Source organism: Chlorocebus sabaeus, chromosome 9 (genome assembly GCF_047675955.1).
Source record: "Chlorocebus sabaeus isolate Y175 chromosome 9, mChlSab1.0.hap1, whole genome shotgun sequence".
In the NCBI taxonomy this organism is placed as follows: Eukaryota; Metazoa; Chordata; class Mammalia; order Primates; family Cercopithecidae; genus Chlorocebus; species Chlorocebus sabaeus.
In genome coordinates this window covers 120775678-120919856 of record NC_132912.1, presented here as the reverse complement: position 1 = coordinate 120919856, position 144179 = coordinate 120775678, and the positions used below count along the sequence as shown (strand labels likewise).

The window sequence follows — 144179 nt, the reverse complement described above, 5'->3', positions numbered from 1 at the left end:
ACTAATTCCTTCCTCAAGTCTGTTTTGCTGGTGGGAAATCTGCAAAAAGAAGTGATATACCCAAGGTCTCTCTATATTTCCTTAGTAGCGGAGGCAGTGGTCTTTTTTCTTTCATTCCATGCTCTTTACACATTATACAGATTGAGTGTCTCTGATTCAAAAATCCAAAACCCGAAATGTTCCAAACTTCAAAAGTTTCTGAGCCCTGATGCAAGTGGAAAAAATTCCACATCTGACCTCATGCAACAGGTCATGGGCAAAACTTTGTTTCATATACAAAATTATTTAATATATTTTATAAGATTACCTTTGGGCTATGTGTATAAGGTGTCTATGAAACATAAATGAATTTCGTGTTTAGACTTGGGTCCCATTCTCAAGATATCTCACTAAGTATATGCAAATGTTCTAAAATTCAAAAACAGTCTAAAATCTGCAACACTTCTGGTCCCAAGCATTTCAGTTAAGGGATACTCAATCTGTACCATGTTTCTGTCAATATCATTTAAATTCATTGCAGTCAGGTGGATTAAAGAATAACAAGACTATGGCTGAAAATGAATCCAGCACCAGCAGAGGAAAAGGAAGATGTTTGCAGATCTTCATTTAACACTGAAGACTTAGTATCAATTTCTCATGGATCAAAACCTCAATTCCTTCTGTTGTACCCAACAGTCCTGTTGAACACTGGCTGAGTCCCCACTTGCAGCCCTTAAAATTCTATTAGGGCTTTATACATTTCTTTATGTCACATCGTTGGGTCGGATGCCCTAGTCTTCCGTTTTTTTAGTGTCTGTGTTTGTGCAACATGCAAGAGGAAGCTGACAAGGTACTTAGCCAAAGACACGACACTTTTCCAGGACCAAGTTGTTATATACTCAGCCAAGCCTGGACATCAGAGGATAACTGGAAATGGGGCCAGAGCATTTACGTTGTCCAGTGGTTGCACTCTATCCCGCCTTGTTCAATGCGAGGACAGTGATGTTCAGGAATGTGGGGCACCACCTGGCAGTTCTGGCATCCATGCCTGGGGCATTTGTGCCCCAGTCAGGCTCCCAGTTGGTTGCCTCTGCCAGCCAGAATGCAACTTGTAAGATTTGCAGTGACCCAGGTTTCTGTATGATACTCTCCCCTGTAAACCTTCTCAGAACTCCCTGGGGTCTCAAGAATTGCTACCTGTCCACACTCCAGTGCTTGTGGCCTGGTCCTCTTGGGCTGTATTAATACCAAATGTGATGATTAACAGCAAGAGCTCTGGATTCTGGAAAACCAGGTTTGATTCTTAGCCACTTAATTGCCTTGTGATCTTGGACAAGTCACTTAACATTTCTGGGTTCAAGCAATTCTCATGCCTCAGCCTACTGAGTAGCTGGGCTGACAAGTGCATGCCACCACACCTGGCTAATTATTATATTTTCAGTAGAGATGGGGTTTCACCATGTTGGCCAGGCTAGTCTCGAACTCCTGGACTCAAGCAATCCACCCGCCTCGGTCTCCCAAAGTGCTGGGATTACAGGCATGAGTCACTGCGCCCAGCCTGGATCAGTGCTTTAAACTTCATTTTACATGACACAGATTTCTTTCCAGTGCATTTTATATTATATATATTACCCCATTTCTATGTTATGTTGATTCCTGGCTGACTCACAGGAAGGACAGATTGTGGCTGGGTAGAGGAGTTTGCATTTGGATTGGTGGCTTGCTTTGTTAAATGAATATTACTGCCTTCACTAGGGTCCATTAGCACATCAAAATGGTGCTTGTTGAGTCAGGAAAAGTGATACATTATGCTGCATTTGTTCTTTGGTTCCCAAAGACTAATTGTTGGTTTGTGTTTTTAAACACCCTTTCAAGTGCTAAAGCCCCTAATGAGTTAAATTAACAAACCATTAGGCTTAAGAATAGTGGTGTCACCGTGGACACAGTGTTCCAATTACTGATGCCGGACACCAGGATGTGATGGTGAATGCAACACTCAAATCCCTCCATTTCTAATGCTACTGGACACTTGGCAAAATGTTTCCCCTGCATTGCTGTGTGGTCCATATGTCAATCCTTTGCCATTCTACAGATGAGGACACTTAGAAGCTTAGAGATGTGAAGTGGTGTGCCAACTCAGAGCTAGTAAGGGGCATTTGCATGTAAGCTTTGAAACACTATTGTCCCCTCATTACCCTAGAGAACACCAGTTTTGCAGATGGCACTTGGTTTGGTGCATACACACACTTTTTGAATTTATTTTATTTTATTTTATTTTTTTTATTTTTGGAGACAGAGTCTCACTGTGTCTCCCAGACTGGAGTGCAGTGGCACGATCTTGGCTCACTGCAAGCTCCACCTCCCGGGTTCACGCCATTCTCCTGCCTTGGCCTCCCGAGTAGCTGGGACTACAGGCGCCCACCACCACGCCCGGCTATTTTTTTGTATTTTTAGTAGAGACAGAGTTTCACCGTATTAGCCAGGATGGTCTCGATCTCCTGACCTCGTGATCCACCTGCTTCGACCTCCCAAAGTACTGGGATTACAGGCGTGAGCCACCGCACCCAGCCACTTTTTGAATTTCTAATGGAAACTGCCTGGGGCCCACCTCAGTACTGGCTTGAAAGTGATCTACCATGATGCCACTTAGAGATCCAACTTAGCTGCTAAGGACAATCTCTTCATGCAACTCAGGGGCTCCAAGGAGACCGTTATAAGAATCATAGGATGTTGTTAAAAGAGATGTGTTGGGGTTGCCTCTAAAATCTGATGAGGTGCCCAGCTGCTGTCTTTGAATGGATGGAAACCCAACCCCATTGTGCAGGGATAATGCAGCTGCCACGTTGGGAACATCCAGAGACTCCCTCTAAGTGAAACTGTTCGCAGGGCCTTAGCATATCTGTTTCAAGCTGATGTTACTAATCTTAATCATCACCATCATTTTAGCTTCCTTAATATTGGATACTTAGCAGTTCAATTAAAATATTTTATTAAAATACTTTAAATGTGTATTTAGAACATCAAATCTGTCGTATGAGGACAGTTCTATTCTTTTCCTGTCTTGCAGCGGAAGATGTTGAAGTTCAGTGCAGTGGAGTGGCTTTCCTGAAGTCAGAGTGGCCACTCCTCACACGGTCTCCTGGGGCACTTTGCCTGAGATGTCTCGGCTGGGCCTCTCCTTTGGGTCGTTCCAGCTTTATTGCTTGTCTTCATGATCTTGCGCAGTCAGGTGAGCCCCAGGTGTATCAGGTTCATCAGACCCTAGCAAGCCAGGACCAAAGCTTACCCGAGATGGCCAGGAAGAATGAGTCAGAAGGAGGTTCAGGTCACTGACATGGCCTAAATCAACCACAAACAGCCCTTGTATTTTAGGACAGTGGGGAAAGGAGCCAGGAATCACTCCAAATCAAGGGCTTCTACTCTGTGGGATGTGTGTGTCTGTTGCCTTTCGTAAAATGAAGTTCTAGGGTACATGTGCACAACGTGCAAGTTTGTTACATATGTGTACATGTACCGTGTTGGTTTGCTGCACCCATTAATTTGTCTGAAGTTTTCTAACCAAAGTCTAGCTCCCCAACTTCAGCCTCAACACCACCTATCTGCTAGTGTGAGCAGTACACCACTAATGGGGGCTGCTTGCTGCTAGGGGAATTTGGCTTCTTCTTAATATGGAATAATCGCTATTACCTCTCAATTACTTAACAAATAGAGAAGCACAGGGCCATGTTATTTCAAAAGAGCCTCCTGAGAGTAGGGCTGGAGATCTCCAAATGTTACCCGGAATTAGCTAGGAGAGGGCAGGTGATCAGATCTTTTAATATCTACCCAGGGGAAAATGCACATATTATGTACTAAGTAATAACTCAGGCAGCTCACCCCTAACTATTCCTCACCCTCTCACTTTAAGCGTAGACCTGGGAAACACCCTGCTCCTTCTCTTCCTGCTAAGAAATAGTTAGTCAAATAGTAAGTAAGAGGATTCATCAGGTCCCTTCTGTTACTAGCAGTGGGGATGGATGGACTGTCTTCCTCTCAAACTTAGCAGACCCACTTCCTGGCTGGAGATCAAATAGCAGTTTGGTAGAGATGTTAAAAAAAATGAGAAGAAAAAAAACCCAGTAAATTAAGTAGTGGGGAAAAATCCAACAGGTTAAATGGGTTGGCATTGTGCAGATAAAACCCACCACCCTGGGTTGTAAGCCATCTCCCTATTCCCTTTGGAGCTATAGTGCCTATCTTCTGTTTGGGGGTTTCCCATAAGTCAGTATTGTTAAAATTCTATGAAAAAGATGTTTTGGGTGAGTTAAACATAGTCCATTTTCTTGAAAAATACATTCTTTCCCAAGGCAATTTTTTTAGCATCTTCAACCAGCTTTGTTTCCTATGAGAAAGTAGGAGCGAACATAGACCTTTAGGTTTATTTCCCAAGATTTGATTAAATGTAATGCAGAATTGCAACTTTGAAAGGAGCTTCGGTTTTTCTGGTGGCATGAGAACTAAAATTAAATTTTGATTTAGCTAAAAGTAAACAAACAAAAACAAAACTCAATGCGGATTAAATGTTAGGGACCAGTTTGCCCATGAAACTTTCGATTTCATTCTGCTCAGCATCTCTGAATGGCTGGAGCAGAAGGCACCCTTTCCATTTACAGGAGCATGGAGACTTCAGGTATTCTGCTCACTAGCTTTGCGTGGGTCTTTACGCTGAGTGAATAGCTGTGCATTTGTTGTAGAATCAAGGACTAAAGAAGTAAAGGGGAGAGGAGATTACCCTTTCAGAACCCCAATTCCCACTAAACCAAAGGTAAGCTCTTTGTAACTATTGATCAGGAAATAAATCCTCTTTTATTATTCCACAGATGCAGGAAAACGTTTTCTCCTTCTGCTATTTCCCAACTCTTTCTACAAATACATAGTTTATACTGACTTTGCATTTCTTCTTACAGACCTGCTAATTCTGAACATTTATGACCTTCATTGCTTAATTCCCCCCCACAGCCCCACCCCCGGAAAATGGCAAGTGGAAATATCCCAGCCGGTGAGTTAAACTTGGTCATCAAAAAAATTCCAAACCATTCACTATTTTCAATTCACCTATTAAGACAAACAGTGCAGTCAGGGTCAAGTCATTGCAGCCTCCAATATCTCACATTCATCATCTAAAACAATGCTTTTAATTACATATGGGAATAGTGATGTAGGTACTTCAGGTTTTTTTTTCTATTGGAATTTAGAGTTTATGACTCTAGATGGGTTCTACACACTTTTTGAGGAAATGTAATTTTTCTTATCAATGCTTTGCATAGCAACACTCAACTTTGCTCAACTTACAATAAGTCTTTGTTGATGGTTGCTGGTGATCAACTACTGTAAGGGCTGGGGGAGTGATTAGCACATACATGTTTTTGTTATTTTAGTAGAATATCCGTGTGCCATTGGTAATGAATTAAGGTTAAGTGACAATTTTTCTTTACAACCACTCTTGTCATATAGCCTGTGAACTGAAAACTGGATTAACCTTTAATTACCCTTGGCGATCTCTCAACCCTGAGACAACATTACCTCTCCTACCAGTAGTATTTGCATATACAATTTAATGAGAGAAACATCTGTTTGCATATTTTGTATCATTAATATTATGCAGATGAATAGATATTCACAATGTGATAGGCATTTGTGCTAATGTCTCATTTTCTTCCTTCATTTCTAGTCTTTCTTCCTCCACCCACTGATACAGCTGGACTTGTATTAATTAGAATTAAGAGCCAGCAGCCTTGTGCAGAATGCACAAATGCAGTATAATCTGCGTGCCTGCAAAGCCACATTTTTTTCAAGTGGGGAAAAGATGCTGGGTCTTAGAAAATGTACTCCGCATAGGCTTGCGTGCAGTGTGTGTGTGTGTGCGCGCGCGCACGTGTGTGCATGCGGCTGTGCACTCTTTAAAGAAAACTATGTTTTCCACTCTTCTCTTCAAATTTTTAAAACAGTCCTTTTTATGTCTATTTGCTTTCACACACAGCTTTCCCCTGATGGCTACATCAAATGCTTCCTACACAGAGTTTGACAATTTCAGAGCTGTCACAACCCTTGAGAGTCAAACCAATTGAACCTTTATTTTCCTCACTGAAGTCTGACTGGGTTAAACAAATTGCCTGCATTTGCCTAGGTGGTTAGTGGTGGAGCCGGCTCTGGATCTGGGCCTCTGGACTCCGAGACTAGTGCTGTTTTGACTAGTGCTCGAGACTGTGCTGCTTCTCTCTATGAGTGGAGTTTCAAGACATTAACACCAGCAAGTGAACCGATTTTATACAGTTTCTTAGGAAATCTATGTGATTACCAGTTAAAGCCACCATTTTAAAGGTGTACACATATGCATTGCACATATGAGATGCATACTATCTATACAATATTTATCACCAAACATTATATTTTGTGTACTTGTGTTTTGGTTCCTGCATATGCAAAGTTTTTACTTTTGCATTGGTTCAAAGATAATGACAGATTCCTTAGAGATTTTCAAGGCTTTAATTTCATGGTACATTTTTCAATACTTCTTTCAATGCGAAAAAAGAGGCCTGCTTCTTTGTGCTTTTTAAAGTAAACATTTCTCAGTTCTAACTTAATTTCACCCCCTTCTGATCACAAACCTTGAGCCAGGCACCACCACTTTTAGCACTTCCAACTTCTCAGCATATGCCATGGAAATTATTTTATAGAGCTTCTCCCCATGACTGTATTGTCTCATCAGAATGAAGAAAATTCTTGGCTTTCATTAGTGAATCTATCCTCATTAATTCAAACTAAATGGTGGTAGTGGTGAAGGGGCAGCCAGATTAACTAGCGAATACTTTGAACCATAGAAATTTTTTATGGGAGTGTACTATTCTTACTTCCATGGATGTTCTGTAATTAAAGCTGGGCTGTGACTCTAAAGGTCTTTAGGATACATGATTAAATCAATTGGTTTGTGATTTCATATCCATTATTTGTAGGCAAAGGTATTTTATGAAACTATTGGAAGCAATTTGTTCTCTGAGTATTTTCAACATCTCCTAATTTATACCCGATTCGTTTACATGATCTATGAAATAAAAAGGACTCCTTTAAAAAAAGAGGGAGCTAGCTCAAATCGTATCTGGGTTAGGATCATTTCCAAATAAGTAATATTTTTACCATTTTATCCAAGTAGAAATGAACATAATATGACAATTTGATTCAAAAAGACATTTGAACACCTGCTGTAAAAAGAGCACTGATCAAGGATTAGGTTTCTGTCTGAAGTACACTTAATTTGTGCAATCACTTTAGATTCCATCTCCTGCTACTGTCATGCAAGTAACATTTTAATACCAAATGAAAATGTGTCCCATCCAATTGTGACTATAAATACTGTGTATGAAGCCTGACACACAGGAGGTATTCTTTCAATAACAATAACTATTTGTTGGATGGATGGATGAGTGGATAGATGGGCGGATGGATGAATGGGTGGGTGGGTTGTGGCAGTGTGAGGCAACCTGACTCTCTTAGCCATTTCTAAAATCTCAAAGAATGCAATGTTGCCAATGACCTAAGTCTAGATTCTAACCCTAGGGCAAAGTTTGCAAAGAGAAGTGTCACTATAATTCATGGCTTCTAGCAGGAGCGGATCTATCCTGTATCTTGTGGGCATCTAATATGGGTTCCTGATCACTCTAGAATTGTTAGTATCCCTTGGGTAGTAAAGTTAAGGGTGTGTGTGTGTGTGTGTGTGTGTGTGTTGGGAAAATTCATAAAGAACTATGGAAAACTGCATTTAGTAGATAATTGGCAAGTACAAATTAGCTTCTTGCTCTATTGTGACCTGTATGTTCTTATTCTTCTTTTCATTTTATATTAATTGACCTATATACAGTATTAATGTGACCTATGGGTGTTGACATTTTATTTATGGCTGTGTTCCAGGCTCTAGAAGCTATTGTATGTCCTCTCAGGGGTGTTGACGTTTGGGTCATGAATGCACTCACTTCAAGAGAGGAGGGAGAAGATGTTAGAAGATGCAGGACCAGTTTCCCCTGTGGGCAGAGGCTGTGGAGGGCACATCTGCTGACCCACTGGTTGGGTCTGCTTTGGCTCTTGCTGAAATTGTACTTCACTTGTTTCTGACATAATTAGGTCCGAACTCTTGGAACGTGGTCAGGCTTTTGCTTGCATGCGTGAGTGCAAACACAGGTAGATGCCTTACTGAGATGGACAGGAAGAATCTCTGGGGCAGAACTTGGGCTTCCATGGTCCCATCGACTTTGGGGTATTTGCACTGTCAGCAATCCACTGGGATGAGAAGAAGATACTGGAACATTTCTGAATATATTTTGGTCAAAACGGTAAGAAAAGGTAAGAAATTAAAAGAAGCATGACTAGTACTTAATATATATAGCTTGAAATCAATACATGTATACAATTTAATCGTGACTATTCATATACCAGGGATGATAAAATCATTTAGGGATGGGGATACATGATCACAAAAGTTTGACAACCTCTAGTCTACGGGAAGATGCACAGTGTTTTCCAGGACAGCTGAGCCCTTGCCTACCCTCCCAGAGCTGCTCCAGCTCCTTCCCACTCATTTTCCTGTATTCCTGGACAGTCTGGATATTCCAAACAGCCCCCAGCTCTCTGAATGTGCTCTGCTGTTGTGTGCCCTGGGGCCTTTGCCCCTGCCGTTTTCAACTTTGGATTCTCTTTCCCTCTGCTTAGTAAACCTTTATTTACTTTTGTAAGCAGTTTCCTGTACTTGCTGGACACCATGGATCTCTCTCTCTCTCTGTCAGCCCTATTACCCTCTTCTCATAACTCTGTTATTGCTTTACAAGTTTGTCACCCTTTTATCTTTTGAGCAGCTGAAGGATAAAACTTATTCTTATACATTTGTGTATAAACGTCTGTAGAATGAACGAAAGAATGAAGTTAACAAACCTAGCCTTCATTGATGACTAGCTGCGGGGTTTGCACCCTGAGACTTGTTTGGGTCACCAGGAGGGGTCGCTGTTGGCACTTCCTGTAATGGCCAGCGCCTGGCTGGTGGCTCTTTTCTGAGCAGTAGGGTCTCTCCCAATATAGCAGAGTCTAACTTGTTACCTCCTTCCCTCACCCTTCCTCCACCCACTTTCTTGAAAACGGGACAGAGGCTGAGCCTAGAAGACAGGACACAGCCTCTGACTTCATAATAAAACTTTGTGTGCCATGGGTTCCCCAAGAGCCCCCAAGATGGACATGTTGCTGGATGGACTCACAAATGCTGCTGGGGAAATTGTTGATGCTACCTTGCTTCTTCTAGAACAGAGAGCCTATTCTGGAACAAGCAACAGTACATAAAGAGGCTTTTGAAAATGTCAGTGACTGAGAAACTGCAACCAGCAGCTATGAGCAGATCTTGAGGGGCATAAAACCACACAGCTTCTGAACGCAGCTGGACGTTCCACTGGCAAGCTGGACAGAAAAATGCACCAAACTAGGCAGGATCTTTTTATTAACCACAATGTCAGAGAATGGAGAATACCCGGCTATTTGACCGTAATTATGAAAGCACTGGTACCAATAAAAAGGAGTACAGAATGTCTCAGTCCCATCCTTCAAGATTTCTGTTAATTTTTAAACTGTATTTTAATTTAAGGACATTTTTATACCTTAGTAATAAATTAACATTTCAAAAGTACTTTTACCTGCTGAGATGGTTCATTCCGCTAATATGGGTAACGCTGTGGACTCGAATAATTAGTGTAAATTGCCTTTGAATAACACAGAGCTGGGAACAACTTTAACTTGCTAGGGCTTAATGCCCCTTGCAGTACAGGATGAAGAGTCCTTAATGGGGCCTGGAAAAACAACTAATACCTACAAATCAAAGGAGAAAAGCCGTTTTTGATGCATTTGTCTGAGAGTGTGAGTTTTAAACTAAATTGTTAACACTTCCTCCCCGCTGAGGGTCATGGATTAGCTAGGCTGGGAGATTCTTTGAGAATCTTTCACACTGACCAGGGGAGGTGGGGGGTTCCAAATACAAGTGTTTTCTTAACCTTAATCCCTACCTCCCTGACCAGGACAGCTCTGCATTTCCCTCTAATTAGGTGAAGAATTAGGAGGTGGATAAATGTGTTCAGGGATGAGGATAAAGTGATTAGTTCACTCCAGACCATGATAGTGATTTCTAGGCGCTACTTAGTTCCTTTCAAGATAATAACTTTTCTCTTTTTTACAAAAACGTATTCAAGCAAACCTCAAACATGTATTTATAGGCAATGATAATTATCTCTGGGCAAGTTAGGGACAGCATATTGACAAACTATTTTTACTTTCCTCTGCATTTATTTAATTTTCATAAGTTTTTTTTTTTTTTATCCCATAGAGGAACATCTAGAGCAGTTTCCAATCTGAACCAAGTATTGTAATTATTTGTGCAATCTGAACAAAATTTAATAACGTAACCCAAAAATGTATTCACATTTAAATGATCCTTTCAGTGACGGGGAAAAAGACTTGTTGCTTAGTAGCTGTCTGAGATAAAACCATTCGGCACATTTTCTGCATATGAATAGATTCTACTGTCTATACATTTTTAAAAGGATCTTATAGATATTCCTTACTGACCTGTCATTTTAAATTTCAAGTTGATTGAAAGCAGTTACCGAATAGCTTTAAACTTGGTGATATTAGCAAACTTTACCGAGGATGAATATCCCAGAACCAGCCTGACCTCTAAATCAGTTTCTACACGAAGAAACCCAGACAGATATCAGAAAGAACACGTTGTCTTTTGCACTCAGACATTGGTTCCAGAATCGCAGGGAAGGTTTCCTCTGCTTTTGCCCTTTTAGCTCACTTGCATACGGGACACATTGCTTGCTGGTCTTACCTAGTAAAGGTCTATGTGCTATAAACACATAATGAAAATAACCTCAGGAAAAAGAAAAGTGATAACCACAAATAACAAAACACAATGTTCCTCTACCTCCTTTCCGAGGGCATTTGAAGGCCCAAGGCATTAGTCCCCTTGGTCCTTTTTTGAGGGCTCACGTTTGGAAGTTTCAAAAGGCAGTGATGTAATTGTGAAATTCTGGAACAAGTTCTCTCAGTTTCATCCTTCTTGGACATTCATCTCCAAGGATTTTAATGAGCCAGAGCAAAACAGAAGTGAAAACATGAAATGGGTCTCTAGGCTAAATTGACCAGGATTAGACACTGCCATGGCCAGCCTCCTCCCTCTGGAAGGCACATCACATTATTATTATTTTAAAAATCAAACTTCTTTTTAGCTGAAGTAAGTTTTCCTTTCTGTTCCTACAAATACCATGGCTGGTTTAAGGTTTGATGTCTGCTTAATGCCGAATGATGCTATACAAGACAGATCACACTACATTAGCCAGGATTATGTTGCCTGTTGATCTTATCAGCTTTGTTTCCTAAACTACAAAAAGATCTAACACAGTACTGGTTAGCAGTTCGGCTTAGACAATCTCTATCGTCATCCATCACTGTCACCAGTTAGCGGGAGGCCTTAGGCACAAAGCTAAGAGACAGGATACAGAGCTGACACTCTCTTCCCAGGCTAACACCCTAATTCCACGTTTACGCCAGCTCTTCCTAGGTTCGCCCTTCCTTACTGTGGAAGCTTTCTTTCCCATGCTTAGTTTTGGAAAAGGAAATCTATACCCGTAAGTTGTTTGCTTGCTTGGTCTTAAATCTGTAACTACAGAAAGGAGAGGGAGTAAATGCATAAGGACAATTAAAATATATATTCCTCAGCGAAAATGAGGGTAGTAAAGTCAGAGATCTGAGGGAGAAGATGGAGACTAATGGATTGAATCTGACCTTTCCTGTCTCTCAGGGCTGACTTGGGGAAACTCCATGCACACCATGGGAGTTCTCAGCGGCAGGGTTCAGCAGGTCTAGCAACTTGTATTTAGCATTTTCTTCTCCTTCATATGTGGGATTACTCCAAATGTGTCCATGTCTGCCTTAAACTCTGGTTGTTGTAAGTCATGCAGGATGATTCCCAATTTGTCCACTTCTGCCTTAAACTCTGGTTGTTTTAAGTCATGCGGGATGATTCCCAATTTGTCCGCTTCTGCCTTAAACTCTGGTTGTTTTAAGTAGCACCAGGAGCGAGCCAGGACATCTGGATTCTAACCCATTCTACGTCAGAGCAGATACCATCTATACTGGGCACTTGTTCTAGTTCAGCCACCTTCACGGGAAGGCTCACATGGAGACACGAAAGAGCGCAAGATTTCAAAACAGACTCCATTACCCCATCTGTGGTCAAAATCTGATAGGATCCAGTAATAGGAATCCCAGTAGGGATATCTATGTGCCAAGCCGTAAACTTGATCATTGTAAGAATACATTGAATGCAGCAGGAGAGAATACCCAACCAGAAGATTAACATTTCTGGTATATAATTATAAGTTCAAGGAGTTCAGCCTCTTATCACTTCATAGTGAGCACAGAAAGTAGGAGTGAGCCTCTTTAATTTGTAATTCTTGAACTGCAGTGTGAGGTCCGGCGGCCTGATTCTTACCCTTCTGGGCTGGAAGACTTTGGTATGCAGAACCCATGCGAGAAGGCGCAGCACACTATCAGAAGACATGTTTGATGATTCGTTAAAACCAACGAAGAGAAGTTAATCTCATTGAACTTCTTTTTATTCAACAAAAGAGTTGGATGTTTCCAAGTCTAATGTGACTATAATGTTCATTAAATGGACTTCTTTACACCTTTAAATGGATTAACTGCACATCTTTACAGTCTAATTATTATACACGTCATTCAAAAAAATCACAGATCTAATTCAGGGGATGATAAAGGCCTTTCTTGTGCGACTACGGAAAAGACATTGCAGTAAATGGATGTGATTTTTATCAGTGCCATTTTTAAAAAAGGGCACATGTTGCTCCAAGGAGGTGGGAGGGAAGAACGGCACTGGATGTGCTGAGTTTTTCTGCCCTGGTAATTTTATTTCAGAGATTTAGGATCTGACCGTGCTGGTGCTTGCTCCTTCCGGGCTTGCTGTGCCAGGCACCTTAGAGGCTCCTCCCGCCTAAGCCTGCCCGACTAATGACTTCAGTCTGTCCGAGACAGCTCTTAGTCAGATAAGTGATCCATTATGGACAGCCCCCCTTCAGTCTCAGGCCTTTGGGGATCCTCTGAGTTCTTTTACCCAGACCTTTCTTGAAAATGAAAGACATTCTCTCACCACGCTTCGAGAACATACCACTTCAGTTTGTTTACAAATGCATTTGCCATTCTCTCTCTTTGGGCCTATACTTCCCCCTCTCTCTTTCTCTCTTTGCTGGGGGAGCATTAAACTTGGCATGCGATGGCAGTTCACTGGTGTCCCGAGAATGTCAGAAGCCTTGCTTGGCTCAGGCACGTACAGATGTCCTAGAAGCTATCGAGAGATGAAAGGACATTTCTCTCTTTGGAGAAAGGAGGTCTTGGGTGGAGGACCCCAGAAGCCCCCTGAGTAATAATTCAGGCTTTTTCTGTTGGAAACTAAAGAAGGCACAGATTTGTCTTCATTCATTCATTTCACTGATATTTATTGAGAAGTTACTATAGGTCACAAACCATGTGTAGTCAACCAGATGCAGCCCCAAGTTTAGCAGACACAAACCCTACACTCAGGGAGCATTTGGTCTGAGAGACATTAACATAAAACTTTGTAAATTGGAGGAGGCTCCAAGTTTTCCATGGGGGAAGGACTGAGAATTAGCAATCTAGTTAGAAGGCGTGTTTAGAGCTTGGAGGTTGTGCTTGCTCGGCAAACTTACACCATTTTTCCTGATGTTGAACCTACATGGGGTTGCTTTGGAGTGGTGAATGGGGACTTCAGGGAGGAAATGAAATACTCAGTCCCTCTCTGGACACTCCCTTGAAGCCAGTCAACAGTCCCCACAACCCCAGTCCTGGTTCCCCCAAGCGACAGCCTACACCACAGGCAGAAACCTGAGGTGCGTCTGTCTTTGGAGTGCCCTCGTGGCACCATGGTAGGAGTGCACATGGAGCCAGGCCATGCTGTGCAGAAATGCCAGCACTGCCACTTCCTAGAGATGTGACCAGCAACAAGATACTCAACCTCTTTAGCCTCAGTTGCTTCATCTATAGATGGGAATAATTACATCCATCTTTCAATGTTTTGATGGAGACTTAGAAACAACAAATATATAAAGGGACTATCATGATGCCTAATACATAGTATGTGCTCAATCCATTCTAGGCCCCTTGTCCTTCCCTATCAGTTTTCCTTTCATTGCCTGCCTCCCTTTCCCGGTGTGCCATTCTTAATCCTCAGTCATGTCCAATTAACTAGGACTGAGGTCTTACTTCATAAACAAAGTGTAACAGCTCAAAGCTTACCTGTATTAGGGGTCTTTGCCTTTTGGAAGGTAAATCCTAAAGCACTGAAAATCCCAACGAGCAGTGCAGTGATGGCCAGTGGGGTCAGTATTTGGCACATGTGGACATCCCCTTGGCATGGGCAGCCACAGAACCACATGATTGTAGACTCTCTCAGCCAGAAGCCCCCTTTCAGGCTCCAGGGTCTCACTCTCAGCCCGGTGCCTGAAACTCCATCTCCGGCCTGCCTAGCATCTGCACTTCCAGCTCTGGATGATGCACAAGACCCAGGTGGCCGTGGGCTAGCATGTGCTCTCCCTGTCTTCACCTGCCTTCTGGTCTCCTTCAGTCCTCGAATTCCCCAGGGCATGGCAGCAATGGGCGAGGTTACTTTCAGAGACGCCTGTCTTGAGGCAGAAAACTCTTTCATAAATCATGTAAGGTCCATGTTGTACTAACATCAATTATCAGAATTAATTGCTCCTTAAAATGTAAAGAATTGTGCTACAAAGAGTCAACATTAGCTCGGGAACTGTAGGTCTCTTCCTCAAGTCTTCTGAAGGCGCACAAGGCAGGTACCGGGGTAAAGCAAACAGCAGCTCTTTGTGTGCTAGGTTCTGTGTCCCCGTTTCCAAACTAATAAATACTGAATGAGTAAATAATTTTGTTTTCTCTCTGTGTTATAAAGATTCAGTCGTATTTGGCCAAGTAACTTCAGGGAATATCATTAAATACTTTTCAAATAGTGCTTTCTTTAAGCCATATTCTGCTCTTGGAAAATGTCTACAGATCCACTTAGAAAGCGGAGGGGGAAGGAGGCCTGCATGGGGTGTGGGCTCAGCGGTAAAAGGGTCCTCAAGATGGAGACTTGCCACTCTAAGGAGAGAAACAAACAGTGGGAAGCACCTATGGTTCATTCATTCACTCACCCAGTCACTCATTTGTTTTCTTATTAATTCCAAGTGGGCTAGGGAGTCAACGATGTACAATGGACTATTAAAAGGATTTAAAATCTTATCCAAACAATACATTTTATAAATAATAAAAAGCCAGAAAAATTTAGTTATAAAGATCTGACTTCAGAATATTTAAGAATACAATATTAATATTTCATTATCTCTGTAGGCAGCATATACAGGGATATCATGTTTATAATATAAATGTGTTAATTATATATAAATAATATGCATGTTACATATGAGATGATGTTAATTCCAAAGGTATTAGCCATTAATATCATGTAGGAAGACATACATTGTTACTTCAAGATTTTTCTCTTCCAGTGCACACTGTGGTGATCCTATTTCCATCATAGAGTTATTTGATCTATGAGATAGGAAGAGTAGAACAGCCTCATTATTTTTTATATTAATTTTATCCGAGGCTTATCAGGTAATAGACAACAAGCATTTGTCTTGTTTGATTTGCACATATTCAGAGACCTGACACCAGCTTCAGTGCTTGAGAGGGAAAGAATCTTTGCTCAGGAAGTTAGTTATTGGACAATTAACATGTGCAAACTATACCAAACAGAATGTGAAAATGGTAAGTTCACATTGAATTTCCAAAGGGCGGAGGCTCATTCTTCTTGTAGCAAGACCGTGACAACTCTTGCTGATGGAATAAATGGGATCATTATATTTCAGTCTCTGAGTAATTATCAGAAATGAAGCTTTGTGAATTCTTTCCTAAGGGGGCCCCATCACCCTTCAGTCTTTTGTGTTTAATGGCATTTTGTTTCTGAAAACCTGGGCCTGAGTTTAGCTCTTCCAAATGTCAGGGACCGTGTCCTTGTCCTGACTCCGCCCTATCTTGCTATGATGAATAGATACATCAGCTGGTTTTCCATCCTCCACCCAACATGTGATTTTATGTGCCCAAAGTGCCTGTGGCAGGTATGTAACGTTACAGCGAAGCCAGGTGTTCGACCATAATTGTTGGCTTGTTGGTGGATTTGATGGCTGACACATCCGTGGGGAGTGGGGGCCGGGCAGTAATTCACTCACCGCGGCCTCCCCTGGCTGCCTGCTGAGACTCAGGGCTGGAGCGTGGCTCTGTGCGGGCCATGGTCAGGGACCTGGGGCTTCCAAGACCTTGCTCAGGCCTAAGCCAGAATGCCAGCTCCGCATCTTCTCTGCCAGCCGTCTGGCTGCATGTTCTCGAGACGTTGGCTCTGAGGCCACACAGAGAATACACTTTGGCTCTGAGGTTGCTTATGTGATTCATAGGCTCTCAAACAACCAGTTGTCTCCTGAACCTGTGGTCAATTATTCAAGATTTTTCTCTACTAAGGTATTCAACCACTGGCATCATAGATTTGCTTGACCTGTGATAAAGGAAGAGTTAACCTCATTGTATTTTATGTTAATTCTGTCCTAGTCTTATCAAGTAATAGGCAACATGCTTTTGTTTGTACATATTCAGAGAATTGGCACCAGTTTGGGATGATCAGGAGGAAAAAGGATCTTTGTTCAGGCACTTACTAGTTGGACAATTAACATGTGGAAATCATACCAAACATAATAAGTGCACATTGAATTTCCAAAGGGCGGAGGGCTACCTGTTCCTTTTCCCACTGATTGGGAGGTTGTATTGTTTGGTTCAGTGGTGTCTGTACATGGCAGACATTCTTCCAGAGTGCTGGGTGATCCTCTGGAGTGGCTGCGGCTTGGCAACTGCTAAGGATCCACTAAAGATCTCTTTTAGTGGGCAAAAGAGTGTAGACAGAGTACTAGGTCCACAAGGAAGTGGCTTGATAAGGTACTTTCATTAGATTGTGCCTTCTGTTGAGCTCTCTAAAACAAGGGGGGAAAAGCCTTGAATGTCTTTCTCATCTGAGTAATGATGTGAAAGGCCTTGGGGGTGAAGGTGGGAAATAATATTGAGTCCAAGTCCATGCAGTTGTCGCACCTGGGCCATCTGAACACTTTCCTTACCTGAGGAATTACAGTCCTAAACGTCTGTATGGATTGGGGCTATAATATTTCTGGGAAATATAATTTCACACTGTTTAGGACTTCTCACAACCTACTTTCTGAAAAATTCAGATTTGCATTAGTGTTGCAAATTGTAATCAATAATCAAAAGTGGTCACTACCAATACAGGAAGAATTTCCCAATACTCTTATATCAACACAATTCTTTCTACACCAAGCTGGACCCAGTGAAAGTACACGCCAAATTGGCATCTTAACACAGTTAAGTCTTGAATTCTCTTGCAAGTGATGGTTCTTTCGAAAAATCCCCAAACCTCTCTTCCCTTCCTAAAGCTTGACAAGACATGGGCACATCAGCACCTGAGTGGCTGACCTGAACTGAGCCATACAACCTTCATTTAACAGGTCGTGTGATTCTGACCACAGCCCCCAAATTGACGCCTGTTGAAATAATATTGGAACCACATTTGTAACTAATTGCAACCAAGATGTCAACTCCATTAATCTGACAATAGAAATACTCAGGAGAAGCTTCTCATGCCCAAGCTGCTGCTCCCAGTCAAGTCCAGGCTTGTTGTCTGTTACCTGACAAGTCTAGGACCAAATTAACACTAAATATAAAGTAATTTAATTAACTCCTCCTATCCCAACAGGCAGGTCCCAGCACCCTGGGTGCCCCAGGCCTTCTAAAGCAGAGGACTGTTGCACCCCCAGAGGGTAAACACTTAGATGGTGCTTTTATTATGTTACGTGAGTGATTTGCAACCAAAGATCTCCATGAAACTCCTTTGGCCACTAAAGCTAAAGCAAAAGCATAGCTTTTTAAAATCACCCTTAAAGACATGGTAATAAATTGCATGAAATTTACTCATAGGAAAACATAACTTTTAAGAGTCATTATCCTTCAAGGAATACATGTGCTTCCTGGACAGAGGGGAAAGACAGGGTTGGGCAGAGTCGGGGATGAAAAGAAAGGAGAGAGAATCTGATTTAAAAACAACAACAACAACAACAACAACAACAAGAGGACAGTCTCAAAGGCCCCAAAAATAAAGAAGCCATAATAGATATAAGAAAAAATACAGTTTGTGGAATTGTCTTAGTATAAAGACATTTCTTGAGCTGATATTTTGAAGGGACGCAAAGGCATCTTTCATTTCTAAATTAAAAAAAACAAAACAAACAAAAAACACTGGCCCTTAACCTCTCATCTTCAGTGAACTGAACATCAACCCATTTAATTATTCTTCCCATTTCCTCACTTTCCAAGATGAAACCATCATAAAGGACATAAAGCAACAGGTTGTAATCTTTATGACTGCAAACCGAACTATTCAGTCTGCAAAGGTAAAGTAGACAAATGGAAAGGCTGGTGGGCAAATGAGACAGCTTATGGCTGTAAATGTTAGCAAGTAGAGTCCTTAACTTGGGAATAGATTGCCCCTGGAGGTCCTGGGGAGGTTGTAGGCTTTTCACAGTCAGGTCTGTGGAGTGGGAGAACTTGCTGAGAACTTGTGCGTGTTCTCTCCTGGACCTCCCGGTAATGAGAGATGGCAAAGGCTGAAGGCTGGCTGGGGCTTGGTTTGTGTGGTTGTGGGACAGAATTTTTCTTCATGTGAGGCCAGTTAGATTAGACATCAGAATGATAAGAAGGTTGCAGCACATTTTCAAGTGTAGATGAAATAGTTACCTGGGTCAGGAAATACTAGCTCAATAAAAGCCTGTAGACATCATGAAAAGGCAGATCAGCGGGATGGACCAACACCATGAAATGCTTTAATTTGCACAAAGGAAATGAAAACTTTGGGAGAAGCCTGTAGCCAGTGGAAGCGCCAGCCTAGGGTTCTGTGCTTGGTGACCTTGGGTGATCTTGGGTGTTCTGGGCACCAATTTCCTTGTCTCTTTCTTGAGGTAGTTGGTGTGCATGATCAAAATTTATCACGATTCCATTTAGTAATTGACAACTCAGCACTGAAGACACCTTCAGCAGCTGCTTCGCAATCACAACTGCACGTTAGAATTAGGTTGGGACCTTTTAAATATCCCAATGCCTAGGGTGCATCTGGACCAATTCAGTCAAGATCCCTCAGGGTGATCCCAACATGTTGCCAAGATCGAGGACCACCAAGCTGTTGTTCTCCCCAATAAATAAGAACCAGGGACATTTCTCTGCCATCCTTGAGAAGACGGGGAGGTATCAAAGGAGTTGTGCAATCTCTCACTTCATTTCCTGGAAAACAGCTCAGGACAAATTTAAATCAGTGATGGATAATAAGTGGAGACAGCAAACATCACAAGGTCCTGCAGCTGCCCCCTTGGCTTGCTGGTAGACAGACCTGGAGAAAGCTGCATAGGACCCTCCCAAGCTGGTGTGTAAGGCATGGGTCATTGTGGAGCACCTAGAGCTCCTTGCTTCTTTGACTGGTGCTCCCAGCCTGCACTGAGACACAAGCAGTGCCTACCAACCATGTGCCCTCTGCAAAGCAACTACCATAGTGTACACAGGCCCTTGACCTCTCTCCAGGGGAATAAGGATGGGGAAGAAAACTGAGAGCCATAAAAAAAAGTCAATGTGAAAAATGGATTAAGGGGGGCTCTTTTAGAAAACTTCACTGGGTTGGAGAGTTTCCTCCCTCAAATTTCCCAGAATCTTTCCCAGAATCTCAGAATGTGATCTTATTTGGAAGTAGGGTCATTGCAGAGACAATTGGTTAAGATGAAGTCACACTGGAGTAGGGTGGGTCTCTTTCTTTCTTTCTTTCTTTCTTTCTTTCTTTCTTTCTTTCTTTCTTTCTTTCTTTCTTTCTTTCTTTCTTTCTTTCTTTCCTTCCTTCCTTCCTTCCTTCCTTCCTTCCTTCCTTCCTTCCTTCCTTCCTTCTTTCTTTCTTTCTTTGAGATGGAGTCTTGCTCTGTTGCCCAGGCTGAGCACAATAGCATGATCTCGGCTCACTGCAATCTCTGCCTCCCAGGTTCAAGCAATTCTCCTGCCTCAGCCTCCCAAGTAGGTGGGATTACAGGCACCTGCCACCATGCCTGGCTAATTTTTGTATTTTTAGTAGAGATGGGGTTTCACCATGTTGGCCAGGCTGGTCTCAAACTCTTGATCTCAAGAGATCTGCCCTTCTCAGCCTCCCAAAGTGTTGGGATTACAGGCGTGAGCCACCACACCTGGCCAAAGGTGGTACTTATTAGAAGAGATACACAGACACACGGGGACAGTGCCATGTGTATTAGTCTGCTGGAGTGGCCATAACAAAACACTGCAGGCTGGTGGCGTGAACAACTGAGATTTATTTCCTCACCGTTCTGAGGGCTAGAAGTCTAAGATCAAGGTGCTGGCAGGTTCGGTTTCTCCCGAGGCCTCTCTCCTTGGCTTGCAGATGGCCGGCTTCTCACTGTGTCCTCCTGTGGTCACCTGCTGTCTGTTGTTTGTGTCCTAATCTCTTCCTACAAGGACACCAATCATATTGGATTAGAGTTCACCCTAACAGCCCCATTATAAATTAATTACCTCTTTAAAGGCCCTATCTCCAAATGCAGTCACGTTCTCAGGTATTAGGGTTTAGGACTTCAACATATGAATTGGGGACTGGGACACAGTTCAGCCCATAGCACCATCTGATGATGAAGGCAGAGATTGGAGTGATGTGCCTGCAAACCAAGCCTGCACTTGTGAGCCCCTGACTCTCTGTAATCTGTCTCTGCAGCTCCAGCAGCTGCCTGGCATGGACAACCAGATCGGTGCTGGTGTATTCATTCATTCATTCATTCATTCATTCAAGTTACAAGTCGAATGAATGAATGAATGAATGAATGAATTGAATGAATGAATGAATTTAAACTGGGAAGTGATTTAAACTGGAAAGCAGCTCTCACAAGGCAATTTTGCACTCAGCTTTCACTCCTCCAGGTAGCTGCAAATCATGAGAAAACACAGGGTGTGCACAGTCCAGTACCTGTCTGACACCACCGCTGGTAGGAGGACTGGGTTTAAGAAAGATTTCAAAATGTAGAAGGGAGAGAAGGGGCAGAGTGCAATAAGGGCGCTGCAGAGTCTAGAGCTGCACCAATTAGATCAGCAAACAGCAGGCAGCCTTTGTCCCTGGTGGGAAGCACCCAGCAAGGGACCGGTGGCAAGGAGCCGCTGAGAGGTGCCTGCTTTTTCAAGGGAAAACGTAATTTATAAACAATCAACATCTTAACAAGCTAAAAGCAATCAGCCCTGACTTCTAGCAGATTTACCGATGCTCAAGTGACTAAAATTCACAATGTTTTTCCCACCCAACTTTGTTAATTTGTGGCCCGTGTTCATTAGGACAAGTCCCTAGGGATGGTTTCCAGCTCGGCTTCCAACGTAATGATGCCAAGCCAGGGTCCCGATCACTTCTCCAGCATGGGTGCCAGCCCAGGGCAGCCCAACCCTGTCTTTCTCCCTTTCTTACTGTGTTATAGGCTTGCCTGGTAACTAATAGGATAGGATATGTTTGTTTTGTTTGAAAATTCTAGCGTTTCAAAAATCACCCATCATTTATCACTCATCTGAGATGAGCAATTGTGGGTTGATGCTGGCTGGATGCTTTTCCTCTGAACCCCTCCTCTCTCTACCTCCTCCTACCTCCCACCCCCCGGGGGAAATCAAGAAAAACAAGATTCTACTTGTCCAGGCCCTCTGAGACTCCTCGGAATTGCTGGAATCGTCACAATAAGTGGTAGTAATAGAACCATATACAGGATTGTAAATACAAACTGCTCTGTGGAGTGGCAAAAAATAATGAAGTAATTAGGTGAACTCTTATCAGCACCTGTGACTGATGGGTGCAAGCACGTTTCTGGCTTTATTATATTGTTATTTGTCAGGAACAATGTGCAGATTCTGAAGTTGCCTAACTTATTGTCCTACGCCCAGTTTCCCTCTCCCGAGAGTCTCAGTCACCCCAGGTGGGTAGATGCCCGGGTCCAGCCTTCGGAAATGCACAGTGGGAAAATGAGAGTCCTGCTTTGCAACCTATTCAGGGGTAACGCCATTTTAATTAGCAATTGATGTGAGCCTAAGAGGTGCTATTTCATGCGTCATTTCTAGGGAAAGCATGGGGCCCATGGACAGACGGACTAAACCATGAGCCCACTTCGATGGGAGACAATTGAGGGGATGGGGACTTGCAAAATAAGTCACCGTTGATTCTCAATGGAAATGGCCATTCAAACGCTCAGCCTGCATTCTTGTACGGTCCTGTCTCTTCACTGAGATTTCTGAACGGAAGTGCCCACTTGCCAGAAATCATGATAATTGGATGATGATAATAATGACACTTATCATACTACTGTGCACCAGGCCCTGCTTTAGGCACAGCATTTGTACTTCCTCATTCATTCCTCACTACAACCCAGTGAGACATAGACTCTCATCATCCCCAGTCGACAGAATGGGGAAACCGAGGCACAGAAGTTAAGTGACTGGTCCTAGGTCACAGAGCCAGGTTTCCAACCCAGGTGTCAAAGTGTACCCTCCTCATCTTCTGTTCACTGCCCCTGCTTGGTGGGTGCCTTCCAGAGCTATGGACCAAGGCATGTTGACAGTGCGGCTGGAACAGGCTGAGCACCAAGAAGGGAAGTGAAGAAGTAGAAAACGGGTTGTGCTAAAACAAACAAACAAACAAACAAACAAACAAACAAACAAACAAACAAAAAACACACACACACAAGGCCAGAAGACGATCTCTCACAGGATCACCATGGACTTGGGAGGATCCAGCGCCTTCCTGGAGCAGGGACAGGGAGAGACCCAGGTACAGCCATTATGCACACGGAAGTACAGATCACAACTCCCATCATTCTCTAGAGAAATGCGTGACGTGGACAGGGTACATTCATTTGCTGAGAGCTACACACACACACAGGCTTCTTCTAAGCTTCCTTCCACGCAAAAGCTCTCAGGGCCCACACACTTTGACTGGCTGGTTCCTGAAGGATTTGAGTTTTAAACCAACAGAGTTAGTTGAATTCCTAGCAGGAGATTGTGTTTTGCAAGTTTTGCTTGCTCCAGCAGGCTGAATCTTTACTTCCCCTATCCAGTCAACATTTCCAGGCTGGGCACAGTGGCTCAGGCCTGTAATCCCAGCACTTTGGGAGGCTGAGACGGGCAGATCACGAAGTCAGGAGACCAAGACCATCCTGGCTAACATGGTGAAACCCCATCTCTACTAAAAATACAAAACAATTAGCCAGGTGTGGTGGTGGGCACCTGTAGTCCCAGCTACTTGGGAGGCTGAGGCAGGAGAATGGTGTGAACCCTGGAGGCAGAGCTTCCAGTGAGCCGAGATAGCATCACTGCACTCCAGCCTGGGTGACAGAGCGAGACTCTGTCACCCAGGCTGGAATTTAAAAAAAAAAAAAAGGAAAAAAAAAATCCAACTTTGGTGAATAACCAAAGACAAGTTACCCAAACTCCTGGGACCTCAAGTTTCTCATCTGTAAAATGGAAATAATGACCCCACCTGTGAGGATTAAACAAGTTAATGTTAACTGCTAATTATTATTATTTTAAACAAAGGAGGATTGTCAGAGAAGCTAAAGAAGCTTAAGCTTCAGGGTCCTGTCTTGCAAGTTCCCTCCCTCAAGGCTCTGTATTCCGTATTGATAATTTTGTCTTCTTTTTCTTAAAGAGAGCATTGCCCCCCCGCCACCCGTCGGATTGTATAAACTTCAGGCTTCTCAAACCTGGGTCTACCCCATGGTGATTAAGGCAAGGACGCACGTGGCTGGGCTAACCGCGATAGCTCTGCCTAGCTCAAACATGCAGAGCTTCTAGATAGTAGATCTGAAAACACGTGTGAAGGACTCTGCTTTGTGAACAGGGGCACAAACTTCTTTCTAAGACGACGAGAAGCCCTGGAAGACAGTATGTGCTAGAATCATTATAGGGTGACCAACTTGCCCCCGTTTGTCCGGGACTATACTACTTTAAAAGCTGAAAGCACCGTGTCTTGAAAATCTCTTCTGTTCTGGGCAAGCTGGGTCAGTTTATCGCCATCCTTGTTGAGAAGCATGTCACTACTATTCACCACAGGGCTCCCAGCTAGCTGAGTGCTTGGCGCACGGTAGGTGTCCAGTAAATATTTGTTGAATGAATGGAGTGTAAAGCAACCATTGGTACCTCAGAGGCCCAGAGGAGGACGAGCGCACAGTGATCTAAGGTGGACAGGTGGATTGCATGGAAATTCAGCGTGAAAAAATAAGCCTGTGATAGTGAAGTTCGATCAGAAAACCACCGTTATTGAAAGGAGGGTTGTGGAATGTGATGAGGGAATCTCCCAAATGCAGGGGGCTGCTTAGACCCCAGGATCATTTCTGTTTACTTTTGTGTACCTGATAACAAACAGTATGTCTTCCATTAGAATTTCCACATCATCGTTTTTTCAGCTTGGAAACAATGCCTGTGGTCAAGGCAGAACCTTGAATACAAGCTGAATCTGGTGTGTGTGTGTTTGGTGGGGGTTGGGTGGGGATAAATGGTGCCCCAGGCAGGTCAGCGGTGGGCTTTGGGCATGAGGGTGAGCTGCTCAGGACCCAAATCTACAGGCTGTGCAGACTCCAATTACCCGAGGACTTAGAGATCAAACAGCCCAACTGTGCCTCACAATAAAGGAGGAGGTCTTAATTTTACTTCGCACTACACCCTTCCAGCCAGATCGTGCAAAACAATGCATTGCATGTCTTCCTGAGCCCCAAACCTGTCTGAAATTGTCTCAGGCTATCCCAGCAATATCGCTACAAAGTGGATAGAGGAAAGAGTTAGATAGAGAGTTAGATATTCTAAAGAATCATGCGATTTCTACTGGACTGGTCAGAATGTCACGGCAACTACAGACGGCTTTATCTCACCCGTCTGCTTTGTTGAGGACAGAGCACTTTTACATGTTATTTATGTTTATTTTTAGGTATATTTTTAGTGGCGACATGTTGGCTTGTGGGTAAAATGTTTGCATTAGTCCTCAGCCGAGCTTCCCATATGCACAAGGGACTCAATACATAGAAAACAAGAAAGCCCGGAAAATGCCAATGGCTAGAGACTGGAATTCTGCAAATTTTATTTTTCTCCACTCTCAGAGTACAAACAGGATTTGTAGTAAGGCACAATATTGCCAAAATTAGTCTGATTTCCTTTTCAACAATAACAATCAGCCAATAGGTAAATATTCTAGCAAATGTAGTCATTTTGAGCATTTGAGATTAAGAAAAGCAGAAAATCTGGATTTTTTTTTGGTAGACATCTAAATATATAGGCAACGACAGAGACCCAAGACCGTACATCTGGTTTATTTTTACATATCATCATTAAAATATCTGTCTCACTTTCAGACAATGAGTGTTTAAAAATTGAGAATAGTGCATCAAAGTGATGAAATATTTTAGAATTTTTTGATATGTAATGTAACCCATAGAAAATCATATTCTTCTTCTTGCTACTTGTTTATAGCCTTTTTTAAAAAAATGAACATTTCAGACACCTTAAATTGATAAATGTTTCCCTTAAAATAAATCACTCTTTGATAAAGAGAGTGGAACATAAATGTTTGAGATGTAGCTGAAGCTCTATCACCATTTATGGATCAGGATTATAGTTCAAAAGGCAAAAGCTGGTATGTTTTGAGGTCGAGCATTTTATACTGAAAGGGTATATTTATAATGGAAATTAACTTTAACATGAAGAGGAAATGATGTATGGGATTTTCTATTTTGGAACTAATAAGCTATATCATTTCTTATTTGATGGTCTTAAGAAGCAGTTAACATGACTTGAAAGCAACATTTTTCAAGTACTGTAAACATGCTACCATGGAAAACCAGAGAGAAAAATGTTCCTGTCTGTGAGATTCCTAAACAACTTATCTTAATTTGGGTTGTTTACTCTCAAATACTGAATGTTCTTCCCACTGTTCCGCTGTAGTCCGACACTGTGTATTTAATTATTTTTGTGAAATTTACAACTAAATGACTTATCATCTGATTCATCTTATTTTGAATTGTCTTGAAGATACCTAATGCTGATACTTAACGCAAAACAAAACAAAAAACAAACAAACAAAAAAACCCAAACTCTTAGAGTCCTCACTCTGTATCAACTAATTAACTTTACAGGAATAAACCTGGAGACATTTTTTTTTTCCACTACTACTTTTGGATTTATTAATTCTTTTTATTATAGTAGTCCCAGGTTAGAAAGCTAAAAATTAAAATGGTCGATAATTGTGGAACATATTGTAATTCATGGCAAAATATCACGATTATGCGTACGTGTAAGAATTAAGATGTCTTAGGAACTAGCACGAGTGAGCTGGATAAAATGCGGCACCTGCCACAGAATCTGTCCCCTGTGCATTTCAGTAATGTCAGGCAAGTCCTCCGGGTTGTAGAAGTCATGGGCAGGTCATGGATTTCTGCACACAGCGATGGCTTCTGTGGGACAAAAAGCAGTGATTATCACGCTACTTACCTTGCTTTGTACCACAACTGTTGCAGGCAAGGGTGTCTCCGACGGCGTCTTGGTTTTGCTTACCTGAAATCCCAAAAGAAATCTTTTCCCTGACCAGTTAACTTCTTGGTTGTTCCTTAAGGCACAGGGATTTTGGGAAAGACCGTGGCATGCTTTCCTCAGTGGTTCTTCTCAGTTTAATGCCTTAAAAATGGACAAATGTGCCCTGGCTGTCCGATAGGCACTGAAATTCGGAGCAATCAAGCTCGTTCCAAAAGCCTTTCCCACGGCATAGGCACAGTTTCACAGATGGCCACTAGATGGCGTGTGACAACCATTTGTGTCAGCCACACGCAAAGGCTTCCCGTTCTCCATAAAGGTACCAAAGGCGTCCTCCAACAATTGGTCCAAGACAACTTCACTATTACGTTGTTACCAGTTCAATCCTTATACGGAAACTTAAATGGTCCCGGTTTACGTTTTGGAAGTAGGGGGAAATTTTCAGTGAGGGGGCTACATCAGAATTTGTGCTATTGTATTCATGCATCACCGTTAGTAAACATTGGCACTTAAAGCTGAATTATAAGGCACATCGTTAAATGTCAGCGTGTATCTACCCACTTATCTACAAATGTTTCAACAAACATCTATTAAGTGTCTAGTACTACGTGCGAAATGTGACTCATTCTTCTAAAATACTGAAAGGGACATTTTATTACCAGAAAGTAATGCAAGTATCAGAAAATAAAGACTTTTTATGTTGCCCAGTTGGGTCATTGATATAATGTTAAAACTAAATACATTAGCTCCTCCTTCTCTGAGGTTTTCTTTTCTATGGTTTCACTTACCTGTGGTCAGTTTGTGGCCCCCAAAAACTAAAGGGAAAATTTCAGAAATAAGCAATTCATAAGTTGTAAATTGCGTGTCATTCTGAGTTGCGTGCTGAAATCTCTCACCCTCTTGCTCTGTCCCACCTGGGAGGGGAATCTTCTCTTTGTCCAGCATATCCATACTGTCTAAGGTACCTTCCCATCAGTCACACGCTGGCTGTCTCAGTTATCACATCGACTGTCACCATTTCCCAGTGCTTTGTGTTCAAGTAACCCTTATTTTGTTATATAATAGCCTCAAAGCTTGAGAGTAATGATGCTGACAATTTGCATATGCCAAAAAAGAAGCCACAAAATGCTTCCTTGAAGTGAAAAGGTGAAAGTTATCAACTTAATAAGGAAAGAAAAAAATTATATGCTGACATTGCTAAGATCTACAGTAAGAACGAATCTTCTACCCATGGATTGTGATCAACTAGTTGTAAACACCACTGCCCTTGGACCAGCCTACCCAAGAATGGTAAGGAAAAAAAGAAATTCATGCACAGTATTTGTAGGGTTTGGTACTATTGCAGTTTCAGGCATCCACTGGGGGTCTTGGAAGAATGTATCCCCGTAGATAAGGGGGGCAGTTGTATGCTCCTGCAATTTCAGAAGCTTCTTTTTTTTTTTTTTTTTTTTTTTTTTTTTTGAGATGGAGTTTTGCTCTTTTTGCCCCGGCTGGAGTGCAGTGGCGTGATCTCAGCTCACCACAACCTCTGCCTCACAGGTTCAATAGATCTCCTGCCTCAGCCTCCTGAGTAGCTGTGATTACAGGTGTGCACCACCATGCCCGGCTGATTTTGTATTTTTAATAGAGACGGGGTTTCTCCATGTTGGTCAGGTTGGTCTCGAACTCCCGACCTCAGGTGATTCACCTGCCTAGGCCTCCCAAAGTGCTGGGATTACAGGCGTGAGCCACCACGCCTGGCCCAGAAACTTCATTTCTTGATATAGAATAAATCTGAGTGTCAGGGGGAAAATCACATGAAACATCTTGCAAACTATCTTTCCCCTTATAGAAAAATATGATTCTCCTTGCCTTAATAAATGTAAATTCCTGTAAAGAAAACAAATTAATAAACATACAAGTCCTATAGTGGAGTCACTTTCTCTTTCGTGTCTATTGTCACCAAGTACAGAAATGAAGTATTTTATGACATAATTTTTACAAATCCGTATTAAGAGAAACCTTAATAAGAATGACTTTATCACAAACTGTTCAAAAAGACACGAGAAAACATTCCCAAAAGTTAGTTCCATATCTGTGGAGAAAATGAAGCAATCTCTAAGATCATTTCCACTTTTAAAAGCCAGTGGTTTAAAAAAAACTAGTGGCATTTGAGTTCTTTCACCCATCTCAAAATAGGTGTGATATTTCTTCTAAGCCAATCTCTAACTGAAAGAAAAGAATGGTTTCATTTTTAGAATTACTGGCTGTTTGTTTGAACTGAAGAATTAGTTGCATTTCAAAATAAGGACATGCCTAATGAAATGATTAAAACATACAGAACATTAAATTATAAGCAGATGGGGGTGAAACCAGGGGAGGGAGGAGGTGAGTTTGCTGGAGACCTGAAGTCCAGGGAAGCTGACAGCTTTGGGTTTTCCTCAATAACACAGAAAATGATTGTTTAAGCAACAGAGGGTAAGAAAACAACCTTTGGAAGACAATCTCTCTCTCTCTCATTCTCTCTCTCTTCTCCCCCTTTTTTATAGGCAGCAACTTACAAGAAAAGCCAGAAAAGAAAACCCATGTGTATTGTAACAGTTTGAAGAGACAGCCATTCCAAAAGAAAATGGACATTCACATTGATGCCTGGAAAAGAACCAGGAGTCACCGTGCAAATGTGTCATAGCAGCGAGAAGTCCTGTGAGAGCGAAGATCAGCCAGGCTCCCATGAGTCACGGTTCAGGACTCAGATCTTCATCTTCCTAAGACACTCATCTCCCTGGTCCCAGTTATTCCTGAAACGCCGTCCCTCCTCCGTTTTCCCTGAAATTTATCATTTAAAGTACGGCTCTGTATAGGTAAAAGATAAGAGTTTGATGAGATAGAGTTTACAACAGCTAAAAAAGAAGCTTAGCGGATGGGAGCGGTTCACAGACGGTGCAAATTGTCTGTTAAGTGGCACTTTATGGATGGGCAGAATCCGTGAGAGTTTTATCTTGAATTTCTATCAGGCTGCATTCAGCAGAAGCTGGTTCCCTGGAAACTGGCATTAAAAAAAAATCTCCGTCATGTGTCTGTCTTTCCTGGATATACAATGGCAGTTTCGACCCATTTGAGCTGGCTTCCTGAACAGTGGCAGCGATTGTCTCTGAGTGTAGGTTAATGGATGTAGGTCTAGAGATAAAGGAAATAAACCCTCAAAGATGTTGTCTAATTTTTAAAAGGCATCTCGCCTTCCTCAGCTGTGTGTCTTCTTTGTCTTAGATGTCTGCAAGGGAGAGGACAGCACCGCTGTGGCGACTGTGGCTTGCACCCAGGGCCAGGGCCAGGCTCCAAGTGAGGACGAGGGTCACCTTTAGAATGGAAATCGTTTCTTGCTTTAATAGCAGAAAGAATACCTTGGACATGAGTCTGGACATGAGTCGGTGTGTGCGCGCACACACACAAATACACAGACACACAACACACACACACAGACACACACACACACAACACACAGACATGCACACAACACACAGACACACACAACACACATACACACAGAGATACATACATACACAAGACACATATACACAGACACACACATACACAACACACACAGACACACACACACATACACACACAACACACAGACACACACACACACACACACACACACACACATTCTCCCCGTGAAGGAACTGTCTGCTCTCTTTCTCTTTCAAGTAAGACCCCTCTCCCTGTTCATCTAAGCTGCTCCGTGTGTCCGCTGAACTATACCACATCAGCGCTTCCACATCCGTCCTCATGGCACTGAGCACTTCTCTGGAAACTGACCAGTTATTGCAGAGCCTTGTTTCCCCAGCATCAGCCTCCAAGAGAAGGTACAAGCTATTGATCTCGCTCTACCTCATGCCTAATTAAAACTCTCGGAGCCATCTTTTCCAGGTAGCAATGGCTATGTGTTCAGGAATTGAAGGATGGGTCTCCTTCCCAGATGATTTGCCCCATTTAGCAGGCAGGTTGGGGTTCAATGGAATTCTTAGCTGCACCAATCACACTGGCTGATTAGGGAATATTGTTGCCCCCTCCCACCTTCCCCACCTGATCACAATATGATCTTAAGCTTTTCTCTTTAATCTTTAAGGTTCGTTGAATATGTCCTAATGTAAGCCTCTTTCAGTCTTTGGAAAGAAAATGGGTCATAGATGTATGCATTTAACACTTGCATATAAAAGAGTATAAGTAGCATCTACTGAAATTCCACCTTTAGGGATGCACTCTTTGGAGATTTGAAGGTATTCTCATCGCTCTACGAGAAAAGAACATGCTTGGGGAGGTTATCATCTGAAATCTTTCTTTGTCATCTACTGGCCAGAGTGGAAGCTGGGGACTCAGAGGCTGGAAGGGATAGGAAATTACTTAGCAGCCAACCAAAAGCAAAGCTGATCAGGGCTTCATGAGGAGATAAGACAGAACTGACCAATGTGGGGGCTGAGGTGGGGAGAGCTGGAGATGGGGAGGAGCCAAAGGCACATGTGAGCCACTCTCTGTACCCATGTAACCCACACAATTTCCTCGTCTCTCCAGGATCCTACAGGAACAAAGGGATGCCTGTGGCTCTGCAACTGGATTGGAAGGAGCCAAAACTCTCCTGATTTGAGTTTCTGGTTCTGCTGCAGTCAGGCATAACTCCATGAAGGCCTCAAATGTATGTCCTCTAAAAACTAATTGAGTACTTGCCATCATCATTGCGGTCTTCATCATCATGGTGGTAGAAGCTAACGTGAGCAAGTCACTCACATTATGCCATTTAGACCTCTCCATCATCCTGTGAAGTAAGCATCATGTTCACCCCAAGCTCTGGTTGGAGCAGCAGTTGGCGCATAATAAGAGCTCCAGGAAGGACAGTCATGGCAGCATTCTGTGTGCAGCACTTGCATGGGAAGAGTCCCTTGAAAGGGAAAAGAGGAAGCTCTGTGGCCTTCTAGGGGCTAAGGAGCGATTAATCCACACTAGTCCACTGAGCACCTATTCCATGTTCTTGTGGAAAACACAGGGATGCTGGGTTTGCAGGCGGTGCTACATTTGGCATGCTATGTTGGGCATGTAAAGGTTTGTCAAGTCAGCTGATGGGGGATTTGGAGTGGAGATGGACTACCCCTTACCCTTGAGAAGCTGTCTTTGAGGATGAGGGGAGGAGATGCAGAGTGGCACAAGGTGTGAGGATGAGCAACACAGAGCCTCTGCCCAGGACATCTGCCTGCCGCACTCTCAGCTGCCAGCAGCGTTTCTCCACCTTCCCTGGCCCAAGAAGCACCTGAGGGAGGTGGATAAAGATGCAGACATCTGAGCCCCATCCCCAGAGATGTCGCTTTGATGTGTCTGGAGTAGGTCAGGGAATTTGCTTTTTTAGTTTTTCGAGATGGAGTCTTGGTCTGTCACTCCACCAGGCTGAAGTGCAGTGGCGCAATCTTGGCTCACTGCAACCTCTGCCTTCTGGGTTCACACCGTTCTCCTGCCTCAGCCTCCTGAGTAGCTGGGACTACAGGCGCCCGCCACCACACCAGGCTAATTTTTTTTGTATTTTTAGTAGAGATGGGATTTCACCATGTTAGCCAGGATGGTCTTGATCTCCTGACCTTGTGGTCCACCTGCCTTGACCTCCCAAAGTGCTGGGATTACAGGCGTGAGCCACCACGCCCAGCCGGAATTTGCATTTTTACCAAGTTTCCCAGGCGATCCCCATGCTGGGGCCCCACAGACCTCCTGCTGAGAAACAAAGACAAAGAGGAGACAGAGATCCGAGTGGACCAGGGTGCTGTGGGCAGGGGCTGCCCAGAGGAGGGGGAGATGTTGAGTGGGCCCTGACCTTTAGTACAACTAGGACCATTTACCCCACTGGGGGCCCTGCACTTCTTCAGGACTGGGTGCCTGGAAGGGGAAACAGAGACAAGACCAAGTCACGCATCCTACCTTGGGAACTCATGCTTGGGAAGATGAAACAAGCCTCAGATTAGCTCTGAGGCCCCCAGAGTGCAGCTCAGGGCCCTGACTAGCCAGGAGGAGGCTGAGGGGCGCCTCACTCAGCTTTGTGTCCAGCTGCCTGGATGGAAACAGCTGAACTTCAAAGGAAGCATGGGGTTTACCCAAGGGCAGCTGTGGATGTGTGGGTGGGTGGGGCGCCAAGGAAAGCTGAGGAAAATCCTGGAGAACAGAGAGAGAGAGAGAGAGAGAGAGAGAGAGAGACTGAGATTCCAGGAGGAAATTAACAGCCTTGCATTTGGGCTTTATTTACGAGGTGAGGTGGGTATACTTGGGATTGTCTTCTACTTTTGTGTTTTAATCAGCACTGAATGATAAACTCACCCTGATCATCCCTTGAATATCCATGCAGAGAAATTGTTTCATGGTAATTCCATCTGAAATCCTTTCCTGCACGCATCCGTTAAGGACCACCATTAAAACTCCCTGGGAGCCAGAAGGTGAAGAACTTGGGGCATCCATGTCACACCCAGCAGATGCTTTTGTGAGTTTATTTATTTTTTTTGTGAGATGCAGTGATTTTAAAGAGTTTGGCTAAAGGATGTTGAAAACTTCAAACAAACAAAAGCAAGCCACTCAGGATTTGGAAGACTGAACAGTTAAGAGCCTGAACCATGTTCTGTCTCAGGAAGACAAGGGAAGACAGACAGGGCCCCCTAGCAGGTTCACAATAGGTGAGAAGATGTTAGTCAAGGAGTAGCTTTCAATGGCTTAAGTTACAGGAGGGAAAACATGGGCTCAGAGCTTGAAGAAGTTAAAACAAAACAAAACAAAAACCAACAACAACAAAAATCAGGGATTGTGCAGAAAAAAAGAACTAGCAAAATAAGGGAACGAACTGCCAAAGAAAGTGGAATTTCCATCCCTGGAGCTATTTTGAGTGGGAGGAGGGACCTCTTTATTACAGGTTGTTCAGAGTAATGAACTCTGTCCCACCACAATGCCTGGGAATGAACTAAATGACCCAGGCGAAGTTCCTTCCAGCCCAAAAAACTCTGTAATTATTGACCCAGGTGGCCAAGGGTTTGTCTCAGAGGATGAAGAGTCCATTTTCCACTGACTTGCAAAGGCTCTGTTGCCAACAGTGCTTTGTCATTGACTGGATCATTTTCAAGTCATTCCGTTCAGTAACAACTCCAATGGGGAGTCCGCACAGTAACCCGCTAAGCACTTGCTGAGGACTCTGAGGCCTCAGTCCTTTCTGGCCAAATTTAATTCCCAATTGCATTGTGCAGGCTCAGGAAAGGTCCTAAGGTCTGCTGAAGAATTCTGCAGAATTTCTCCCAGGAGAAATGGAAGTAGCAAATACCCTTCGTGTTTTCTATTGCTAGAAATTTCCATCTATTCGCCTCTAAAGCTGGTGGCTAGAGTCCTCCCACCCCCCAAGGATCGTAGAGCAGAGCCTACCTCCATCCTGTTTTCAGTCACATGGATGTGAAATTACTCTGCATTTCGCCTGTTTTCTCACCCACGGGCTTGGCATGCGGATATCCTGTCCTCAAAAAATAGTCAGAAAAGACTCCCAACCCATTTTCCATTTCTACTTCTCCCTTCATCTTCTGGTCTCAGGAAGGTCATTTAGAAAGGGATTTTAGAAAAACAGTTTCATTGTTTTACGTCCTTAGGCAATAAATACTTTGTAATAGTAATTAAAAAAAAATAAAAACATGAGCCTTAATTTTCTCAGGCTTTACCAGCTTGAGGGAGTAAATGGCCCGACGCTAATGAATAAACCACACATGCCCTTGCTCCTGCCCCACCTACATAATACCTGGGGTCCCTCAGTGTACAGCTCCATCCGGGGGACCTCAGAGGGTTCTTGAACGAGCTCCCACACACAGACACAGGCAGTCCACTCTGGCTCCCCTCCCCAGGGGTCACTCTGAAGGGGAAATTCATCACTGTTCTCCACTGCCAGGACTCATAGTGACAACATGGATTTCCAGGCTAGAGCACTTATTCTAGATGGTTCCAAAGGGGCCATCTCAGAGGCTGAAGCAGAGCTGTGATTCTCAGGCTCCTCCAAATGCTGACAACATGGGTTCAAGTCCTGCTGACACAGGGTGATATGGTTTGACTGTGTCTCCACCCAAATCTCATCTTGAATTGTAACTCCCACAACTCCCACCTGTCGTGGGAGAATCTGGTGGGAGGTGATTGAATTAGGGGGGCAAGTCTTTCCTGCACTGTTCTGATAGTAAATGAGTCTCACGAGATCTGATGGTTTTAAAAATGGGAGTTTCCCTGCAGAAGCTCTCTTTTGTCTGCTGCCATCCATGTAAGATGTGACTTGTTCCTCCTTGCCTTCTGCCATGATTGTGAGGCCTCTCCAGCCATGAGGAACTATAAGTCCGTTAAACTTCTGTTTCTTTGTCATTTACCCAGTCTTGCGTATGTCTTTATCAGAAGTGTGAAAACAGCCTAATACATATGGGGAAGACCCCTGACCCTCAGCACCCATCTGTGAGACTCAGACACCAGTTATGGGACTTAGCCAAGGTGCTAAATCCTGGGACAGATGAATCCCTGCCCATTGTCCTCCCCTACCAAGGATTAAGAGCAAAATTTCCTCCTGCTTAGTGCTCCCAGCGACCCCATCCACCAGACAACCAGATATGAATTCAGTTGTGCTTCTTGCAGTCATTTTCCTACTCCAGAGACCATCATACTTTTTCTTAAGTTATGCCTGTTGACCCAACAATTCTGAGTCATTTTTTTTTCTAGGGAAATCTTCTGAGTACAGAAGAGCTAGTATACACAAAGATGTGTATAGAAGCCTCATGTAGAACAGTGAGAAATCAGAAATCACCAAAATGTTCACCATTAAATAATCGTTGGATAAATTGTGGTCTATCTCTTCAAAGGAATAGTTCATGGATGTCTGATGCCTTAGAATGATCTTTTTGTATCTCTCAGTTATCTAGTTAATAAGCTTTGGTCTTATGAACAATTCTTTATATTAAATTATCTCTGTTTAAACAGCTGGAGTGGCTTCTGTCACTCAGGTAAGATTGCAAATCTCCCACTGCAAATACCCCTGAACCCTCTCCATGCTACTTCTTACTTCACAGAAAAAGTAGACACCTTCTGCTGAGAATTACCCATTTCTCACAATCCACACATATAAATGTACCCACATCTGTTCTCTCCTCTCACCTCCTTTTCTGTTTTACAATAATTCAAGCCATCTCTCCTTCTGTTGAAAACACTGTCCTACCCCTGTGCTTTTAATTCCATCTTCCTCCTGTCCTCTGAGCAAATGTACACTATTGACTAATATCCATTTCCTCTCATATATTCAACATTTTATCAAATGGATCCTGTCTATTAGGTTTTAAATACATGCAAATCTCACAGAATAAAAATAATCCTTCCTGAATTCCCACCCCGCCACCAGCTACCATCCCCTCTCTCTCAACTACCAAACCTCTTTAAGAGATGAGCCTTGGGAGGCTGAGGTGGGTGGATCACCTGAGGTCAGGAGTTCGAGACTAGCCTGGCCAACATAATGAAACCCCATCTCTATTAAAAATACAAAACATTAGCTGGGCATGGTGGCAGATACCTGTAATCCCAGCAACTCAGGAGGCTGAGGCAGGATAATTGCTTGAACCCAGGAGGCAGAGGTTACAGTGAGCTGAGATCGCGCCACTGCACTCCAGCCTGGGCAACAAGAGCAAAAAACTCCATCTCAAAAAAAGAAAAAAAAAGAGATGTCTCAACTTATTGTCTCCATTTTTCCCCTTTCCACGTAGTCCTCGGTCTACTGCGATCAGTTTCTGGTCCCAGCAGTCTGCTCATGCACCCAATGAGCCACATGCAATGGTTATTTTGAGGTAAGTCTTCAGTGCTTCTGCCTCTCTGGCTGCCTCAGATACTGTGGCTTGTGTGGCACAGGCTATCTCTGGTCAGAGACACTTCCCACACGTAGGATTTTACATTTACGCCTGGAGTTGATGGGTTGATGTTGGTCTCCCCACAAGTTGTATGTTCCAAGCAATCGGGGCATGTACCTGACTTGCTGTCCGCTTCAACTCTCAGGGCCTGTCTCTTTCTTAAGATAGGTGAGCATTTGTTGAATGAGTAAATTAATGAGTTTGAACTGGGGACCGCTGCTCTCGGGACGTTACTTTCTCAATCCCTTTACACCAAGTTTGGGTCATAATCCTGGAAAATATCACTCCAAACTCCATAATCCCAAATATTAGAATCCTGAAAGATCAAAATTCCAGAAATACAATTCAGAAAAATAAAAATTTCTTTAAAATACATTTATTTACACTTTTAAAAGGGGATTTATTTGAGAAAAATGTAAAACATGACAACACTTTATACACCACTTAAAAAGTAAAATAGGCAATAGTAACATATATTTTTGCAAGCATAAATACTCAAGTATTAAAGACAGTCACATGGATGTAATAGTTGCGAGCAGATGAACCATATTTGTAAAGGAATAGGTCAAAAGGAAAATGTAAAAACCCAATTACACCCAGCTTTGTAACTGCAGTCATCTGAAATACCTTGACAAACAAGTTAAGTCTTTTGACAAGATCAAAAACCACGAGGAATCACTACCTCATATGCAGTCGTCTATGGAGCTGAGACATAGAGAAATTTCATCTTTCACAAATGCAGATGTACAAAAAAGTCAACTCTTCTTCTGGAAGAGTTTCAGTATTTTTGCACACATACATAATGTTTATACACAAAGTCAATATCATGATAATGCACTTTCATGGAGTCAAATTTGCAAAAATTGCATAAAGCAAAGTAGAACTCTAAAAGTCGTTATACATTTTAAAACTCTAGTATTGGAAATAATGCCAGGATGAAATACATAGCATAGTGGGTTATAAAAAATAATGCCAACAATTTAAAATAGTGGGTGGGGGGAACAAGAAAATAACACCACCCCTTTCCCCAAAAAACTGAAAAGAAAATTTGACATATGCAAAAGTACATTACAAGGATAGGTTGTGGGCAATTAATTTCAGAGGTAGTCCATAAAAGCTGGCTGACGTTCATAATCATTGACAATATTTTGAAGGCTTATATCTTGATGAATAGCTGCTTTTTCCTCTTTAGGGCATGGATCCTCAGAAAATATGTTCCCATTCATTTTCTATGTAGCACTGCTCTTTTTGAAATTCTTCTGTGATTCGATATACACTGACATGAAACTTCCCTATTACATTTTCCCATTTTTTGTTCTATGCTTCCATGTTGTTTTGTATGTATGTATCCATGCATGTGGAAATCCATTCCCTGTGTTCTTGTATGCAAGCCACAGATCTGGCAGAAACAATACAGGTGATGGGACAGTAACACCACTGGGAAAGTCACTTCTTATCCTACCACACACATAATTATTTTCCAACCAGTTTGTAACTTTGTTGTCTTCTTCAGGCAAATGCAGCTTTAGTTCATTAGACAGCTCCCAGAATTTCATCAGTTGGAAGGAAGACCAATGCAGATAAATGATGGCATGACATCCCTTTGTTGGTTGAAGCAGTCATAGAGGCCATCTGGATTTAAGAGAGGGGAACAACAACTCTACTTCTGGAGGTGAGGAGGGCGATAAAAGCTTCACTTCAATGTATCATAATCAGCTACATCAGAATTATTATCTTTCAATGCTTTGAAGTATTTATTTATTTATTTAGACTAAGTCTCGCTCTGTCGCCCAGGCTGGAGTGCAGTGGCGCGATCTTGGCTCACTGCAACCTCTGCCTCCTGGGTTCAAGTGATTCTCCTGCCTCAGTCTCCCAAGTAGCTGGGACTACAGAAACGTGCCACCATGCCGGGCTAATTTTTTTTGGTGTTTTTAGTAGAGACAGGGTTTCACCCTGTTAGCCAGGATGTTCTCAATCTCCTGACCTTGTGATATGCTTGCCTTGGACTTCCAAAGTACTGGGATTACAGGCATGAGCCATCACGCCCAGCAACTTTGAAGTATGTTTTTCCTCAGATTTTATTTCTACTTAGGGTAAATACTGTCTATAAATTTAATTGATCATTGTGTTGTACAAGTCTTCATGTTCTTACAATAACATCTGTAGATTTAATAATTCAGAAGTGTTTATAGCAATCACAGCAGGCCACAGAGATGGAGGGTAAAGTAAAAAGAACAGAAGGGGTAGCAATATTTTGTGATTAATGAGTCCTAATAGCTAACGTATAATGACTCCCAGCAAGTCGCGGACACTCAAAGAACGTCTGAAATGGAATATTATTATTAGCGTTTCGATCTCCTCTGTTTTCATGATTTCTTCTCTGATGCTTCCTTTCATTTTTTAAAGTTGTTGGGTTTTCATTGGTTTATTACTCAAATATCATTCTTCTGTCTTACAGCTTTATCAGCCCTTTCCTGTATTTTTAAAAATTAAACTTTTAATTTTGAGATAATTCTAGATTCAAATGAAATTGTAAAAAGTCATATAGATATCTTGTACCCTTCACCCAGTTCCCCCCAATGAGAACAGTTTGCAAAACTATAGTACCATTTCACAAACAGGATATTGACATTGATAAAGTCAAGATACGGGACATTTTTATCACTGCAAGGGTACTTCACTTTGCCCTTCTATAGCCACACCCATCTCCCTCCCATTCCACCCCTCCTTAACCCTTGGGAACTACTCAACTGGTCTCTATTTTTATAATTTTGTCATCAAGAGTGTTACCTGAGGGAAATCATAGAGTATGTAATCTTTTGGGACTGGATTTTTTCACTAAACACAATTCTCTGGCAATTCATCTGGATTGTTGTGTTTTATGAGTTCGTTACTTTTTATTGCTGAGTAACAGTCCATGAAATGGATGAACCACAGTTTACCTGTTGAAGAATATCTGGGTTGTTTTCAGTTTTTGGCTATTACAAATAAAACTGCTATAAACATTTACTGACAGGTTTTAGTGTGAATCTAAGTTTTCATTTCTCTGTTGTAAATTCTCAGGAGTGTAATTGCTGAAGATGGTAGTGTGTGTTTCCTTTTTTTAAAGAAACTGCCAAATGGTTTTTCACAATGGTTGAATTGTTGTACCATTTAGCATTCCCATCAGCAATGTATGAGTGACCCAATTTCTTCACATAATCTCCAGCATTTGGTGTTGTTATATTTTAATTTTAGCATTTTCTATCTGTATATGCTCGTCAGTGAAGTCTATTCATGGCTTTTGCCCATTTTCTATTTTGATTGCTAGCTTTCCCACTCTTGAGTTTTAAGAGTACTTTATATATTCTAGGTATTAGTCCTTTGTTAGATATGTGGTTTGCAAGTATTTTCTCCCACTCTGTAGCTTGTCTTTTATTCTTTGAACATGATCTTTTGTAGAGCAAAAGTTTTTAATTCGATGAAGTATAATTTATCCAATTTTTCTTTTGTGGAATGTGATTTTGGTGACAAGTCTAATAACTTTACCTTCTCTAAATTCTGAAGATTTTCTCAATTTTTTCCATAAGAAAAAACACCTCAAAATACTTTTTGATTTTTAGTTTTAAGTTTTTAATTTTTGAGACAGGGTCTTGCTTTGTTGCCTAGGCTGGAGTGCAGTGGCATGATCACAGCCCACTGCAACCTCAATCTCCTGGGCTCAAGCAATTCTGCCACCTCAGCCTCCTGAGTAGCTGGGACCATAGGTGTGCAGCACCACATACAGTTAATTTTTTTCTAGATTTTTTTGGGGGTAAAGGTGGTGTCTCCCTATGTTGTCCAGGCTAATCTCAAGCAATTCTCCCACTTTGGCCTCCCAAAGTGTCAAGATTATAGGCATGAGCCACCATGTCTGGCCTGGTTTTTATCTTTTATACTTAAGTTAGTGACCCATTTTGAGTTAACTTTTGGATAAGGTGTGAGGGTTAGCTCAAGATTACTTTCCCCCTATGGTTATCCAGCTGCGGCAGTACCCTTCGTTGAAAAGACTATCTTTCCTCCATTGAATTGGCTTTTTCACCTTTGTCGAAAATCAGTTGAATATATTTGTGTGGGCCTATTTCTTGGTTCTCCATACTGTTCCATTGAACATCTATCCCTCTGCATATATGACAGTCTTGATTATGGTAGCTAGATAAACAATCTTGATATCTAGTACATTGATTCTTCCAGATTATTTTTTCTCTTTCAAATTTGTTAGCTATTGTAGTCCCTATGCCTTTCCATATAGACTTTAGAATAATCTTTTCTATATCTTTAAAAGTCCTGCTGAGATTTTAATATGAATTATGATAAACCTGTATATCAGTTTGGGTAGAATTGGCATTTTTGTTATGGTGAATATTTCAGTCCATGCATGGAATATGTTATACCATTTATTTAGACCTTTGATTTTTTTCATCAGCATTGTGTAACTTTCAGTATACAAGTCCTGTACATGTTTCATTTTGATTAACAATGAAGTATTTTATTTTTTGAAATAGAAGGAAATGGCATTGTATTTTTAATTTTGCTGTTGTTCATTGCTGATATATAAAACTATAATGGATTTTTCCATATTTATTTGGTATCCTGTAAACTTGCTGAACTCCTTTATTAGTTCTAGGAGTTTTTTTGTAGATTCCTTGAAATTTTCTACGTAGACAATTATGTCACCTGCAAATAGGGACCATTTTATTTTTCCCAATTTGTTTGCCTTTTGTTTTTCTTTTCTTGCCTTATTCCACTGGCTAGCAATTCCAACACTATGTTGAATAAGAGCAGTGAAAGTGGACATCCTTGCATTCAGTCTTTCACCATTAAATACAACAACTGTAAGTTTTTTACTGATGCTCTTTATGAAGTTGAAGATGTCTCCTTGATTTCTATTTTTTTGAGAGTTTTATTTTTATTTTTAATGGGTGTTGAATTTTGTGAAATGCTTTTTCTTCATCAACTAATATGATCAAGTGATTTTTCTGTCATAATAAATTACATTGATTGACATTCAAATAGTGAACCTGCCTTGTGTCCTTGAAATTATTTCCATTTGATCATGGTGTATAATTCTTTTTACATGTTGCTGAATTCTATTTGTAAATATTTTATTAAGGATTTTTGTATCTTGTGAAGAATATTAGTCTATAGTTTTCATTTTATTGTACTGTCTTTGGTTTTGCTATAAGATTAATATTACCTTTGTAAAATAAATTGGAAAGCATTTCATTCTTTTCTATTATTTAAAAGATATTGTGTAGAATGGATGTTAATACTTAAAACATTTGGCAGAATTTTCCAGTGAAACCATCTGGGTTGGAGACTTCTCTTTTGAGAATTTTAAAATTATGAGTTCAATTTCCTTAATAGTTACAGAGCTATTTAAATTATCTATTTCATATTGGGTGAGTTGTAGTATGCTTGTTTTTTCAAGTAATTGGTCTGTTTCATCTGAATTGTGACATTTATGTATGCGATGCTGTTGCTGTATTCCCTTATTTCCCTTTAGATGTTTTCAGGATCTATAGAGCTATATTCCATGTTTTATTCCTGATAATGGTAACTTGTGTCTTCTCTTTCTCTTTGTTGTCAACCTTGCTATAAATTTCTCAGTTTTATTTATCTCTTAGAGAGTCAGCTCCTTGTCTCATTGATTTTTCTCTATTGTTTTTCTGTTTTCAATTTCATTGATTTCTATTCTTGTCTTTGCTCGCTTTGGGTTTATTTTGCTCTTCTTCTAGGTCCTTGAGATGGAAGCTTAGATTATTGATTTGAGACTCTTCTTCTTTTTTTTTTTTGAGATAGAGTCTCACTCTGTCACCCAGGATGGAGTGCAGTGGTTGGTATTATCTTGGCTCACTGCAACCTCTGCCTCCCGGGTTCAAGCAATTCTCCTGTCTCAGCCTCCCAAGTAACTGGAACTACAGTCTCACGCCACCATGCCCAGCTAATTTTTGTATTTTTAATAGAGATTGTGTTTCACCATATTGGTCAGAGCTGGTATCGAACTCCTGACCTCAGGTGATCCACTAGCCTCAGCCTCCCAAAGTGTGATTTGAGACTCTTCTAAAGTAGGCATTTAGTACTAGAAATTTCCCTCTCAGTTCTACTTCATCTGGTCCCGCAAATTTTGATACACTGTATTTTTCTGTTATTTAGTCCTATGTATTTGTTGACTTCCCATAAGATAACTGTTTTGACCCATGGGTGATTTGGAAATGTGTATTTTGTTTCCATGTATTTAGACATTTTTCTTTTCATTTCTCTGTTATTGATCTCTACTGGTCAGAGAACACCCTCTGTTTGATTTCAACCTTTTAAATTTGTTTGTTTTATGGCCCAGAATGTAGTCTATTTTGGCATATGTTCCATGGGCACTTGAAAAGAATGGGAATTCTGTTAATGTTTGGTGAAATGTTCTCTAAATATTTGTTAGATCCTGACAGATGATGGTGTTGTTGAATTCTTCTATATCCTTGCTAATTTTCTGCCTAGTTGTTTTATAAATTATTGAGAGACGTGTTAATGTCCAACGACAATTGTGGATTTGCCTAGTTCTCCTTTCAGTTCTATAAGCTTTTACTTTACATATTGCAGCTCTGTTGTTCGCTGCATACACATTTAGGATTACTATGTCTTTTTAGTAGATTGACTTTTTCATTGTTATACAATGTCCCTCTCTGTCACTGGTAATTTTCTTCACTCTGATTTTCTTTGTTTAATATTTGCATAAGATATCCTTTTCCATCCTTTTACTTTCAACTTACCTACTTTGTTATATTTGAAGTAAATTTCTTATGGACGAAATACACTTGGGTGATACTTTTTAATCTACTTTGCCAATGTCTAGGTCTTTTAATTGGTGTATGTACACCATTTACATTCAAAATTATTATTGGCTTATTAGGTATTACATTTGCCATTTTATTTTATTTTATTTCTGATTCTCCCACTGTTTTTCTTTTTTGTTTTCTGTTTCCTGACTTCCTGTGGTTCACTTGAACAGTTTTTGGAATTCCATTTTGATTTATCTGAGTGTTTTTAATATAGCTCTTTTTATGGCTGCTGAAGTGGTCGCTCCAGATATTATATTATATACATATAAATTATCAGTCTACCCGTGTGATCTTTTTACAGTTTAAGTGACACGTAGAAACATTGTTTCCCCTTATGTCCATTTATCCTTCCCCATATAATAAAATTAAATATTTTCTTTAGTATCTTTGGGACCACATTAGACAGTATTACAATTTTTGCTCCAATCATCAAACATAACTTAAAAGACTTAAAAAGAGAAATAAAGTCTCCCATATTTTTGATTTCATAATCTTTCCTTCTTGCTGATAGTCTAAGAGTCCTTCTTTATCATTTTCTTTTCGTTTAGAAAACTTCTGTTAGCTATTCTTTTAGGGTAGGTCTGCTGGCAACAAATTCTCTTAGTTTTTCTCCATCTGAAAATGTTTTGATTTTCCCTTCATTCCTGAAGAGTATTTTTTCTGCATATAGGATTCTGTGTTGACAGTTATTTTCTCTCAGCAGTTGAACAAGGTTATGCCACTTCCTTCTAGGTCTCCATGGTCTGTGGTAAAAATTTCATTGCCACTAGCATTGTTTTCCTCCTATAGGTAAGGTGTTGTTTCTCTCTCATTGCTTTCAGGATTTTAAAATCTGTCATCAGTTTTAAGAAATGTGACTATGATGTGTCTTGATGCAGATTTCTTTGGGCCTCTTCTGTTTTGAGTTCACTCTGTTTCTTGATCATAAAATTTATGTGTTTAGCCAAATTTGGGATGTTTTCAGTCAGTCACTCTTTCAGTATTTTTTTTTTTTAACTTTACTCTCTTTTTCCTGTCTTTCTGGAATTCCAATGGCACAAATATTAGATCTTTTATAAATGTTCCACAGGACTCTGAAGCTATGCTCATTTATTTTCTGTCTAATTTTTCTCCTTTGTTCAGATCAGGTAATCCTATTGTTCTATCTTCAAATCCATTGGTTCTTTCCTCTCTTCCCTTCATTTTGCTTTTGTGCTTATCTATAGAGTTTTACATTTGTTATTGTATTTTTAGTTATGAAATTCTCATCTGGTTTTTCTTTATATTTCTTCTGTATTGCTTGGCTGAGACTGTATTCTTTTATTCATTTCGTGTTGCTCATAATTGCTCAGCAAAACATTCTCATCATGGCTGCTTTAAAATCTTAGTTAGATAATTTGAATATCTTTGTCACCTCAGTGTAGGCATTTAATTGACTTTTTTCATTCAGTTTGAGATCATTCTGATTTTGAAGAGAGGGCATCACCTCCTATTGGCCAGGTAGGGGTGGAAATCCAGTTCCCTCTTGGCCTCTGTTGATACCCAACTTGGAGGGGAGGGGTTCCTTGTTATTGCTAGTGTGTGTGAGAGTTGTCGTTCCTCGTTAGGCCATTATTGACACCCCAGGGAGGGGTGCCCTCCAATTCCTGATTCTTCAGGTCCCCTCTGATAACACTCCAATGGAGTCAGGGAATAGGGGCATTTCATTACTCTTAAGTGAGGGCTAAAGCTCAGGCTTCCCATATGGCCTTCACTGATTTCACATGGACATGGTGGAGTTGGGGGTGGGGGAGCTCCTTATCACCTGGCAGAGATGAAAGTCCCAGCTACATAGACGTCTCTAATACCACTCCAGTGGGGATGGGGGTGGATTTGGGGTGTTTCCTTACAGTCTGGTGGGAATGGGCCCCATCCCCATCCATGACAGCAAAGGCCAAGTGGTAAACCTGGACTTCCATGTTTTCTGTGATACTGTAGCAGAGTGATTGTTCACCAAAAGTGTTCTTCCTTGGTAGGCCACCCCTTACCTTGTCCATTTGCTAGAGAGAGCAGGTTTTTGCTAAGACTTTTTTTGTCTGTACCCATTTGCATTTCTAGGTTGCTGGCTTTTCTAGCACTCAGTCTGGGATACATGAGTCAAAAAGAAAATCCATATAGCTTATCATTGTGTTGTTCTTCAGCTCTCCTGGCTCCTGGCCCATCTTCCTCTCTCCTCATCCACCTTTCAGAGCCTTCTGATATTTGTTTTGTATATAATGCTCAGGATTTTTAGTTGTATTTAGAAGAAAAAAATAGGGAAAAGTACATCTGCTTCATCTTTCTAGAAGCTGAAGTTCTCACTTATCTTTATATTTAAAGAGAATAAATATTTTGCTTTCAATAATAATTTCAAAGATGGAGGTTGCACAGAAGGAAAACAAACACAGCCAAAATAAAACAAAATTAGATGTGAGGGATGGAGATAAACACTCAGCAAATTCTTTTAAAGAGCTCTTCAGTCATTAAGACTGTTTAAAACCCTTGCTAAATAAAAACAATGCTCCCTTATGTTTAGAGTTCTTTATACTTTCTTAAGTAATTCCTCATCTGTTATCCTATTTGATCCTACTAGGAATCTTGTAAAGGAGGTAAGGCAAAATAACCTTATTCCAGTTTTACAGAAAGGGAAATGGTACTGTAAAAATCAGAGTATAACATAGGCTCTACTAAAAATTTATACTGAGTAATTGCTACATTTGTTTTCCTACTGTGAAATAAATAATTGTCTTTTATTGAAAATATTGAAAACTAATATTTTCAGAAGGCTTTCTTCTCTATCATCTAAAAAGAGAATAATTTACCGGCTATCATGTTTCCAGGTTCTAACCATGAGAATACTAGTTTGGAATCAATGAGATGATGGGAATTTACTGCTTCTCTACCCGCTTCAAAAATACCACATTGTAATTCCTCCAACCCATGAATCATCTTTTGAAAGTCTTGAGTTATATTCTGAATCCTCATCTGGACCCAAGCTGGAGAAATAGCGTCTTCTTTGAATTTCAGATTCCTTCTGTGCAATGGAGGCCAAATCCTGCAGTGTTTCCCTACCTGCCTTCGCATGTGTAGCATGCTGAAACATGGGAATCATTTTGAGGAACATGTCATGATGAAATGAGATGATACCTCTTCTGACCCTGAATTACAGACAAAGTACTTTGTAGCTGAATTTTTCTTGGGCACAAAAAAGTCTCACATGATGGAAAAATTCCTTGGGCCTGAATCTCAACCATCTGCCTGAATAGTTCCACAAGTGGCAGAGAGCATAGAGGAACTAACTAGTCATAGGGCTTTCTCTTGGAGATGTGGCAGTTTAGTTAGGTTGTTGTGCAGATTTAAGAGATTCAAATACAGAATCTACTAAACAGGAGAGTGAAGCAAATAATACATTAAAATAGGAGATATCTTTTATAAAATCATGGTAAGAAAGGAAATGTTTGAGAGTAAGGAGTTGAAGCCTGGCAGAGTATGATCCTGAGTTAATTGAGGTGCTCAGTAATTACTCCCAAAATAACTGAAGCAGTAACATGTCTTTACCACCCACTTAGCACCTCCTCATCTTCTCATCACTAGGTCTGGCCTCCTCAACTGGATTGGAAGCTTCTTGAAGGCAGAGGATGAGTCTTCTTGACCCCAGAAGTTGCCTTATACAGAGGTGATGGGCAACAGGTAATTCCTGAGAATGAATAGGAAAGCCAGACCTTGGCCTAGTTGGGGAAATGGTATGGGGAAAAGCCCAATAGATCCAAGACATTACGGCATGGAGAAACCATTTCCCCACCTAAGTCAAGGTCTGGCTTTCTTGTTCATTCTCAGGAATTATCTGTTGCCCCATCACCTCTGACTAAGGCAACTGCTGGGGTCAAGAAGATTCAGTCTTTGCCTTCAAGAAGCTTCCAATTCAGTTGAGGAGGCCAGACCTAGAGATGAGAAGATGAGGAGGTACTAACTGGGTGGTAAAGACATGCTACTGCTTCAGTTATTTTTGGATTCAGTTGGCCCTATGAAGTAGGCCAGAGATGTAGAAGGGGAAAGAGGTTTTAGCCAAGGAGGAGAAAGGAGGAAAAGCAGGTGGATCTCCACTTTATTTTGAGAGACAATCAATGGAAATGCCTCTAGGATCACCATTAATAAGAGGGTTTTAGAAAGACATGGTGAAAAAGGGTGCCCAAGAGAAACGACAGGTGAGACAGGGACTTTAGTTGGCAAGGAAGGAGAGCTCCTAATGGTCAGTGAAGGGAAGGAGCAAGTCACAGAAGGAAGCACCTTAGAAAGATGAATCCTGCAATGGAGTATAGGATGGGTTGAAAAGAAGAGACTTGTACAAAGTGGTGACAGATCATTTATTTAGAAAGAAATATTTCCTTTTTGTTTAAACAACAAAACTTCACAAGAGAATAATTCATTTGCATTATCTTGATTTGTTTACAATAAATATGGTCAAATAAATGTCCAAAATCCAAACTCAGCCAAGTTCAAGGTTTCTCAACCCTGGAGATTTCCCTAATATAGTTGAAAAGCTATTATTCAATGTCCTCTGAGCATCTTCTGAACCTCTGTGCTGGGTTATACTCCATCATCTAATTTATGACGCAGGACTGAGAATAAAAATCTTTTTACTCACCAAAAGGAAAATACGTCCCAATTTCGAAATGCTACATTTACCCCAAATTATAAAAATTTGCTTCATGTTTGTGTAAACATGATTCAAATCCTTTGGGGCATCAGCTGCCTATGCTTGAGGGGAAAAGTTAAATAATTCAAATTGTAAAAACAAAACAAAACAAAACAAAAACACCCCACATCCAACTGAAAAGTTTACATAAGATTCTATTAGAAAGAGGTTGGTTAGTTTTGTCTCAGCATTCAGAACCAGGAATACCCTTTGAGACTACATTTTACAAACCTTTCACTTTACAGGAGAGGATGTTGAAAACCAGAGGGGTTTCAGGGCCTGTCACCTGTCTGATGAGTGGCCAGCAGGACTGTGCTGGACACAGTCCACAGCTTCCCTTTTGATGTTCCCTAGGATGCACGTTTATTCTAAATATCTTCCATCTCAAACGCATTACATATTTTTCAGGACAGAAGAGGAATACCTTTTTCCTTCCCCCTGGAAATCTGATTTTAACGAAGTTTTCTGAGAGGCTACTGTGTGGGAGGAATCATGCTAAGTGCTGAAGAGGCAAGTGAGAAGGTTCCAGTGGCCTGAAAACAGCGGAAAGAGGAGGAGACAAGCACAAAGCTCTTACCATCCCAGGCAGAGAGTCAAATATGGGTGAAATGCTAACCCAGGCTGATGCAGGCCCATGAGCACCAGGTAGAGTTGCCCTGGTGAGACGCAGCTGATTACAAAGCAGCATGAATCTGGGGCACTTTACACCTATAACTTTTGGGTTCAAGGTTTTTGAAACCACTGTCTGTTTGTTCTTGAAATGCAGGCCACACCACTCCCCACTGGTAGTCACACTGGCCTCTCGTGGCACCCAGTTTGGGTTACCCTGAAGAGTAAAGACACTGGTGGAGTCCCATCCCAGGCTTCACTACAGTGAGTCTCACATAAGTCACATGCTCCACAGTTCAAGTCAAAATTAAGTGAAAAATCTAAATTAGGTGAGAAATGAAATCTAAATTAAGTGAAAAATCTCTCTAGCCATTTTCTTGTGATGCTTTTGTAGAAATTTAATTTTATTTCAATAAATGTTTGCCCTATTTCTTTGAGAAAGAAGATTAAGGCAACTAGCAATGATTCAATGGGATCACAAAGTTAAAAAGCAAGTGTATACCTTTCCTAAGGCTGCCATAACAAAATACCACAAGCTGGGTGGCGTAAAACAATGGAAATTTATTGTCTTCTAGTTTTGGAGGTGAAAGTTAGAGACCAAGACATCAGCACAGCCGAGCTCCCTCTGAAGGCTCTAGGGAAGAATCCTTGCTTGCCCCTTCCTAGCTTTTTAGGGTTCCTGGCGATCCTTGGCATCCCTAGGCATGTGGCTGCCCCTTTCCAATCTCTGCCTCCGTTGTCACATGGCCTTCTCCCTGTGTCTCTCTGCGTGGCCTCTCCTCTTCTTATAAAGACACCAGTCATTGGATTTAGGGCCCACCCCAACTTGTATGACCTCATGGTATCTAATTCCATCTTCAAAGACCCATTCCCATCACAATCTGATGTTCCATGCAGACACACATTTGAGGGGGATGCTATTCAGTTCATTACAGTAAACAAGAACATCAGGAACAGGGCAAGGAAAAGAGCTTGCCAAATAAAAACCAAGGGTGCGGCCGGGCGCAGTGACTCATGCCTTTAATCCCAGCACTTTGGGAGGCTGAGGCAGGCAGATCACTGGAAGTCAAGAGTTTGAGACCAGCCTGGCCAACATGGTGAAACCCCGTCTCTACTAAAAATACAAAAATTAGCTGGGCATGGTAGTGGGTGCCTGTAGTCCCAGCTATTTGGGAGACTGAGGTAGGAGAATTGCTTGAACCTGGGAGGCAGAAGTTGCAGTGAGCTGAGACCACACCACTGCACTCCAGCCTGAGTGACAGAGTGAGACTCTGTCTAAATATATAAATAAACTAATAAATAAATAAAAATAAAAATAAATAAAAAAATAAAACCAAAGGTGCTATGGTCTAAATGTGTCTTCCTGAAATTTATATGTTGAAACCTAATCACCAAGGTGATGGTATTAAAAGGTGGGGCTTTTGGAGGTAATAAGGTCCTAAGGACTGTACCCTGTGAATGGGACTAATGTTCCTATAAAAGAAGCCCCAGAGAACCTTGTCCCTTCCATCACTCGAGGACACACAGAAGACACTGTCTGTGAGGGACAGTCTCTCACCAGACACTGAATCTGCTAGAGCCTTGATTTGGGACTTTCCAGACTCAAGAACTGTGAGCAATACATTTCTATTGTTCATGAATTACCCAGTCTTAAGGTAGTTATTGTAGCACGCTGAATGGACTATGACAAAGGATAAGGTGGATACTCAAGGTGCCTGCCATAGGGTATTCCACACACGGTTAGAAGGTAGGCTGCAAATTTGCCATGGCAATTTCTTACATAGTAAAGTTGCTATGATGAAGAGCTCGGGCATTTGCTGACTTGCTTATGGTTTGAATCCTGGCTGATTTCACCAGTGTTATTTGGAGAGAATTACTTAACTTCCTTGTGCCTTAATTTCTTCATCTGTAAGATGGGAATAATGGCTGGGGGAATAAAATTAAATAATGCATGCAAAGCACTTGTCACAAGTCAGTTCTTGCCATGGAAATGTTGGGTATACAAGGTCTAGAAGGCAAAAAGTAAAGGAAGCTTCAAAGTTATGGTGTGGGAGGGAATTTCAAAGGAGTGATAAAGTCTGGCTAGGGAGTTTAGAAAAGGCTTTGTGCGAGGAGTGGCCTTTAGAACAATTTGTACACTTGGAGATGGGTGGGAAGATGCTTTTTCCGTCCAGTCTGGTTTTGGGGGAACAGCGACCAGTCTAGTTTGGCTGGAGCATAGAAAACAAGAGAGGAAGTGTGTGGGACTAATTGGAAAGATGGGCAAAGCCCACCTGTGGACATCAGGGTGAAGAGGCTAACCCAATTGGCACAAACGATCGTGTCCTCTGCCCAAGTTCTGACATCTGCATTGGCAATGGCTCTCCCAGGAAGAGGGACATTCCTTGGTCTCTAGAGAAGCCTAAACTAGCCTATGCTCTGCATCTCTGCACTGCTCCACTGCTGTTCCTCCTCCTGTCTGATGGTTTTCAACCTGCTGTAAATTTTGTGGCTCTGCTTTGATGTATCTCACATCACTTCTCATTGGTAGAAACAGAACTGCCCACTGTTAGGGTTTTACACTTAACTCAGACGTTTTATTCCAAACTTGGAGTTTTACAATCTTGTACTGCGTGTCTTTCCACCCCCTCACTTCTTTATCTATACCCAGGGTTATATATGTGACTCTGTGTCTGCTCCACTGTGACCCCTGGATCATTTCCATCCTGTCTCTGGGATCCGCAGGCATTCTAAATCTTATCCTGACCTATTTCGCCTCTTCCTTCTCTGCAGGGCACTACGACGCGCTCACATAGTACTGCTCTGTATCAGAGATGTGGCAAGCTGCTCTCCCCCAGCCACAAACCATAAAATTAAGAACGGCAAGACTCTTCTGATTAATTTCATTTGTCTGTCTTTAAACCCATTAAAGAAAATGCCTGTTTCAATCATTCTTTTGAAAGCATATTTGTAAATAATACTTAAAAAACACTTCATCTAATTATTCTTACCACAGCTGAATGCTAACAAATTGAAGATGAGATTTATGTTTAGACAGTTTTAAGGTACTAATTTTTTCACAACAACAGGCACTGCAATTGACAAAATTGAAAAAGAAGATGTAGAGCAACAAAAATTAATTTGCACCAGGCTTAATAGTTCCTCTAAGTAAATCGAGCCTCTCCTCGGCTTCCTGGGAAAAGCCATAAAAATTTCTGGGAAGAACCTGGAGTTTAGGATTCCACACTAATTGCTTTCTCTCCCCTTTTACCTCATCTCCTTTTCTTGTTCATCTTGACTGCAAGGGGACACGCAGTTTCCATATTCAAAATGCCTTCGGCTCTGCTGGGGTGAGGAAGTCAGGGGGAGGAGGGGGCAGGCCAGGGAACCACATAAATAAATGGGAATTTCTACACGGACATGAGGATTTTCTTCTTCATTTAAAAAAAAATGAGAATAAGGCACGAGTATAAATTCCAAAAAGAGCAATTTATTTAAGTCTATCATTTTTGGCAACACAATAGAACGCGCTTTGGGATGAACAGTCACAAATCACTCCCCTTCCCACTGTCTGTTTTCTCCACCATATGTTGTGGAGAATACAATTCACATGCTGAAGCTTCGTCTCCTCTCCATGTGAGAAAGCACATTGTGCTATCGGCGGCCTGGTCACTGAGCCAATGTTTTTTGGAGTGGTGGAGTGGGAAGAAAGAGAAAGTAAGAAATACAGCTAACCCTCCAGTCAAATGTTTCTCTTTTTCATTTTTCACTTTTCTTTTTCTTTTTTCTTTTTGAGATGGAATTTCGCTCTGTCACCCAGGCTGGAGTGCAGTGGCGTGATCTCGGCTCACTGCAACCTCTGCCTCCTGGGTTCAAGGGATTCTCCTGCCTCAGCCTCCCAAGTAGCTGGGATTACAGGAGTGTGCCACCACACCTGGCTAAGTTTTGTATTTTTAGTAGAGATGGGGTTTCACTGTGTAAACCAGGCTGATCTCAAACTCCTGGCCTCAGGTGATCTGCCTGCCTTGGCCTCCCAAAGTGCTGGGATTGCAAGTATGAGCCACCACGTCCAGCTACCAGTCAGAACATTTTTCAAAGCCCAAAGAACTTTAAAAATAGTTTATTTGGCAGCAATACAGACTGGCCTGAGCTGGACTGGGCACTTCCAATGATCACTTTCATCAACTCTCAGAACTTCTGAGCAAAAGACAACTTGAGGGGCCACCAAGCAAGCAGGTGGCTTTGATGACCTATCGATCTCTTTCTCAGTTTCCTGTTTTCTACAGAGTGGTCGCTTTGCTTCCCCAGAACCAGTGAGATGTGAATCGGAGGTATTTACTGAGTAGAAAACTTAGGTTTTGATATTTGCCCATGTCCCCATGGACTCTCCTGGTCCTTCCCTGATGGACTGAAATGAGAGAGAAATCATTGGTGAGATAAATTAAAAGTAACTGCCTGACATACCAACTACTGCAACCTCATTAGTACTTTATTGTAACCTAACAAGCTAACACATCCACACAGCATCTATACACCCAGAGACACACTAAAGCTGTACAAGATCCTTCAATGCCAGTCTCTTCATCATGACAATGACTGTTGGACGTTCTCTGTGCCATAGCTTTCATAACTCCACATCCATGTACAGGGCGCAGATGGCCCTGATGAAACAAGGCTTTCTAGAGACATTCTAAGCCGACTCAGTATGAGGTCAAGTATTTTATTAAGCCCTGCTCTTTCAGATGTTTAAAGAGGAAAAAAAAAAAAAAAAAACAAAAAACCAACCCTTGTGTTTTCATTTACAGCATGACAATTTTGAAACACTATTTTAACAGTGTTCTAATCAATTACAAAATGAAAGTTAACCTTCATGCGATTTCATGAAAAGCAAGAAAAATCTTGGGGGTTTTGAGAATCACAGGTAAAAAAGGAGATTTGACTCCTTAAGTTGCGCATCAAACTTTTCGTCTTGTCTAAATCAAACTGAACAGATGTGGAAAAAAATGAGTCAGGGTCTCCCCACATAATTCTAAACGAGCTTTCAGGTTCTGCTTCCTACGGTCAATTTTAACCTAAGCTGCCTTATTGCCTAAAATCTGCAACTCGATACTAAAAGCTTGTCAAAATTAAGTGCACGCTTTATAAGTTTACATTTTTACAGTCTGTTTTTCTTTGATATTTGACAGGGACACAGGTTCCCATGTCATCTGGCCTTGAAGTACTTTTAGAACTTTCTGCTAGACCAATCTGAAGGAGCTCAAGGTTGTGGTGAGTTATGCGGCCTTTAAGTTGCCTGCCCAGCAGCCGGCCCTTGGGCCCACACTTGAGGGCTAACACCTGCTGGCTGGACAGAGCAATTAATTTTTTTAAAAATGCGGTAAGCTGCCAAAAATCAAAGCTAGAGGATAAAAATATAATTTTACCTCTTGAGCTTCCAGGGGTGGCCTTTGATCTCTTCCAATGCTTGTGTGGCAGGAGGCACGGATCTTCAATTTTCCTGCAAAAGAAACACCTTTGAAAGACACCAAACACCAAATGCTGACTGCTCACCATCTCTATCCTCCGTCCTATCACTCTCGCATAATTACACTGACACCTAACTGAGATAGCTCCTCACAGCAAAAAGACATATCTACCAAATGTCCCCTTCTTTAAGAAAATTATCACTGGAAGCTCTTAAATTATACCACAGCCCATCCCTTGTAAGATCAAATGTTATTTCTCTAAGAGGCGATAGTTGAGTTTTCCGGTTGATGATTATAATGTGGCATTTGTTTCAGAATGCCTGTACATTAAATAGATAACTGAACTTCAAAGAGCTAAATACCAATCATGGGCTGGGGCACGGCCACACATACAGCCTCCCTCCTTCTCCAAAGTCTTTGGTAGCCAAGACAAGGTCACTGGTCAGGGTAATTTGCAGGAAAAGTCAATTTCTCAAGTACCGAAGCAGGTGTTGTGGCACTCTATGACAATTTACTGAATCTAAATTGAGGAAGTTGAAAAAAGCAAAGGTCATGATCCACAGGAAGAAAGGAGGAAAGAAAATCTCTTTGACTGTATTTTTAACTCCTTTCAACCAAGATGCACTCACCAACCGAGACAATGAACACTAAAGATAAATAAATGAAAACCGGAGTAGCTCATTCCAATCAGCAACTTATCTGATTTCTTTCACTAAAAGCGGAGGATTTCATGTTTGCTTGAATTCACAAGGAAATAAGCTCAATTTATAACAGCTAAAGAACAACTCCTGCCTGTGAGTGTTTGGGTAGCAAAAATCAAACCAAGATATCAGAACTTTCTGTCTTTAAGTCAAATAATACATATTATATAATACATACTACGTATCATAGAGTATACAGTATTGTTATAGAATAACATATGATAAACATATAGTATATAACCCTGGATATTTTATTTGAAATCCACACATTTCCCATTTCCCCAAAACTAGGGATAGGGAACACTGTCAAAATGGAAAACACTTTCCAGAAGGGAAAAGAAACATGAACCTTACAATCCACAATGTTGTTGATGTTGCAAGGAGATCATAGGATGTGGAGTTAGAAGATTTGAACATGAATTCTAGTTAATCACTAATTAGCTGTGTAATTAGAACAAATCATTTAATCTCCTTCAGTCTCCATTTTCTTATCTGTAAAATTGGAGGTTGTAAGGATTAGATAAACTAATATATGTGGAAGCATTTGGCATCTTAGAAATATTTCATTATCACTGTTAACCCTTATGGCATATTTTCCCGAAGGGTGAAATGCATATACCACTGGTACGCATGAGGTTGGGGTAGGCACTTAAGGTTTAAAAAAATGAGTCCGTGTGAAAAAAAAAAAAGTTAAATAAATAATAGTACAGGTGGAAAAATATTGAAAGTAGCATGCAAACGATTGACATTTGGTTGACTTATCCAGATATAAATTCTTCTTGGGAGGAAGGGAAAGGAGATGGAACCACCAAACTCCCTAAGGATGTCTCTAGTACAAAAAAAAAAAAATTTTAAAATGTAGATAAATGGGTTACCTTTTAGTTAAACACCCAACCTAAAAAGAAAATTATGCATATGATTTGCTTGCATGCCAACTTCTCTTATTAAAAAAATCTCATGAAAGCAACACTGTCTGCATAATCCAAAACTGAGTTCTAGCCTGTAGGCTCAATGTTTTCAAGCAATATTACATGCAATAAAATTGCATTTAATTGCATTTCCAGAATAATCTGAATGTTCCCCCTTGGAATTTATGTCCTCTATCTAACAAGGGAAGCTCATATAGTGTTTTTGGTCAGAGTGTGATAGCCATAAGTTATCATAAATGTACACTAACCTCGTTTTATAGATAGGGAAACATAACTGGATAAGGGCAGCCATTTGGTGACTCCCCATATGTTGCAGATCTGGAAATAGAACTGGCTTTGGGTCCATTGACTAAGTCCAGGGCCTCTCCTACTTCCTAAATGTCAAGTGCTTAATGTCCAAGCAAAGTTGGGAGAAACATTTGACATTTAAATCCTCTGTTTATTTATTTATTTTTAAAATTTACTGGTGCTAGTGAAAATCCTGTGTCAAACACAGAGGGCAACCTTAAAAGGCATTAAGCACTCAATACATTAAGAATTGAAATATATTACCTTCTTCCAGTCTCATATTCTTATTTGTTCTTACATTTTATGGTTCTTCTATATTCTTAATTTAGTTCTGAAGTTACTTTCCCTTTTTCTGTTATGTCCCCTTGAGTACGAAATATACTTTCACGAAGGTGCTTCTTAATCTTATCCAGGGTGTTTGTGAACCATCTACATTTACAGGAATACGTATTTTTTTCTTTTTGAGATGGAGTTTCACTCTTGTCGCCCAGGCTGGAGTGCGGTGGTATGATCTCAGCTCACTGCAACCTCCGCCTCCCAGTTTCGAACGATTTTCCTGCCTCAGCCTCCTGAGTAGCTGGGATTACAGGCGCCCGCCACCACGCCCGGCTAATTTTTTTGTATTTTTAGTAGATACAGGGTTTTGCCATATTGGGCAAGCTTGTCTCGAACTCCTGACCTCAGGTGATCTGCCCACCTTGGCCTCCCAAAGTGCTGGGATTACAGGCATGAGCCACCACGCATAGGAATATTTTAATATTTGGAATTGATAACTGAAAATTCAGCATACAAAAACGCTTGTCTATATGGAAAACAATATACATGTTGTCACATATTATTACACTTGGAGTATTTAATGCAAAGGTAGTGTGCCTTTTTGTGCTGTTGTTGATTTTCCTTGTTTAGTGAAACATTTTTCAGCAGCCAGTCAAATAAATTGCTGGCAAATGAACAATATTTTAGCCATCAAGATTCAGTGATCATGTTGGCCTCCAGAAACCAAACTCCAAACATGTTGAGGAAACATTCTCTGCCATGGCAGTCTCAAAACACCCTGGCATTTTACTGATACCTCTGGCACTATGCCTTCCAAAATCAGAAGGCCAGCCTAGAGCCTTGCTTATTTTAAAGTTTCTTTTTTTATCATTACATTTTAATTTTGAAATAATTTCACGCATATGAAAAAGCTACAAAAATAAGACAAAGCTCTTCCATAAACCCTTCATCCAAATTTCCAAAATGTCCATATTTTACCACAGTAGCTTTAGCATACTCTCCCTCTCTCAAAAGACTAATAGATCAATAGGTACATTTGTTTTTTTCTTGAACCATCTGAGAATAAATTGTAGGCATTGTATCCTTTTACCCCTAAACATTTTAATGCTGTAGTTCCCCCATATAAGGACATTGTCTTTCATAGCTGCAGTACAAAAATCAAAATCAGGAACTTAGAATCAATATAGCACTATTACCTAATCTACAGACCTTATTCAGTTTTTCCCAATTGTCCCACTGATTTGGTTTGCAACACTTTTGATACCTCATGCCATCTTCTAAATGCATTGCTCTGCCCTATACATTGGGAATTCTGTAAGCCAGAAGCTCTTGTTCCCACACAAATAGTTCAAATGTTTTAAATTAATAAGTTATATAAATTGTTCAGGTTGAAGGAATACTCACTCATGTTTAAATTTGCATACCAGACACGGTAACACAACTTCTACTGACTCAATATGAGTCATGCCCCAAAAGTGTGTTTCATGCTAAAATTGCAAACTTGCCTGAGTCCTTGTGCTTTGTGGAGTTGGGGTCCATAGTCATGGAAAGTTAACCATAGACCCTCACCTAAGTGCCCTGGAGAAATTCTCCCAGCGTCAGTCTTGATAGCAGGCTTGATTTCCTCTTCCGGCTAACGGGTCACTTGAGATCTTCCCATGGCTTCATGATGTGAATTACATGAGATGAAGAAAGCATTAGGACAGGGGCTGGCTTATTAAGTGCCTAACCACTTATAGACGTAATTGATTTTATTAGTTGAATGAACAAACAGTCAAATACACTTTGTTTTGCATGAAACAGGATAAAATTTATTTTCAATTTGATTTAAAGTAATTAGCACATTCATTTTCCACAGCTTTTCTAATCAAGCTAAATCCTAGGCCTCCTCATGGAAGAATAAATAAGTGCAATACTATCTTGAAATTTAAAAAGTTAACACATGAAAATAAGAACAGAGACTAGGGGTAGGAGCTATATTATTTGTATATTGCCGTGGATACTTTACAATGCAATAGAACAACACATCCATACACTTTCTGTCAAATCATATTTCTAATCTTTGTCTAAGGTCTTAATATAGGAACATTTATTGGAGAAATAAAATAAAATTAGGAGGCTCCTTCTTTCCTTCTCTTTCTTTCCCCTTGCTTCCTCCCTCCCTCCCTCCCTTCCTTCCTCCCTCCCTCCCTCCCTTCCTTCCTCCCTCCCTCCTTCCCTTCCTTCCTCCCTCCCTCCCTCCCTTCCTTCCTCCCTCACTCCCTCCCTTCCCTCTCTCTCTTTCTTTTCTCTTCCTCTCTTTCTTCTTGCTTGCTTTCCTCTCTTTCTCCTACGCGCCCCCCCTTTTCTTTCTCTCTCCCTCTTTCTTTCACAAAGGGACACATCTAGCTTAGGAATGTGGCACAGAGCTAATTAGCCAGGCAAATAAATAAATACAGTAGAATACACAAATAAAGGTGGCCACACCTGCAGGCACTCGGGTTGAGTGAGAGGGGCCCAGTCCTCCACAGGTCACACTGGCCTCTTTTCCACCACCACTGACTGTCCTGTAAGCACAGCTGACACCACTTTGCCTCCAGCAAGGTCAGAGCACAGCGTCACAGGAACAGAGGCAGCATTGTCTTCACGTTCACACGGAAGCACCGTCCAATGTGCTCTGATCAGCAACTGCAACAGGGGCTTCCCCATGGCGGCAGCACCAGGGCCTCCCTCGAAAGCCATTTGCCTCATCCTCTGATGGCCACCTTTCTTCCATCAACCTGCCTTCCATAAAATGCCTTATCTTGGCTTTTGAACAGCTCTTCAATCCCTCAGGGACTGGGAGAATTCTCACCTTCCCTATTCGTACAAATTGCCTTTAAATGAGAAGTTATTTGGCCTGTGGTGGGCACTGTCATCCGGATCCAGAAGCTCAATGTGAGCTATGATTAATGAATTATAAAGACAATTCACTGAGCCATTACATTAGTGGAGCACTCGTAAGCAGGAACTAATTCTATGTGGAAATAATCATTCAACCAGAGAAAGGCATTTCCTATCCATTAGAAAATACTACGAAGAGATAATCCTTAAAAGAAAAAATCCACATACTATTGGCCAAAACAAAGGATTATTCAACCTTTGAAAACAAATTTGAATTTTGGCTTAATTATAGGTTTTGCTCTTATGATAAAAGAAATGCTACTTGATTATTTGATTATAAGCAATTTAGTACATGACCAGTTCTTGGAAAAAAATTTCTTTTAAGTAAAATCCCTCAATTTGTGTTTTATTACCAAAAGCCTCCATAGGGGAAAAATGTTTTTAAGACTATAACACAGGTTTCGAGAAAAATTTTGGTGATTATTGTTCATTTATTTTCCTTATTAAGCTAATTTAATTATCATTGAGACACAAACATTAGCTCCAGTACTGGGCTTCTCACATCTGTTAGTAAAGATTTGATTAGGGCTACACAAATGTGCTAGATTAAACTATCTAGTTGGTGAAATTCAAGCCACCTGGATATTTTAGCAACATCAATAAGAATAATTCTCTTTTTCAAAATCAGTAAATCCAAGCTATATTAAAAAGAATTAATTAATGAGTGCCAGATAGGCAAAACAAACATTTGACAATGAATCATATTATCAAAGGTTTTGAGGGAGATCCCTCTCAGCTTATGTTTAGATGTCAAATTATATTACCAAAACTAAACAATCTGTTAAGATGATGTCTTAATGCAATAAGTCTCTAGTGCCATACGGGGTTTTCTTGATTTTTTTTTTTTAACTTCTTAAACATTGTTAGTAGGAAAAAAGATATGCTCTATTTACCAACGATAATCAGATCATAAGACATTTGCCCCAAAATGTTACCTTGGATATTTCCAAGAGCTGTTAGTCATTGAAATCCTATTTAAGATACTGTTACAAAGTTTAGTTAATGTATCACACATATATCTTGATGTATGCTTCATAGGAGGAATTCAGTAAACACACGGGTATTGAAATAATTAATATATAAACATTAGGGGTTTCATAAAATATATAAAGAATTCTAGAATTAGAAAGAACTCAAAAAAGCATCCAGTCCAGGGCTGGCAAACTTACTCTGTAAATGGGCAGATAGTAAATAATCTAGGTTTTGTGAGCCTGATGGTCACTGTAACAATGATTCAACTTTGCCCTTGTAGTCATAGACAAGAGTAAATTAATGGGTATGTTTGTGTTTCAATAAAACTTTATTTACAAAAGCAAGTAGCAGATGGAGTTTGACCCACCAGCAGTATATCGATAATCCTTCATGGAATCCAACTTCTGTATTTTAAAAACCAACACCTTCGGCCTCATGTGGGATGGCAGCTTGCCCAAGGTTAAACAGCAAGTTAAGCAGTAAGTGGCAGAGCTGAAGTTGAATTTGACCCTTCCAGCTTCCAGGGAAGTGCTGAATTCATTGTAATGACACATGGATGGTTGGCTGTGTCCAGATGGAAAGTCTGCCTCTGTCTTGAAGCAGATCGGAAATGCTTCTTGCATTTGATGTCTATAGAATTGTGATGTGTGGATGACTCCTCACATCTCCGGTGGATAAGTTGCTTTCCAGAGACCTAAGCAGAATCACAAATAATATTTTTTGGGAAAGGAACATGAACATCCTTGCAGTTAACCAAGCATGAAAATGCTCGCCTGAAAAGCCACACATGGCTTGCTTCATTAAAGACCATTTCAGTCTTGAAAAATTGTGTTTCTATTGAATATTTATAACAAATATGATTGAATAAAAAGAATTTAAAGTGGAAAAAACCCTATGTGTTGTGATTCCAAATTAAATCTTATTTTCATATTGACAGTGTTTTGTATTCCCCTGGTTTGCATGGTATAAAGAACCATCTTATTACAATGCCCTTTTCCAGCACCAAATAATAAGACTTTCTAGATTAACACTTGAGTCACCAACGTTCATTTTCCAGTGGGGTTTCCCCCTTACACATAGTTCATTCTTTTCATTTGGAAGGAAGTGCAAGAAATGAGTCCCTAAGCAATCCTAAATGGGGACGTGGGTCTGGGTCTTTCTCTGTGGATATCTGCATGGAAGGGCTTTGTAATCCTTGCCCTAAAACTGACAGTCCAGAAAGACATGATTGATGAAAGGGAACTGGATGTTTGAGTCAAAATGGACCGTCATTAACTAACTGAACCAAGTAAACGAAATGGAGTTTCCAAGGGGCAGTGGGGCACATTCTTCTTGAAAACATGGGCCCAATGTTCAGGATGTGTTTTACTGAAGGGGGTGGGGGAGTGGTGGGAGGCACTACTTAATGGCTCCCAGCTTGCAAAGGTGAAATAGCCCATACTATATATATATATATATATATATATATATACACACACATATATATGTACACACACACACATATATACATACACATACATTTTTTTTTCTTCAGCAGTTCTGTGTTGATGTTGATTTGCACATCTCTCACTGAGCAGATAAGGGTGCATCTTCTCCTGTGTCATGCATTTTCTGGCTCTGAAATCACAAAAATAATACTCACAAATGCAAATAAAATTATGCTACTATAATTGTTTTCTAGTTTAGTTAGGTATTTTATATCAGCTTAGAAGTAAATTAAGCTGTATCTTTTCCTACTTTATGTAATCAAACAAAAATGTACAACATAAAAATCTTACATTTATGTGAAACTATATTTTCATATATGCGTTTCCTTTTGATCAAAATGGTAGATTTTTAAAATAAATTGTATCATTTTTATAATACTTTATGTTAGAACTTAGCTCATATGTAATATCAAGTACAACTTTAGAATATAATAAAGATCCATATATTACTGAAATATTGGAGCATACAAGTGTTTTTAAAATAAAAGTTCAACCTCTGCCCTGCCACCAGCCCCCACACAAAAAAGCTACCATATTGCTTTAGGTCACGGATAACAAAAGCATGAATGATTCAGATGAACACCTTTTGAACTTTTTTCAGGAAGACGTGAGTGGTAAGGTAACTTAAAGTCTTAACCATAATGCATGCAGGTGGCCGTTTCTTGGCTTGAAACATCTTGAAACAGTTTCCGTGCCTAGCAAGGAGGCTCTTGTGTCAGTGTGGCTTGCTCAAGAAGAATGGAAAGAGAGTATGCAAATGAGTGCATATTTATTGGTTCAGGATCAAGACTTAGAGTTGAGCGGTGCAAAATGTGACTACCCTTTCTTAGAAGCTAGCCAGAGTACATAAAGGGAATAAAAATGCATTTTTCATTATGTTTTATTCACTGAAGGAATTTCTGTGTTTTTTTTTTTGTTGTTGTTGTTGTTGTTGTTTTGTAATAGATGATTAAAGAATACAGGACAGCATGTTATACAAGAATAACAAAGACAAACAATTAGCAAACTATTGAGTTAGAGTGGATCTACTGTGGTGCATGTTTAATTGTAGGACTAAACAAACGCCTGTGCATTGTTAATGGGTGAACATATTGGCTGAGCTATCTGAGCTATTCCTGCTTATAAAATAGAACCTGAAGCAAGTGTATAAGACTTTGTAGTTTGTATTTTTATATTGGCCTTATTCTTTACTCCATGTTATGTTCTTACTTTTGTTTTTCTCCTCATTTATGTTATCTTGAAGTGTCTTATGTACCCTTAGAAGCTACTTTAGGTCCAATTTAGAACTAGAGTTACATATAGTTTGAATTTTACACCATTATGGACATTTGAAGATGTTATCATTCACTGATAGGCACAAATTATTATAAGAAAAGCTGAAGTCATTAGCCCAAATAAAGGATTAGAATTAACAATGAAAGTGAACTTAGAGTATAATTAATGAATTCTCTAATTGCTCTTCCTGTGTTAGTTCATTAAGCCTGACTATTGCGTGGATATTCAGGCATCTGTCTCCAACATCTGTCATCTCACTGATTCCCGGGTTGACTCTGTTGAAGCCTGGGAGGAAGGGTTTGCCTTTCCTCCTTCACTGCTCTTTGCATTTCCCTCCAAAATCTGAACATGCTGTGAAAACGAAAACCTTTCTCTAATACAATTGTCTGACAATGGGCAGAACGACCGTGAGAAAGGTTTAAGACTTCCACGGAAAAGTTGCAGATTATGCTCACTTCAACCTTTGCTACCATTGATTGTGCATGGTTAACAGCAGAGCAGCTCTTGGCCATGTGTCACCTTTAGGCTCAGAGTTTTACTGGTAATGAGATAGTATATGGGCAGATATCTGCTCAGATAGATGACATTCCCAACCCACAGACTCATTTGTTGGGAACAAGTTCACAGCCAGTGTGTGGGAGGCACCTCATGACCCTCCCCAGCAGAAAGACTCACAATAGGTCTCACTGTGTTCAAAGACTGACAGGATAGAGGGGAAATGAGCTCATCCTTTTCTTGTCTGGTATTCTAGTCCAAACTTTATTGGACTGGTGTTCTAGGTAACCCACTCACTAAAAATTGCAGGAGCAGAAAGATCTAGGTGGGGTGGAGGCACAGAAAAGACAAAAGGCGAGTCACTATCTTGTAATCAGCTTAAGTTCCAGGACTTTGCATTAAAAAGGAATAGTTACTTAGGTATATAGCACTTTAGCTGCAGAGTAGTTGACCAGCAAAAACAGTCCCAGGATAAGTTCAAAGCTGGAAATGATGTTGGTTGGGGGCAGCATGCTTGGTTAAAACACTTTCTCTGCAGATACAGGTGGTGATTTACGCATGCAATTGAAATGCATTCAGGATACATTTATATATATATATAAAATAAAGCTCACTGCTATTTTTAAAATAGGTTGACTTCAGCTTGTACCTGCAGATACTTATATGTACACTTGTTCATACTTATATGTACTTACATGTATACTTATATACAGATATACAGATACTTATATGCATACTTGTTCGTGACCATTAGAATTAACAACATAGAACATTTGGGATATTTCAGAGTTCCACACTTGACCTTACCCAAAAGATCTAGAAGCGATTGTTTTCAGAGTTCTGGTTGCATGGATTTATTAGAAAATGCCCTTCTGTAGGGAAGATATGGCTTACTATTGCATTTCTCTTTTGCAGAAAAGCAAGTCCAACAAATCAGTGATATTATTATAGCAAGAAATTATCTATGGGGCTCCACTTCCCCAGGATATATTTCAAATGAGTGTGGGGCTATATGGAACTTAGAGAGTGGAAAGACCATGGAATAATCAGGAGATTAAGTTTCCAGTCCAGGTTCTGCCAACAAACAGCCCTATTACCTCAGCAGGTCTCCTCCTTGTTCCATCTTTGTAGAAGAAAGAAATCACTGATTTCTAAAGCTTCCTTCCTGACCTGACTTGTTTGGACATTATGTTCTTTCCCCGCTGGATAAACAAGAGTTATTCCCTGTGGGTGGTGGTGTGAGGAAATCACTCAAAGCGAGTAAACTGTCCTCTTCTCTCCCCTGTGGGAATCACAACTTCCTCTCAACTTAAGTTGATAGCGCTTTTGCATTTTTAAATTCCTATGATGAGAGGTCATCAAAAAAGAGCCACCTGATCAATCAATTCATCCAGAAGGTCCCAGTTTATCATCTTATAAGAAAAGTACGCTCATTGATTCATTGGTTTATTTATTTGTTTATTCACTTATTCAACAATTATTTACTAAGTACTCGCTATGGGCCTGTCACTACAAAGAGGATAAAGCAAAGAACAGGAGAGAGGAGTCCCTGTCCTTCTGAAGCTCATGATTGAATGGAGGATGCTTATTTTAAAGCATAAGTAATTACAATAGAGTGAAAGGAATAAAAATGTAAGTAGGTACAGAAAGCAGTGAGAATACTTAGCAGGGGAGTCCCCATCCAGTCTAAGGGTCAGGGAAGATGCTTCCCGAAGAGCTGGCACTTAAGCAGAGTCCTAAAGGATGAGGCATAGTTAGTGAGCTTAAGGGAGTCTTGGAGGGAGGGCAGAGAGCAAAAGTCATTTATCCATGCTCTGCAAATCACCTGACACATGGAGGCACCTGTCCCAGGTGATAGGATCTTAATGGGCAGCTCAGGAGAGAAGGGAACACTTTGAAACATGAAAATATGTGAAGTCTGATTCTGCCCTTTGGAGAGACTGATGAATTCAAATAGGATGTATCATACAGGTTCTTACTTACAAGTAATAGAGCTTGACTCTAGAAGATAAACGCACAAAAGGTACTTATGTAAAAAGATATAGGGCAGGGCCTTTTTCTTTCAATCAAACTGGAATAAGAGAGACTGATTTTACTCTCCTGAAACAACCAAAAAGCCAACAGAATACCTTCAAACCAGTTTTCGAGATACTGATTATCAAACATTGGAGAACACTGATCCCTGAGAGACAGGTTTATTAATGAGGTGACCCTAGGACTGCCCCAGCTTACTGCCTGGAGTGACTTTCCAGGTGGTGGTGCAGGACCAGACAACCTGGCAGACTCCCTGCTTGAAGAAGTGGAACTGAGAATCTGGGGAGACCAAAGGAGCTGGAGTTCACAAGACAGGGTGCCAGGGAGGAGAGAAGGCACACAAGGAGAATTCCAGACATCTGCCGAGGACCCCCTGCAAGTATTTAGCTGATGATTGTTCATTGCAGGTGTGTGAAGAAACTATCTAAACTCAGGTTAAAAAAAAACAACTGAAAGGATGAGAGGCAACAGCATCCAGCATACCACAGGATCTGGAAAATGGTGTGTTCCCACCAGCCAGACTGGACAACTTCCTGGTTCATAGGGCATTAGTTCATAGTGCATTGATAGTGGCGGGAAATTAATGTCTTTAGGCTGATTACAGCCCTGCTACCACATAGCAAATCTTAAAAATAAGACCCAACAGTCCAAACTGCTTTCAAATAACTATGTCACAAAACAGCTCAAAAATATTTACAGGAATACAAAAATATCAAGCACCCAATAAGGAAACTTATACTGTCTGACATTCAAGTAGAAATAACTAGGCATGTAGAAAAATGGGAAAATATGACCCGCAATGACAAAAATCAATCAAAAGCAACCTGGACTGACAGATGTTACAAGTAGCAAACAAGAATATCCAATTATTGTATGTATTCCATATGTTTAAAGAATTAGGCAGAAACATACATAGAAGATATTTTTAAAATACTCAAATTGAGGTCCTACAAAGAAAATCTACAATGTATGAGATGGCAAATACATTGTATGGGATTAACAGAAGATTAGAACTTGCAGAAAGAAAGATCAGTAAACTTGAAGATATACCCATAGAAACTTTCAAGATGAAGCACAGAAGGATTTTTTTTTTTTTTTTTTAATGAAAATAGCATTAGTGAGCGTGGGACTTTCAAGGCTTAATATAACTAGAACTGGAATTTTCAAAGAGCAGGAGGGATGGGGAACAGAAAAAGATATTTGAAGAAATAATGTCTGAAAAGTTTTCATGGAAACTGTCAATCCAGAGAGCCAAAAAGCTAGACAAAGCACAAGCACATGAACAATGAAGAAAATCACACCCAGATACTTCATAATTGCACTGCTCAAAGGTAAAATTGTTTTAAAAACTTTTCTAAAAAGTAAAAAAGTCTCAAAAGTAGTCAGAGGAAAAATAAAATTATGCTACATACAGAGGAATAAACATATGGATTCTAACAGATTTCTTGTCAGAGCAACATGTTTATAGAGCTGAAAAACAAATCTATGAACCCAGAGTTCTGTACCATAAAAATATCTTCACAAACAAAGGCAAAATAAAGGCTTCTTCGGAGTTTTCAGAAAATACAGATTTTCATCAAGGAATGAAAAGAAGAGGATATGGTATCTACATAGTTAAATATTTTTTTTCTGGTTTTAAAATATTTTTAAACAACCACTGACTATTTAAACAAAAATAGTTACAGTGTAGTATGGATTTGTAACATCTGTGAAAGTAAAATTTGTAGCAATAGCCAAGGCTTAAGAAGGGAGAAATGGAAGCATCCAATTAAAAAAAAATCTTATAACATATGTGAAGTCATATAATATCACTTGAAGGAATAGTGTAATAAATTAAATATGTATACTGTAAACCCTAAATAAATTAAATGTGTGTAGTATAAACCCAATCATAAAGATGACAACAAAGAGTTATGGCTAAGAAACCAACAAAGGAAATAAAAATTGAATAATAAAAATATTCAATTAATCCAAGAGAAGACAGAAAAAAAGAGAGGAAAAGGGAGCAAATAACTGAAGGGATAAAGAGAAAACAAATAGCGAGATGACAGATTTAAACCTAACTATATCAATAAGCACATTAAATGTAAGTGATGGAAACGCCTTAACTAAAAGCAGATCTGGTAAGATGGGGTATACTGCCTATAAGAAGCACATTTTATACATAAAGACACAAAAAGGTTAAAAGTAAAAGGATGGACAATATATGCTATGCCACACTAAACAAAAGAAAGTTAAAGTGGCTATATTAATATTAGACAAGGTAGATTTCAGATCAAAGAATATTACCAGAAATAATGAAGACCATTTTAGAATTTTAAAAGGGTTAGTTCATTAAGGGACATAATGACTCTAAATATTTATGTACTCAATAACAGAGCTTCAAATTATATGAGCAAAACTGATGGAACTGAAAAGATAAATTAAAAAATCCAAAATGATAGCCACAGATTTGAATACACCTCTGTTACTAATTGGTCAAAGAAGTAGACAGACAATCAATAAGAATATAATATAGAATATCTAAATATTATCAACCAATTTGATCTGATTGGCATTTATGGAACACTCCACCTAACAACAGCATAATACACATTATTTTTTAAGGACATAAATTACATTTACCAAGGACTACATTTTGAGCCATAAAAAGTGCTCAAAAAATCCAAAAGAATTCAGGTCGACACAAAGTATATGTCGAATTTATGTCAAATAATTTCATTTTATTTGACCAAAATGAAATTAAATTAGAAAACAATAACAGAAAATATTTGGCAAATCACCAAATATTTAGAAATAACATGCTTCTAAATAAACCCACTGGTCAAAATGAAATCAAAAAGGGAAATTAGAAAATAGTTTCAACTGAACGAAAATCTAAATACAACATATCGAACTTTGTGAGATGCTGTGAAATAGTACTTAGAGATACAGTCATCATTAAATGCATATGTGAGAAAAGAAGAAACATTTCAAATTAATGACCTAGTTTTTCACCTTGGAAAACTAGCAAAAAAGAAAGCAAATAAAACACATAGTAAGAAGAAGAAAGAAATAAAGATTGGAGCAGAAACTAATAGAATAAAAACCAGAAAAACAGTAGAGAAAATTAATGAACCAAAAAATTAGTTCTTTGAAAGGGTCAATAAGATTGAAAAATCTCTAGCCATGCTGATCAAGAAAAAAGTAGAAAACACAAATTACCAATATTAGAAATGAGAGAGTTAAGTGATATCACTACAGAATCTACAGACGTTAAAAGAATAATAAGGAGATTTTATGAACAATTTTATGTCAATAAATTCAACAGCTTAGACAAAAGAAACAAATTCCTTGAAAGATACAAACTATCAAAACCCACTCAAGAAGAAATAGATAAACTGAATATTCCTATGTCTAAAATGAATTTGTCGGTAAAAATCTTCCCACAAAGAAAACTCCAGGCCCAGGTGGCTTCACTGGAGAATTCTACATTAAAGAAATTAACAATAACAATGCTAAACAAAGTCTTCCAGAAGATAGAAAACAAGAGAATGCTTCCTAACTCATTCTATGAAGTCAGCCTTACCCTGATGGCTAAACCAAAGACATTATGAGAAAAGAGAACTACAAACTAATACTGTTGTTAACATGGATGTAAACTTTTAAACAAATTTCAGCAAACTGAATCCAATAATATATCGAAAGGGGTAATACATCATGTCTATTATGTAAGGTTTTTTATGTAACATTAAAAAAGCAATCATAATTCACCACATGAATAAACACAAAAGAAAAATCATTTGATGATCACAACACATGCAGAATAAGCATCTGACAAAATTCTGCAGCATTCCTGTTTGCTTCTCCATAAACATTAAATTCTCCGTAAACTAGGAATAAAAGGGAACTTCCTCACGCTGTTCAAAAGCATTTGCTGAAAACCTACAGCTAACATTATATTTAGTGGTGAAAGACCAAATGTTTTCCCTCCAAGAACAGGAATGAGACAGGAATGTGTACTCTCCCCAGTTCTATTCTACATTTATTGGAATTTCTAACAAGTGTAGTAAGTCAATATGTGATATAAAAGTCATCCAGATTGAAAAGAAGTAAAGCTGTCTTTATTTGCAGAAGACATAATGATTTGAGCAGAAAATCTGATGAAATCTACCTAAACATTACTACAACTAATAAATGAGTTTAGTAAGCTTGCAGGATGCAAGATCAATATGCAAAAAATCAATTTTAAATATATATATTTTTATGTATTTATATAGATATATAAAAATATATTTACATATCTATATAAATATATAAAAATATATAATATAAAAATATACATATATTATATAAATATATATTTATATATTAATATTAATATAAATTTATATAACATAAATTTAATATATAATATAAATTTATATATTAATATAAATACATATACATACATATACCCTAGTAATTAAAATTATAAAAACAATACCGTTTATAATAGCATTATATAACATGAAATACTTAGAGAGAGATCTGGCTAAAGATCTGTCCCTAAAGAGAAGCCTGACTAATGCAGATGTTAAAGACCTGCATACTGAAAACTATGGCTGAAAGATATTAAAAGAGACTTAAATAAATGGATATCATATGCTCATTAATCAATAAGTGAAATTATATTTTCAGTTGTTTCCTTAGTTCATCTACAAACTCAGTGCAATCCTAATCAAAATTCCAGCAGATGATTTTGTAGAAATTGACCAACTTATTCTGGAAGTTCATATAAAAACATGAAGGATCTGGAATAGCCAAAAGCTATGAAAAAGAAAAACAACTTTTGAGTACTAACACTGCCTGACTTAGGACCTATAAAATTACAGTAGTCAAGACACGGTGGTATTGATATAAAGATTGAAAAAGAGACAAACAGAACAGAATAGAGTACAGAGCTAGACCTTCACGTATCCAGACTACTAATTGTCAACAAAAGTGCAAAGGTAATACTGTGACAAAAGGATACTTGCTTTTTTAAATGGGTCAGAGCAATTGGATATGTATTTGCCAAGATAGGTAAAACTTTAAGAAAATAACATAGGAGAAAACTTTGTAACCTTGGGTTAAGCAAAAAATACTTAGATACAATGCCAAGCTTAATTCAGAAAGGAGCCAATTGATAAACTGGACTTCATCAAAATTTAAAACTTAAAACTTCTGCTGTTCAAAAGACACTACCAAGAAAATGGAAGAAAGAAGCCACGGACGGGAAGAAAACATTTGCAAATTATATATCTAATAAAGTACTTCTATACAGAATATATAAATAACCCTCAAAACTCAATAATTAAAAAAACAAGAAAAATGGGCAAAAGATTTGAAGGATATTTCATTAAAGAAGAAATACAGTGAGGAATAAGCACATGGAAAAAGGCTGACAGCATTCCACAACAGAAAAATGCAAATTAAAGCTGTGATGATACACCACTACAAATCTATTAAATTAAATTAAATTAAATTAATTAAAAGACTGACTATTCGCAATGTTAGTGAGGAGGTGAAGAAATTAGAACTCTCATACAATGGTATAACTGATGTGGAAAACAGTTTGCCAGTTTCTGAAAACATTAAATATCCACTTACTATATGATCCAGCCATTCCACTACTAGGTATTATTTTTCCAAGAGTGACAAAAGCACATGTCCACAGGAAGACTTGTAGGTGACTTATACAATATGCTCATAGCATATTCATTTGCAATAGCAAAGATCTGGAAACAAAACGTCCATTAACAGGGGAATGAATAAATAAATTGGCAACACCATACAATGGAATACTACTCAGCAATGAAAAAGAGAATGAACTATTGTTAGACACAACAATGTGATTGAACCCAAAATTAATAATGCTAGGTGAAAGAGTATCAACAAAATGAGAGTACATATTATGTGATTTCACTAACATAAATTCTAGAAAAACTTAGTGTCAGAAAGCAGATCAGTGGTCATCTGGAGATGGGGAATGAACAAGTCAAAGAAAACTTTTGGAGGTGATAAATAAGCTCATTGTCTTGATTGTGTTGATGGTGTAGGGTCAAAGAAAACTTTTGGAGGTGATAAATAAGCTCATTGTCTTGATTGTGTTGATGGTGTAGGTTCAACTTTGTCTAATTTTGCACTTTGTGTACAATTTATTGTATTTTCATTTAGCTTTTAAAAAGTCAAACAAAAACTGGAAAAGTATATTTGCAACAGATATAAAAATTGTATCTATAATAGATAAAAAGTTAATATAAATTGACACAAAACACTAATATTCTAACAGATAAACAGGCAAGGTCACACACAGATCTTAAAAATAATAAAAATATAGACTGGGTGAGAGGTGGCTCATGCATGTAATTCCAGCACTTTGAGAGGCCAAGGCGGGTGGATCACTTGAGGTCAAGAGTTTGAGGCCAGCCTGGCCAACATGGTGAAACCCTGTCTCTACTGAAAATACAAAGATTAGCCAGGTGTGGTGGCACCCGCACCTGTAATCCCAGATACTCGGTCAGTCGAGGCAAGAGAATCGCTTGAACCCAGGAGGTGGAGGTTGCAGTGAACTGAGATTGCGCCACTGCACTCCAGCCTGGGCGACAAAGTGAGACTCCACCCCCCCAAAAAAAATAAAAATAAAAAGAATAAAAATATGACCAGTACTTTAAATGAGAAAATGTTCAACCTCATGGAGAACTGAGAAAATAGAAATTAAAGCAACTCAAATGTATCAATTTTTACCTTACAAATTAGGAAATATTAAATTTTTTTTTTTGAGAGACTGGGTCTCACTGTGTTGCCCAGGGTGGACAACCTGCTGGTGCAGTAGCTATTCACCGGTGGTATCATAGCATACCATAGTCTTGACCTCCTGGCCTCAAGCCATTCTCCCGCTTCTGTCTCCTGAGTAGCTGGGACTACAGGCTCATGGCTGGAAATATTTTTAAATGATAAAAACAATGTTCATTAAGGTATGATAAAATAGTCTCTCACATACTGCTAGTAAGCATATAAATTTATATTATTATTTTGGACAACAATTTGGCAATGTGGATTTCAAATAACAAATAACCTGAGCCTTGAAAATGGACCTGATATTGATTCAGTAATTCTACGACTGGGAATCCACCCTAAGGAAAAAAGTACCAAAAATGGAAATCCATCCCCTTTCCCACAAAGATATTCATAGCAACAATACTTATAGTAAGGTAGCCTTGGAAACAATGTAAAATTGAACCATAAGGGGTCTTTATGTTATTGTTATATCAATTTCCTGAAAAATTATACAACCATATAAATTCTATTTATAAAGATTTCTTAATAACTTGGAGAACTAGGGGAAAATATTGAAATATTAAAAATAAAAAACAAAAAGTACACAAAATCACAGTATGATTACAACTGTTTTGTTAAAATGTGTTTTTACAAGAAAAAACACTAAATAAAGATGTTGACGATAGTTTTCTTTGGGATTCTAAACGTACAGCCGAATTTGCTTTCCTTCTTTATGTTATTCACATATTTCCAATTTTTATGTGGCTATTGAACTTTTGTATTAAGAGGCAAAAAATCTTTTTAAAAAAGAAGCAGAAACTCTGATCAGTTCTTCACAGATTTTACAATTTGAGAATAAAAGTTTTAATTACATTTTTCTTCCTAGTTATTTGGAGACTGTTCAATATAGGCTGTTTCTACTCACAAACTGATACTGGAAAGAATCGATATTGATCTGTTTCCCATTTCCCGTTTTTTGTCATTTCTCATCTTTGTCACCCACTCTTTGTGTGACAAGTTATGTTTTTTTTTAATCTAAGTTTCTTCATCTTCTCAATGACAGAACTGAACTGGGTTTATACATTCCTGCATCACATATTTCCAGAACATCTGCTCTGGGCAGGGCCTTCAAGATGGGAGTAGGGGCAGCTGGAGAACCTACGAAGCTCCCACTTCAAGATTCCCACTAGACAGCTCATGTGAAAAGCAGGTTTCTGAGAAGGGGTGATTTTCCATGGGCCGTCCTCAGGGGATGAGACTGGCATCAGAGTAGGAAGAAAGCACTCACCGAGAAGGGTGAAAATAGCCCACAGATCAGCAGGGTAAATGCAGCCTGCTGGGCATGTCCACCTAGAAGCCAAAAGGACAAATAAGTTGGGAGGAAAAAAATTTTAAAGATCAGACAAAAATAAAGTGTAGTATTTCTTAGAGTCCAGGCAATGCATCCACCATCAGCTCAGAGATAAGCAAGTGTGGAGTTGCTTTCCTGTAGAAAGAGGCAGCAGTGTGAGGGAATAGGTCAGAGAGACAAAAAGGCAAAGTGACAGTGAAATGTGTGTGCGGGGGGATTCACTCTAGATGCCAGGAACTTATAACGTGTTTATAACCAAGTTTACTTGGTCCCGAAGACTGGGGTTTTTATATTAGCTGAATGGGTCACAAACTCTACTTTCATGGAAGGTTACATTGCTCCAGCAAACACCTTGACTTCGGAACACACCTTCCCCACTTCTGCTCCTGCCTCTTCTCCATCTTGACTTGTAGACGTGGATGACTCCAGAGCAAGCTGACTGCGTCACACAGTCATCAGGAAAAATGTGCTAGCTGCCTTTAGCCTGAATTAATATTATGCTTTCAGTTTAAGCCTCAGAAAGAGAATCTATTTTGACTTTTCTGTAAGCAAAAAGTGATCATTTGCTGATGGCTCCTTGTGCAATTCAAAAAGAAAATTATTAGATGTATGTAGGCAAGTACTGACTTGCAATGACAGTTTCTGTGAAGATGCAGAATGTATCAAGAATATACTGCTAGGAATTTTCTGTTTGTTTTCATTATCTAATGTGCACTAGGTTTGAGGGAGGTGAGTGTGTGTATATACGTGTTTCCATGTATGGAGAAAGTGCAAAGTTATTAACATTTTCATCTGCAGAAACGGATTGAAATTGTGTTCATTGACTCACAAGTAGGATCCATTACTGGGTGCTGGTTGGCAATGTCTTCTGAAAAGCACATAATAAACGAGAAATTGTCATGCCCAAGGCAGCCGCAACTGCTTCTTCTAGACAAGGGCTTTGAGGGTTGGTTTTCACGGGACCTGGCTTGAGCTGGAGGCCCCCAGGCTCCAGGGAAGGGTTTGATAACAGCCAGTGGGTCACACTGTGGCTTGTCACTTTCTCAGGAAAAGCTGATCCTTTTTCTAAGTCCACAAGTGGCAGGATTATTGTGTAAGTTCTTCTGAGATGCTTTCATCCTGTTTTTTTGTCTAAGGCTGTTGAAGGAGCTTTGCCAGGAAAAGCAAAGAATAAAGTTGAAAGACACCCAGTGCTAATGTCCTTGGTTCCACAGGCATGGGTGCCAGGGACTCTAAATGGGACGGCCTTCGAGAGGTCCTGGAGATGGGAGGAAGCACATCAGAGAAAGAGACACAGCGGGGGAGACACTAAAGGGCCTCTGTGGCCACTTCTCTTGCCCAGGGCAGATCCTTCAGGCATGGGGTTTTCCATTCTAGCCAGGAATGACAAATCCATCTGAAGGGTACATTTTCAGCCAGTGGAACAGTCGATTGTGTGCAAGACCGCAGGCTCTGTGCATGTTGTTGACCACGCTGCCTCCCCTGAAGAGGCTCGATGCTTTCTCGATGTTCCTCTCTCCATCATAACGATCTTATGTGTTTCTCCGAGTCTGGTTTGCAGTCTCCCCACTAGACCTTTTCCACTTACCCCATCTGTCCTTCACACTGCGACCAGGGGCACCTCTTTTTTGTTGTGAACAGACTCGCTTTTGTCATTGACACATTCTTTGGATGCTATTTTTCTATCCTCGATAAATTTCCATTCCAGCCAGGAGTGTCAGAATCTCTGCAGTGACAAATCCATCTAAAGGGTACATTCTGGCCAGGACCCACTGATGGCAAAATGGGTCAAGTGGGACATTTGTCTTCAGCATCTCTCTACCTCCATCTGACAAACATCCTGTACCTGAGCTGCTTGTAGTATGCAAGGAACATCAGACACTTCTCTCTCTCCTTCCCCTTCTCCCATCAAAACTTATATATCCTGGGTACCAATCTCTCAGGGCCCTTTTAGGGGCTGAAGTTGAAGTACAGTAGCTTGTAAATAAGAGACACCTTCTCTACGGACACTTTGGTATTTAACAGGGGCTCTGAGTGCTTTGAGCTAAAATGGTAAGCAAAGTTGGCTTTTTAGACCCTGAGGTAGATTAGAGTGGGGAAGAATTTTGGAACCATGGAAGGAGTGTAAGGGCCACTGCTTAGGGTCCTTCATGTCATGCTTAGAGATGGATGTCCAGGAAACTATTGCCTTGAGAAATTCATGCTAAGTCCGGAACACTTAGCACAACATCTGTTAAGCTGAGAAAGCAGTGCAGCTTTTTAAAGTGGTTCAATAATTACTCTCAGACACAGAATATGTGTGCATGCGTGCATGTGTGTGTGCGTGTGTGTGTGTGTGTTAGTGTCACTATGCATGGTTGTGCAGGTTGTGAACTGCAAAAGGGCTGCATGTAGGGAGGCACTGTTCCTATGGCAAACATTAATGCATATCTTAGGTAAGACAATCAACTGGCAGAGGCCATTTCTAATTGGGAGAGGGGAAAAGTCAGTGCAGGTTTCAGTGAGAGACAGAGGCAGGTTCTAGCTCATCCCTCTTGGGCTCTCCCCTACTTCAAGGTCCTGATCACCTGCCCTACAACTTCAGGCTCAGCTGAAGAAGAAACTGTGTCTTGAGTCTATTTCTCCTGCTCCTACAATTGCTTGCTGTATACCATCCTAATGGTCCTGCTTCTCTCACCCTGACTGAGACAGCTCGGCCTGAGCCTGCCCACAGCTTCTTGCCTCCTGCACTCCAGCCTCCCCAGCTCCTCTTTCTGTTCCTGGGAAATGCCACACGCTGCTCCCTCCCACCCTAGAGCCTTTGCAATCCTGTGCCTTCAGAGTACCCAGATCATATGAGAATAAAGCTTGACTCATGCCCTTCAGCTGCAAAAGAAAGAAAAAAGGGACGTCCCCAATTTCTGAAGAATAAAGCGTCAGACCCTTTTCCAGCCAAGACGTGCCCAACATGCTTTGCCCCTTTCTAAGAGCATGTGGTTTCCTTTTCCTCTCCCCTATTGGACAGCTGGCTGAGGCTGTCACTGGGAGCTCCACCCTTTCTGAGTCACGAGGCCACCAGCTCCCTCGAAGCTGGGAATTTGAACCTTGAGCAGAGGGAAAAACAGCTGGATCCAACTAGAATTGCATCCTGGCCATGGCTGCCTGTGTCTGACCCCACAACTGGAGCAGAGCCTGCCCTCCAGCCTCCATGCTGCCTTAGTTCCTTCCTATGGATGGGACATTTCAAAATCCTTTCAAGAAATTCCTCCGTGCTGAAGCTACCCAGAATTGGCTATGGTCCTTGTTAACTATCAGAGTGTTCTTCATACCTTTGCCGTTCTTGTTCCTATTGCCAAATCTTACCCAACTCTCAAGATGATCTTGTACAAATACTGCTTCCTCCAAAAAGTCTTCCAGCATCTTTGCCCTCCTATCCCAGGCCAAAAGGAAGGATCCTTCTTACTTCTTCTCTCCCACAGCCCTTTTTCCTTCTCTGGCACTGTGTATCAGACAGTACCGCGTGCGCATTCTGGATGAGGTCTTCACTCATTTGTGGGTCCTGAAGGGCCCTTCACAGTGTCTTACAAATGGTAGGTTCTCAACAAAGCCTTGGTGGATGCACATTGCATTATTAATAGCTGGGGTGGCTGGGGCGCATTATGTTCTCTCTGCCTCCTTGGCTAGCTCTGTGCATGTGTGATTATCTCTTCTTGTTTCCTTTATTTTGAAGAAACGGAGGTATTCCTTGTTTACAAGTTTCAGATAACTCTACACAGTAGTATTATACTGACCAGCTTTGATCTTGTAAACAGCTTTAAAAGTGATGATTTTAGGGGGTAACAGTAAACCGATGGCACAGAAATGTTACAGGCTCAATTGCACCCTGAAACGTAAATAGAGCTGGGTACATGACTTCTTATAATCTGTGCCCATTGGCAGTGGTCTTCCAGTTCACTTCCCACGCAGGTGAAGGCTCAGCGTCTCACAGCTTCCCTTGCGTGTGTCTCTGTGACGCCGAGAACAGGGGTGAACAGCACCAGGCTGCTGAGGTTCTGGTGTTCAGTGCTCTGGGGCTTGGTGGAGCTGCTGAAAGAAAATGGCATCCATAGAGAATATGGGGGAGAAAGAGAGAACAAAGCCTTTCCTGTTACAGATTGAGAAGACATGTTTCAGGCAAATTGAGCAACTGAAAAGGCGTATTTTCTTTCAGACTCTTTACACTCTTACAGGAAAATTAGAGGAGACATGGAAAATTCAAAGTATGCTGTGTCTCCATGAATTGAATCATGTTATCTGATTTGAAGACTGCGAAGTTATTAATAATTTTATTTATACTAGCTCATGAAATTAGTTGACTTTGGAATCGATCTTTGTTAAAGTGAAGTGGAACGCTGAGTGATCTGGGGACAGGCAGGACATTACCATGACTTTTGAACACATCACTTCAATTTGTCTCAGCTCATCTAGTGCCTTTCATGTCACAGAACATTGAATTTGGAAGGAAACCTAAAAATTCTCTTATGTGTCAGAAAGTATTTTAGTGGGCAATTGGCCTTAAAAAAATTACGAACTTCATTTCCTTTCAAGGACATTTTAGCTTGGTGTTGGCATTACTCATTCATGTGTGTAGTGCTACAAGAACATCTTGGGTATGGTAGAAAATAAATGCAATGTACAGTTTTGCCCAACTTTCCATGACATATTGAAGAGCATGGACACAGTGTAGAGAAATTTAGATGAACTGTACTTCATGTCCTAGACCATTTTAGGAAAGACTATCCCAGAGCCTTCACAAAAGCCTCAATAAGACATTGTCTTCAAGATGATATTGCCTGTTTGTGGTACTAAACTGATCTTTACTGAGAGTGTCTCCCATTGACCAACCCAATTAGAAACTTGAATTGTGGTGATGGCACTTCAGGACCAGTAGGGCCCCTCCCGATCATCTTTCCTCATGTCTTCACATCATCACTTGAATCTACTCTTCTTCCAGTGTCTTCAGCTCAGTAAATGGCCTGACTTCATCCCATTGCCAGCATGTGATTCTCAGCATTCACCTAACAAAAGCCCCAATCTAACTGTATCTTGCACCCTATCTCCTTTCTCACTCCCATTCATAGTCCAAACACCATCATCTCTACCCTAGACTACGGCCATGGCATCCCAGTTGCTGTCCTCATTTTTTTCTCTTCTTCCTCTTCCTTTCCCATCCATTCTACATACAGCAGCCTAGGCTATACTTCCGAGACACCAGTCTTACTGTGTCTTACCCTTACTTTTCACCCATCAGTGGATTCCTCTGTGATACTTTAGCATGGCTCCCGAGGCCCAGCATCTTCTGGTCCCTCTCTCACTCTGTATCACATACCGTGCATTCACTCTACCCATGACTTAGCCATGCAAACTTTCGCTGTGTTCCTCAATGTGCCAAGACCCTATCAATTCAGGACCTACATTTAGGCCGTCCTTTCTACCTGGGACTATATATATCCCCCTACTTTGCCTCAAACCTTCACCCCTCCACAAACTTTCCTGGATACCCTGTTTTCAATCACTGATCTTACCTTAAATGCTGGTTCCTCAGAAATACCACCCTGAACACTGAGATTAAATTCCTTCTGTTAGATGTACCCAGAGGAGGGGCAGTAAACTTTTTCTATAAAGGGTCAGAGAAAAAATATTTTTGGCTTTGTTGGCCATACGGTCTCTGCAGCAACTACTCAACTCTGCAATTGTAGTGGAAAGCAGGCATAGACAATATGTACATGAATAAGCATGACTGTGTTCCAATAAAACTTTATTCACAAAAGCAAGCAGTGGGCCAGATTGAGACCAGGAACCATAATTTGCCAATCCATGCCTAGAACATTCTCTCTCTTTGCATTGTACTATTTATAACAATAGGAAGTAAGTAATTGTATCTGCATGATTACGCGTTAATGTCTGTCTTTGCTCCCTGGACTTCTTTTTCATGAAGACAGAGATCAAACCTGCCTTGCAGCCTCCAGCAGGGACAATAGACACCCAGATAAAACAGTGACTTAAGCCAAGCTAATTTGCCTAGTCAGGTTTTATCCTAAGTCTTTAGCTTGAGCAATGGGAAAGGGGCCTCTATTCTTTCCTATAGAAGACAATAATTTGAGTGTATGGAAAAGCTGAGCTGCTGCAACGATCTTGGCATCAGTAGAAACTGAGAATGGAACCAGCACTGAGAAGTAGGTCTGAGAAATTAAGAGAAACTAACTGGATTATTGCTATATCATTCAGGTCCTAGATCAAGCCCTATCTGACTTAATCTATCTATCTAGTTCTTTTTTTTTTTTTTTTTTTTTGAGACAGAGTCTCACTTTGTCACCCAGGCTGGAGTGCAGTGGCACGATGTTGGCTCATGGCAACCTCTTCCTCCTGGGTTCAAGTGATTCTCCTGCCTCAGACTCCAAAGTAGCTGGGATTACAGTCACACACCACCATACCCGGCTAATTTTTGTATTTTTAGTAGAGATGAGGTTTTGCCATGTTGGCCAAACTGGTCTCGAACTCCTTACCTCAGGTAATCCACCCACCTTGGACTCCCAAAGTGCTGGGATTACAGATGTGAGCCACCATGCCTGGCCTTCTAGTTCTTGATTCTAAAGTTTCATGAGTCAACATATCCTCATTTTATTAAGCACAGTTTAATTAACATTTTTTTGTGGCTTGCAGTGGAAAAATGTGCATAATATCTGATATTTTCTCATTTGTACAGTGGAGATAATAAAACATAACTTGAAGGGTTATTGTGAGCATATAAAAATATACATAAAGATGCCTAACTGCATATTGCACACAGAAACCACTCATGTTGGTTAAATAAATGAGTAACTATTCTCATGAGCAAATACATATATTTGATGAAGCACTATTTACCATAATATGCCTTTATCACATACTTTGCCCTATTTATGATTTTGATTGTGGAAAGTTTTGACATTATTGTCAGTTGGTGAGCAATCAAAGTGCAGTTATCATCTTAATATGTAGTACAAGACACCATGAAAAGGAAATGCAAATTACAAAATTTGATTTTAGCCACAATTTCAGGAATGTATACTGTATTAGTTTGTTTTCATGCTGCTGATAAAGACATACCTGAGACTGGGTAATTTTTAAAGAAAAAGAGGTTTAATGGACTCACAGTCCCAAGTGGTTGGGGAAGCCTCCCAATCATGGCAGAAGGCAAAAGGCATATCTTACATGGTGGCAGGCAAGAGAGAATGAGAATCAAGTGAAACAGGAAACCCCTTATAAAACCATCAGATCTGGGGAGACTTATTCACTACCATGAGAACAGTATGAGGGAAACCACCCCCATGATTCAATTGTCTCCCACTGGGTCCCTCCCACAACATGTGGGAATTATGGGAGCTACTATTCAAGATGAAATTTGGGTGGGGACATAGCCAAACCATATCATATACCTTGTCTAAAAAGAGACTTGCTGACCAAAGAAGATATGAAAATGGTAAATAAGCATATTAAAAGGAGTCCAACAGTATATGTCATTAGGAAGTTGCAAATTAAAATAACAATGAGGTATTTCATTGTTGCAAATTAAACTACATGCCTTTGAACAAAGTCCCAAACACTGACAATACCAAATGCTGGTGAGGATATGGAGCAACAGGAATGCTCATTCGTTGCTGATAGGAATGCAAAATGGACAGCCACTTATGCAGTTTGGCAATTTCTTACAAAACTAAACATACCCTTACTATATGACCCATCTAGCATGTTCCTTGGTATTTACTCAAATGAAAACTTATGTCCATACAGAAACCTGCATATGAATGTCTATAGTAGCTTTCTCATAACTGCCAAAACTTGGAAGCAACCACATGTCCTTCAGTAGTTGGATGGATAAATAAACGGTGGTATGTCCAGACCATGGAATATTATTCAGCACTAAAAAGAAATGAGCTATCAAGCCATGAAGAGACAGGGAAGAAATGTAAATGCATTTACTAGTGAAATTAGTCAACCCAAAAGGCCACATACTATATGATTACAACTATATGACATCCTGGAAAAGGCAACACTATGGAAACAATAAGAAGATCAGTGCTTGCCAGAGGTTGGGGAAAGACAGAAATGAATAGGCAGAGCACAGACAATTTTTAGGGCAGTGACACCATTCTGTACGATATCATAACGGTGGGTACACATTTTTTTACAATTGGTCAAAACCTATAGAATGTGTAATACTAAGAGTGCACCCTAATGTAAACTATGGACTTTGGGTGATAATGATATCAATGTAGGTTGATCACTTGTAACAGAGGTACCAGTGTGGTGTGATATAGCAATAGTTGGGGAGATATGTGTGGAGGCAGAGAGTATAAGGGCCCTTTCTGTACCATCTGCTCAATTTTGCTGGAAGCCTAAAACTTCTCTAAAAATAAAGCATATAATTAAAACATAAAGTGTATTTTAAAAAGAGGCTTGCCCATATCATGGTTCAAATAAGATGTATTTAATAATAAATTTTTTTCTAGGCACCTCTCTTCAAAAAATTCTTCCCCCAAAGAGATTATTTCTGAAGAACCAGAAAAGAAAAAGAAGGAAAAAATAAAACAACCAAACCTCCAAATGTACCTGAGGATTGAGCAGACTGTGTCATAGGTACCAGGGTTTCAATGAGTTTGAAGAGAATAGAATTTGTTTGCTTTTGTCTTATAACCCAGGTACATGAATAACCATTGACTGAAGTTTGCAAAGACATGGAAGCAGTTAGAGTTCAACTGACTCAAGGAACAATCATATGAATCAGAATGGAAGAAAGATGACAAGACTGAAGAAGAAAGCACCGCCTAAAATATAAACTGGAGCCAATTTTTGCCTATCATAAGCCATTCACTGGCCCTTCAGTTGGAATCAAACCTTAAGTTCTTAGCAGTACTGAAGAAGCCCTGTGTGAGCTGGTCCCAGGCTACCTCTCCAGCCTTCTTTCCCACCACTCCCTCCCTGCCATGCTGGCCTCCTGGTTGTTGCTGCTCCAGGGCCTTTGCACTTGCCTGGAAAGCTCTCCTCCTATTGCATGACTTTCTGTCGCTTCATTCTAGTCTTTGGTCAAATGTCACTTCCCCAGAGTGCCCATCCTTGGTCATGAAGCTTAAAATATCAACCTCCTTCCAAACTCTCCATTCCTCTACACTGCTTGATGTTTCTTCACAGCATTAATCACTACCTGATCCTATTACATGTTGCTTTGTTCAATTGCCCCATATCTGTCTTCCCGACACGTTTTGCATATGAGCTCCTGAGGACAATCTCAGCATCTGAGCTAGGCTCAACCTCAGCATCTTACCTCAGTATCCTCACCTCAGAATCTACAGCAGTGCCTCATACATGGTAGCAACTCCATAAATATTTATTGATTGAATTTGGTGCAAACAATTTTTATGTGCCACCTTGGTAATCAATCACATTAAATTTATTGTTTGATTTTCTGACAGTACTACAGACCTCCCTGGAACAGTTCACGTGTCTCCAATGACAGAGACATAGGTGGCTGAGAGTGCAGCCTAACTCATTTATTCCAGATCCAACTCAAACACTCATAATGTAAAGAATATCACATGCTTCCTCATGGCACTGAGACATACTTTTCAAGAGGATTAGCTTGTAAGAGTCAGATAATCCTCCTGGGTTGGATAAATAGATCACACAGAAATTCCTGGGGTGCATTCTACATAAGGCCTTTCACTAAAATTAAATTAGCAACAAAATGAGCTTTACTTAGGGGTAAAGTTTTTTTTTTTTTTTTTTTTTTTTTTTTTTTTTTTTTTTTTAACAAGCTGTTTTAAATGATCACAATCTGAGAGGTAAGGTCTTTCTTAGACATACATGGTGTTTCACATGCCTCATTGCAACCCCCGTGCCCTCACCCTAGGGAGTGAGGCAAGGAGAGGAAGGTTGGAGTTCTCCAAGGGACATCAGCCATGTTTGCAAAGGAAAGCAGATTTGGGATTTATAAAAAAGAACCTAAGAATTCCAAGGATTTAGGAAAATGACTTGCTTAAGTTGGCATCTATAACAACATGAAACTTGCACACCTCCCACCCCCTAACACACAGAAGCTGAGATTTTGATTATATCATATCTCAGCAGCGTTTGTCAATAGCTATCAGTGGGGCAGTGACCTAACCCAGGGCACATCCACCGAACAATACTGAAGTTTGCTTCTTTACTACAAAAATGTCGGTCCTGGTAAGGTCAGCCCAAGCACCTTCTTCTCCCTCAGGTGCAGTACTGTATCTACTCTTGACTGAATCACATAACTGTGCAAATATTTTACTTTCATATATCATTGGTAGCAAGTGTAATACTGAGATTTAAAGGTAAATAGTTAGAGAAATTGCAGTTGCATTGTCAGACTGACATTCCTATCATTGCAAATCAAATTTTGCTGTGTGCAGCCAAAAGCAAATAGTGGTTTTTAGACACAGACTTTTTTATGGGCTCTTTCAGATCATATATACAAGGCTGTGGTTTTGGACAACAAGTAATGAGATAAAAATACATTTTGTAAGGATTATTCTCAGCTAAGGGGTTGAAATCTTTAATTTAGCATCACATTCTCTTCTCACTAGAAGGAGTTAGAACTAAATTGGGGGGAATTAACATTCTCGTCATGACTTAGGAAAAGGAAAAGAGTAGATTTGAATTGGAATCTTAAAGCATGGTTAGCTCCTGAAAGGAGATGCTTTAACATGTCATGTCTCTCATCTCGGCAGATGTCTCATTTGAAGTGCTCAGGCCTGGGCTGTCATTTTTCTGTGATGATGAGTGACATTTTCCAAATGTGAAGGTACTAATCAGGATGAAGAATCATTCATTGAATCAATTCATCCATCCATCCATCCACCCATCCATTCATCCATCCATCCATCCATCCATCCATCCATTCATCCATCCATTCATCCATCCAACCATCTATCCATCTATCATTTGAGACCAGCCTTGAGCCAACCTCTGTGCTAGAATTTGGGGATATAAAACATCCCACCACCCACTTATTTATGTGAATATCAGGATGAATGACACATGGGCACTGATGAATATGAAGTAAATGTGTTATACAGTTTACAGTAAAAGGATTCCCCAAGGAGAAGGGCTCAGGTTCAGTATGGAGTGAAGAAAGAGCGAAGTCACATGGGCGATTTGAGGTGTCACTAGGGCGGAGTTTCCTCAGCACTGTCTAGAAGCTGTGCTATTTGAAATCCACAGGTACACAGAGGTATGAGTGTTCAGGCATTTCTCTTATTGGGTCACACAGGTGATTGGGGTAGGGGCACACAGAGAGAGTGAACCTGGGGAGGTTGTCAGTGGCCAAATGCCAATCACAGAGTCAGTGGTTTTATTACACATGTTCAGGGGAATATGATGTGGTAAGAGGTTAGGCCCAGGCCACATGCTCCATACTGAGCCAGGTACCAAGATGCTGGCAGCACATGAGCAGAGGGTGAGGGCAAGCTCAAGGTCATGTAGGCAATAAGGGCAGAGTAGCATTTGACACATGGTCCGGCTGTCTCCACAATCCCTGTTTTCTGTATGTACTTGGTCCTGAGGAATTCAGCTAATCATCTCAGCCTATCTGTCCAAGAAGAGCTAGAAGCATTGTATGTTGAGTTTCTTATGCTCTGGCAACTTTGCAAACTTGATAAGTTTGTAAGCAGGAAGGTTTTGAATATTCTTCAATCTCCTTTTATATTCTAGCCCATATAAATACGGCTTTATTTTTACCCAGCTCATACTTGGATTCAGAAAGTAGCCAGGTTTTCCAAACTGAAAAGAGATTCAGAAGGCCCTCAGCACTTCTAAAGGGAGTGATATGGGAGACATAGTTATCTCCATTCCATTCCATTCCATTCCATTCCATTCCATTCCATTCCATTCCATTCCATATCACAAGGAGTGACTGAGTACCTAGTTGATTCCTGGCAGAGTGGAGGTTGCACTATGATTAAGACATATTTTCTGCTATCCATAGGGTAGGAAAGACATTCATCTATAGGGCATAAATACAGCATATGGTACAGATAACAACATATGAGTGTTGGTGCAAGACAGTCTGACTCCTATATCAGAAGGGAAAAGGCCAGACACTCATTTTCCCAGCCTCCCTTGAAACTAGCAAGGGGCATATTGACCTAGACCCCAGTGGTCAGTTTCAGTCATCCTAGACTTTTCAACTCGTGGTTCAGACAAGTAGGGACAACCAAGGATTCTTTCTGAGAGAGAAGAAGGTGGAGGCATGATGTACGTACCCACTGTAGTAATGACAGTGATGTTAATGACAGCAATCACGGCTAGGGATTAGGTTGATGGTATAAGTGATGTCACCAAGTCTCCTAAATGAAATAGTTCTGTGGCTTGAAATGAGGCACATAGATTACAGAGGCACATATTATCACATATCTTGGTACATACATTACACTGGGATGTAATAGTACATTCCAAAGATTTGAAGAACTTTCCTAAATCCCTTTTTAAGTGACATTTAAAATCAGCTTTATTGAGACATAATTGGCATATAACACACCACGCATATTTAAAGTGTACAGTGGGATAGTTTGACATGTATATGTACACCTGTGAAATGATCACCACAATTAAGATAAAGACAGACCTATAAAAGTTTCTTCAGACCTTTGACCCTCTAACAGCTTAGTTGTATTTTCTAGAATTTTATATAAATTAAATAATACAGTGCAATGGACAGAGTGAATGTTTGTGTCCCTTCCAGATTCATTTGTTGAGATCTTAATATGATGCTATTAGGATGTGGGGCTTTTGGAAGGTGACTAACCATGAGAGTGGCTGCATGTTCTCACTCATAGGTGGGAATCGAACAATGAGAACAGTTGGACACAGGGCAGGGAACATCACACACCGGGGCCTGTTGGGGGGTGGGGGCCTAGAGGAAGGAGAGCATTAGGAGAAATACCTGATGTAAATGACAAGTTGATGGGTGCAGCAAACCAACATGGCACATGTATACCTATGTGACAAACCTGCACATTGTGCACATGTACCCCAGAACTTAAAGCATAAAAATAAAAAAAATCATGAGGGTGGAGTAATCGTGAATGAATGGGATTTTTACTCTTATAAAAGGTATCCAAGAGAGCTCTCTCACCTTCTTTTAGCCATGTGGGGACACAGCTAGAATATGGCTGGCTATGAATCAGGAAGCAGGTCCTCATCAAGCACTGAGTCTTCAGGCATGTTGATCTTGGACTTTCCAGCCTCCAGAACTGTGAGAAATAAATTTCTGTTGTTTAAGCCACCCAATCCATGAAATTCTGTTATAGTACCTCCAACTGACTAAAAAAACACAGTGTGTCTTCTTTATTTGTCTGGTTCTTTCAGTCAGTGTTAATATTTTGAGATTTATCCATGTCATTGAATGTATCACTAGTTCACTCCTTTTCATTGCTGAGTAGTATTCCTTTATATGAATATACCAGTTTGTTTACCCACTGACATGTTGATAGACACACTTGGGTTGTTTCCAGTTATTACAAATAAAGCTTCTATAAACATTTATGTATACACTTTTCTAGGGACATATGCTTTCATTTCTCTTACATAAATAGGAATGGCTAAATTGTATGGTAAACATTTAATGTTTTCAGAAACTTGCAAACTGTTTTCCACATTGATAGTACCATTTTACATTCCCACCAGCAGTGTACAATCAGTCTTTAGCCATTCTAACAGGTGTACAGTGCCATCTCACTGTGATTTTAATTTGTATCTCACTAATGACTATCAACACCAAACATCTTTTTTTTTTTTCAACTTTCATTTTAGATATTTGCAGGTTTGTTACCTGGATATATTGCATGATGCTGAGGTCTGGGGTACAAATGATGCCATCATCCAGGTACTGATCATAGTACCAAATGGTTTTTCAGCCCTTTCCTCTATCCATCCCTCTCCCCTTAAGTAGTCCTCCATTTCTATTTTTGCCATTTTTATGTCCACAAGTGCCCAGTGTTTAGTTCCCACTTATAAGTGAGAACATGCAGCATTTGGTTTTCCATTCCTGCAATAATTTGCTTAGGATAATGGCCTCCAGCTGCATCCGTATTGCTGCAAGGGATATTATTTCATTCTTTTTATGGCTGTCTAGTATTCCATGGTATATATGTACCACATTTTCTTTAGCCAATCCACCACTAATGGGCACCTAAGTTCATTCCAGGTCTTTGCTATTGTGGCTAGTGCTGCAGTGAACGTGTGAGTGCATATGTCTTTTTGGGAGAATGATTTGTTTTCTTTTAGCTATATGTCCAGTAATGGGATTGCTGAGTTGAATCGTAGTTCTGTTTTAAGTTCTTTGAGCAATCTCCAAACTGCTTTCCACAGTGACTAAACTAGTTTACATTCCCACCAACAGTACATAAACATAATGTTGAACATCTTTTTATGTGTTTATTTGGGTACATGTATCTTCTATTGTAAAAAGTCTGTCCACATTTTTTTGCCCTTTTCAATTGGGTTGTTTATTTTCTTATTATACAGTTTTGAACATGCCCTTTATCAGACATGTATTTTGCAAAGATGTTCTCTGAGTCCATGGTTTGTGTTTTTACTCTCTTAATAGTGTTTTTCTAACAGCAAGAGTTTTTAATTTTGATGAAGTCCAATTTATTCATTTGTTTTTCTATGGATCATGTTTTGATGAATATCTGAGAACTCTGCCTAACCCAAAGCCACAAGGGTTTTCCATTTTTAAAGAGTTTTATAGTTCAGATTTTAAATTTGCACCAATAATCCATTTTGAGTTAATTTTTTAGATGGTACAAGATATGCATCGAAGTTCATTTCTTTGCCTATGTATATCCAACTGTCTCACCACTTTTCGTGAAATAGATTCTTTCCACTAAATTGCCTTTGCACCTTTATGAACACTCAGTTCTTCACATATGTTTGAGCTCGTTTCTGGACTCTATTCTGTTCCATTGATCTATCTTTATGCCAATACACATTCTCTTAATCGCTGTAGTTATAGTAAGTCTTAAAATATTTTTTTTCCAAGCTGTTTTAGCTATTCTAGGTTCTTCATATTTCCATATAAATTTTACAATAAGACTGTCAATTTCTACCCCCAAGAGATTACTGGGATTTAAATTGGAATTACATTAAATCTATAGATTAACTTGCAGAGAATTGAATTCTTAAAATTGTTGAGTGCTTCAATCCATAGCACTCTGTATCTTTCCATTTATGTAGGTCTTCCATAATTTCTCTCAGCAATATTTTGTAATTTTCAATGTCAGGTCTTTCACATCTTCTGTCAGATTTATTCTTACGTATTTCATAATATTGATGCTATTATAAATATTATTTTAATTTCCAGTTATTTGTGTCAAGTTGTTTAATTATAATTGCTATTATTTGAATTATATAATGCTTCAAGTAATTATAGAAATACTATTAATTTCTCTATGTTCATCTTATGTCCCAAGGAATTTACTAAAATTACTTACTAGTTTAGTAGCTTTTTACAACATTCCACTGGATTTTCTACATAGACGATAGTGATGTCTATGAATAAAGAGCATTTTATCCCTTTCTTTACAATCTGGATACCTTTTATTTCTTTTTCTTGTCTGATTTCATTGTCTAGAAGCTCCAGTAAGATGCTGATTAAAAGTGATGAGAGACAAAGTGATGAGGAATAAGACATCTTTGTCTTATTCCTAATCATAGGGTATGATGGCTAGTTTTATGTGTCAACTTGGTTGAGCTATGGTATCCAGTTATTCAATCAAAGACTAATATAGATATTGCTGTGGAGGTATTTTATAGATATAGTTAACATCTGCAAGCAGTTGACTTTAAGTAAAGGAGATTATCTTTGATAATATGAGTGAGACTAATGCAATCCAAGTTGAAAGGTCTTAAAGAGAAAAACTGAAGTTTCCTGAACAAAGAAGAAATTCTGCCTCAAGACTGTAGCAGCATCAGCTTCTGCTTAAGAGTTTCCAGTCTGCTGGCCTGCCCTACTCAAACTTGCCAGCCCCCACAATCACACAAGCCAATTCCTTGAAATAAATCCCTGTAGATATATATCTACTATATATCCATCTGATGAGCTGAGACTTCCTGATGAGGAATAAATGTTGGATTTAGTCAATGCTTTTACTGCATGTATTAAAATAATCAGATGGTTTTCTTTTCAAATTTATCATATGGTGAATTATAGTGATTGATTTCCAGTGTCAAACCAGTCTCACATGGTGGTCATGATGTGATATATTAATACATTGTTGGATTCAATTTACTAAAATTTTGTTTAGAATTTTTGCATTTAAGTTTATGAAAGAGATTGGTCTGTAGTGTTCCTTTCTTATAGTGTCTTTGGGTTGGTATGAGAGTAATGCTGGTCTCATAGTTGGGAAGCATTATATCTTTTATAATATTCTTGAAGAATTTTTATAGCATTGGTATTATTTATTATTTAATACAGAATTCACTGTTGAAGCCATTCAAGCCTGAAGTTTTCCTTGAGGGAAGGTTTTTAGCTACAAATTCAATTTCTTTAGTAAGTATAGGGCTAAACAGATTATTTAATTCTTCTTAAGTGAACTTTGATAGTTAATATTCTTCAAGGAATGTATTCACTTCATTTAAGCTGTGACATTTATTGGCAAAAAATTCTTCATATTATTACCTTACTATCCTTTTGCTATCTGTAGATTCTGTAGTGATGTCACCTCTCTCATTCCTGACATTGGTAGTTTCTGGTTTCTCTCTTTTATGTGGATCAGTCTGGCTAGAGATTTTTCAGTCTTACTGATCCTCTCAAGTGACAAATATTTGTTTTATTAATTGTCTCAATATTTTTTCTGTTTTTATTCATTTCTGCTCTGAGCTTCCTCATTTCCTTTATTCTCATTATTATGGGTTTCATTTGCTCTTCCTTTTCTAGTTTCTTGGGTGGAATGTGAAGCCATTGATTTAAGACCTTTCTTTTTTCTAATATAAGTACTAATTATTATGGTTTTTTTGGTTAATTTGTGTTTGTTAATTTGTGTTGTTAATTGTTATAGTTTTACAGTATTGTTTTTATGTGCTTCAGGTGGGATATAGTAGAGTTGGCTTTTACTGGTCCATAAAAGCTAATTCTGTCCCTTCTCAACTCTGTGTTCAGTAATGTCTCATTGGTAGCTTGAAATTGATCCATGCTGGGAGTATTTACACCACACAAATTGGTAAACACTGCATATTGGGGCTTTTTATTCTTTTTTGTTTGTGTTTTTCTTACAAGTCAGTTTACCAGCACACCATTGGGGTTAGTTCTTCTTCATAAATGTTTTCTTACATTATTGTTTACTATTCACTTGTATCATACCATAAACTTTATGATATTTTTATTTAAGATTTTTAGCATTGTATTCAAGCTAAATTTAATTTGGAAAGAATTCACATCTTCCATGACATTCAATCTCCTCATTCTGATAAAATATTCATAACTATTGACATACCTCCTCAAAAATTGTTGATAGTTTTCTTTGTAAGGGTCACCTAAATTTTATGGACTACACTAGAAACAGTATTCTAGACTGAGATTGTGATAAAGTTGCAAAATGATTGACTCAAAAAGAAATGAGAATGAGAAAAAATATATGAGGACGTTCATTAGAAAGTTGGGTTCCATGCTCATCTTGTTCTGACAACACTGACTCATCTAAATTCAAAGGAGCAAATGAGAAGCAATGTCTGGGATGCTCATTCACAAAAAACTGAACCAAGAGATAGAAAAAGGGTCTTATGAGGTAAAAGCAAAAGATCTTGATGCTTTGTCCTGAAGAGGAGAAGGCTAATGTATAATCTGATAAAAAATACAGAGAGTGTTCTAAAAATATGCTAAGGAGTTTATCCAAGAAAGAGCACTTGCTGGGAACAATGAAGAAGAAATTCATGCAATAGTTAGAGTTGAATGGATGAACTTTTCAGGTTCTGCTAATTCTGATGAGCTAGGAGTTCAATTTTCTTTGATTACGGTGAATAAACAAGAAGAAGCTAACTGACGTCGAAGTAAAAGATTCAGTTCAGTGTAGGGAGAATTCCAACTCTCTTAATGCAAAAGCAAATGGAGAACCAACAAAAACAAGCAACAAAATACTGCAAAGGTGGTTGAAGGAGGCTGGGTGCTCTCCAACTCTGTAGGCTGTTTAGCAGTTCTCTTGAATAGCTCAGAACAGTGGGAGCAAACTGGAAGATGATGGTCTCCATTTGGCAACAGACATATTTTATTCATCTGTCAAGGTAGCATTTGAAAGCAAAATGACACTGGTATGTCTTAGGTGCCCCGGGAAGGGGTACATTCTCCCATTTGCCATCCACCTGCTTTCTACTGTTTAAAATATTTTGGCTACAAGGTCTACTGTAGTCATTTCAGCAGACCTGCTATAGTCATTTCAGTCATTTCACCTGGCTGACTCTGGGAGCAGACACATTTGAAGCATCTGGCTTAAGCATTCAGTGCTCTGAATTTTACGTACTAAATCCCAACTTCAGTCTTAAAATTATAAAATTCTAAACAAGGATTTTAAACTGAAAGTTATTACCACATCTTGGATTTTTAGTCTTTTTATTGATACTTGCTAACATGGATTCACGCTCATAACAAGGATTCAAAAGGATCATTTAGCAGTAGGTAATGTTTTCTGGCCTCAGTTGAAAGTGGTAACATTTCCACCTTCAGAGATGAGTTTGCTACGCCATTATCTCGGTTGGTTATGCTATTAAGTATTGAATGATGAGGCCCATGCACCAATAGTGAGTAAACATTAATTTACTTATTCTTAAAATATATTTCTTTAAAAACCCCGAATAAATAAAGCAAAAAGATATTTAAAAATACATTTCCAGATAATAAAATAATCTTTGTTTTCTACATATGGAGAAGTCTGGAGCCATTTTGACCATCACATTAAGAAATAGATAAATCAGAGTTCTAAAAGTTCAACTGTTTTGAAGGCAGAAAATAGACTTCTAAAAATCTATCCTGATCATTTAGTAAATCACAATCACTGAACTTCTGACCATGGTTTCTGATCTTTTGCATCCAAGAGTAATGTAAATGAAAAGAAAAATAGCACAGAACTGAGAACAGCGACTCCCCAGAGGCCTGCATCTGAGGTTCAATCTACTTGGCAGGTTTCTTGTCTCTCTTGCCCTTATATTCTTAGCTTCAACTTGGAATGAGAAAGTAAGGAGAGAAGAGGCCTCATGAAGAGCAAATGTCACACCCTCAACATGGCTTTAATATTTACTATATTGGAAACAATATAAACTGAGGTTAAAGAAACTGTTTTATTTTCTTTAGATGGAACAGCAGAATTCCACACACAGTGTTTTGAAATCCAGAGCCTCCTAAATAAGAGTTTAAAGTTATTTCTTAGTACTCGTTTAAGGAGTTTTGGACAGGGTCATATTTTGAACATATGTATAAGACAGCATTCCATAATTGATTTATTAACATATGAGGTCATGTTTATGATTTCTTTCTGAAATATTTAAAAGCAAACTATAACTGTATAATCCTATAAAATCTATTCATCACAAACCTGCTTCAAAAGTTCATAAAAAGCACAAAAAGAGCCAGCATATTGTATTTAGTTACGGTTGAAGTTTGTACTCCAAAGGATAAATGAATACGATTTGTATTTGCTATGGATCGGGCTGTGTTTTATTCACATTGTATTACATCTCAGGAGAGAGTTTGCTAAATAAGGCCAAATGGCAGAGATTCAGAAATCCAGAAAAATGCAAACATCACATTTTTTTTTCATGGTGGACAGGACAGGAATGATTAAGAAATCCTTTAGAAACGATTACATTTTCAAATGTTTTCAAAAGGCCGCAGAATTCCTAAAAGCAAAATCTCTTCCCATCCCATTCATCTTTAACTACCCTGTCATTGCATGTGATCTTTAAAAATATAATGTGCATACTTTGCTCTGCTAAACCATTTTAATTTAGGTTTCATGCATCCTTTATATTCAGATACATTACTTGTCATCCCCTGCTGATCCCTATAGTTACCAAAGAAAACTAAGACCCTATGTTAGCTCAAAGACAGGGCAGGACATTTCTCCAAAACAAGTGTGTGTTAATAGCATACTTCTTTTACTGAGGGTCCCTGGAAGAGGTGACATATTGAATCAAAGTTACTCTAAGTTGTAAACATTATTAGATTTCTTTCTGAGAAAAGTTCTCTACTGGAGGAGATGGCAAAGATCTGGCACTTCTAAGAGCCTTTAGGAGGAGAAGGAGAAAATTTGTAGAGAATGGGGTAAAATATCAAGAAAGGAGAGGCTTGGGGTATCAAAAACAATCAGCCCATTTCACAGATTTCCTGAGATAACTTAGGAAAGTAAAGGAAGGTGAAGGAAGTGACTTTATCTGAGCACAACTAAATGCAGGGATAGTGCTATTCCACAGCTGGTCCTGTTTAATACAACCGTAATCTTCAGAGGCTATTGTTTTATTGTGCTGATATGAAAGCATAATTTTTAAGTGAATAAAATCATGGCACTTGTACAAATATACACTTGTTAAAGGTTTTATTTAACTCATTAGTTAATGATAGAACGAGTCGGATGTAACAGATAGAGGAACGGTCCTTCAAACAGGCACATAAAAAAGCAATCAAGAATGCTGAAATACATTTGCTAATGGACATAAAACTGGTCAATATCCACATAGTAATAATCAATTGCATTTCTACCAGGGTAAAGATCATTTGTATCTGAATGGACAAGAATCACTGGCATCATTATTAGTTTCCTGCAATTTACAGAGCTGTAAAATAGCTCAAACACCACAAAAGGTATAGAACCCTAAAGAATCAGATAACCTCACTAGAGAGATTGTTCAGACCAGGTTTCTTAATCTCATTTTAGTCAAGATAATTTTTTTTTTTTGGCAGTGGAAGGCTGTCCTGTGAATTATAAGGTGCTTCTCACCATCCCCACCTTCTATCCACGGATTCCAGAAGAAATCCAAAATGTGACAACCAAAAATGTCTACCGAAATTGTCAAATGTCCCCTAGAAGGAAAATCATCCAGAGTTGAGACACGGGTTTAAATAATGCTCAGTGTTCCATTGAAAGGACACAAATAAACTCTGCCCATTTCCAGTCTTCTACAGTTTTTCCAGGCAGAATGAGATTCAGAAAAGTTAAGTACCTTGACCAAGATTCCAGAGGTGGCAGAATGGACTTCAAAACTATTTCCAACTCCAGAGAGTATTTATTTTTCATTCCGCAGTTCTGAAAATAGGAATTGATGACATGTAGCTCCTTACATGAAATGTTCTCTTAGTACTTATAATGTAAATAATTGTGAATCTTCTTCCTCTTGCCTTTAGAATCATTTCTGCTTGGTGTCACCATTAGGAGAAACACAAATCTAACTCTAAAGGTCTAGAAAACTAATATCTTCACTGAAGTCTCTTGAAGAAGGGAGGAAATTATAATTTTAAATTACAGTTTTAAAGTAAAACTTTAAAAACCCATTGTAGGCATCTCCCTGCTGAAAGCAGCCCCACTTACCTTTGTAGCTGCTCCCTTAATATCTCTTTGGACTCCCTGAAACTCCAGCTTGCTTCTCTCACATGCCCTAGTCCCATGTTCCACAGAGAAGCTAGGCCCTTACATAAATCAATCTGGTCTCTATTTTTCAATTCACCTTTCCATTCCTTATTCCAAGGAATAAAAAAGGGTAAAGCTATAGATCTTTACATTTTTAAATTTTTTTATCCTAATGCAAAAGTAAAAAATTCCCATTTTTAAATGAGAAGTCAGATAACATATCTGAACATCTCTCTACTGAAAGAATCTAGAAACAGTGACACTCCAGGAGCAATAAGCCCTCCTAGCACACAGGTCTTGGTCTCTACCAAGTCCCTAAATAGCAAGATCTCCACTGAAAGAAACCAGGACTCTAGAGAAATGTATTGGGGTGGAAAAGGAACAGGATGAACCTAAAAGTGCTCAAAAAATAATGGGAATCGTAAAAAAAAAAAAAATACAGGAGCCAGCTAAAAAAGTTTCTGCTGCCAAATTTGGGACAAATGGAGCAGTAGAAAGAATAATGAGTTACGAACCACAGCACAAAGAATCCATGAGTCTATAGTGATGCTCAAACAAAATGAAAACCAAAAACCTTGGGGCGCTAGAAGGAGAGGGGGAAGGGAAAGATTTTCTTTACCAAAGAATGCCAATTAATAATGTAGAAGGAATAACAGAGTGATACGATAGTACCTGCAGTGTGTCTGCATGATTCCAATTTAGAGAATTCCTCAATTAGCTATACGTATATATTTACAAGTCTCTCTCTCTCAACCACCTATGAATCTGTGTACATTTGGATTTCATATAAGAATGTTTAGACTCCCTAGCTGAAATAAAATTTAAAATTACTATTATACAACTTAGTTTTTGTATCTCCTTTATATGTTAGCCTAGATTTCATTGTCTAGGTATAATTTTTTTTCTTTTTTTTCTTTTTTTTTTTGCCAAGTCTTGCTCTGTTGCCAGGCTGGAGTGCAGTGGCGTGATCTCGGCTCACTGCAACCTCCGCCTCCCGGGTTTAAGCGATTCCCCCGCCTCAGCCTCTCAAGTAGCTGGGATTACAGGCATGCATCACCACATATTTTAGTAGAGAACGGGGTTACACCATGTTGACCAAGATGGTCTAGATCTCCTGACTTCATGATCCGCCCGCCTTGGCTTCCCAAAGTGCTGGGATTACAGGTGTGAACCACAGTGCCCAGCCTAAAATTTTTAATTGTTAAGTTGTTGCCAACCTTTAGCATATTATGTTGAAATGAATATTGCTATCCATAACTCCCTGTGTATATTTCTATTTCCTCCAGCTAAATGCTGAGAAGTGGAATGGCTGACTCAACGGACAGAAACAGTTTCAGAACTTTTGGTATAGATTTTCCAGAAAATCCACATACCAGTATTTTCCTCCAGCAATGGGCTTGCATGACTGTGATTTATGAATACTAACAGTCATGCTAATTTCCATTTTCCAGGCCCTTGCACTATGCCCTGCAGTTTATTGACATCCCTTATATAGTCCTCCCAGCAACACCCTGCAAGGTTGGTAATATTTTTCCATACAAACAAGGGACCTGAAGCTCTGAGGTTCAGTTACCCAGAGTCAGAAAGCAGGAGTAAGGCATGCTGGAATTTGAACTCATTTTACAGATCTCTAGAGCCTATGTTCTTTCCACTTAGCCAAGCTACTTTCCACAATGTGCTGAAAATAGGGTCGCATTTCCTGTAACTTGATGTCTCACCATGTTTAAATTTCACAAACTGCAACCTGCCCTTTACTCAGAAGAGGGCACAACCTGCTCTCTCATCCTATTTTCTTTCTTTTTTCTTTATTTTTTCAGATAGACTTTCACTATGTCACCAGGCTGGAGTGTAGTGGCACTATCTCACCTGACTGCAAACTCCCCCTCCGGGGTTCAAGCAATTTTCCTGCCTCAGTCTCCTGAGTAATTGGGACTACAGGCACGCGCCACCATGCCCGGTCAATTTTTAGTAGAGATGGTGTTTCATCATGTTGGCCAGGATGGTCTCAATCTTTTGATCTTGTGATCCACCTGCCTCATCTCCCAAAGTGCTGGGATTACAGGTGTGAGCCACCGCCCCCAGCCTCTCATCCTGTTTTCTTCAATACCTGGATTGGATCCCATTCCCTAGAAGGCTGGCTAAGCCTAACACTGCCTCTCTGCCCTGACGTGTCATTCAGGAGTGTGTGAACAGGATACACACACACACACACACACACACACACACACACCCCGATACATCCAAGTCTAATCCAAAATCATATGATCATTTCTCTCCATTCTACCTTTGTTATCTCTTTTTATCCACAGTGAGGACCTTGGTCCTCAAACACATCGGATTATTTACTGACATTCTTAGTCCTACAATACAATATTTTAGAATAATATCAATACTCCTTTCAAACAGCAAGCCTACTGAGTCAAGTAGAATTCCTTGCAATTCTTTTATGTCCTTAGCCTATATCCCATTAAGGGCAGACAGTCAGAGGAATATGCTCAAAGCTTACCTAGATTCATTCCTTTTATTTTCCTTCTGTGTGGTTATGTTAACAATTTCATACACAAATGAATTTGTTTCCAATTGTATTAACATTTAGAGTCCTCCCCATCCTTTCTGATTTAAGTTTGAAAAACATAAACATGGTTTAAAAGTCAAAACTATGTACTGATAGAAATCTTACTTCCTCTCTTTCCCTTCTACTATGTTTCCACCCACCTCTTGTAATTAACCAATTGGATTTACTTCTTGCTCATGCTTCCTGCATTTCTTTTGGGGAAAAAGATCTTATTTCTCTTTCTGTCTTACACATAAATAGCACTATATATCTATATATCACTATATATATATCACTATATATATATATTTTTTTCATCTTACTGTTTTTTTAACTTAAAAATATATCCTGAAATTATCTATCAGTTCGTAGAAACCTTCCTTCTTCTTTAATTTTTTTAACATCTGCATACTGCTGCCCTGGGTGGCTATATCATTGTTTATTGAACCATTCCCCTATGCATTGGCAATAAGACTATTTCCTATAATTTGCTATTATAAATCACAACTTGGAATAACTTTCTGCATAATTTTTTATATTCCTAGAAGTATATCTTCAGAGTAAATTCCTACAAGTTGGATTTCTGGGCCAGTAGGTAAATGCATATGTAGTTAGACATTGACGACTAGTAATGTATAAGAGTGTCAGTTTCCTTAAAGCTTCATAAGAGTATGTTGTCAGATTTTTTAACATTTTGCCTATCAGATTCATAAGAAATTGTATCTCTGTGCAATTAACTGACATTTTTCTTATAGTAAGTGAAATTAAATGTCTTTTAATATATAAGGGTCATTTGTATATATACTTATATACATTGTATATATGTATATGCACTTATATTTTGTGTGTGTGAATTCTCTATCTCTTTTGTTCATTTTCCTGTCAGGTTTTTTTTTTCTCTTATAGTTTTTGAGTTTTTAAAAAATATAAGGGATATTAACTCTTTCTCTGTGATATATGTTGCAACTCTTTTATTCCAGTTTAACAATTGTGTTTTTACTTATATTCTTTTTTGACAATTTTTTAAAAATTCAATGTTTTCTTTGTTACATCTGGATTTTGAGTCACAGTTGGAAAACTTCTCCCCATATCCAACTTATATAATGAAATTCACCTGTGTTTTATTCCAGTACATGTATGGTTTTATGTTTTACATTTAAATTTCTCACCCATTTGGAGTTTATTTTTGTGTATGGTGTAAGGGAAAAGAAGATTTTATATTAATTTTGAGCTGGCTGGTTGCCTGGCTTGTGATTTCTTTTAGGAGTTTCATATAAGGCATGAAACACAAGTGGCATGGGGACAGCGGGTGTTAAGGTGGCAGCACGGAGAATTCTAAAGCACGGGAGGCATTGACTTGCTGAAGGGGCTAACTGGTCCAGAGCATCACTGTTCAGAAGTCTCTGTCTTCATCAGCTCTGGCAAGGGACATGTGAGTCTAGCCAAGGACAGGTAGAGTTTCTGCAGGTGTTTGGAAAGATGGGCCAGGAGAACCAAGTAGCAGAGACAAGCAGTAGAAATCCTTCCCTCTAGCAAGGGGGTAAAAGGCAGTGACAGAAAGTCAGTGCAGGAGGAGAAACTGGGCTGGTCCTGAATGACTTCAGAGGAGAGAGAATTTCCTCCCGCTGAGCTCAGACAGCCAAGAAAGAGGACCATTCATGGGAGCAGGGCCCGGTTCCCGCAAAGGGCCAAAGTGGTAAAGACTTAAGTCAGGCAGGACATGAAGAGTGTCATGGAGTGATTATAAAACCCAACAGGAAGAAGATGAGCCGGGGCCATGGTGCGCCCCCGCCGAGATAGCTGATGTTAGTCTGAGCTCTATGCTCTGGATCCAAGGTTTGGATTTCACCCAGTATTTAAAGAGATCTGCGTTCTCCAAACTTGGGGGTTGGAAAAGAGAAAAATCAGCCATCTGAGGGAGTTTTATGGATAAGCCCCATGAGCATTCAAAAATGCATCGAACAGAACAAAACACAACTTACAAGGATTTAGAGAGATTTCTGACGCAGACCATGAAATCTGTCTCACAGAAACATCCATGAGTCAGGGGCATTGCTCTAAAAAAGAAAGGACTAATTCTGCTAAGTGAATTATTGCTGACTACGAGACCAAAGGAAAGTTAGTGTTTAACTTTAGTTCACATAATTGCTGTCACTTCGCCCGTTCTCTCCTGCCCTCTTTGTGGTTGGTTCCCCTAACACCAGGAAGCAGAGATATTTAAAAGGACATAAATGGCTGGTGGCCCAACTGGGATTCAGAAGGATCCCTGATCCTATAATCACATTTCCTATATTCACATTTTAAAAGTTGAAGGCAATATATTCTGACTGCAGATGCAGAACCCCCTGAGACGGAGATCTGACCGTATTCACTGAAAAAACTGGACCCACCAAGTTTTTTGACCTGGAAGTGGACCCGCCCAGTTCAAAGCCATGTTTTCAAGGGCCACCTGTATTTTTCACATTGCAATGATGTCCATCAATGCCAGGAGTTATTGTAATAGGTTTAGTTTAATTTATGATAATGTGTTGCTAGCCCCATGAGATGCTGAGATAGTTTCTTACTGTGTCTTTTCCCCACAGGTATTCATTACCAATAGTCATCCCTCAGTGTCTATGGGGAATTGGTTCCAGGACTCCCCTGCAGATACCAAAATCCACATATGCCCAAGTTCCTGATAGGAAATGGTGTAGTATTTGCATATCACCTATGCACATACTTTAAGTATACTTAAAGTATGCTCCTATATACTTTAAATCATCTCTAGATAACTTATAATACCTAATACAGCATCAATGCCACGTAAATAGTTGTTATACTGTGTTGTTTAGAGAATCATGAAAGAAAAAAGTCTGTACATGACACCATCTTTTTTAAAAACTATTTTTGACCTGTGGTTGGTTGAATCCACTGACACGGAACCCACAGATATGGAGGGTTAACTGTATAATTAACGTGGTCCTCTGCTGGGATAAAAATGCATGTTATTCTTAGTAAATGTAACAAAAATCAGTCTTGCTATCTAACCCCAAATTGGCAACCATAAGACACAGTGCTCTTTTCAATCAGCATAGTGCTCTTTTCAATCAACTCTCCACTAACAGCTCCAGCTCCGTTTTGAACGCACTGCTCTGCGTTGCCCATCAAATGCAGGACCGGGATAACGTGTTTATGGAACTATTAAGGAATATTCCTCTATGTCCTTTATGCTTGATTCCAGTGGTCCCCAACATTTTTGGCACCAGGGACCAGTTTTGTGGAAGACAGTTTTTCCATGGACAGGAGTGGGGTGGGGGATGGTTTTGGGATGAAACTGTTGCACCTCAGACCAGGCATTAGATTCTTGTAAGGAGCGTACAACCACAACCTAGATCCCTCAGATATGCATTTCACAATAGGGTTCCAGCTCCTATGGGAATGGAATGCCGTGGCTGATGTGACGGGAGGCGGAGCTCAGGTAGTAATGCTCCCTGACCTGCTGCTCACCTGTTGCTGTGTGGCCTGGTTCTTAAAGGCCAAGAGCTAGTATGGGTCTGAGGCTAAGGGGTTGGGACCCCTGCTCTGTCTTGATGGCAAGTCAGAGCCCCGGGATATAATGTAGATGTGCTTTTGTTAAACAGTCCTCCCAATCAACAACTTGTCAACATTTTAAATCATTGACATTGGAAGCATTACTATAAATAACATGTCTGGATTGTGCATAGAACTGCTTTTTGATGAAACTCATTACCCTATTAAGTGTTATTTGATGCAGATGTGTACTATACACTCTAAGACTGAGTACCACCATCCCATTACTGGGTATATACCCAAAGGATTATAAATCATGCTGCTATAAAGACACATGCACACGTATGTTTATTGCGGCACTATTCACAATAGCAAAGACTTGGAATCAACCCAAATGTCCATCAGTGACAGTCTGGATTAAGAAAATGTGGCACATATACACCATGGAATACTATGCAGCCATAAAAAAGGATGAGTTTGTGTCCTTTGTAGGGACATGGATGCAGCTGGAAACCATCATTCTCAGCAAACTATCGCAAGAACAGAAAACCAAACACCGCATGTTCTCACTCATAGGTGGGAACTGAACAATGAGATCACTTGGACTCGGGAAGGGGAACATCACACACCGGGGCCTATCATGGGGTGGGGGAGGGATTGCATTGGGGGTTATACCTGATGTAAATGACGAGTTGATGGGTGCTGATGAGTTGATGGGTGCAGCACACCAACATGGCACAAGTATACATATGTAACAAACCTGCACATTATGCACATGTACCCTAGAACTTAAAGTATAATAATAATAAAAAAAAAGACTGAGTACCAGGAAGTTTCTTTTTACCAGACAATGAGAGATACGTGTCTTGTTAAATTTTCCTTCTTACCTTGGCTATCAGGAAGCTCAGAACTAGATTTAGCATTCAAGTAATATATGTATCTCATTACTCTCTCTAGTAGAGTATCTTCTACATACTTTCATCTTCTACATAATTTCATCTTCTACATAATTTCTGATCTTGTTCAACCTTACTTTAGCTGTCTTGTTTACAGATTGCTGTAACTCAAAAACACTGAGATAAAGAAGTGTCATGGATATGCTCAGGCAGAGATTTCAGCCAGGTTGCTCCAGAAAATGGATGCTTTTTAGAACAATAAACCAGAGACGACTGGCTTCTCGAAGACTATCTCAAGCTAACCAAACTCATAAGTGACCAATAATGCTAATATAGATAATCATCTTGATAGTAATAGCTAACCTTTATTGAATTTGTATTTTGTGAAATACACCTGCAAGCAGCCAAGTGTATGTTTCCTAGAACAATAGAGTTCCTCAGTCTTTTGGGGATTGTCCCAGGTTAACCAAATTTAGAAGAGACCAGCATTGAGTGCTAAAAAAAATCATAATAAGTGTCACCCACTTTGAGAAATATGCCTAGCAGCGAGCAGCCAAGACAATCGGTACAGAATAGTGGTTGGAAGCATAGGGTTTGGACTTGGGTCTGAGTTCAAAACCCAGTTCTGTTACTTACTCAATGCGTGACTTTGGATAAGTTACTTCACTGTTTGTACCTGCCTCCTCAGGTGTAAAATGAAGACAATTAGATTACTCACTTCTCAGGATTGTGGGGACATGATGGTTACAAGTAATTCAACACAGGGCTGAACACAGAGGAGGGGCCTAACATGGCAGTCATGCCAATGAGTATACATGGAGGTGATGATAGCAGCTCTAAGAAAACGCCTGTGTGAAGCTAGGTCCCAAGTTGCGATCAACAGGGTAATCCATGAGCCAGGATGGATGCAAAACCAAGGGAGGTAAATATCTTCACAAAGTGTCCTCAGCTCTCCGAGCTTGAGAAACCTCCCCATTCCTGGCGAGGAATGGGGACCTTCAGGCCAGTGAAAGAATGGAGCCTCCTAGGAACAAGTAATATTACTAGGAGGAGTGTGTCCATGATACTTCTTTATCTCAGTGTTTTTGAGTTACAACAATCTATCAACAAGACAGCTAAAATAAAGCTGAGAAAGATCACAAAGTATATAAAAGATGAAATAATTATCCCAGAGACAGTAATGAGATACATATTTTATTTATTTGTTTATTTATTATTATTTTTTGAGACAGGGTATCACTCTGTTGCCCAGACTGCAGTGTAGTGGCACGATCTTGGCTCACTGCAGCCTCTGCCTTCCAGGCTCAAGTGATTCTCCTGCCTCAGCTTCCTGAATAGCTGGCATTACAGGCATGTGCCACTACCGCTTGGCTAATTTTTTTGTATTTTTAGTAGAGCTGGGATTTCACCATATTGAACAGGCTGGTCTTGAACTCCTGACCTCAAATGATCCACCTGCTTTGGCCTCTCAAAGTGCTGGGATTACAGGCATGAGCCACCACACCCCAGTAAAGAGATACGTATTTTAGTTGCATGCTAAATCTAGTTCTGAGCTTCCTGTCGGCCAAGGTGAAAAGGAAAATGTGGAAAGACATGTATCTCTCAGTGTCTGGTAAAAAGTAATTTATCAGTTCTTCAGGAGGGGCAAACTTGCCAGTATTCAATCTTAAACAGGGTGTATAGTACACATCTTTCTCAAATAGCACTTAATAGGGTAATATGTTTCATCAAAAAGCAGTTCTATGCACAATCTGGACATGTTATTTATTCCCTCCTAGGGAGGAGTGGGGAGCTTCAGGCCAGTGGACAAGGCCCATGGAGCACAGCACATGGGTTCCATCTGCCCCTGTTCCCTCTGCAGCTTTCCTTGGCTGCAACGTAAGCACAGCTACTGTCAGCACAGCCCCTGTGGACTGAGTCACTCGCCCCTCCAGGATCTGGTTTCCTTTCACAGCACAGATTTCCTCTTGTCTGGGAAAGAGGTTCAGGAATGTTGGCTCCATAACTTTTCCGCGATCACGTTCAAAGACAAGAGTGTTGTTCCATATCCTCGAGTATCATGCTTTTTTTTTCTTTCTTTTTTTTTTTTATTTGTGAAATTAAGTTTATTAAGAAAGTAAAGGAATAAAGAATGGCTACTCTATAGGCAGAGCATGGAGCAGTTTCAGGATGAAACCGTTCCACCTCAGATCAGGCATTAGATTCTTCTTGTAAGGAGCGCACAACCTAGATCCTTCGGATGCGCATTTCACAACAGGGTTCCAGCTCCTATGAGAATCAAATGCCATGGCTGATCTGACAGGAGGTGGAGGTCCCCAGAGTAGCCCCATGCCATATTTTAAAAAGGCATTATTATTTTATTATTTTATTTTCACTTTTTGAGATGAAGTCTTACTCTTTCGCCTGGGCTGGACTATAGTGGTGCGATCTCCACTCACTGCAACCTCTGGATCCCGGGTTCAAGAGATTCTCCTGCCTCAGCCTCCTGAGTAGCTGGGATTACAGGCATGCACCACCACGCCTGGCTAATTTTTGCATTTTTAGTAGAGACGGGGTTTCGTCATGTTGGCCAGGCTGGTTTCGAACTCCTGACCTCAGATGATCCACCCACCTCGGCCTTGCAAAGTGCTAGGATTACAGGCATAAGACACCTTGCTTGGCCAGGAGATCACATTAAAAATCATTTTGATTTTATCCATTTAATGTCAATAAATACACCCTCCAACCAGTGTTTGTGTCATCTTGTCTTTGCATTCTGTACAATCAGGTGCCTACGTATTTCTTGTTTTTTACTGTATATTGTGTTGCTTCATATTTTTTCTTTTCACACTTGGAAATGGGCAGAGTGTTATTATTTTGAAATCCCCAATTAATGGTATTTGTAAAAACCTGTATCAAAAGCTTCTAAACAATGAGTGCCTTTGCCAAGGGAAAAAATAATTTTATTAATTTTAAAGCCTATGTACCTACTTGATGGTGGGAAAACGCAGAAGAAAGAGCAGCTGGTTTTAAAATAATAACAACAGCGATGACATCCACAGTAATACTGTGTGATTTGTCTTTGCAAATCTAAGAGGAAAAGCCAAACTCCAAGAAACCATTTGGTTTGGTGCGGAAATAAGTCATAGGTTAATTTCTCCTTTCAGTGAAATACTATTCAAACTAAGTATTTATATTCTTCCCTTCACCAAAATGCAATTGAAAATGAACGTGAATCTTGTGGGAATTTAAGCATTGCATATTGTCTAGTTGACAGAGTCATTTATAAAAGTTCGGATATTTTATACCCCATCAGGGCTTAATTAGGGTTTATAAAGATCACTGGCAGTTGAAACAGAAATATTGTATTCTTCCTTTCCCCGATGACTCTCCCTTGTTCTTTTATGAGGGCCTTTAAAACTCATTTAAGTCTTGCAGAAGTTAATCAGAAAGATAGATACTAGCCATTCTCCAGGGGCGTCTACTCCTCTGAGTTCTTCCCCTTTCCCCCAAATGCCTTGGGCCGCCATAAGCACAGTTAGTTCCAAATTCTGTCCCTTCTCCTAATAAAGTTTTGAAAGGAAATTTTCTCAAACAAGAAGGCGATAGAAAAGGCACACAAAGCTCAAGACATCTGCACTCAGATAATTTTAGCTGACTTAGGCCAAAGGATGAAAAAGTGAACTGTTTGGTAACTCCACACAGCAGAAAATGCTGACACATGGTATCTCTGCACGGGAGATATTAACACTCTGCCTGCGAGGGTGCAAAATTGAACAGATGGCACCTCTAAATGCAAGACTCATATAATCTATTTCCACTAGTGTTTTTGTAAACTTTTATTTTAAATTTGGTTCTAAGAACAAAAAAAAAAAAAAAAAAGGTAGAGGGGTGTTAATGGCACCATCCAGGGACAAACTTACAGCAGCTTCTCTTTAAGAGCTCAATTAATGCGCCTCTAATTTAGTCTGTGATTCTCATCCTCTTCCTGTTCTTAAGTTTTCCTGGGAACCAGCGAAGATGAGACTTTGAGGGAACTAGGCTGTCTGGCCAGATAATAACTATACTAAGGGTTGTACTAAAACAGGACCTCTGAAGCACTTTACATCAAAATAAAAACCCAAATCATTCTCACTCTGGCCTGTCTGCCTTACTGCCTCTGCATATCTGCATTGAGCATTTTATTGAGCTGCAACTATGGGTAAAAGGTGTGCAAAAATCTTACCATGGACTGTTTATTTTTTAAAGATAATGGGTTGACCAAGGCATAGTTTAACTGTCAAAGCAAACTGTCAAAACACGTTCATTTTAAGTTTAGCTGTTAAGTCTTGGGTGAGACTATAAAATGAGAATATTTTAGAGTGTCTAGAACCTACAAATTCCATCCCTCTAGTTATATAATACAATTATTTAATAGTTGTTTTTGTCATGTTGCTCACAGAACAGGTATTTGGGGAGCTGCATTTTTATCTTGACATGTGTACATGTCTAATCTTCTCAACCAAACCTTAAGAGCCCTCGGAGCAGCATAGATCTTATACTGCCTTGCATTCCCACTTCACCAGTTACAAAGATTGTATTAAGCACTCACTAAATGCGTGTCAACTGAGCTCTCTAGCCAAGTTTAAAATGGGAGTGGAAAGATCACAATCAGACAATATACAAATATAAAAACTGTTCAGGAAAGTGAGTGCTGAACAAAGTCACTTTGTTAAAAAACAAAACAAAAAACAAAGAACCAGTCTCATACTCAGTAAGCTCTGGGTCTCTTCCTGTTGGTACATTTGAGTGTCCGCTACAAGAACGTCATCATTTCTACAGAAGAACTGGGTGACCCTATAGGAGTTCAGATGCCCACATCACCATCACTACTCTGCCCGTGCTGGCCACAGACAAGCATGGCATCATTCTGACCCTCAGGTGGAAGGCACAGAAACTGGCACTAGATAATTTAATGATTACCTTGCAAAGAGTATTGGGCAAATCATAGTATCTCTGGGAGACCCAGAAAATGTGGCTGGAGGTCAGGCAGCCAAGAACAAGCTACAGATGATGCTGCAGAACTTGTCTGGTAGACACTGATGTGGCTGTCACAAGGCACAGATGCTATAATTTGCACCACAATGCCTCCACTGCCAGTACTAGATGTTAGATGCCACCCCCAGAACTGCTGCCATGACCACCTCTAGAGGTTAGATGCAGCTGTTGTTGCTGTTTCCAAATTCTAGCCCCTGGGTAGAACTTGCTTCTTTGCCGCACCAGCTTTTGTTTGTTTGTTTTGAGATGGGATCTTGCTCTGTAGCCCAGGCTGGAGTGCAGTGTGGCACGACCATAGCTGACCACAGCCTCGACCACCCAGGCTCAAGCCATCCTCCTGCTTCAGCTTCCCGAGTAGCTGGGACCATAGGCGCATGCCACCATGCCGGGCTATTTATTATTATTGTTATTATTATTTGTAGAGATGAGTTCTCGCTATGTGTCCCAGGATGGTCTTGAGCTCCTGGGCTCAAGGAATTCTCCCACCTTGGGCTCCCAAACTACAGGGATTACAGGTGTGAGCCACCACATCAGGCCCACTACCAGCGTTTGATTGTAGACTGAGGGCTCCCTCTAGTCCTGTTGGTGGAGATTAAGCCAAGCGTTGTGCCCTAAGTGCAAGGGAAGCAGGCAAACCAGTCTCTACCATTTTTGGCCTCTATAAAAGGAAGAAGGCTGTGTGTCATTTGGGGCATGCCTGCTTAAGGCGATGCTATTTTTCAGGGATAAGAAGAGGCTCAAATGCTGTGTAGATATAAATAATGATAAATGTTCACTGCACTCACCATTTCATTAAATCTGGGGTTCTCTGCAGGGCTGACTTTGTTCTTCAACAATCCGTCGCTGTTAGCCACCATTTATTCCCTCACTATCCTGATGCTTTGTAATATCTGCTTACCTACCTATGCACTCATTAGCCTGTAAGCTCCCTGAGGGCAACAACCCTGTCCCTTCACTGCTGTATTCTCAAAAACACAGGGTTAATAAATATTCCACTGATGCACAAAAGTTTGTGTCCTTGAAAGCTGGGCTCTAGGCAAGTTACAAAGAAGGGGCATTGGGCAGTGGGAAAAACACTAGTCTGTTAAACTTTTAAAGCACCGGCTTCAGAGTACCTGTGAACCACAAGGAACCCTACACAAATGTTTGTGCGTATGTGTATACATGCATTTCTCTGTGGAGAGAATCCATTGTTCACACCATTTTCTCAGAGGAAACAAGGGCCCCTAATATAGACAGCATCTATTTATGTCTGATATGTGCTTAAAGGAATACAGGCTTGCTATGAATACTTTGAAAATACAGCAAAATCCCACTGTAGGGTGTTTCTGTGGAACACAGCAGCATGTTCCTTTCTTTATTTACATTTTTAGAAAGATAAAAATGTCAGTATACACATATATTTATCAAGGCATAAAAATGTGGAGTCAATAGAAGAAAAACAGCTTAAAACAAAAGTTTGGATTCGACTTCCACTGTTAGCTGTGTATATTGGATAACTTGTCAACCTCTCTGAACCTGGCCTTCTTTGTGGATAGATTAGGGGTGATTCTTACTTCTGAATATTGCTGGACAGATTACATGAGATGGTTTGAGTAAGTGTTTGGCAAAGAGCTGGAGCTCAACACACAATATGTTTTCTCTTTCTGTCCAAAATTTCTAACACCTAGACAGATAAGATTTCGAAGTTAAATTTACTCCAGCCTTAGAAAGATTTTACTGTATTGTTCTCTGCCTCTGATTTCAGTACTTGGGAATTTGACGTTTGGATTCAACTCTCCACTCTCAATGAGGCCTAAGGAACAGAGTGGCATGTCTATTGACAGAGGAGGGAGTGTGATTTGTCTTATGGCATCACTGGGATGTTTGCTACTGAAGGTCCTTAGAAAGTGAGTGTCCCTGGGGCTCCTGGCTGAATGCTAGCAAAGAAACAACCTAGGCAGACTTGAAACACAAACTAGAAGGGCCAGTGGGTGAAGCACTCTCCCCACCCTGCTTCAGAGCAGAGGATCCTCAAATTCTCTCTTCCAAAGAGGTCCCTCCCATCCATTCTTGTAGCTTGCCATGCTGCCTTTGAGGCTCTAGAGTGAGCTTGAGATTCTCCAGAAAGAAGCTTCCCTTTGCTGGATGGTACCTATTGGAAAATCCCATCCTATCTGTTTGTTCCTCCTTAATGGAATCCAGTGCTCAAGAAAAGAGTACTACAACCAGGAAACCTGGGTCTTCCTCTTGCTTGAGGCAGACCTCTCAAGTGTGGAAAGATTCCAAGGACACTCACCTGTCACAGGGACTTACCCGTCGCCTGAATTCTGCCTTGAAGGGCCAGTACCTGTGTCCCGCCAACCAAAAAGTCCTGGGTACAAAGTGGAAAGGAGAGTTTTGTGCTATGTGTAAGTCATCAGAAAAAAACCTACGAAGGCAGGATTATTTATATTAACTAAAGAGATTAGGTTTTGAATTATTAAATTTGTTCATGTAACAGTTCTTAGGAAGTGATCCAAAACATAGCATACATATTGTGATACAAGTGAGATGATCTGGAAGAGGGTTTTAGATGTTATTTTTCATCTTCAAAGAAAAAGTTACATTTCAAAATGTCTTTGAAGAAGACTTATCGTGGTTTTAAAAATCCGAGAATTTTTAGAGTTCGGAAGGTCCCTAATGCTTATCAACTTCAATGTCCCTCCCCTCCTATATATCTCCCCCACCTTATGATGCCTGAGTTTCTCCTATGCACTCCGTCACTCTTCAAGCCAGTCAAGGAACAAGCATCATTGTCTTTGTTTAAGAGTGTTTTCGAAAAGTAGAATCTTAGGCCACACCTTAGACCTACTGACTGATAATCGGCATTCAGTCAGGTCCCTAGGTAATTCATACATACATGAGAGCTAAAGCAGCATTCATCTACAGCACTGCTTCTCAACCTTAATCATACAGTTGAATCACCAGAGAAGCTTTCAGAAACTATTGTTATGAGCCCACCTTCAGTGATTATGGGTTAATTACTATAGGATGCACCCTGAGCAAGGGGAGTTTTATTTATTTATTTATTTATTGTTTTATTTATTATTTCAGATTCAGGGGTACACGTGCAGATTTATTACATGGGTATATTGTGTGATGCCAAGGTTTGGGCTCCTAATGATCCTGTTGCCCAAGTAGCAAACCCAGTACCCAACAGGTAGTTTTTCAACCCCTGCCCTCTTTCCACCCTCTCTCCTTTTGGAGTCTCCAGTTGCTCTTGTTCCCATCTGTGTGTCCATGTGTATACCCAAGGCTTAGCTCCCATTTATCAATGAAAATATGAAGTATTTGGTTTTCTGTTTCTGAGTTAATTTGCTTAGGATAATGGGCTCTGGCTGCCTGCATGTTACTGCAAAGAACATACTTTCATTCTTTTTTATGGTTGCGTAGTATTCCATGCTGTATTCCATGCTGTAGATACAGTACATTTTCTTTACCACCACTGACGGGCCTCTGGGCTGATTCCATGCCTTTGCTATTGTGAATGGTGCTTCAATAAACATATGAGTGCAGGTCTTTTTAGAACAATTTATTTTCCTTTGGGAAATTTATTTCCCAGTAATGGGATTGCTGAATCAAATGATAATTCTTAGTTCTTTGTGAAATCTCCAAACTGCTTTTCACAGGGGCTGAGCTAATTTGCATTCCCACCAACAGTGTATAATCATTCCCTTTTCTCCACAACCTCACCAACATCTGTTATTTTCTGACTTTTTAGTAACAGCTATTCTTGCTGGTGTGAGATGGTATCTTATTGTCGTTTTGGTTTTCATTTATCTGATGATTAGTGTTTTAAGCATTTCTTCATATATGTGTTGGCTGCTCATATGTCTTCTTTTGAGAAGTAGCTATTCATGTCATTTGCCTACTTTTAATGAGTTTTTTTTTTCTTGTTGATTTAAGTTCCTTATAGAGTCTGGATATTACACCTTTGTCAGACACATAGTTGCAAATATTTTCTCCTATTCTGTAGGTTGTTGGTTCACTACATTGATTATTTCATTTGCTGTGCAGAAGCTCTTTATTTTAAGTAAGTCCCATTTGTCTATTTTTTATTTTGTTGCATTTGCTTTTGGGGTTATCATAAATTCTTTGCCTAGGCCAATGTCTAGATGAGTATTTCATAGGTTTACTTCTAGGATTATTATGGCTTGAGGTCTTACATTTAAGTCTTTAACCCATCTTGAGTTAATTCTTGTATATGGTGAGAGGTAAGGGTCCAGTTTCATTCTTCTTCATATGGTTAGCCAGTTTTCTCAGCACCATTTATTAAAAAGGGTATTATCCTTTCCCCATTGTTTATTTTTGCTAACTTTGTCAAAGATAAGTTGGTTGTAGGTGTGCGGCTTTATTTATGGGTTCTCTACTTTGTTCCATTGGTCTATATGACTATTTTTGTATCAGTACCATGCTGTTTTGGTTACTGTAGCCTTGTGGTATAATTTGAAGTCAGGCAATGTGATGCCTCCAGCTTTGTTCTTTTTGCTTAGAATTGCCTTCATCTCTTCAGGCTCTTTTTTGGTTCCATATGAATTTTAGAATATTTTTTTTTCTAATTCTCTGAAAAATGGCATTGGTAATTTGACAGGAAAAACATTGAATCTGTAGATTGCTTTGGGCAGTATGAACATTTTAATAAAATTTATTCTTCCAACCCTAGAGCAGGGAATGCTTTTCCATTTGTGTTGTCTATGATTTCTTTCAATAGTCTCTTATAGTTCTCCCCATAGTCATGTTTAACCTCCTTGATTAGATGTATTTCTAGGTACTTTTTTTGTGTGGCTATTGTTAATGGGATTGAGTTCTTGATTTGGTTCTCAGCTTAAATGCTATTGGTGTATAGAAATCCTACTGACTTTTATACATTCATTGTATATCCTAAGACTTTGTTGAAGACTTTGTTGAAGTGGCTATTGTTAATGGGATTGAGTTCTTGATTTGGTTCTCAGCTTGAATGCTATTGGTGTATAGAAATCCTACTGACTTTTATACATTCATTGTATATCCTAAGACTTTGTTGAAGTCATTTATCAGGTTGAGGAGTCTTCTGAGAAAATCTTTTGGGTTTTCTAGGTATAGGGTCATATCATCAGTGAAGAGAAATAATCTGACTTTCTCATTTCCTATTTGGATGCCTTTTATTTCTTTCTCTTCCCTGATTTCTCTGACTAGGACTTCTAGTACTATGTTGAATAGGAATGATGAGAGTGGACATCTTGTCTTATTCCCACTTTTAGAGGGGAATGCTTCCAGCTTTTGCCTATTCAGTATGATTTTGGCTGTGGGTTTATCATAAATGGCTCTTACGATTTTGAGGTATGTTTCTTTGATGCCTAGTTTGCTGAGTTCTTTTTTATCATTAAGAAACATTGGATTTTATCAAATGCTTTTTCTGCTTCTATTGACATGATCACAAGATTTTTGCTTTTAATTCTTTTTATGTGGTAAAGCACATTTATTAATTTGCATATGGGGAACCATGTTTGCATTCCAGGAATAAAGCCCACTTGATCATGGTGGATTAACTTTTTGATGTGCTGCTGGATTCAGTTTGCTAGCATTTTGTTGTGAACTTTTGCAGCTATGTTCATCAGTGATACTGGCCTGTAGTTTCCTTTTTTTGTTGTGTCTTTGCCAGATTTTGGTATCAGGATGATACTGGTTTTGTAGAATATTGTAGGAAGGAATGCCTTTCTCCTCAATTTTTTGAAATAATTTCAATAGCACTAGTACCAGCTCTTCTTTGCATGTCTGGTAGAATTTGGCCATAAATCCATCCGATTCAAGGCTTTTTTTTTTTTTTTTTTTTTTGGTTGGTAGGTTTTAAAAAAAATACTGACTCAATTTCATTACTCATTACTGGCCTGTTCAGGTTTTACGTTTCTTCCTAGTCCAATCTTGGGAGATTGTGTATTTCCAGGAATTTATCCAGTTCCTCTAGATTTTCTAGTTTGTTTGCATAGAGACGCTGGTAGTAGTGTCTGAGGGTGTTTTATATTCCTGTGGGACTGGTTGTAATATCACCTGTGTCATTTCTGACTGTGATTATTTGGATCTCTTCCTTTTTTCTTTGTTAATGTAGCTAGTAGTCTCTCAATTTTGTTTTTTCTTTCAAAAAAGCAAATTTTCATTTTGTTCAACTTTTGTGTGATTGTCTTGAGACTCATTTTCACTTAGTTCTTCTCTGATTTTAGTTATTTCTTTTCTTTTGCTAGCTTTGGGAGTAATTTGTTCTTGTTTTAATAGCTCCTTTAGGTGTGAAATTAGGTGGCTAATTTGAGATTGTTCTATCTTCTTTATGTATGCATTTAGCAATATAAACTGTTAACACTGCTTTTGCTGCATCCCAGAGATTTTGGTATGTTGTGTCTCTATTTTCACTTGTTTAAAACATTTTTTGATTTCTGTCTTAATTTCATTGTTTCCCTGAAAGTCATTCAGGAGCAGGTTGTTTAGTTTCCATGTATTTGTGTGGTTTTGATACTCTTGGTATTTATTTCCATTTTTATTGCACTGTGGTCCGAGATGAAAGCAAGGGGAGTTTCAAATGCTTCCCAGGGGACTCTAATATGCAACAAAATTTGAGAGCCTTTGCTTATTTAGCATATCCAACAAGTGGTTGCCCCGACTTTTAAAAAATCTATTCAGAGACTGTCAAAGCCACCTATCCCATTGTAATTGCAAAGTGCCACTTGATGCTAAATTTGAAAACCTGCCTCTATGTAACGTGTACACTCCTGGTGTAGTTTCTGTCCTTGGAAGTCTTACAGAAAACGCCAAATCCCTGCTGAGGTGACTAACTCATCTGGCTTGCTCAGGATCTTCTTGACTTTAGCACTCAAGATCCCATGTCCTAGAAAACCCCTCAGTCCTGGGCAAACTGAGATAGTTAGGATAATGTCACCCTTCCAGGTATTTTCTTCCATAGGTTAAGTATAAATGTTTTTCTTCATTGCATTCACTGTTCCTTAAATTTCTAGGGAAACACCTAGATCTGTTGTCCTGCAATACTGGGTCTATCAACACAACCTAGAATGGCATTGAACCCTTAGCTTACAAGGTCAGAAAGGAATTATTATCACAAAATAAACTGGCCTTTGCAGAGCTTCCTTTTTAAAACATTGATTTTAAGAGATCCTTCTTTGAAAATTAACTACTATCCGCCGGGCATGGTGGCTCATGCCTGTAATCCCAGCACTTTGGGAGGCAGAGGCGAGCGGATCATTTGAGGTTAGGAGTTCAAGACCAGCCTGGACAACATGGTGAAACCCCGTCTCTACTAAAAATACAAAATTAGCTGGGTGTGGTGGAGCGCACCTGTAATCCCAGCTACTCGGGAGGCTGAGACAGGAGAATCACTTGAATCTGGGAGGCAGAGGCTGCAGTGAGCCAAGATTGTGCCACTACACTAAAGTCTGGGCAAAAAGAGCAAAATTCTGCCAAAAAGAAAAAGAAAGAAAGAGAGAGAGAGAGAAAGAAAGGAAGAAAGAAAGAAAATTAACTATTATCAAATCTTTTTCCTATAATATGTTTGTGTTATTTTCACAAATTTTAGGTGCCAAATTCTATGCATATTCATCATTTTGTTTCCCTGTCATCTTCCAATGCAATCATTGGCTATAATTAAATTACCAAGAAAGCACAATAAACTATAAAATGAACTTTTGAAACTAAAAATAATCAACTGCAGAAGTCTTCAAGGTAATTATTTTAGTATAAATTAATTTTTAAAATAATCCTAATAAAGATGTTTATTGCAGTGTTGGTTGAGATTGTGAAGAAAACTGGAAATAATGCAAATGTACAATAGTAAGGGATAAGTAAGTTATGGACTAGTCACTTGATAAAATGTTAGTCTATTAAAAATATGATTATAATGACTATGTAGCCACATAGAAATAATATTAAACGAAGCAAAATTAAATTTAATAAAGCAAAATTCATTCTTGATTACATGTATTAAAATCACAATTTCATATGGATGGAGATTGAAAGGAAACATTTTACGCCATATCACAGAGGGTGGTACAAGTGTTGCTGACTTTATCCTTTTTTAAAATTAGGTTTCTGTTAATGTTGTCAAACTAAAATAGTGACAGAGAGGGAGGCTCTCAAAAAAAGTATATTTGGGAATATGCAAGGAATAGTAATTTTGCAATTTTGAGACACGCATGTTATGGTGGATCGTTGGCATATATGGAGAGGTTGGAGAAAGAGGAAACTTCTAAAGGCAAAGAGAAGAAATCCACATAAGCTGCTTTGAAGCAAAGTTTATTGGTCACAGAAGCTCATTGCTGGAGTTGTATTAGCTCATTGGTAGATAGTAGGGCAGCTTATCTGGAATGCTATAATCTTGAGGAATTTATGGTGGTAAGTTATGTCACATGGTACATATAGGGCATGCAGGACATGTGGGGTTTGTGGAATGTGCAGGGATTTGTTGTGATAAGGAAAGTCTCAGGCATGCGTGTGAGGTGTGTGAACTGGGGTTATGAATTGGGGTATGAGCCACATCAATGTTAAAGGAGAGCAGATGGGAATCTAGGCAGCCCCACTTCTGGCTCTAAGCATCAAGCAGAGCCCCTCGCTGGGCAGGCTCCTTCTTTCATGCCCACTTAACTCCATTTTGTTAGGGTTTTGACATAAGTGACTTCATTTTGGTACTGGCAACTTCCACAATATTACTAGTATGAGCAAAAAAATGTATGCTCTCAAGCCTCGGTAATTATTTTTAATTCATTTGATCTTGTTTAATGCAACATTTCTATCCATGAAAGATGAGAGAGGACAGTGGTTGTGAGCATGCACTTAATAGCTAACACCAGCATCTCTGTCTCTCAGCTTCCTCTTCTGGGAAATGGGGAAAATACAAGCTACCTCCTAGTGTTGTGTTATACTATGTGTATACCCACCCACACCCACACCCACACACACAGTATCGCTATTCTGAAAATTCAAAATTTGAAATGCTCCTAACTCAAAACCTTTTGAGCACCAACATAATGCTCAAAGGAAATGCTCACCAGAGCATTTTTGGATTTCAGATTAGGGATGCTCAGCTGCTAAGTGTAATGCAAATATTCCCAAATCTAAAACAATCCAAAATCTGAAATACATCAAGTCCCGAACATTTTGGATAAGGGACACTCAACTTGTGTATCTACCTAATTGTAATAGTAGAGTAGATATAGATATATAGATACAGCTATTGAAAGATGTAGAGAGTGTGCATGATTGACTTCTCAGTGTGTCTATTGGTGTGTGAGTCTCTATGTGTATGAATGTGCACACACACCTGTCTAAAGTTATCCATGCATTTGTGGATGGGAACTGAGAATCATCTACCAAATCCTTTCCTTTTACCAAGGAGGACATTGTGGCCCCAAACTGGGGTGTGATCTACATCAGATCATAGCATTAAAGCTGAGCAAATGGGAATCTGGGCAGCCCCACTCCTGACCCTGAGCACCAAGCAGGGCTCATCACTGGACAGCGACCTAGTGGTTGGGAGGGTAGGCTCCACACTGAGGTGGCCCAGCCTTGAGTCTTGGCTTTTCTGCTCCAAGCAGGTGGCTAAGCCTCGTTACCCCTCCTTCTCTTCACATGAGGACTGAGAACAAGAATGCCCATCTCATACTTACTGTGAATATAAAAAATGAGATGATGCATAGTGCCTAACAGATAATGACAGCCAACGAATGTCTGTCATGATCAGAAATTTTCCAAGGGTATCCAACCCAACAATGTTTTATCAACTAGAGAAAAAGCAAAAAAAGTATAGATTGTCCTTATGTTTAATCTCAAAGAAATGAAGAGCAGTAACACTTATTAAATGCCTCTTAATGTGTACAGAACTTTACATGAGCAATCTCAGTTAATTCCTAAAACTACAAAAGGTACAGTATTAGGCTAGGCAGGCACAGTATTATTATTCTCGTTTTATAGATGAGGAAAATGAGTCTAAGAAAAATTAACTTTTCAATGAAAATGTACAATAGAAGACATAAAAGTAGTTAATGAACATGTAATTAAACCTACTAATAATCAATGAGAAGTACACAAATTACCAATGAGATAATACTTTTCATACACCTATTTTTTTCTTATCATTTTTGAATAAGATTACTCAAGTTTCTGTGGTTGGAGTGAAGTGATGGTAAGAATGTAATCTTGTACAACCTCTCTGGACAGCAATTTGGCAAGGTGATTTATGAGCTTGAAATTCATGTTCATACCGTTTGGCACACTATTGGAACATATTAAAATCTATTTTAAGGAAATCATCCAAAATGTAAATAAAGATTGATGCAAAAATATGTTCATCATAGTGTTATTTATAATAGCAAAAAAAGAAACCATGTAAATGGCCAATATCAGACTAAGGTTAAATATATTACTCACAATGTACAATTATATTAATACAACTGTTAAATATGATGTTTATGAAGGCCTGGAAAATGCTGATATAATGACATTAACTGGAAAGCAAAGTACAAAATTATAAATGCATTGTTACCTCAATCATATTTTAAAAATCAGGGAAAATTGAAGGATAATATACTTACATATTATAGTTATTAAACTGAGTGATTCCTTTCTTTCTGCTTCATACTTTTCTTTATCTTCATTCATTTAATGTGTAGTAATTTAGAATTAGAAAAGGTGAAATGAATATTGTCTAAGACAACACATAATCCAGGACAGAGCCTAGATGTAAAGCAGCCCATCAGACTCTGAAGTTACATTTATTCTACCTCATCAGGGGCCACAAACTCAGAAGTTACATAGCCCGTCAAGTAAGGTTAGTGAGCCAAGAGAGTAGGGTATCAGTACGACAGAAACACATATTTTTCTCTCTGAGTAGCAAATTTGGGGTACTAATATCTTTTCCCAGAGTGACACTTTACAGGTTATGTTATGTAACATATAAGCAAAGTTAGAACAAGGTCGAGTTCTGTACATGTAGAAAGACAGATGCTTGGTAAAATTCTAGGGAAAAAAAGTGAACATTCTTGCAAAACTATTCACAAGACTATAATTCAAATGCCTAACCAAGCATAAAAATGTTATTCTCCTGGGAAAATCTCACCTTCTACTTAGGCACCTGTTTTCCCAATTTTTGTTTTGAGTTTTAATTAGTTAGAATGGATTCCTTTCCCCCAGTGTGTAACAACGAGGACCTAATGGGTAGACAGCTTTTTCTGTAACAGGAGAATGTCTTTGTCTATTTTCCATAGTAAATCTCAATTTGCTGGCAGAGCACTTAGAAACATTTTGTACACTGCAATGTTTAGGTGTTCTCCAAGATTAATTGTTTGCTAATATACCAAATTACCCTCTGTAGGTACAGGCGGTTGTTTTTCTTCCTTTGGCATGGTCCTTTTATTTTGACAAGAATGTGACAAAGGATTAATTGGACCCATTTATTCTTCAAATGTTTGACTCTCAGGGAATTTGCTGGTTCTACTTCTAATCAAGAGCTAAACTGGCAAGTGGGTAGTTAGCAAAGTTGGCTGCACATCTGCAAATATCAAATGTCTGTGAACAAGACTAAGAACTCTCTCTCTCCTTTCTGGTCAGATGGTTTCATTTAAGATCCAAAGGGTCAAGGGTCACAGCATGACCTCATCAAATTAGACCCAACTGAGAGAGGTGTTTAGCACAACAGAAAGGAAATAATCTGAAGGACATTAAATGCAAATGAAATTGCCATCTGCAAACTTCAAAAAACACCTGATCTAAAAAAATAAATCTCCTGCTTAAAGCTGAAACCCTGCCTCCTTTTCCCCTCCAGAGTGGACACAGAAGTTTGTTCTCGTAGCTGCCTGACAATCACTCAACTTGCCAAAGTCCATTTGCATTTAATATTCCCCTCTTGACTTTTGCAAGTTAAAAAAATTGACAATGATCTCCTCGAAACACGAAGAGGAAAGTTCAAGCATGGATATTACTCCTTTGCCTCTTGTGCTTGGCTGGCCAAATTGGTCACAGAAACCTGTGATTTCTAAAACTAGAAGCCAATCACTTTGGGGCAGGTTTGCATGAGCATGCATGGGAAATTCCATGGTGTGGAGTTATGAGATGAAGGTCCCAAGGGTGACGGGAGTAGTAGTTTATTTTTTATTTATTCAGAATAAAAGTCTTCACATGCCAGGGACTGTGCCAGGCCCTGGAGATACACTCCTATGCCCGCCAGACATGGTCCCTGTCCTTGAGGAACTCAAAGACAAATAAACAAGTAATTGCCTTAAAGTGAAATAAATGCTCGGAAAGTGTGGTTCACAACAGTGGTCACTCTGGAATACCCAGGCACCACCCATGTGGTCTTGTCTGCCTACATCCAACCCAGATAGAGAGGAGAACAAGGCAGGTGGTAGCAAGTGGCAGTAACTGAACCCTTGCTCTTCTCTGGGGTGCTGGAGTAAGACCCTTGGGGGACACTGTTGTTGGATCCATCAGCCCTGCGACCAGGCAAGAGTGGGACACTTCACCTGTCTGACCCTTGTTTTCTTATCTGGCTAAAAACAAAGGCTGACAGGTAGAAGTGGAACTATTCTGCTGGTGTAAAGAGTTTCTAATAACATAAACGTCGGCCGGAATTCAACAAGCTGCTTTTGAGAAGGTGATCTTCTCCCTCACAGGCTCTGTTCCAGAAAGGAGTGAAAAACCACTAGCTAGAGATACTGGTGGGCAAATAGGAGTGGAGGAGTTGGTGACCTTTAAAGCCAGTTCCAGCTCCAGCATCACAGAAGACTAAGAGAGGTTTATTTTCAGTTGTAAATCTCTATGATTCTATTCATTTGAGTGAAAAATCACAGTGAACTTTTGGCTCACATTATATTATTGACAAACTCTCATTTGCCCAAAAAATATCAGTTGGATGGTGCTTCTTGGAGTCATTCAAGGCTAAGACCCTGAGTAGCTTAAAGCAAGAATCCTCTTTGACAAAATTTAAGTTTCCTAAAAAGACTGTGTATAATAACTTCTTCAGATAGCCATCAATGCCCCTTACAGAACCTATGTGATCAGTAAACCACTTGTGATCTTCATCAAGGTCTGTGCGATTTCTCCTGATGATGTGTGGGGTTTGTCTTTGTGGCACTCTTGTTTGCGGCTCATGAATAATAGTTTGTGTCATACACAGCAGTGGAAACTGGGAGATTGTGCACGCTCTACCACTTGCTGTTTTATTTTGGGCAAGTTCCTTAAGTTTCTGAGATTTAGTTTTATGTTTATAAATGAGGATTGTAAGAAAACGACCTACAAGGATTTTATACATTGTAAAGAACTATGGAAATCAAAGGGGCTACCAATGTCCTTTAACTGTGTTGGACACCAGGTATCCCACAAATGATGCTTAGGAATGGAAACAGGGATCTTCCCACATCATGACTCTTAGGGGTCTTTCTGTTGCCAACGTGACCTGAGGAGTGAACTATTGGCAAATATTACTTCAGAGATAATAATTGGTTTGCAGTTCTGCTTCCAGTTTTCCAGGACTGTATAGGAGGCAAGTAGAGATCATAGCTCATGAGAAAAAGTAAAATTTTCAAAAGTAAATTTATTGTCCTGAATAGTATCTTGTTTATCCATTGACCAGGGTCTGCATCCATTACATGCAAGAATTCCTTGCTCTGAACTTGTAAATTTACCCTGTGAAAGCATCTGGGACTCAGGAAGAGAGAAGCCAATAACTTCAGAGTATGTGAGAGATGGCAGTGGGGTTGGGGTGTTCATTTGATGAGGCAGTGTCAAGAGTTTTGGGTACCTGGGATACGGGGCTTAGTGTAGCAGCTTTCTCTAAGACCCATGGAGACACAAGCAACCATGCATGCTGTAAAGGCACATGGAACAGTGGAGTGGAAAGTGGAAGAGAGGGCAGTGGAGAGGAGCAGAGGGGAGTAGAAGGAGGTGTGGACTAAGAGCAAACTGGACCTGGTGGCTCCTGGTTCTACCATTGTCTGTTGGCAGCCAGGTGTCAGGAAGTCTAGGGGCTCAGTTCACTCATCAAAGCAAGAAAATAACTGAACCACGTTCCCTCCAAAATCTTGGTAATGATGTAGCAGAAATTTTGCAGGATTTGGCAGTGGAAAATCTCATCTGTAAAATATACCAGTAAAACCTATCTCACAGGGTTGTAGAGAGGATTAAATGAGAGAATCAAATGGAAATCCTTGGTAAAGTGCCACATCAGAGTCATCAAGTCGTTTACGGCTCCAGAAGTGAAAGGAAAAGAATGAAGACGGAGAAAATATGCACTGAAGAATATAAATGGTTTTTCTGTAGCAAAGATGAATCTGAAATATTAATGGCTAATGCTGGCTTCCCTGAAGCTAATGCACTATATTCAATATTTTTCACCACTAAGTATTTTTTAATGCATCAATAGGTAAGAGAAGCCAGACAGAAACATTTAGATCCTGGACAAACAATAAGGGAACTGGACATCCACGATGGTGTTTTGGCCTATGTGGATGGAATATGGAAATTCATCTTGTATTGCAGAGATCCAGAAACTTCTTGGACTCAGTGGTGATATAGGATAACTTCATCAGCTTGGTACTTGCTAAGAAAGGAGGAGGAGGATTTGGGCATGAGGCCTAACTGTCATCTTCTTGGGTTTGGGGATGATGACACCTCATCGATCTTGTGTCATTTCAGAAAATGGCCAATCACCTCCCTGCCTTGGAATTGGGTCAGGGTGCAGCCTTCCAAAGAGGCATTTGTTAACAGTGAAGAAGCAGTCAGCGCAGGTAGCAGGGGATTTATGCATTTGAGCTCAGGAACGTTGGCTGTGGGGGCGCACATCTGGCCACAAGATGCTCTCTGGCTGCCTTTTGGATGAAGAGGCTTGGTCAAAGGAGGTCATGGCAGGTTCAGTGGGATTGCAAATGGTGGGGGCTACGGTGAAAGTAAACAAGCCGCTCTTCTAACTTCAAGCTTCTCCCCAACAAGGAGAAAAGAGGTGCGCTCGTGTGTATTTGCAAGATCACGGAACTATTTTTAAGCACTTGGAAACTCAAGGCTGACAAATCTCTCATCAATCAATATTGAAAGTTTTGTGTGAGAACAATGACAATTAAAAAGCTACCCAAATCAAAAGAAAACTGCTCTTAAGTAATTACAAAAGGGGTTAAAGAAAAAAAATACGTCCTTATGTGCTATTGGTTCTGCAAAGTAAGTCAACACTCAAGTCTACAGAATTCTTACACAATAACTTTTTCTGTTTTCCTCAATTAATTTTTAAAAATTATATTAATAAAAGATTTTCGTGCATTTAATAAGGTTTCTTTAATTTGGTTTTATTCTTTCTGTTTTAAATTCAATACTATAAACTAGTAGTTGAGAGTATGAATAATAAAGACAGGAATTAAATTGATCACTCTGCAACACTTTCAGTAGCGGGAAAGACATCCACCAGAATGGTCAGTGACTTGATTTGGGATGGAAGTTCCAAGGAAATCATTTATTTAACAAAATTTTTGCAGCAGTCACCAGTCTTAATGCCATATTAAAGAAGAAAAATGTTTAGCAACAAGACTGACTTTTTCCCATGTGCTTTAGGTTTCGAAAATACTGCTACGGAGATATCTTGATTTCGCATTCACTGGACTTCACAGTTTGGGGACCCGTTTTTATATTCATTTTCTAGTGTAAAAAGTATATACCATGAGGGCCATATAAATCCACATGTGACTTCATTTTGACTTCTCATGAGGGACTCCCTCCAACCCCCATCCAGTGCCCCAGATAAAAAGACATGTCCTTGTTTCTTTTCTTCTAAGAACAAGATCTTTCCCTTCTAAAATTCCTTCCAAAAGTCTTAATTTCTAGCTCCTGACCCTGCTCGGGCCTTAAAACCCAAGGCCCCAGCTGTTAGGGCCTCTGTCTGGGTCCATGACCCTAAAGCAGCCTCTCCACAGCTGGCAAACTTCTGCACTTGCTTTGCGAGTTTGCTATCAATTTCTGGCATGCAAAGATTTTCCTTTCTTTCTTTCAAGCTCAGCTATACATTCTTCAGTTTGTTCAGTTGTTTTAATTTGTTTGCATATTGCCCTGAATTTCAAGGGGATTGTAACAGACAGAGACTTCCACATTGGCTCAGATCACTAAGTTGTTAAAACTAGAATCCCACAACAATGTTGATAAAATTCACTCTTCCAAAAGTTTCTTCAGATGGGTTTCTCATGAAATTGATTCTTATAATGTCACCTTATAATGCCATGTCTCTTTCTGTCACATGAATAATAATGTATTCTTGAAATTGGCCAGGCCTGATGGTGTCAGAGGAAGAATGCCAAGAGGAGAAAGGGGTAAAGTATTACTCCTGCCCTTTCCTAGCCGTGTGACTGGGACAAGCCACTGACCTCCATCTATTCGGTGGAAGCAATAATGTCAGCTCCTCACAAATGTGTGGGGTATTAGAAAATTTGAAGACTGTTACTTCTCATTTGGTTTACACCAGTGGCCTTACCAGGATTCCTGGCTAGGAAGCATGATGAGTCCAGAAGATCTACTAGTTTTGAGAACTGTAAAGATGAGAGTTATTCTGCACCATACAAGGAGTTTTTTTAAGGCAGAAAAAAAATTAATGTTCCCCTGGTATTTCTTGTACAGAAGTTTGATTTTCTATGTTCACTATGAATTTGTGCGACATTTATCTCTCATGCCATGTAGGGATTATGTCATCAAATGGAACCCCGCTCCTAGTTCTACCCAGACAGATACCTATATGCTCCATGCATAATTTCAGCCTGATTCCTTTTCTTATTCCTTCCTTCCTTCCTTCCTTCCTTCCTTCCTTCCTTCCTTCCTTCCTTCCTTCCTTCCTTCCTTCCTTCCTCCCTTCCTCCTTTCCTTTTCTTTCCTTTCCTTTCCTTTCCTTTCCTTTCCTTTCCTTTCCTTTCCTTTCCTTTCCTTTCCTTTCCTTTCCTTTCCTTTCCTTTTCTTTTTAAACAGGGTCTCACTCTGTTGCCCAGGCTGGCATACAGTGGCACAATCTCGGCTCACTGCAACCTCTGCCTCCTGGGTTCAAGAGATTTTCCTGCCTCAGCCCCCCGAGTAGCTGGGATTACAGATGTGCACCACCATGCCCAGCTAATTTTTGTATTTTTAGTAGAGACGAGGTTTCACCATGTTGACTAGGCTGGTCTCGAACTCCTGACTTGAGTGATCTGTCCGCCTTAGACTCCAAAAGTGCTAGGATTACAGGTGTGAGTCACAATGCCCAGCTCTGATGCATTTTTTCCTCCAAATAGTCCCCCTTAACCCTCCTTCATCAAGCCGGATGTGTGTTTGGAGGTGAAAACATTTTGTGTCAGAGTATAAAGTACATTGTTAATAAAGGCAAAAGTCCCACACAACCAAAGTGTAGGACCCAGAGTCAGAGCTTGGGATGCCAGAAAGAGTTGATCTCATCCACTTCACCACACATGGAAGAGGAAGTGGGAACGTTTTCACACCATTGTTGTGTTTTCTTTTCTTAGATGACACTTAAGAGAACATGCCTTGGTTACCCAAGATTTTGGTCCTAGAGTAGAAAGTCTTCAGATACCTTCTTAGGAATCTTTCTATCTGGAAGAAGAGAAGTGTGTGAGAAGGGTTATCTTACTGAGAAAGACCCACTGGCTGGGCCATTCCAGGAGGGGCAGTAGACCCCAGGGAAAGAAAGGGCCCACCCAGATTGCTGCAAATGCTTCATATACATTCATGCTCTTAGAAAAAATGTTTAGCAGCAGCCAAAAATCGGTAAAGTTTCAATATTCTCTAGGATTTCTGATAGATTGGTGACCTTTCTCAATTCACATCACGAAATTTGTTTATTCATTTACCACTCATCACAGAATTTGTTTATTGATTTTGCACCCATGAAAAAAGACTTCATTCCTTCAAAGTGAACGTGTCAAAGTTTTGAAAGTCTACTTCACATTAACTGTAAAGTTTAAAACAGTAATTGGCATTTCCAAGAAGAGTAATACTAACACTCTATTGAGCAGCATGAAAACTTACATGAAACTTAACTCCCAGAAAAGTCACGTGGCACTTTCTAAGGACAACCTGTAAATTTGTGATGTAATTGATATTTTGAGAGAAAAATATTTTTTTGTTTCATCCTTGTCCTTTTCTAAATGATGTGGAGTTCTTTATAATAAACGTGAATATCCTTTACAAAAAGTAGTATTTTTTTGACAAGTGAGGAGCAGATATTCCAATAGATATTAATAATTCTAGGTACTGAAAATACAGATAATTGTCATTTTCTTCTTCCATGTACTATACTATGTTTTCTAAATCTCCCAAAGTTAAACAAGTATTAAGAAAAACTTTGAAATGGAGATAATGCAGTAAGAACATAATCATTGTTGTCTATAATTTTAAACAACTCTTTAAAGAGACATTTGATTGAATGTCACTAAGTAAACATACAAATATGTAAACTTTCAAAATCTCTTATTAGGTCCTGAATGGTAGATTTTCTTCACAAAGATATATGAAATTTTTAAGCTCAAATAATTTATGTGTTTTAATTTAAGACATCTGTTTTTCATTTGACTAGTTTAAATACCTTCTGTACAATATTTAGATTCTTTATTTTTTTACTCAGCATCATTTTTGTTTGACCATCCTTTGAGAAACTTTAAAAGTCCCAATACATTGAATGTATAAATCATTTTTTAAAAAATACAAATTGACAACTCTGTCCTATCACACCACATTATTCCCCAAGCTGCAGGGTAAAGTTCTCAAAAGAGGTCATTCCTCATGTTCGTAAAATTGTTCTCGTCCTTGACAGCAGAAGGAGAAAAGAAGACCAGTTCACAAAGTTACCTTTCCTTCCTTTGTGGCTCTTTGGGCATTTGCTCTACCTTTCCAGGTTCAAGCCCTTCTATTGAGGGCAATAACATTTAAGCAACATGCACAAGCCTCCACTGGGTACAAAGTGCTATTCTAGGTAACATGGCAGATTATAAATAAGACACAGTTAAATCATTGAGGAGTTTATGATTTACTAAGGGAGACAGAGACGTAACTAATTCATCTGATAAAGGCAATATATAGTAAGTGCCTTGATAAGGTGACAAAGAAAAATGGGATTGCAGTTCAAGAAAACATGAATTCTAAATATGGAAGGAGGAGCAAAGGATGGGAATGTCATCCAGGCCAGGGTTTGAAGGCTGACTGGTAGGAGATGTGCACTCCAAAATGAAAAACTGCATAATGAGAAGAAAGAACTAAGCTGAGAGAGACAAGAGCATTTACAGCAGGTACAAGGAATGGCAAGAAGGCTGTGTGGTTGGCTTGTGGAGGTAGGTTTAGGAAGGTTGTAGTGAAAGATAAAATTGGAAAGAAACTTTGAGTCAGACTCCAAAGAGATAGAAATAGCATATTAGGAGGTTTGAAGGTTTTTTAAGATGATGGCAGAGGATGGGCACTGAAGATTTTTAAGCATAAAAATTACATGATCAGATCTGCACTTAAGGACAATAGCTCTGGCCAACAGTAGGAGAAATGCGTTAGAGGAAGAATACATTGGAGACCAGTTAAGAGGACATTGCAGTGGTCCAAGTAAAATTTTAAAAATGGTCTGAACTAAGACAGCAGTAGAGAACATGGGAGAAAAGGAATAGCTGTTTCAGAACCTTGAAGAAGATGGATGGATAACTTAGAGACCCATTAGATGCTAGAGAAGGAGAGATCATAGATGACCCCCAGCTTTCGTACTTCAGGAACCAGGAACCAGAAAGTTTAACCATCATCAACTTTAATAATTGGAATAACTGAGGCTACTAAGGAAAAGCTTCTAAATCTTGGAAATAAGCTTCAAAAATTACTGCATGCCTTTTTAATGTACTATTGGAGCGCTGTGTAACAATATCTGACTCTCCAAGGAAATGTAACTTTGTTTGCCTTACTATTACTGTTGACTAGGACTCAGAATCAGTAAGCTTATGTTAATTTATAGACTTTTATAAGTTGCAAATGAATTTCATATGGTACAGATACAGAAGATTTCTGTCCAGTAGAAAATGGAAACCTAAAGGTAATGATTACATCGACCTGTGGGACATTAAACAATTTTACATCTGATTTGGCACTCTTAGGCCAGCATTTCATATCCTCTTAGAACCTGATTTGTCATTCTACTGGTCCCCTCATTAATGATTTGAATAAATACTTGACATATCTCACTCTATACTATATATATTTTATTATAAATGTTTTTAACTTCTTGGTAATTATACACTGATAGGGCCTGAAACCTGTAATATGGAACTACCAAGGCTTTCCTTGCAGTAATAGGCAAATCAGTATATTAAAAATTGTGCCAAAAGAGAATTTTAATAACCAGGAGACACAAAAGTATGTTTTGATTGAGAAAACAATGTATCCTAAATATTTAGTTGTCCAAAACCCTATACAAGGCTCATTAAAAATATTTCCCTTTAGTGCAATTTACTACCTTCCGATAATATTGCAATGATGATAGCTATGTCTTTGCCCACATTCTTAATTATTTAAATAGATAATTTATTTAATTAAATAATTATCTCTTAGACATTAAATATTATTTGCTTAAATAATTAAGGACAGATTACCAGGATAGGATTGTCTATTCTAGGGATATGCATGTTTCTAAGACTTCTGATATAAACTATTTAATTCTACTGCAATCTATATTCCTACCAAATGGTGTATGTGAATATTCATATCCCTAAACAATTAGCAACAACTAGCATTATCTTCTTTGTTTAATCTATACCAATTTAATAACAGAATAATAGTTTTAAGATACCTCAGCTGACAGAGAAAACCTCAGCCCCTCCAAGTCCATTGTTTAAAAGCACGTAAACTATATCATCATAAAACTAATAAATGCATAACCGAGCCAGAAATGAGTCAAGGAAAGTACCTAGAAGCCAACTTCTCCAAATAGCAGCACTAAGTGAAAGAAGAAGCAGGGGAGCTCATGGGAATGGGAGATGGGCCTGGGTGGGGAGGGGCTTCAGTGTCCCCACCAGAAGGCGAGGGGAGGGTATAGTTCCCCCACCACACCCAGATATTGAATGATTCTGTGTGCATAAAGCCAGGAGAAAGAAAGAATAGCCAGTTCCTTGTCAACTATGTGGGACCGTAAGTGGGAAAAAGTGTCATCCCCAGGAACTAGAACAGGACTATACCACATACCAATGTGGTGTCAGACTCCATATACTAATTTGGTACAATAATTCAAAACTGAAAAATTAATTTAAAAAGTGATTACACAGGAACAAAGTCTATGGGTACCTACAGAAATAAAAGCTAAACCACTGTGTAAGGATGCTTTTACAAAACAGTAATGAGACTTCCAGGAAAACAACCACTACTGGCCAGGTGCAGTGGCTCACGTAATCCCCAGCACTTTGGAAGGCCGAGGTGGGTGGATCACCTGAGGTCAGGAGTTCGAGACCAGCCTTGCTAACATGGTGAAACCCCATCCCTACAAAAATACAAAAATTAACTGGGCATGGTGGTGGGTACCCGTAATCCCAGCTACTCAGGAGGCTGAGGTGGGGGAATCACTTGAATCCAGGAGGTGGAGGTTGCAGTAAGCCAAGATCATGCCACTGCACTCCAGCCTGGGTGACAGAGTGAGACTCCATCTCAAAAACAAACAAACAAACAAAAAAACACTACTAAAGATGAGTTCACAACAGAAAATTACAAACCACATGGGGAAATAAACCACCATGGAGGAAGATGAGACCACATAACCATGGGAATTATGCACTCCAAATACTGGATATAAGAGAATAATTTGAAATAATCTTGAGAATATTCAAGGAGTTAAGGAAGTCAAAGAAGCCATAAGATATAAGCAGAGCACTATTGAGAGAGAGAGTGAGACAGAGAGAGAGAGAGAGACACAGACTCAGAGAGAGAGAGAGAGAGAGAGAGAGAGAGTCAGAGACAGAGAGACAGAGAGAAGGCTGGTTTGAAAATAACCAAAAATGGGCCCGGCGCAGTGACTTACACCTGTAATCCCAGCACTTTGGGAGGCTGAGGCGGGTGGATCACGAGGTCAGGAGTTCAAGACCGGCCTGGCCAAGATGGTGAAACCCTGTCTGTACTAAAAATACAAAAAATTAGCCAGGAGTGGTGACGGGTGCCTATAATCCCAACTACTTGGGAGACTGAGGCAGATAGTTGCTTGAACCCAGGAGACAGAGGTTGCAGTGAGCCAAAATCATACCACTGCACTCCAGCCTGGGTGAAAGAGCGAGACTGTATCTGTAAAAAAATAAAAATAAAAAAAAAAAACAAATAAAAATGAAAATAATCAACATGGAAATTTCAAAAATAAACACATTCAACTTACAGGATAAATACTATATTAGCCACAGCTATACCAAAACTCATATCTGGAAAATTGATAGTATAAAAACCAGTTATCTGATTATAAAGCAATTGAGTCATAAATCCAGTATAAAAAGATAGTTTCAAACATTGGAAATGAATAAAAGGTCAGTCATAAATCATCCATATATTATACAAAAAAGTCATAATGTAAATTATGAAATATTCACATATAAATAACAGCAAAATTCTCCATATAAAAACAGGTGGGATACAGCTTAAAGAAATGCTTAAGGTGAAATGTGTAGTCTTAAGCATATTTATTGAAAAATAAGAAAGGATGGGGAAAAGCAGGAGCTATATCATTTAAAAAGCCAAAACAAAAGTAAAAGTAGAATTAATGAAATAGAACAACAAGGAAAAAGAATCAAGATTATCAACAAAAAACATTAGCTCCTTTAATAAATATTAATAGAATAGGCAAATATGTACAAAGATTGTTCAATGCAAAAAGAAAGCACAAATAATATTAAGAATCAAAAAGAGTATGCACCTACAGGTGGAGACATCTAAAATTATATGAAGATACTACATAAATTGTGTGCCAACAAATTAGAAAGAAATAGATAAAATAAGTAATTTTCTTTAAGAATGCAAAGTATTTGAACATAACATCATACTTTACAAGCAAAATCCAAGGCACTCTACAGACAAATGATTAAAAGAAATAGGAAAGCTTAGTGGGGTTGTTGACTACAAGATTAATATACAAAAATGTCACTTTTCAATATACAACAACTAACCAACTGGAATATGAAAAAGAACAAAATCATGGCATTTACAATGACAGTAAAATCGATAAGAAACTGGGAATAAATGAAACAAAGATGTATAATAAGGTTACGGAGAAAAGGGGAGGCACCACTGAAGAATATAGAAAAGCTGTGATCAAGTGAAATCCATCTTAATAGATTCATAGACTCAATATTATAAAGATAGCAATTTCCCAAAATGAAACAATAAATTTAAAGCAATCTTCATCAAAATTCCAATGGGATATCTCAATCCACTAGGGCAATCATTCCAAGTTCATTCAAAAAGTAAAAATCCAAGAATAATGAAGAAACTCCTAGAAGTGTAAGAGGGAGGGAGAGTGGGAATAACAAGAAGAAAAGATTTGTTATACTGAATATTAAGTCTACTGTAAGTTACAGCAAGTAAAATAGCTTGGAGGTAGTAGGGGATTTGTAAACAGATTGATAGATTGGAAAGCACGAAACAGAGCAGAGCATAAATGACAAGTTGGAATGTGATCAATGTGACATTGCAAACAGCAGGAAAATAATGGACTCTACAGTTAATAATGTTAGGGATAGTTGCATGTCTGTGTTGTTAAAAATTATCTTTACCTCACGCCATACACAAAAACTAAATTCCAGATAAAGAACGAACATAAAATTACAAAATTATACAAACCACATATAAAATATAGTCAAATGTCTTTACAGTAGGAAAGCATTTCTTAATGAAGAGTACAAAAAGCACAATATATTAAGAATAGGATTATAAATTTGGCCGAATCAAAAAATAAAACATCTACAAGATTAAGACATCATAAACAAATTTAGAAGGCCAGCTTTTGACTGAGAGGTCTTTTCTATACATATGACAAGAAAATCCTTAGTGTTCAGAATAACCTACTAATCAACAAGAAAAAAAAACTCTCCAATAGAAAAAATGGCTTAATACGAACAGGCAATTCATGAAAGATGAAATTTAAATGGCCAAGAAACACTTAAAATTTTCCATTAACTCACTAGTAATTATAGAAATGCAAATTAAAAGAATAATTAGATACCATTTCAGATTGGCAAAAATGTCAAAGTTTGACAAATCTAAGCACTGGTGAGGATTTTGAGAAATACTGCTGACGTAAATTTAAAAAATCACTTTAGAGAGCAGTTTGTTAGTATCAGGTAAAACTCAAGACGTCCATCCCCTAAGACCTAGCAACCCAATTTTTAGAGACACTCCTGTATATACATACAAAGAATGTTCATTGCAGTATGTTTATCAGTAAAAGCTTAGAAATGACTAAATATTCACAAGTAATTAATAAACAAATTGTGATATATTCATAGATTGAAATAAAATCAGAACTAAAGTAAACAAAATGTATCTAGATGCTCTGATATGGTTTTAGCTGTGTCCCCACCCAAATCTCATCTTGAATTAAAATTCTCACAATTCCCAGGTGTCCTGGGAGGAACCCACTGGGAGGTGATTGAATTATGGGGGCAAGTCTTTCCTATTCTGTTCTCATGATAGTGAATGAGTCTCACAAGATCTGATAATTTTAAAAAGGGGAGTTTCCCTACACAACCTCTCTTCTTTTGTCTGCTGATATGTGAGATGTGCCTTTCACCTTCCACAATGATTGTGAGACCTCCCCAGCCATGTGGAACTGTGAGTCCAATAAATCTCTTTCTTTCGTAAATTGCCCAGTCTTGGGTATGTCTTTATCAGCAATGTGAAAATGGACTAATACACGCTCCATTAGGAATTTATCTCAAAAACAAAATAATAAGTAAAAAAAAAAAGGCAAGATCATACAATGTCAGATACAGTATGATAGCATTTATTTCTGAAGTTTAGAAAACATCAAGCTGATATTCTATGTATCATTTTTTATATATAGCAGCTGTATAGTAATAGTATTAAAACACAGACTCAAAGTATTTGCACCAAGATCTTTTTAATGACTGTATCTCAGGAGCAAGGGACAAAGATGATAGACCTGAGAGGCTTTTAGTTTCATTTGTAATGTTCTTTTTCATACACACACACACACACACACACACACACACACACACAGAGTAAAAATGACAAAATGTTATTTCTGGGTGGTAGATACATAGACATTTTTCACATTATGCTTTTTGCATTTCTATTTTTATTTTACAATTAAAATAAGCAAAATAGAATGTTGTTTTGATTGCACTTCTTTGCTTATTAGGAAGCTGAAAAGTTTTAAAATATGCTATCAACCATTTCTACTTTTTCCAATGGAATTGTTTGTTAATATCCTTGGTCTCTCTTTTATTGGAGTTGTTTCAGGTTTGTTTTTTTTTTTAACTCGATAACTTAAATAATATTTAAATAAAATTTAAATAATATTTCTTTCTATTTTAGATTCGGCAACCCTTTGACCGTCATGCAGATTGAAAATACCTTTCAGTTTATTGTTTGCTCTTACTGTTTTTCTTTTTTCTTTTTTTTTGGGACAGAGTCTCGCTCTGTCGCCCGGGCTGGAGTGCAGTGGCTGGATCTCAGCTCACTGCAAGCTCCGCCTATCGGGTTTACGCCATTCTCCTGCCTCAGCCTCCCGTGCTCTTACTTTTATTTAGGTTATTTATTGACTTTTAGAAACTTGCAATTTTTATGTAATCACACCTATCAAACTTTTAATTGTTTTCACAAGATCTTTCTAAATAGTCATCTAAATTCTCATCTCATGTTTTTATGACTTTAACATTTAAGTATCCGAAACATGATAAGCACTATATTGATATTATTGGATAGAATCTTTAATATTGATAGAATTTAGTTTGATACATGTCATAAGGTAGGAATCTAAGTTTATTTTTTCAAACAACAGTTAGCAGTTCATTCAGCACCATTCATACCAATTTTTAAAATAGTGCTAACTTCTCACATATACTGTGTTCCATATACAATCTCTTTCTGAGTTAGCTATTCTGTTTTATTTATCTGTCTTGCCTATTTTGGTACCACGTTCCTAATTGTTGTAGCTTCACAGTGTATTTTAATAGCCGGGAGGTCAACTTCCTCTTCTTTTTCTATCAGTTGTTTTTGTTTATTCTTACACATTTATTCTTCTAATGAATTTTAAATCAATATGTTAAGTCCTCCTACCCCAAATGCTGTTGGGATTTAATTGTAATTGCATTTTATTTATTGCTTAACTTGAGAAGTGTCCTTATCTGTACAATCTTGCACCATCCAACCCAGGAACAAGGCATTGCTCTCTGTCTATTGAGGTCTGCTTTAGGCCTCCCTTCAAGTTTGGTGGTTTTGCATCAAATAGATTCTGCACAAGTAAATATTTGTGTGTGTGTATATATATATATAATATGAGCTTCTTTTATTATCCTTTCATAATAAATATTGCTAAATAAAGCAAAGCTATATTTATATTTGTTTTACAATCAAGTCTCTTAATGAACTTAATTGTAATAGATTTTTCAGACCATTATTTTATAATTTATAAATGTGTCATTTATAAATGACGAAAATTGTTTCTAATGAACTCATTTTTTAAAATTTTGTTTTATTGCACTAATAAAACATCCAGTGACTATCTTTGTTTTCTCCCCTATTTTAATGAAAATGCCTCTACTATAGCACCATTAATATGATGATGGCTAGTGTTTCAGAAGAGTTATTAAGTATAACTATTGATTTTTGCCAAATGTTTTTTGGGTATCTGTTGAGATGGCCACATGATGTTAATCCTTTGATCAATTGATGCACTCTATTATAGTCATGTATTTCTCAGTATTAAACCTATTATATATTCCTGGAATAAATTATACTTGATCATTTTTTAATATAGTGCTGAAATTAAGGTTTTGATTTTCTTTACACCTCATAATTTATCAATATAGTACTTTTAATTTCAAGAGTTTATAAGAATTTTGATTGAAGCATTTGCTATTAACATTTTCATTTAATCGCATTGTAGCCAGAGGAGGTAGCCTATACTAATTCTACTTTTAGAAATGTATTGATGTTTTCATTTGGGACTAATACAGAGTCAGTATCTGTCAATGTTTTATGGGTGTACACACACACAAAAAGGCATTCTTTTAGGTTACAGTTCTACATATAGCTATTAAGTCAATCATATAATTACATTGTTCGGATCCCTAAATTATTATCTATTTATAGAAAGTACTGAGAAAAATATGTAAAACATTTTCTCTACTAATATATTTATGTTCCATATTCCCTATATTTAACAAACTTTGTGTTATATATCTTTTGCCGAAAAAAGTATCCTCCTATTTAATGCTTTGTCTGTACTGAATTTTGTTTTACATGACTCTTGTAGGTACTTTGGAGCTTTGGCATCCGTACATTCTAAATTAAGTTGCTCAGCCTCCTGCATGGGACTTGCAAAGAGGTGAGGAACAATGGATACAAAATTCCCACACGTGCCTCTCTCCCACTTCCAGGCTTGTGATGGAACGGTGGTTCTCAAACTTCCACATGCATCAGAATGCCCTGGAGGGCTTCTTACAACACAGATTAGGGGACCACCCCCAGAGTTTTTGATTCAGTAGATCTGCAGGGAGGCCTGAGAAACTGCTATTTTAACAAGTCCCCAGGTGATGCTGATGCTGGTCTGAGGACCACACTTTAAGGACCGTTCTTATTTAGAAAAGGGCTAAGAAGTCCTCCAGCTGACGAGTCAGGGGTTAGGACTTCTTTGGAGAGAGTTGGTGGGGGTGCAGTTCGCCCTCACCCCACAGGGAAGTGCTGCTCCATCACTCAGAGGGGTTGACTGGGACCCCTGTGTGCTTCCTGCCCAGGAAACACTAAGTCAAGAGCCTGTGGCTGAGGGTGCCCTTACCTGCGGGGACAGCCTGTGGTCAGTACCGTCAGGGGGACATCGTAAACCTCCAGAATTGGGCAGTGAACAGACATGGGCAGTGTGTTCCTGAGGGCCAGATGTGGACATGCAGGAAGGAGCTGGACTTGGGTCTCAGAGCAAGGTCGACCGAGGGACCCAAATGGCCCCAGCAGAGAGAGACGACTACAAAACCCAGGGAAGTTTCATTTGTGTTGTCTTTGTCTGTATGAACCATGATTTCTTTCTTTTTTTTTTTTCCCAAATAATTTGGAATGCATATATACAGCTTATTTTAAACAGTATTAGCAGTTGTTTCAAAATAAAAAAAAACTTGACTGACTTCCTGTTTCTGGATTTTAATAATTAAACACTATCTATGGTGTCCTCATTTTCCATCTTTATGCAGAATTAGGAAAGCAGCATATAATTAACGTTTTTCTGCTCCAATCATTGTTTACAGTATATATATTTCCTTTCACAAGTTATCATATTTGCATCTATTTGTAATTATATTCACAAAGTTATTTACTTTTAATGCAGTTAATTCATACCAATACTTCCTTATTTATGTGATTTATAAGTTTCTCTCTTAGCTGTAGAACATCTTCAAGGTTCTCGGTTTGTTTGTTTGGGGAGGATTCTTCTGGTTTCGCTTTTGGTTTTTCAGGAAGGTTTCGTAGAGGGACATCTGCCTAAGAGGTCATCTGTACCGTGGCGTTTCGTTTTACTTCTGTTTCTAAAAGGCCTTGGCCCATCCTTTTACCATCAATTCTCTGTGCTTGAAATCTTTATTTTGAGTCATCTTGGTGGGCTAGATTTCATCATGAGTACTTTTTTTTTTTTTTTTTTTTTTTTTGAGATGGAGTTGCTCTGTCGCCCAGGCTGGAGTGCAGTGGCTTGATCTCGGCTCACTGCAAGCTCCGCCTCCTGGGTTCACGCCATTCTCCTGCCTCAGCCTCCCCGAGTAGCTGGGACTACAAGCCACTGCCACCACGACCGGCTAATTTTTTGTATTTTTAGTAGAAACGGGGTTTCTCTGCGTTAACCAGGATGGTCTCAATCTCGTAACCTCGTGATCTGCCCGCCTCGGCCTCCCGAAGTGCTGGGATTACAGGCATGAGCCACTGCGCCTGGCCCATCATGACTATTTTTTTTAAGAGGGGCTCTGGGGTTCCAATATCTGCTGGTTTCCAGACAGTTTCGATAGGTGTAGTAGTCATGGGTCTTTCTTGCTCTTGGATCATGCTGAACACCGTTCCATCTTCCTCTGGCAGTAAATGCTGCTGTGGCCAAGTCTGAGACTGGTTGGATTTCCCTGTGCCACTCCCAACCTGTGGAGAAGTTCCCCTTTCTTTATCTTTGAAATTAAGTAATTCATCCAGACCAGTAAGGATTCTCCATGATCTTCAAAGAGCTTTACTTTCATTAAACCTCTGAATGTTCTAGGCTCTAAACAGTACTATAGGTTGCAGAATCTCTCGCTTTTCCCCATCCACCTTCACATTCTGCTTTGCCTCCTACAAATTAGGGCAATCTGCCAAGATTTCCTCTGGCCTGCAGCACCTCTGAGAGGAGATCTGTGACTTGCAGCTTGCTTCTTTCTAGTCCCTCACTTTATGCCTAGCCTAAGTTCCTTGAAGCTTGTAGCATTTCGATTGTACGTGTCTCTATCAGAACGAATGCAAGTTCCCCTACTGTTGCTTCCCTTTGTTTTCTATTAGCTGACATGTTTGCTACAAACTTAAACTACAATACGAATATTCTAGCATAGCTCATTATTCTATTGATGAGTTTTTCTACACATTTTCTTCATTTCAATTTCTATTTACTCGCCATCTTTCAGACATTCCTACTTCCAAATAAAAGTGAAAAAAAGAAAAAGATTATGCAATTTGAATCTGCTTGCTATAAGAGAAGTTTTGCCCATTCATCTTGTCTTCCACCCATTCATTCAACTGGGGGACAGGCACTGTGCTAAACGTTGGGAATAATAAGGTAAAGGCCAAAACTTAGCTGAGGAAAAAGATAAATGCATTAAAAAATTAAAATACCACATGTTAAACTCTATCAGAGAATTTAAGAATTTTAATTTATCCTAAGAGCAGTGGGATTGTACTGGAAGGAGAGGTTCATTCTGTCTAGGAGGACCTGGGAAAAAAGTGACATTTATTGAGTACTTATATCAGATACTATATTAGCATTTTAATTTTATTACCACATTTGATCCTCAAATATGCCTATGAGACAAGTATTGTTACATCCTTTTTACAGCTGAGGAAACCCAGGTTTATTTAGGGGCAGTAAGTAATTTCACCACAAATGGTTAATTGCAGAAAAGTCTTCAATTCCAGCTCCATCTGACTCCAAAGCCTGAGGTCTTTCCAATACAGAGATTGACTCATCTTGGAAGGTGAAGGGAGACTTTAGAGGGAACTCTGTGTGGGCACATGCATGTGTGTTTGTGAGCGGAGGTGTGGAGGTGAGTGGGCAAACCTGTGGTTTTTATGTGCTTGGTTATATTTGGCCTTTATGCTCATGTACAATTCAGAATTATGAATTTCATCTTATCTTAGAAATAAATGATGGGATCAACATTATTCCTTTAAAGCATTGATCATTTACAAATCTTAGATCCACTCAGTGACCCTGGGAAAGAGGCTGGGTTTTATTTATGTTTGAAAAGTTGACATACCTGGAATATGAAACCATGGCTAGGTTAGAAGACTGAATTCCAAATCTTGCCATTTGGAAGTATCCAGGACATCCCCTATTCTGGCCCCCAGATATTATAGGAATTGGTGGCCTGAGTGAGGAATGTTCACAGTCAGAATCCTGAGGAATGCATGGCCCCCCCTTTTTTTAAAATGAACTACTTGAAATTAATTTCTATAAAAAGATTAACAACTCAAATTTAATTAAATCCTATATTTTAAGTCTTAGAATAATATTGTTTAAGAAATACTTAATCATTTTATTTTGTTGTGTTGGATTAGCCATTTAAAGACAAAAGACTCTAGGCTCCAATTAGCTGCTGCCAAAAATTAATTTAAGTAACCTAATTGACTACTTGCTTTAAGCTGCATAGTCTTGGTGCTTAAATAATTTAATTCCTTGCAAAAGCAGGTGTGAGCTTTTTACCCTCTTATAAAACAATATTAGACCAATCTATTGCCAAATACTGAATATCTATCCAGTTAAGCTCTGCCCTGGCACTTGGTGTGCCCACAACACACATGATCATCTCTCACACAGGCACTCCAGAAATGTTTGCTTCTGATTAGTGGAGGATACAAACAAAACCAAGACCCTTCCATGTCCTCAATAAGCTCATATTTGGGAAAAACAAGATCTGAAGGAGATATAAAAGGTAACGTATGATTAAAAATTAAATGGATGACTCAGACCATAAATTCAGAGGAGAGAGAGCGAGACTGCTATCAATGTAAAGGTTGAGAGAGCTTCGTGGAAAAGAAACAAATTGATCAGGCTGTGTTTCTTGGCTTTGAAAGGAGAGAGAAGGAAAGAATGGGAGGAGAGGGAAGTGAGAAAGCGGAGAGAAAAAATAGTGTGCCATTTGGAGAGCACATACTCTCTTGTGCTGTTAGCTGTTTTCTATGTGCCTATGACTTGAATCTCCAGCTGAAGGGAGGAATTGTGCAGAACAATGGTGATGATGATGACGACAACACTAACACTTACCAAGCTCTTACTATGACCTGGGGAGCCAGCCAATTTGATATTTCATATCAAATATATGAGATAATACATATATTATCTCATCTGGTCTTCACAACAACTCTATGAGGAAACATATACCAAATAAGCTCTAAGAGGTTCAGTAACCTGCTCTGATCACACATCTACAAAAACACAAAGCAGGAAGCCGAATCCAAGCCATCAGATTTCAGGGCTGGTGGTCTCACTGGCTGAGTGGTTCTTCTTTGAATTTCCTAAAGCTGTTAATATAGAGTCTTATACAAAAAGGTGCCTAGTGTATTTCCATCTGTTGATTTGCTGACTCAGCAAACTGAAGGATATTTGATGAAGAGCAATACAGAGGGAAGGAAAAGTCAGATAAGAACGGATTCTGGATGGCTCTGAAAGCCAGGTCTAGGGATTAGAAAACAAGGAGTCTTCAGAGATGCTGGAGCTGAGTTTGGACAAAAGGCCACCTTTCAAGCCCTGGCTTTGTCATTCAGTTGTCCTCTTTATAGATCACTCTTTGCCCCCATATAAAGGGAGCAGATCAAAAAAATCTGCTCTTGGTAAATAACAACAACAGCTCCTTTGGGTGGGGTGTCCCTTCCCAGTTTCCAAAGCGTTGCACTGCAGTGCCCTGAACAGGCTCCATCTCTGGCTTCTAACAGTCTGTTTCTTCCCCTAGATTCAATTTCTTGAAAAAGGGGGAAACTCTCCTGCCTTTCAGTTTCTCTCATGGAAAAATCTAATCACCCTCTGAGTTTACCCAAATAGTTGTTTTTTCCCAGTTTACAAGTTTGTGTCAATAATTTGGGTCACTTATTATTTCATTCAATAAATATTTACTGAGGGCTTACCATGTGTCAGTTTAGAGACACAAAATTAAGCAAGTGAGACCCAGTGCTTGCTCTTGTTGAGTTCTTGGTTTAGCTGGGAATACAAGCATTAACCAAAGAACTACAATCTAGAGTGATGATTGTTTGGAAGCAGAAATGCAGGGGCACTGGGGTAGCTTACGATGGGAGGGGGACCAAGGAAGTTAGGAAGGAACTGGCTTCCTGATGGAAGTGCCATTTAAATCAAACCATGGAGGAAAATTGAGACTTGAGTAAGCTAAGGAGGGGTGTGTGTGTGTGTGTGTGTGTGTGTGTGTGTGTGTGCCTGCCTGTGTGTGTATGAGAGAGAAAGCATGGTGAATGCAAGAGGAAGCTGTTTGAATATTTGGAGGCAGAAGAAGTGGCAGATGGAGGAAGTGGAAGGGAGGTTTTGTGTATTTCAGGCAAGGAGAAAAGTCTGTACAAAGGCCCAAGCATGAAGTAGAGCCCCACTGTGTTCAAAGGACTAAGAAAAGTCTAATGGTGGGGGCAGTAGGTATGAGAGAGCAAAGGTGTGAGTGGTTTGAAAGTGTTTGAAGAGGTTGGTGAGGCCAGCATCTACAGGGCTTATAAACCATATAAAATGGGTTGGGCTTGATTTTCAGGTCATGGGAAGGCATTGAAGGGCTTCTGGCTGGGGTGACATGATCAAATTTGCATTTTTTAGCATCCCTGACTATTTGAAAGGAGAATGACTAGAGAAAGATGTGAATGAATGGAAACAATGGAGAGCAGGCAGGAGGCTGTTGCAATCATTCAAGGAAGAGACACTGGGGGCATAGGGGACAGAAAAAGTGGCTGGTGCCCAGGCAAGGTTAGAGTTAACAGGAAGTGGTGACAGATTATGCAGGAGAGGGGTTCCTGATATCTCCTAGATTTCTAAATCAAGGAACTGGCTCTTCACACTTCGCACATCACCTCATTGCTTGTATATCTCCCCATCTTCCTCCTGCATGCAGGAGAGAGCTATCCAGAAGCCTGGAGCAGGAAGATGGGCCGTTTGCCTAAGAATTGATGCTTCCTGAAATATTAACTAGCTAGTAGTTTCCTCTGGTGATCCCTAAAAATTCGTATTTAGGAATTTATTATCCAGGAAATGAGACTATTCTGTACATTCCTTTCAAAGGACCCTCCATAAGGCAGAGACTTACTGAAAGCAAGCTTTATACATTCCTGGTGTCTTTCCACTCATAGAGATCAAAGTCCTCAAGAGTCATTGGTTTGGGTTATAATGACCATTCAGAGTTTAAGTAAAAATTAATGAAGCACACATTTTTATTCAATGTAAGGAAGGACTTTTCAAAAAGGAAATGAGCTGCCTCAGGGGCAACCGCTGTTCACTCCTAAGGACTAAGCTCAAATATCACCTCCTAAGATGCCAGCCCAGAGTCCGCCAGGCAGAGTTCAACATTCCATCCTCCTTGCCCCTGCACATTATTTATTCCTCCACCATCATGCTCACTTCCTCTTACTATATCTTATTACAAAAGACTGTGAATATGGTAAGGTTTTGGAAATTTACATATAGAAATAAGTAGCATTTCTATACCCCAATAACAATCTAGCAGAGGACCAAATTCAGAAGGCAATCCCAATTACATTAGCTACCAAAAAATATATTTAACCAAGGCGGTGAAAGATCTCTATAAGGAGAACTACAAAACACTGATGAGAAATGATAGATGACACAAACAAATGGAATAATATCCTATGCTAAGAATTGGAAGAATCAATACAATTCAAATGACCATGCTGCCCAAATAATTTACAGATTCAACACAATTCCTATCAAATTACCAATGTCATTTTTCACAGAATTAGAAAAAACTATTCTAAAATTCATATGAAACCAAAAAAAAAAAAAAAAAAAAAAAAAGCCCAAATAGCTAAAACAATCCTAAGCAAAAAGAGCAAAGCTGGAGGCATCACATTACCTGACTTCAAATTATACTACAAGGCCATAGTAACCCAAACAGCACAGTACTGATATAAAAATACATAGATCAGTGGAACAGATGAGAGAACCCGGAAATAAAGCCACATATCTGCAGCCAACTGATCTTAGACAAAGTCAACAAAAATGTATACTGGGGAAAGGACATCCTATGCAACACATGGTGCTGGGACAATTGGATAGCCATATGCAGAAGGATGAAACCAGACCCATACTTGTCACCATCTACAAAAATTTACTCAAAGTGGATTAAAGACCTAAAGGTAAGACCTGAAACTGTAAAAATCCTAGAGGAAAACCAAGGAAAACTTGTTCTGGACATTGGCCTAGGCAAAGAATTTATGACCAAATTCTCAAAAGCAAACACAACAACAAAAATAGACAAATTGGGACTTAATTAAACTAAAAAGCATTTGCACAGCAAAAGAATCAACAAGGTGAACAGACAACCTAAGGATGGGAAAAAATATTTGCAAACTACACATCTGACAAAGGGCTGATATTCAGAAACTACAAGAAACTCGAACAACTCAACAAGGAAAGAAAACAAATAACCCCAGTACAAACTTGGCAAAGGACATAAGCAGAGAGAAGATATACATCGGTCAAAAAACATATGGAAAAATGCTCAACAGCCCTAATTATCACAGAATACAAATTAAAGCAACAGTAAGATACCATCTTGCACCAGTCAGAATGGCTATTATTAAAAAGTCAAAAAACAACAGTTGGCAAGGATGTGGGGAAAAGAGAATGTTTGTACACTATTAGTGGGAATGTATATGAGTTCAACCTCTATGGAAAACAACGTGGAGAATCCACAAAGACCAAAAAAAATAGAACTACTCTTTGATCCAGCAATCTCATTACTGATATATACCCAAAAGGAAAGAAAACACTATATCAAAAAGTTATCTGCATTTGTATGCTTATCACAGCACTATTCACAATAGGAACACGGATTCAACCTAAGTGCCCATGAGTGGAGGACTGAATGAAAAAAATATGGCATATATATATATATATACACACACATATATATACTTTGCAGCCACAAAACAGATTGAAATCATGTCTTTTGTAGTGACATGGATGGAACTGGAGGCCCTTATCCTAAGTGAAACAACTCAAAACAGAAAATCAGGTACTGCATATTCTCACAAGAAGCGGGAGCTAAAGAATGGGTATACACGGACATACAGAGTGGAGTAATACACGCTGGAAACTACAAAAGACAGGAGGATGGGAGAGCAGATGAGGGGTGGAAAAATTACCTATTGGGTACAGTATTAGTCACACTGCTATAAATAACTACCTGAGACTGGGTAATTTATGAAGAAAAGAGGTTTAATTAACTCACAGTTCTACAGGCTTACCAGGAAGCATGACTGGGAGGCCTCAGGAAACTTATAATCAGGGGAAGAGGAAGCAAGCACCTTATTCACATGACAGCAGTAGAGAGAGAGCAAAAGGGAAAGTGCCATGCACTTTTAAACCACCAGATCTCGTGAGAACTCACTCACTGTCACAAGAACAAGGGGGAAATCTGCCCCATGATCTACTCACCTCCCACCAGGCCCTTTCTCCAATTCAACATGAGATTTGGGCAGGGACACAAATCCAAACCATATCAGGTACAGTGTTCACTATTCAGGTGACAGGTGCACTAAACACCTAGACTTCACCACTATGCAATATATTCATGGAAGATACCTGCATTTGTACCCACTAAATATATAAAAAAATTTTAAAAAAGTTAAAAGACTGTGAATACCTATTTGTATCCACGTTGTGCCCTGGCATATAGAAGGCACTCATATTGACTGTATGAGTGAATGAATGAAGGAATGAATGATGTTAGTTTAGAGACTGAGTGATTCCCACACAGCTGTGATGTGAAGAAATTCAAGTAACAGCTAAGGGGTTGGATGATAAGACTTTCAAGATCTGTTTTATAGAAGCCAGTACCCTTCTCAGCCATGAGCAGCCTCCACTTTTACATTGAAGCCCTCATCACTTGTGATCATGAGCCAATGCTGCAGAAACCTTTTCTGATTTTCCGGAGCCTGAGCCTGACTCTCCCCACTGGCTGCCTCACTTGTAAAACTTTCACTTCATAATCAGTTTTTATTACCAATTTGGATTTGACAATAAGGGCAGTTCTTTTTCTTTTTCCTGCAGGTGGGTGCCAGGGAC

General features: G+C 39.4%; 1 protein-coding gene and 1 long non-coding RNA gene across 2 annotated transcripts; both read right to left on the bottom strand.

Moving 5' to 3' along the window:
- Positions 1 to 52327: 52327 nt before the first annotated feature.
- Positions 52328 to 58653, bottom strand: LOC140712426 (uncharacterized). Its single transcript, XR_012094058.1, has 2 exons — positions 54281 to 58653; positions 52328 to 53265 (listed from the first exon to the last, which is right to left on the bottom strand). It is a non-coding gene; the product is annotated as an uncharacterized lncRNA (long non-coding RNA).
- Positions 58654 to 58788: 135 nt separating this feature from the next.
- Positions 58789 to 96899, bottom strand: LOC119627981 (protein CASC2-like). The gene is made up of 4 exons (XM_073019394.1): positions 95061 to 96899; positions 86989 to 87106; positions 61925 to 62027; positions 58789 to 61104 (listed from the first exon to the last, which is right to left on the bottom strand). The coding sequence occupies exons 2-4, from the start codon at positions 87000 to 87002 to the stop codon at positions 60883 to 60885; spliced, it is 339 nt and encodes a 112-aa protein (XP_072875495.1). The 5' UTR covers positions 87003 to 87106; positions 95061 to 96899; the 3' UTR covers positions 58789 to 60882.
- Between the last annotated feature and the right edge of the window lie 47280 nt (positions 96900 to 144179).

Bases quoted from the DNA above. Each gene is read 5' to 3' on its own strand.
- LOC119627981 (XM_073019394.1), bottom strand. The intron at 61,105-61,924 runs GTGTATGTATAT...GATTCTGCTTAG, and splicing joins CTGAAGAAAAAAAAATGTAT to GTCTCTGGAAAGCAACTTAT.